Source organism: Thunnus thynnus, chromosome 24 (assembly GCF_963924715.1).
Source record: "Thunnus thynnus chromosome 24, fThuThy2.1, whole genome shotgun sequence".
In the NCBI taxonomy this organism is placed as follows: Eukaryota; Metazoa; Chordata; class Actinopteri; order Scombriformes; family Scombridae; genus Thunnus; species Thunnus thynnus.
In genome coordinates, this window is record NC_089540.1 from 3,569,251 (window position 1) to 3,713,429 (window position 144,179).

The 144,179-nt window shown below is 39.6% G+C and overlaps 5 protein-coding genes across 13 annotated transcripts in view; 2 read left to right on the top strand and 3 right to left on the bottom strand.

Annotated features, from left to right (window-relative positions):
- The window catches only part of LOC137176746 (sodium-driven chloride bicarbonate exchanger-like), a 49,372-nt gene extending 41,687 nt beyond the window's left edge, over positions 1–7,685 (top strand). For 5 of the 6 annotated variants that reach the window (XM_067582643.1, XM_067582647.1, XM_067582642.1 and 2 more), the window contains 11 exons: positions 1–84; positions 986–1,147; positions 1,637–1,750; positions 2,469–2,630; positions 2,757–3,008; positions 3,116–3,184; positions 3,291–3,464; positions 3,561–3,683; positions 3,795–3,859; positions 4,800–4,913; positions 5,846–7,685. The exon at positions 1–84 is cut by the window's left edge and continues 22 nt beyond it. In XM_067582643.1, coding sequence (XP_067438744.1) covers positions 1–84; positions 986–1,147; positions 1,637–1,750; positions 2,469–2,630; positions 2,757–3,008; positions 3,116–3,184; positions 3,291–3,464; positions 3,561–3,683; positions 3,795–3,859; positions 4,800–4,913; positions 5,846–5,921 — 1,395 coding nt within the window. In that variant the 3' untranslated portion in view covers positions 5,922–7,685. Of the gene's footprint in view, positions 85–985; positions 1,148–1,636; positions 1,751–2,468; positions 2,631–2,756; positions 3,009–3,115; positions 3,185–3,290; positions 3,465–3,560; positions 3,684–3,794; positions 3,860–4,799; positions 4,914–5,268; positions 5,307–5,845 lie in introns of all 6 variants that reach the window. The other variant, XM_067582646.1, reaches the window with a different exon arrangement.
- Positions 7,686–9,693: 2,008 nt separating this feature from the next.
- LOC137176952 (glucagon-1-like) lies at positions 9,694–13,363 on the bottom strand. The gene is made up of 6 exons (XM_067583000.1): positions 13,239–13,363; positions 13,033–13,139; positions 11,727–11,882; positions 10,813–10,929; positions 10,201–10,344; positions 9,694–10,089 (listed from the first exon to the last, which is right to left on the bottom strand). Exons 2-6 carry the CDS (start codon positions 13,128–13,130, stop codon positions 10,065–10,067), a joined length of 540 nt encoding a protein of 179 aa, XP_067439101.1. The 5' UTR covers positions 13,131–13,139; positions 13,239–13,363; the 3' UTR covers positions 9,694–10,064.
- Positions 13,364–15,723: 2,360 nt separating this feature from the next.
- On the bottom strand, positions 15,724–27,373 carry LOC137177136 (dipeptidyl peptidase 4-like). Its single transcript, XM_067583261.1, has 26 exons — positions 27,102–27,373; positions 26,893–26,980; positions 26,273–26,371; positions 24,759–24,850; positions 24,534–24,608; positions 24,383–24,435; positions 24,005–24,074; positions 23,677–23,797; positions 22,659–22,813; positions 22,454–22,551; positions 22,196–22,325; positions 21,527–21,565; positions 20,903–21,001; positions 20,701–20,771; positions 20,384–20,437; positions 20,192–20,304; positions 20,054–20,101; positions 19,861–19,959; positions 19,322–19,391; positions 19,030–19,224; positions 18,737–18,791; positions 18,400–18,499; positions 18,244–18,302; positions 18,054–18,126; positions 16,520–16,593; positions 15,724–16,358 (listed from the first exon to the last, which is right to left on the bottom strand). The coding sequence occupies exons 1-26, from the start codon at positions 27,102–27,104 to the stop codon at positions 16,266–16,268; spliced, it is 2,226 nt and encodes a 741-aa protein (XP_067439362.1). The 5' UTR covers positions 27,105–27,373; the 3' UTR covers positions 15,724–16,265.
- Positions 27,374–34,094: 6,721 nt separating this feature from the next.
- On the top strand, positions 34,095–45,352 carry LOC137176804 (grancalcin-like). The gene is made up of 8 exons (XM_067582740.1): positions 34,095–34,256; positions 37,492–37,719; positions 39,477–39,546; positions 41,665–41,708; positions 41,981–42,128; positions 43,191–43,304; positions 43,534–43,592; positions 44,214–45,352. Exons 1-8 carry the CDS (start codon positions 34,233–34,235, stop codon positions 44,238–44,240), a joined length of 714 nt encoding a protein of 237 aa, XP_067438841.1. The 5' UTR covers positions 34,095–34,232; the 3' UTR covers positions 44,241–45,352.
- Positions 45,353–46,749: 1,397 nt separating this feature from the next.
- kcnh7 (potassium channel, voltage gated eag related subfamily H, member 7) lies at positions 46,750–115,474 on the bottom strand. 4 transcript variants are annotated; one of them, XM_067582739.1, is made up of 17 exons: positions 115,350–115,474; positions 113,295–113,525; positions 81,192–81,347; positions 75,546–76,025; positions 74,781–74,801; positions 72,880–73,094; positions 67,324–67,749; positions 62,105–62,336; positions 61,828–61,995; positions 61,078–61,277; positions 58,665–58,917; positions 55,924–56,129; positions 55,099–55,183; positions 53,531–53,812; positions 51,846–52,008; positions 49,124–49,313; positions 46,750–48,239 (listed from the first exon to the last, which is right to left on the bottom strand). In XM_067582739.1, exons 2-17 carry the CDS (start codon positions 113,449–113,451, stop codon positions 47,952–47,954), a joined length of 3,522 nt encoding a protein of 1,173 aa, XP_067438840.1. In that variant the 5' UTR covers positions 113,452–113,525; positions 115,350–115,474; the 3' UTR covers positions 46,750–47,951. The 4 variants fall into 4 exon arrangements, with proteins under 4 accessions (XP_067438840.1, XP_067438837.1, XP_067438838.1 ...); XM_067582736.1 differs by lacking the exon at positions 115,350–115,474 and adding an exon at positions 114,490–115,319; XM_067582737.1 differs by lacking the exon at positions 115,350–115,474 and adding an exon at positions 114,490–115,317 and having other exon boundaries at positions 51,846–52,005.
- Between the last annotated feature and the right edge of the window lie 28,705 nt (positions 115,475–144,179).

The following is a 144,179-nucleotide window of genomic DNA, read 5'->3' on the forward strand; positions in this document are numbered from 1 at the left end:
GACCCCAGCAATGAGACCCTGCAGTTCTGGGAGGAGAGAAACATCACAGCATCCCAGGTCAACTGGACCATGCTAGAGGTCAAGGTAAGGAACCCTTGACATTTGCAGATGAATACAGAAAAACAGCTAAACAAATGTAGCATATGTACTGTATCTAAAAAAATAAGGGTTATCTGTGACTTAGAGATTTGTAGATGAAACAGACTTTCTTCGGTTCAAATAGACTTCTAATGATGGATAAAGAATCCAAAGAAGATCTGGATCTGTAAGCCGTTAAGAAATAACAGTCAAACTGTGATCTTGAGTTGAGATGAGAAGAGGCTAAAACACGAGACAGGAGACAGAAATAGCACGTTTAATCACAGTCGCCTACCCAGAAATCAAACTTCACACAAAAACAAAAATACCTAGAAAGTTAGGGATATTTCTTACACTCTCTGGCACCTTGTTGTGTCTCACTTAGCCCACACTTTGCTTGATCAAGAAGCGTCATAAGTCTAGGCGGGGATTAAGAACATGTGGGCAGGATTTCACAGGATTTAGCTGTACAAAATGAGCATGGAGATGCGGGGTGAAGAGTGGATTCTCTCGCTGTCACACATAAATCAGTTATGCCAGTGGCGGCATGCTGCGCCACTCCTACACATGCTCGTAAGACGTATAGCAGCAAAAATTTTGGGAGGCACAGTCAAATGAGGCCACGAGAAGTGTGTGCAAATACTATTTTTGTTAACTGTATATATATTTAAAGCAAAATATGCAGAAGAAATGATATGATTTGAAAAACAATAATGAATGTACCAGATTGTTTGTATTCAGACTTCACTAATTTATCACTGACACCGACATCCATCACCACCATCATCTCCACTGTCACTATAATCACTTTTATGGGCGTCATTATCCCAATCCTCCTTGCGCTCATCATCCTGATTATCATCATCGTCATCATCATCATCATCACCGTGTCCTCTGGTGCCAGTAGGAGTGCGAGATGTTGCACGGGGAGTTTGAGGGCAGCGCCTGTGGTCCCCACGGCCCCTACATCCCCGACGTCCTCTTCTGGTGCGTGGTCCTCTTCTTCTCCACCGTCTTCATGTCCGCCTTCCTCAAGGAGTTCAAGACTAGCCGTTACTTCCCCACCAAGGTACCTTATTACCTTTGTTTTTAAAACATCTTTGTATCAATTGTTCCTCTTGAAGTGCAGATCTTTAAGATTTCCTGTTTGACACTATCCTCAGACGTATAGTAGCTGCAAAATTGAATCTGCTTCATTAATTTTATGGTGGTCCATTTACTTCTCATTTTGCCATGGGACTGAAATTAGACTGAAATTGTTCTGCATGCCCACAGTTTTACCTGTTTGTGTCATTTTAGATCATGCTGCCATCTATTGGTTGTTTCAACTGCTGCAGTTAAAATCTTGCAGTCTGTGTGGCCACTCTATGTGTGAAATTTCTATGATTTATCATTGAGCTGACACTCATGAGCGTAATATGTGGCGTGATGCTGACACACTAATCTATAGTAGACCGGCGCCTCCTTGTGGTGGTGAATAATACACTGTAGTCTGGCTGTGGTACATATTATTATAGTGTATGTGAGTGAAGATTGTGTATGTCTTTGTTCCCTCCAGGTGCGAGCCATCATCAGTGACTTTGCTGTCTTCATCACCATCCTCACTATGGTTCTTGTAGATTACGTCCTGGGGATCCCTTCACCTAAACTACAGGTCCCCAACAAGTTCAAAGTAAGTTCAGTAAAAAGCTACTATACAGTATATATATTTTGAACAAAATACTAGAATGTGTAACTTTTTATGATATATATGATATGGAGTTTAAGATATAAGAAATACATACAGACAGATTTTATACCCAATAAAAATGATAATATCTTTCAGACTTTGGAGCAAAAAGGCTTACATTTTTAGGTATTTCCCTAAGTAAGGAGCTATTTACAGAATCAAATATGAATGTTCATAAGAAATGATCTCCATCCAGGAATAACATTTTCATTTTGCAACTATGGAAGTATCACTGTTGCTGGCAGTACTGTGATGAAACTCATGCTCATCTTAGAGTTCATTGAGAAGTCATTTTTGGGAATTGAGCATGTCAGTCACTTTAAGTTGTCTTAGCCTTAATTTTGTACCGTACCTCTGAGGAACACGTCAAAAGACATCAGTTAGAAATATTAAGAGAAGTTGATTTGAGATTAATTCTTAAGAAGTGTCATGTCTTTTAATTTGATGGACCTACAAATTGGAAAGCACCTTTAACTAACTGAAACACTACTCTTACTTTTGTGTTGAAGATGTAGATAATGCTAATAAAGAGTAAAAAAAAAGATCTTGACATGAAAAGAACACTAAGAATGTCATTTACATTTGATGTTGATTAAATAAGTATTTTTTAGATTCCTGTTTTTTTAAACCTCATTTCTGCCTTTCTTTTCACTCTCCCCAGCCAACCAGGGATGATCGTGGTTGGGTTATAAACCCTGTGGGGCCCAACCCCTGGTGGACCACTATCATCACCTTCATCCCTGCTCTGCTGTGCACCATCCTCATCTTCATGGACCAGCAGATCACAGCTGTCATTATTAATAGGAAGGAGCACAAACTGAAGGTATTTTAAAACCCTCATTCAATATCCCAGTCACAAAAATAACCAAATGAACTTTAACTCACATATCTTTGTTAATTGTCAGCTTACTGTATCTAAACCCTAATGTCCTTTGGCTGTCTCCTGCAGAAAGGCTGTGGCTACCACCTGGACCTGTTTGTGGTTGGGGTGATGCTGGGCGTGTGCTCGGTGATGGGCCTGCCGTGGTTCGTGGCAGCCACCGTGCTCTCCATCTCCCACGTAAACAGCCTGAAGCTGGAGTCGGAGTGCTCAGCCCCCGGAGAGCAGCCCAAGTTCCTGGGCATCCGAGAGCAGCGCTTCACCGGCCTCATGATCTTCACCTTGATGGGCTGCTCTGTCTTCATGACCTCTGTGCTAAAGGTCAGGGGATAAACACCTTAGAGCAACCAAATATGCACCCGCATTCATGTAAGAATTATTCACAAAAAGTTTGTCTTGATCCTGATTATTTATCTGTCTATCTCTAGTTTATCCCTATGCCTGTGCTGTACGGAGTGTTTCTGTACATGGGGGCTTCCTCACTCAGAGGCATTCAGGTGAGCTTGGAGACTGCCGGCAGTTTACTGCTTTACTGCTTTTACTACTCAGCCGGAAAAGATACAGGATGAATTATTAAACAAATGCATGTTTGTATGTATGCAGTTCTTTGACCGTCTGAGGCTCTTCGGCATGCCAGCCAAACATCAGCCAGACTTCATCTACCTTCGACACGTCCCGCTGAGGAAAGTGCACCTCTTCACTATCGTCCAGCTCAGCTGCTTGATCCTACTGTGGACCATTAAGACCTCCAAGGCTGCCATTGTCTTCCCTATGATGGTAACGTGAATGCGTGCACAGGTGGATCTGTATATCTGTGTAGCCTAATGCGTACCATATCTGTTCATTCATATCTGTCTGTTTCTGCTGCTCCAGGTCTTGGCCCTGGTGTTCATTCGTAAGCTGCTGGACTTCATGTTCAGTAAGAGAGAGCTGAGCTGGCTGGATGACCTGATGCCAGAGTGGAAGAAGAAGAAGCTGGAAGATGCGGCAGAAGAGGTGCAGTAATAGACCACAGCTTGGATGACCAAAAGTCACCTTTGACCACTGCAGCAGTAAAGCTGCTGTCCATGCGGTGTTTTAAATTTTCTTTTTTGTCTCTTTCTGCAGGAGGAACACAGTATTATTGCAGAAGAAGAAGGCATTGTACAAGTGCCACTGGAGGGACACTACAAGTAATTCAATTTATCTTTAATCATATTCTGCATTTTGGGCACCCAAGCCTCCTGCAAAATTCATTTTGTCAGACTCTGGGTGGGATATTCTGCCTGCAGCATCTCTGAAAAATGCTTGTTTGGACTCATGCAATATGTATTGTTAGATGTTTCTGTTTAGAAGCGCAAAATATGGGAGGAGTAAATTTATACAAATAGCCGCTGCACCTGATTTATGTCTGAAATTTAACATCTAGAAAAAGGAGGTGTAAAATGTACTGCACTGTTTTGTCAGACAAACACAGAGTGAGAGAGACCATAGCAAAGAGAAACAGTGAATGAAAAAGACTTACAGAGATATGAGAGAGAAATGCAAATCAAAAGATGAACTGCCCTCTTGGCCTCCTCCTTGAACATGTGTTTTTCAATGTCTGACAGCAGCTCCAGTCCAGTGTGATATGACTGAAACAGCCAGTAATACTTCATTATTTTTTTATCCGTGTAGAGAAATGATCATGTGAAGGGGGTTTAAAAGTTTTCCAAAAATCTCCCAGATTGATTTTTTTCATGACTCATTCAATCATTTTTGTTGAGCTGACAGGCTATTTAAGTAATATCTCCTCACACATAAATTTAATCTTGTCAGATGAATACATGCTTGCAGTTACAAAGGTGTCCTCTTTCAACCAATATTCCAAGTTCACCAGCTGGAAACTATTTCTTTTGTGCTCCACTGCTTTCCAACATTCAAAAAGATTTGAATGAGTTTCAAAATTTTGCACCCCTGAGGGTAATTTTACGGCTTATTAGGAGGTAGTACCACTCCCAAGACAAGTTGAGTTCCCCAACAGGAACACTTAATGCTATTTAAAATGACCCCAATGAGAACATGTGTGTTTGTTAGACTTAGAAACAGGTGCATATGTATTCATTTTTGTCCTCCTCCGTGATGTGTTTGAAGGAGTGACCCAGCCACAGTTAACATCACTGATGAGATGTCCAAAGGATCTTTCGGGAATGTGTGGAAGAGTGTCAGCCCTGCTGAAAGCACTAAGAAGGAACCAAGCACTAAAAGGTTAGCCTCCTTATCCACATCACTCTCAGACATCCAGATCAGTATTACTTATACATCACAGGGCTTTAATACCAAAAACAATGTAGAGATTTATTGATTTCAAATCCTAAATGTGTTTTTGCAGGGTCAAAAAATAACAATTTCAAGGGTTATAGTGTGTTAAAGCAAGCAGTGGCAGGTGTTTATTATTAAAATATTATGGAACATTGACTGTATATTTTTCCAGGAAACTGAGAGGCTAGTATGTTTAGATGGAAGGGTTTATCTAAGAGCAGCCCTGCCCTCTCAGATTTCCCACAGAGTAGACTAACATAGTATTTCCTGCCTGACTCTCTCCATCCATTCCACCCCCAAGCTCCCCTTCCTAACCTCTCAGAAGCTGATAACCCAAAGGTAAGTCGTTCCCAGTCCCTGTCAGCATGGAGAGTCTTGTCCTGTGTCTTCTGTTTACTGCTGCCAACTGTTGATTGTTGCATGCCATGATGAAAACAGTGTTGGTGTGTGCTGCAAGTTATGATTTGGTGATGGGAGTTGAATCAATAGAGAATGAAATTTGTAATAAATGTATATTGGTGGATTGTAAATAGCATGGCCTGGGTGTGCATGTTACTTCAAGGAAACATGATTTATAATGCTAAATGCAGCCTTCGCATGCTGTAAAAGTTGTAAAATTAATAGCACTATATCTCACTCACTAGTAGCCCTACAGTATATGTCAATGCCAGGGTAGACTGCTATAAAGCTTTATGAGACATATTTGCATGCAACGTGATCGGGATTGATTGACTGATAGCCAGTACACATTTCAGTCAGCCAGCTGGCAATGCATTTGCATCCTGCACCTGTGTGTTCCATTTCCCGTACAGAAGATTAACATAAATTCAATATATTTGCTTGTTTCCTTTTGTGATATTTACTACTTTCTCGTGCAGTTGTTCCAGTGGCGGTGAAAAGCGTCACAAGCGGCGGAGGCATGAGAGGAGCTTGGACAGGGAGACAAGTTTGTGATGACACATACTGGCGGACGGTGCCACTGTGCTGTCAATCAGTAGATCAAAAAAGAACAAAACAAAAAAAAAACTATACCGTGCCACACTCAACCACCTTTGTACTGTGCTACACTGTGTTTTTGTCATGTAAGTCTGTGTGCAAGTTGTGTAAAACAAAGAAAAATTTGTTAGAAACAGTATTAACATGAGGAACCGATGCACATTTGTGTTCTTTTTCTATGTATATCAATGTTTGGTGATACCAGCAACAGAAGGAAGCCAGAATTATATGACACTTGTGAATGGGCCAATTTAAGTGAAAATTTTAAACAATTTTTAAATCTACTTTATTTGTATTTTGTATGTTTTTATATTTTTCCAATAACAACAACTGCAAGTTGTCCTTTTAAAAACCTGCCACAGAAAACCACAAATATGTGGATTTTGTGTGCAGAATTTAATGCCGCTATTGACTTGATGCACCTCACAATAGAAATCTTAAGACAAAGTAGATATTTGCCAATACTAATCTATTTCACTGGTATCTAAAAGAGTTGGCTATATAGCAAATCTAGTAAATTTTTTGAAAGTATTAAATAAACATTTTATATATTCTGTATATCTAAATGTTTTTGTAACAGTGACAGCTCATATCACTCCATGTTCTTCTCCATTGCTATTTTACAAATTACGTCATTCCTCCAGTAAAGCATTCCTCAGTAAGTTAAAGGAATAATTTGACATTTTGAGAAATATGCTTTTTCGCTTTCTTGTGAGAGTTAGTCAAGAAGATTGATACCACTTTCATGTCAGTACGCTAAATGTGAAGCTAGAGTAGCTGGTTAGCTTAGCGTACAAAACCAAAGTATAAAAACAACACATTATGGTTTTACGTTAGCGATAGCTTCATATTTACCATACAGACATAAAATTGCTACCAATTTTCTCATCTAACTCTCAGCAACAGAAGGCAAATAAGCATATTTCCCAAAATATTAAACTATTCCTTTGAGGAAAGTATTTTTTGCGGGGCAGCTTTTTGGAAAATGACATTTTCAAGCTAGCATGGCAGCATAGTTTGGGAACTTTCAGTATCTCTAGCTACTTGGCCTTGGCTTTTTAAAAACTCATCAAATTTGCAAATGCTGAACTTTAGGGTGACTGTACAGACAGCTGTATGTTTTCCACATCCATACTCTTTGTCATCTTGTCAGTAAGTGTCATCCATGGACATGTGATCTCCTCTCCAAATGACCCTCAATGTGTTAGCATCTGAAGCTAATTGTTTTTTAAAAAAAAAACCACCTGCAAATGACAAAACAGACTTGACTGTCTCACTGCAGGACCATGGTTACTTCTAGAGATGCAATAATACCTTTTTTCTGGGAAGGGCAACATGTAATAAGCGGTAAAGAGTCTTAACAATGTATAATACATAGTATATTTTATTCATGTAAAATGTTACTAATATATTACTAACATGACGTCAGTGTTGAAGGCAGGGTTTTGTTGTAGATGTTTTTTTCCCATTGTCTAATTGATGGTTCTTAGTTGAAATAGAGAAACTAATAATGGGTCAAAATTATATCAATATCAAATATTTTGACCACTTCTGTGTGGAATTCTGCCTTAAATTTGGTAGTGATAGCTGTACACTTTCTGTTTAATAATTTAAGTCACCTGTATAGAAAACTATGAGTTCAAATCTGTTGTTAAATTGTAATTTGTTTCATGAGGATGAGAGAGCGAGTGAGTGAGAGCATAAATAAAGATATTAAACCAACTCTCCTGAATGACGTGGTACTTTATTCATTCTCATGCTTGGCACATGTTCACAGGGAGGTCAGAGGTCAGCCAGTGAGCAGCACCTCAAGACAGATGTTTGATGTTTTCTGACATAGAATAGGTCATTCTCACTGTGCTACTGTATATAAATGCTATTTTTTCCCAATATTGTACTATTCTGCATTTCCCCAGAGTACTCTCCAAATACAGTGTGTGGTGTGTAGTTACTGGCCTCCTTGTCTCCACCTTTGACCTCAGGAGCTCTGAGCCTTTGGCCTCATGGGAGATAGAGAGCAGAGAGCACCCTCCACCCTCAGGCTGAAGCTTCTCTTGCTTCCGTATGGCAGGAGGTACAGGAGGTGCCTGTATCTCTGGCCCATGATGCAGGGGCTGATACTCCCAGAGAGACTGCCATCCTTGTGTAAAACGACTGCATAGTATGAAGTATTATCATAAGTCAGAAATAGTAGGAGGAATATGTAAAGACTGTTGCACTCCTGCAGGCATGTTTTGAACTGTATAGTGCCTTTTCCTGATTCTTCACATGGGAGACTCGGAGTAACTGTCTTCTTTGAGTTTCATTATGTGCCATTTCACTCTTGCACAGAAATCCTGAATACCATGTTTTTTCTAAAATATTTTTTAAAAAAGCTAAAAACTAATTCCCTGGATCTTTGTCAATGTGAATACTTTCACTGGTAAATCATGGTTTCCACAATAATGTGTTGAAGTAATTTAACTTTGAAGCTACTCCTTGTGTTTGTACTCTTGGCTCTATGCTGAATGAAGACTGAGATGCAGTTAAATGCTCTGAATCACTAATAAATGGTCCCTTTATGCTCACAATATCTTTTACTGTATCATACACTTTTGTTTCTTCTTTAACAAATCTCTCTAAAACCGGACAACTTCTGTTTTTGACATGTTTTCTCAATCTTACTCTGAGCGATGGGATCCTAAATCAACAGACTCAAGAGTTTTGTTATTTTACATGAGAGGTTTTCTGTTGTTTGTGTGTGTGTGTGTGTGTGTGTGTGTGGTCTTCTCAATGATCACTTATTTCTCTGCACTTATCTGGATTTAGCAAGATTTGAGTCAAAATCTGATAGCAGTTATGTTTTTGACTAGTAAACTCTTTTTCCAAAGTCTAACTGTGATTGTTGCACATTTGATAATGAATATTTAATGTTGTATAGAAATTTGTAGGATTTAAAACCAAGTTTCAGGGACATTAATGATATTCTAAATTTAGGTTTTACTGACTCAGGCGTCACAAGATGATGTCCTCTGAAGAGTCCTTCCTCAATTCCTGTACTCTCTAGGACTGGTCTGATAACAGAACCTTTACACTACATCCTTGACATTTAAAGGGGAATGATTTTACTCATCTGTTTCCTGGTGTTGGGGACTCGGAGTACTACTGCATATGTGAAAAATGTTGCACAAAGCCAAAGCAAAATCAGATTTAAAGAAGTGATCTCACTTGAGTCCACGCTGAATGCAAAAATCTGGGTGTGTGGAGTTCCAATTCTCATCTCTACTAATATAACACACCATTGTGGGTAATGTAGGTGCACGGAATATTTGTGGTTCTGCTGCATCTATTTTGATCCCTTTTTAAAAACTGTCCAGTGTGAATCCGGCAATGTCATAGGAGGGCAATGCTAAGTCAGTAGAACACTCTTTTAAGCATATATATCCATTGGCCTTGTAGGACTCCTGAGAGCTGCACATCCAGTGAAGCAAATATTATAATTTTTTTAATGGATTGACTTTAGCAGTGAAAACTGGTGGAAAAGTATGGAAGTTAAAAGTAGCCAAAGTTAAAGTTCAATCATAACAATGTTTCATATGCAAATTTGTATGTGTCATTCCATAAGTTTATAACATCTATACCATCAGGTAACATACTGACATTATCAGGACATAATTTATATACTATTATCTCACATCAACACATCAAGGCTGAGCTCTTGTATTTGAAAATGAGTCTAATGGCACAAACACACAATGAAAATCTTTATTTTGCAGAGCGGATTAATAATATGCAATGAAAACCAACTACACTACATATGTTTTCTATAGGCCTACCTGAGATTTAACTTTTTTGTGTTCTTGTTTTCACCTTAAAAATATAGAAAATAATTTAAATTTGTAGAAAAAATATGCCCTCAATTTCATTTCTTCTCTCTGGTGCACCGTAAAACCTATGGAAGAGTAGTCGTTTTTGTATCTTTGCAAGACATTGTGAAGTAAAAAAGACTTACAAATTTAAATATAGCGTTGACATTACAACATGCAAAGCAGTATGGCTTTCTGTTCCTCCTGTATATGGCTTTCTCTGCAGCACACAGAGGGATTCCTTGAAGAGTGCGTCTCATTGGTCCACTTGCCTTTTCTTGCTGCAAAAGAGAGAAAATCACATTCACGCCTGACAAGTAAAAACAGACCTCTAGCATTGATCAGATCAGTGTTTTAGATTGGGAAACCTCAGCCACGTGACTCAGTTTTACCTCTCCCCTGATGCTTTGGAGGACATGACCCAGAGTAAATATTCCTTGGCAGCCATGGAGTCCAGGACCTTGTTCACATCACTGGTGAAGGTTCCATCTACATGCCTCCTGCTGAACGCCCCACCCTGCCTGTCCATTTCAGATCTGAGTGTGTACACAGGCACACAATGTAAACAGTGCCCATTAAGGGTCAGTAACCCTCAAATGTGGAAACCTGCCATTTGAATTCTCATGTGTGATCAGAAAATCATCATCAGTAGTTTTTTTATCGTTGTTATTTGAAGACATTGTGCTGCTGTGATCATTTCATGATTGGATCATTGACTGGTTGCATGATTTATGTAAAAAATAATCATCTCACACAAACATCACACAGTGTAGGAACATATCAATCAACACAGTGGAAAAGTTCAGGTGATTTATTTTAGCACAACCACAAGGAACATCAAGAAAAAAAAAGCAAAGAAAGGAAAAGGTAGAGTGGCACGACAGGCAGTTGATTAGCTCTTTCTTTCTGACTCAAGATGTCTCTGTCTCTCTCATCATGGTGGAATCAGACACAGTGAGGCTTTTTTAGCACTGTAGGAGGAGAAGGAAGGAAGGAGAGCCTACTCTCTTCTGACTTGCCCAGACTTGAGCCTGGCAACAAAGTCTTTGATTGCCTGGTCCTTGAGGTAGGAGCTCACGTCGCTGGTGAAGGTCCCATCTGCGTGGCGCTTCTCTGCAGCACTAAAAACAAACAGCAATACTCAGCCAGAATAGCTATAATACAGTACATATTATATCATACTTTGAAGAAAAAAAGCTATACTATTTGAGCCTGAAATATAAAGTCTATAAAGGGGTCACGTCCCTGTTTAGCAGTACTTTGTACAATTTTGAGGTACTTTACTTAAGTACACCCATAGGTTTCAGAGAGAAATATTGTACTTCTCACTCCAATACATTAATTTAACAGCAACAGCTACTGCTTACATCTCATAGTGATCTTTTACATAAAAAAACATATGATCAGGTTATAAAATACAATGCATTGTTAAAGATTAAGCAAGTGGTTGATACACTTTTTGGCCTGTGACAGATGTCTGAGTTGTTAGCAGTTCTACCAAAATGACATCTTAAAGATTAGAGAAAAGTCCTAAAAATCTATATGATTTTGTGCAGCAGAAGTTAGTTTTCTTCTTCTTTCCTGTACCATTAGTCATCTCACAACCTCTGGACTAAACTAAATGTGTATAAAATAGTTAAATAGTCAAATATAATAATATATCAATCACAGAGGCCATTTTTCTGCAGTACGAGTTCTTTAACATATGATACTTTAAGTATATTTAGCCAATAATACTTTTGTAAGATTTGAATACAGGGCTTGTCATGAAGATTAGTATCTTTCACTACTTCTGTTTAGCCCCTTAAACATTAATCCCAACATCTGGAGCTTGTGTTTCATTGTTCAAGAAAAAGGGTCAAACAACACACATGTTCTAGGATTCTCATGGTAACTTTTGCATATATTACACACTGACCCGCTCCTCTTGTTGTTCATCAGCCACCGAACAAAGTCCTGAGCCTTCCTGTCCTCCAGGTATTTGCTGTAGTCATTTGAGAATGTTCCCTCTGAATGTCTCTTCATGTTTGACAGCTCCCCCGGCTCGTCCGCTAATGTGTTGTCTGCCTCAAAACTACAGGAGGGAGGGCACATTTTAACCATCACATTCATGTTGATTTTAAAATGTTGTAAAGTATGTTACATAAAGACTTTAAAGAAACTACAAATAGGTATCATAGCATGATTTTCACAGAATGATACCCACTTACACTTTCAAAGATTCCTTAGATTTTTAAAAATACTTTATTGTCATCAATTTATTTGGTTAATTATGTCCAAATTGGGTTCATAATTTATAATTCATTTTTGTACAGTTGTGGGTGTAATTTCCTCCTAAAAAGATGAATAAAACAAAATCTAGACCAATAGACAAATTTTTATAACATGTTTTTTTCTCTATTAACATAAAACCCAATATTATTTTAAAATTTCACCAACAACACCATAATATAAATAAGTTAGCATAGATTTCACCATATTCCCTCTTGCACTTTGAATCATATTTAGTATATTCATTTGGGGTAATAAATACTGCATCTGTATCTCCCTAGCATATTTTCTCTCCACAGGTTTGAAGCAGGATCAATTATTCATTTTCAGTTTCTTTCTGTATTTTAGAAATTTGATATTTGCAGCATCATAATTCCTCTGGAGAAAGTGTATGAGAGGATACACATCCACTGTGTTTAAGTGTGGGGAGACTATGACATACAGTATAAAACTTCTCACTTAAAAGTATAATGTCTAATTTGATGTCTCTGAAGTAACTAAATTTCAGTTTGAATGATTATACCATCATTTGGCAGATTTTTGATCAATGTGCTTGCAGTTTGGCCACAGATGATTTGGTTTCTGTGGAGCGTCATATAAGCTGTGTAAATTGTCTCATGTTTCTTTGAAAACTCTCATATCTTGTAATTGTTTCTATTTGGAATTCATTTGAAAACAACCCATTTTACATTAATTTACATACATTTTACCTATAATTTAGCCAGATTGTATGTCTTTTTTCATGAATCATATATTTTTCATCCTCTTGTAGATTCCAGACTCCCAGTCTTGTGTGAGAGAATTTTCTGTTTCTGTACTTTTGTATTAAAGTGTAATATTTACACTCTAATTCAAAAGTGCTAAAAAGTGGCAAAACCTGTGGTCCTTTTAACAAAATTTAATCAAAAACTTAACCTCAATAAGTTTAGATGTAGTTTATCTTTTGACTGTACCTTGAGCTGTCATCAGCCTCCTGCAGAGGAACCTGCCAGCTGCTCTGGACAAAGCCGAGGACCAGAAGGATGCCAGCCAGGGAATAGATGCTTTTCATTGTTATAACCTATCAGATCAGCACATGCACAGACACAAAGAGAGTTTGCAGCTCAGATCAGTAAGCTGAAGACAAGTGGTTTCACCTTTGCAACAAAATGCAACTCACCTTTTCTTCTTTCTTCCTTCAAAGAACGGTGCTGTTAGTTCCTCTGCTTGTTCCTGGTGTCTGTATCTATCCCCCCTCTCTTGCCTTGTGGTCTTATATACTGTAAGCCTTGGAGGAGGATGGATCTCCTCAGGTGGGCCAATTTCATCACTCTGCCAGATCCACCTGTTACTCTCAACCCATTAGACACGGGCCCCGTCGCATTGGCCGAATCGACAAGCCGAGCATTTGTCCAGAAAGGAAAGATGCTATTCATGCGTGATGCCTTCTGGTACTTAGGTGTTAAGATCAAACAATCACAGCTCATCCTGACAAACAGAAAGTAGGGAAGATGCCTTAATGTGCTACTGTGTCATCATGATGGGAAGTGATATGTGTGCAGTCATAAGTGAAAGATGAGTCAGTATTTGTGGAATCTTTCCGATCAAATTTAGAAGATGGGAAACATTGACTGCTTTTTGCATCAGTGGCAGTTACTTCTGGTTTACAAGGGTCATTGTTCAATAAAGATTGATGTTCTATGAAAGCAAATGTTCATGCAATGCAGCTGACATATGATTCTCACATACAGTACCAGGTAGTTTAGTCCCATATAGTGTGTGTTGAAAAAAAAACAACTACAAAAAAACATCTCTCATATTTTTTCCAAAAAAATCCCATAGGCCTAAAGTTTAATTCAGTACAAACAGAGTACTGAGCCTTACTGTCATTAATCTTACATTTCTTTATCAGCAAAATTAGTGACTAGTGGAGGAAGAAGTATCCTGATCATTAAGTAAAAGTGCCAATACCACAATGTGAAAAAGTCCTTCATTCAAAATCCTACTTATCTTGAGTATTATAAGTAAACAACTTAATATTGTAAACAAAATGTATTCAAAGTATCAAAGTAAAGGCACTTGGCTCCTGTGAGTGATACATTTTTAAATATTATATTATTATATGAATGTGTAAACATTATTTTACTGTTGTAGTTGGTGGTAGTGGAGCTAGTTTCCACAACTTTACATACCGTTGGTTAGTTTAATCTCATTGTGTCTTATAAACTCATCATATGTTTTGTATATAAAATGTTAATCTTAGAAGTAAGTGTCAAATAAATGTAGTGGGTTAAAAAGTAATTAAAATTTCCCTCTGAAATGTAGTAGAGAAGAAGTATAAAGTAGCCTAAAATGGAAATACTCAAGTAAAGTACCTCAAAATTTTAAGTAGACTGAATATACTTCATTACTTTCCATCACTGAAACTGAAATAAGATGTCACCACTCTTTTCTTCTTTGTCTGATATCATTCCAACTTGCCTTCCTTGGAAGAATTTTATACACTTGAGCCCAGTATTCAGAATAAACACCTCCCTTGTCAGTGGTTACGTCCTATCCTCCTTAAAGCATGGTGTTATTAAGCCTTTAACTGAACAAAACTTTGACTATTTAACACCTTAAATCAAGATAACCTGTTGGAAAACAAGACAAAGAGTCTACAGTCATGCTAATAGCTCTGTGAGGCTGCATTTAGGCACAGAGGTGCTTTGAGCTTAATGCTAATATCAGCATGCTAACATGCTCCCCGTGACTAATCTAACCAAGAGAATTTTCTGCACATATGTATCAGCATGCTAAAATTTGCTATTTAGCACTAACGCAAAGTAGAGCTGAGACTGTGGTAGACTTGATAGGGGCACCAGACGAAAAGTCAGGGGATCACTAAAGTTATTACAGCTCATCCTGAGGGGAATATGAATGTCTGTAGCAAATTTCAAGTCAATCGATCCAATGGTTGTTGAGACATTTCACTCAAAACCACAAATGTGAACCTCATAGTGGTGTTAAATGAAACGTCAGGGGATCACCATTAGTCAAGTCATTAGGATACATCCTCAGGGCACCATGAATGTCTATACAAATCCAACCTGATGGACCAACCAACCATTACTGCCTTCCCTAGAGCCATGCTGCTAACTTGGCTGAAAACTGAACTGAGATTCAACTGTACTCAATAACTTCTAGCCAATCTTGAGATTGTCATCTTTATCTCAGGTCCAGATAAGTTGTTCTCTCACAAGTTGTTCCTTTTTTCAGATCACAACATGTTGGATGAATTCCTGTCAGGTTTCAGGATGTACCATAGTACAAAATGACTAACTATTGTCTTTAGTCTGTGAAAATCAGGCCATTTTAATTTAGTTGTACCTCTCTGCTGTGTTTGATAGGGTTGATCATTCCATACTCTTGGTTTGTCATAACTGTGCAGTATTCAGGGTAAGGCCTTTGAGTGTTTTATATCTTATCTGAAACATCAGTTTCAGTTACCTTTGGTTATTTTTCATCCTCTTCTGCTCCTATTACATGTGGTGTACCGCAAGGGTCCATATTAGGCCCTATTCTATTAGAATTATATGTTTTCACTTGGGTTATTATTGCTGCTGATGACGTGCAGCTCTATTTCCCATTAAAACCAGGTGAAGCACAAGATATTTCAAACCAAATTTCTCACAATTTTATTCTTTATTATTTTAGAAAACAGTTATTACATCAAACAGTCAACACTCTCATGAATTTGGTAAAACTGTCTAAAATTACTGTGGGTCATTACATTTCTGTGCATACAATAATGTAAACACTCTTGAATGTCCAAGTAGTACAAGTACAGTTTCACTGTTCAACCTTCACATATATCTATGTTTATCCAAAGTCAAGCAATGACCTCTTTAAAAGTTAAATTAATCAAACAAACTTTAATTTCCAGAGAAGCAGAAGAGTCTAAATATATGCAAGAAAATATAAACAAAAAGCTCTTCCAAAGAGAATTTTCACTTCCATTAAAGTATCAACGACACAGAAAGACTTAAACATTGACCACTTTGTGCTCATTAAGTTTCTGCTCATAAATAGGTACATTTGAAAATGAAATAAGACTTTTTACTGACATTTGGAGTACTAATAATCAATTACAATTATAAGTCTTTATCTCAAAAATGATTCTTTATTCACAAGGCCATGAAATCAGATCTTAATGATCCAGTGAACTTCATGCAAAGCACCTCTGTAGGAAGTGAGTCATGTGAGTATAGACATGTTGATAGGCAGAGCCGGTCAGCCCATGATCCTTGTCCGTGTACCACTGAAAGAAGATGACAAACATATTTATGAATATTTATTTATACAAATTCACATTATTCAACATGGAGCAGATTTTCTTCTCATCATTGAGGTCAAATCTTTTCTCTACATAATGACAGACAGATTCTTCAGAAAGCACAATGTCCTTCAGAGAAGACTCACCATTGCTTCAAAGTCCACCTGCTCGTTCACCAGAGCTTCAGAGATCTCAGCTGCCTGCTGGAAATGAACGTTGTCTAGAAAAACACAACAAACAAATAAGATAAGGCTATCTGCCCATTAGAATAAATTAAATATCTTGAGTGGAAAGTGGATATTTATGTCTTAGGGTGATGCTATTAGGAAAGGTCACCATGTACTCTGATTTTCCACTGCAAATTTAATAAAAGTTCAACAATTGCTTTTCAAAATTGTTGTGTTGCTGAAGAGTTGCTCAAGGACAAAAGTTTAATCTGATGGTGGCAGTAAACTAAAGGTCAAGAGTTCACCATATTATTACAAATCACTCTCTTGGCACCATGAATATCTATGTTAATAGCAGTAGATCAATTTGGGTAATTTGCTTATTTGCTTTCTTTCAGTTTGCCTTAGCTTAGTATAAGGACTGGCAACAGAGGGAATCAGCTATATTGGCTCTGTCCAAAGGTAAAAAGTAAAAAGTCTGCCTACCAGCACCTCTAAAGCTAACTCATTAGATGTTATAGCTCATTAAGACGTACATCCATATAAAAACCAAAATGTAAAAACGACAAGTTCTGCTTTCACGGGGGAATTATGTGCTGGAACTAGTGGTGGAGCAGTGGAGTCTCCACTGGTTGCCTTACAACCTCATGGTGATGACAAAACCCCTACACTACAATACATACAGTATCTATTATTGGTGTTCTTTACCATAAATAACTTTTAAAACTAGAGCACCTCTTCATAAGTTTTTTTTTTTTTTTACTGCGATCCCAGTTTTCCTCCAGGTGACTCACAAAGATGTTGTTAAAGCAGGTTGTCAGTTCTGTATTTTTGTCATTTTTTACTTTTGCATTAAATTTTACACATAAAATGCAATATGTATAATAGTGTTTCATGATCTTAAAAAGGCTGTAAGTAAAGGCTTTAGTTAACATAAGTACTGTTGTCTGAGTCCAGGTTATTTAGGCTACTTCAAATTATATTAAATTCTTGTTTATGAAATGTATTGGTATACAGTATACTCATGGTGGAATTACTTCAAAACTTGAATTTGTGATATCGCCCAGCACTAATAGGCATTTCCTTTTTAAACTATTTCCATTGCTTGCTCTGACACTTGCTATGTCTGACTGTTGTCCATCTGGAAAACTCACAAACCAGAAAGTGTGTTATGTTACTATGACAACCAGCATCTTAGCTGCGTATAATTGCATATTTAATTATTTTTATTTTTCTGAAAATGTACAATTACCGTAAAAATTGAAAAAGACAAATTTTTTGCAGCACCCTTGGTCTATTGTTAAGGCACCCACGTTGGGAATCACTGCGGTAATGGAACAGAATTTGGACCTCTGGCTAAAATATGCACTAATGAATACAGGTTCAGATTTTGTTTGTGTTGTGTTGTGGATGGTGTACTGTAGCTAGAAAACACCTGGTATTACTGTATAACAGAAATGTATAAAAAAAAATTAGAAAAAAATCTAATAAATATAAACACCGCAAAACTCACCATCAGCTGTTCCATGAACCAGAAGATACTGCACTGAATGGAAATTCTTGGCCCTGGCAGTTACTGTTGAGTTCTGCACACAATCAGATTTTGCATTTATTGGGGAGCACAGGCAACGGCATAGGTACTAATAACCAACATAGTTAAGAGATGAAAGTTAGTACTCTGACCATGAGTGTGTGAAACTTACATCGTAGAATAAGGTATTGTCTGAAGGTTCAGTCATGTAGCGCTCTGTGTAGATGGAATCTGGAATAAACAGATAATTGCAGATATTGTGAGTCATTGCAGTGACTGAACCATCTCTGGAAATGTTGTTAATATAAAAAGGGATAAAAAAAAATACCATAATACTTCCACTTGGAGACAGGAGCGACTGCCATTCCACATTTAAAAACTCCACTGCCAGATCCCAAGACCATCGATGTCACATATCCACCATAAGACTGTGAAAAATAGACAGCTCATCATTGTAGCTCATCTCTGGTCTTGAGTAAAGAGCAAGCTCACTGACAGCAGGGTGAAACATTAACTTACTTTTAGAGCCTATTTATTGCCCTCTGAACTATGAAATAGCACATATGTGTTGCATATTATTTAAGGAACATTAATTATCACAGTTGTTCTTGTTTTTCTCTTACTTTAATAAATTTGTTTTAATACAAAGTGTTCTGACTACTTACCCAACCCCAAATAGCAACTCTGTCTTTGTCAATGAAGCCCATTTTGATGAATTCCCTAAAATACGGAAAAGAAAAAAAAAGATAAATTAGATGAGGGCAGGGTCTAAACTGGACCTTCTGTTCATTGCTGTCCTTACTGATGCTTGTGACATTTCCTATCTGTCACCTGGGAACATTTCAACCAGGGAAACAAGTAAAATCCAGTTTTATCAAGCTTTCCCGGGAAAGGGTGAATCTGTTTGTTTGAGCTGGAGATGCATTGACTTGTCTAAACTGCTCCTCGCTCTCCTTACTTGGCTGCTGTTATCTGATCTTCCACCTCATAGGTTCCCAGACGTTTGTAGATTTCATGCATTATTGTGTCGCCTTGGAAACCGCTTCCCCTTCCGTCAAAGCTGGCGACAATGATTTTCTCAGTGCTGGCCAGGTAGGTGGACCAGCTCACCCTGTAGGTGAAGTCTGCTTTCTGACTGCAGGGACCAGCGTACCTGGAAGGTTGAGCCAATATCAGTTTATGAGCCCTCCTTTGAAAAGCTGTTTTAATTTTATAATTTTATTTGATTGTTTTTTTGGATAAACTCTTACACATCTATTAGTAAGGGGTACTTCTTGGATTCATCAAAGCCAGGAGGCAAAAACATCTGGTACCAGAGATCTGTCAAAAATATGAACGTCAATAGAAAGACATGAATTGATTATTCTCAGTTTTGAAAAAATATAGGTATTATTGTATTTTATAAGCTTATCATGTTAAATTTGTTATGTAAAATATTAATCTGACAAGTCAAATACTGTCAAATGAATGTAGTACAATATTCCCCTCAGAACTATAGTGGAGTAGAAATAAGAAAAACAGCATTTATCTAATATTAAATTAATGTTTTTTTTATATGGACAAGTACAGTATATAGCTTGGACCAGTTTCCCATACCACAGCATTTAGAGCCTAAACTAGTTTGCAATAGCCTTTAAAATACACCAAACTCAACAAGAAAACACAAACAATCAAGGTTAATAAGGTACAAATACCTCAAACTTGAACTTAAGTACAATATGTGAGTAAATGAACTTTCCACCACTGGTTAAATATTGAATGTTAATTAGTTGTTGCTGAATTCACTTACTGTATCCGGCAACTTTGATGGTACCACGACGCATGGTGGGCATTTGGATGTCAGATATCAGGCTGCTAAATGCGTCATTATTCTCCAAAACATTCATCTCTACAAAAATGTAAAAATAGAGAAAGCTCATAAGAATAAATAATGCCTTCTCCTTGAAATCATTTCAGCTTCAACTGTAAAATTTGTGACTTACTTTTACTATCCCTGTTATCCACGAGAGAATATTGAGGAATGCCAGGACCTTTGTGTAAAAATTACAGTAATATTATTTTTAGACACAAACAGTGGTATATAGCAAAAGTCAGAGGGAAAGTAAAAAAGTAAAACTAACCACTGCAGCTCATACGGTAGAAGGATGCATTGTGGCTGAAGTAAGCAGAGTTATACTGGCAGTTTTCTGCATCAAACCCACAGGTTAGACACTTGGCCTCTCCTTTGGTCAACCTGACACACAGACATGCACATACTGTTAGTCTGAAGAAATGCTGCCGTGAAGTAACAAACAGCAAAGTAAAGGCCTTACTTGTAAACATTCCTTCCTCCTGGCCTGCTGCCCTCTTGGTTACTTGAATAATATCTGTGGAATAATTGGTATGAATGAGCAGTGAGACTTCACACTGTAGCAAAGAGTGAATTCAGTTCATGAGACCTTGCTGATGTGTAGATTTGTACACATTTCTCTGCAACTCTATCATAACTTCAAGCAGATCAAAGTTTCCAGGGTGTATGTATAAGATGAAGTGCAGTCATACATTGTGGAAATATGAGAGAGGACTTATGTGCATGTCAAGTCTTATGCATTTGTATACAACTGTAAAGCAACAGATAAATCCTACTTACACACTATCAGGAGTGACTTTCAGAATGTCAATGACTTCCCATTGTCCAGAGGTGATCGGTGTAGTTTTGCCCTGCATGAATGATTCGGAACAGAGTATATGTGGGTGGGAGCATGTTACAGAAAACCTACATAATGTTTCTCTTAGGTCAGATTTGGCTGCTGAACTAGTCAGTGTAATACCGGACTAATCATTCCACCTACCTTAACCACATGATGGATGTGCTTGTACATGTTGGTGTCACTCATTAACAGGTAATAGCTGTTCTTGTCTGGGGCAAAAACTGGTTTTGGTGGAGAGAACTAGGAAGAACAAGTATATTAGCATAGTGCACAGTGACTTTAAATGTTAAGGCTACCATTATGCTATATTTTTCTTATTGTCAACAAAACTGTGAAAAGACCAAAACCAACAATGTTTCTTAATAATTTCAAACTTCCCTACTGTGTCTGTGAATCCCAGCCCCTAAAACAGCTGGGCACTGTAGTTTTTAGCAAATGTTACTCACACAGGAGGAAATAGTGCATTTGTTGGGGACTATTTTCAGCAGTGGATTAATACACATTTGTTGCTCTAGTGAGTGTTTCTGACAGCAGGACGGTATGTGTGGGATTTAGTCAAAATAAACTACAGTGTGTGTGTTCTGGTAATGAAGGAGCATGTCACCCAGTGCAGCAGTGGGACTCATTAATGTGTTTTTGTACAACAATGGCAAAAGCATAGAGGAATAAGATACTGTATATCAGGTTTTGATCTTTTGTGGGATTTGTTGACAATAAGACAAATTTAAAATATCACTAGATTTGTCCTTTGTGTACGAGACATACCCGTCCAATCCAACCGGTGGAACTTTTCACCTCCAGATGCTGTAAAAAGCAAGATACAGAATCAGTGTTTATAGCTGCACTAAGTTACATTTTTATAACCATATACTAGCCTTATCAGCCTAACCTCAAAAGATTTTGCAATACAGAATATGATTTTGAAACCTTTTAGCCAACATGAGAAATTTGGCAAGCGGCAAGCCTGCCGTTACATATTTAATTGGAGCATGAAACTCAAATATCAGCATGCTAGTAAGGAAGGAAGGGAACTCTTTACAGCCAGTATGAAAAGAGGAACACTCACAGCAAGCAATAACTCTTTCAATATACATGTGGACATGTGAATATTGTTTTAGGACAGACTTGGAAAAGTGTGAACCTATCCAATACATTGTTGATGTGTAGCTAAATTTAGCCTGGCAATGCATGGCAGCTGGTGTCATGTTAGCAGCTGACATGAAGGCAATTAAGTCAGAATAAACCAGGTGCAGGTCTATAAAACCGATACCTTTTTTCCCAGGCTTTAAAAAGTGTTGTATGCATGTTTTATTGCTGTTGAAATGGTTTGTGTGAACAGTAAAGTTGCATGAATCTCGTGCATTGTTTCTCTGTGTAACACTAGCATAATATTTCAGGTAACAAAAACTTGTTGTTCAGCACGTCCTGTTTTACCTCATCAGGAACCCAACTGGATCCATTAAAGCTGTAGATCTGAAGGATGAGGTGGTTTTGTAGTCTCTTTAACCACTGGACAGCCAGACGTTTATCTGTCACCCAGGTAACAGTGGCCAAGTAGTGCTCACTGTGGGTGAAAAACCAAAAACATGACAAACTGGAAAACTCATCTGTTTGTCTCTGATTTTCTTGGCGGATAGTAGTATGTATAATCTGCCACACATTTTAACCACATAGTAGAAACTGTTTCATTACATTTCCCTGAATGCCTCTGGAACAACAACTTCAGCAATTTTTGATGTGTTGTCAGTGTCCACAACAAACAGTTTCACAGTAGGGTTGGGAGCACCTGGCTGCACAAGAAAAGAAAGATACATCAGATAATCATAATGATTTTTCCTATCGAGTGTAAATATTGAACCACAATCAGAGTGAAACAAGTCCTGGATGGATAACCCACCTTTGGATACGGAATGGAAACAGTGCTGGGGTACTGGTTATCTCCGTACCAGCTGTACTCTATATTGGGGACCTCTGTGTCGTTGAACTCAACATAAGCCACATGCTTCCCTCCAGGTGACCACCAGAGACCCTGATTGGATGAGTACATCTCCTCTGGGAAGGTGAAAGAGTGAAACTGTGTTAGGGTACTTCTTGAAGGTCAGGTTCAATTCCCTCTAGATCACTTGTGCTAAAAAATGCATGTGCTGATAATCCTGCAAGCTGCAGTGCATCTGTGTTCTTTTATGCAAACACTGCAGCAGTATGGTTCATTGTAATGTTTTCACTGCAGCTAAAGAATTTCCTCAGTATTCTACTGGATAATTATTCAACCTTATAGCTTAAAAAACATATTTTGATGAAATTACACTGTTGCATATCTTTGTTCAGTTGACCCTGGGGTTACAGATTCTCTAAATTCATGTATAATATTCATCAGTGGTGGAAGAAGTACTCAATCTTTAAAGGTCCCCTCCAAACATGTATTAAGATGTATAAGCATTTTCACCAAAAAAAAGTATAATTACCATTTTAAAATCCTTAAAATTACACTTCCTACTTCTTCCTCATTAAAAATTCCAGAATTGATGAATATGTAAACATGTTTCATTTCAAAAGTTTAACTGCTGGACACAAGATGTCTTCTAATTCAGCAGCTCAACAGCTATAGCTGTCAGATACATGTAGTGGAGAAAGAAGTACAACACTTTTATCTGAAATATAGCCTATTGGAGTAGAAGTATAAAGTAGCATATAAAGGAAATACTCAAGTATAGTACAAGTAGCTAAAAATAGTATTAAGTATATTACTAAGGTAAAGGTACTTTCTACCACTGATGTTATGCATATGTTCATATCCTATCCTTCATGTCTTTATGTTATATATCTCAGTAGTTGTATAAATAAATGTACTTGCCACTGGTGTTGATTGTTGATTTATAGTTTGACATTAATTTTGTATGTCATCTGCCACTTACCTTCATACACCCAGTCCGGGATCCCATTGAAAATCTGATTCTCCTTGCCATTGACAGTGACTTGCTGTAGCGGTGAACTAGGACTGGTCTTTATATACACGTTATTTTCCCAAACAAAGGCCTACAAATACAAGAAAAATACAAACCCATGAGTCCATAAAAGGCAGCCTGATTTGTTCCCAGGCTCCCATTTAGAACCCTTTCCACTCTGTTCTAACTTACACAAGTGTTTAGGAAAGGCGGCGTTTGATAATCTATCACCCTCCTCAAAGCAGGACTGTCACTTAGTTATATACATATAACCAGTCATTTGTCTGTCTAAGCTTACCAGTTTGTGTCCTTCAGGAGCCCAAGCAAAGTACTGGACTTTATGTGGCATGTCAGATCCAAGAAATGTGCTGAAATGAAGTGAAAAAAATGCTTCAGAAATTTGTGGATCTGTAGTGAGCCTTACTTTTCCAGCTGCAGCTGCAGCTGGCTCTTCAAATATTCTCTGCATCTGCTGCACTGATATTTTATGTTAAAATAAATATTATAAAGTTATCTACTTTGCACACATATCACAGACACAGATTTTGTAGATACTTTCATCTAGAGTGCCTTGCAGTATCATAAATGCAAAGATTTAACTGTCCATTAGCATCCCAAAACTTATTAATTTAACATAATTAAAATTGTGCATGACATCTATAGTTAAGGTACTTACCCTTTTTTCAGGTCATAAAATGAATATGAAGCTGTAAATGAATGCCTCCACAGCTAACGGGACCAAAACAAAACAAGGTGCTGTGTGGTTACTTGGGAGCTTTTAATATCAATCAGATTTGATAGTCTATGTGAATAAAAACTAAGATTACCTTGGAATAGTTGCTCATGAATGCAACATATTTGAGGTCAGCAGACAGCAGGTAATCATTAGCTCCTTTTTCTGTCTGAAAAGAAAAAAAAAAACAAAAAAAAGACAACTTCTCACAACCTCACAGACAACACTACATTTGTTTGGATGTCGTTTTCATGTTGATGTGGTTTATGCTGATTCTGTAAAAAGAGGTGCACAGATGCACATGAGGAGGATGACTTACAAACTTGTCACTGCTCAAGAACTCTGATTGCTTTCCTGTGAGCACATCGAAAAGGATGACTGAATCCTGTGGTTTATGCAGATACTCATGATCTGTGGAGGAAGAGGAGACAACTGATGCAAATTCCTACAGACATGAACTAAACAGTAACGCTTCATAATGATAGTGCAAAACACGCACTTAAGGAAGTTAATGCAGCTGTCATGATGATTTAATGCATGAAGTAAGGCAGAGTGTATCATGATCTCCTGTGCTCACCATTTAGAAATGATCAAGTCACCATGACTTTATGTAATTGGTTAATGTGTACTCCACCTATGTATACATAAAGTTAGTTCAGTCTTCATGAGGCATACTACTCAGCCTGTCAAAGCAGTTGTATGATGTCTTCTGTGGCTCTGGAGAAGCTTTGTCAGTTTTGACCCTGGTAAAGTCATAGTGATGTCACCAGGCTTATCTTGAACATTTTCAAGAGGAAGCCTGAAACTGGACGTGTGGATTTTGAAAGCATTAAGGGGCAAGCTTCGATATGGGAGTTGTAGGATCCAGCATTTTTGACCCATAATAGGGCTTCTGCTGTGTTGCTTTTTTTCATCTGCATCATGTCACTCCCCAAATTTGTTTGATTTAAGTGCTACCAAATTATCTGGAATCCAGTTAGATAGAAAAGGTCATTGGGTCAGCCTCTCTCAAAACAGAAAAGTACATGTTATCATAGAAATATGAAGCTGTTTTTTATCCAACTAGCAGCCTGAATTTTTTCATTTTTGTTGTTCTTGTGAAAAAACTTAATATCTAACAGGTGCTAGTTGATGAATAAAGGAAGAAAGGACAGACATGTTTAAGCATATGTCAAGAATATACACTGAAATGAAATGAGAAAGAAAAACCTATTATTAATGTTTTCAAGAGTCTACAGAGCCCCTGAAGTCTTGAAAGATATAATAACATTTGGTTGCCCATGAACGCAACATATTTGTGCTCAGAAGTTATGGATCGTGTGCATCGTTGTTTTTTTGTTGTGCACGTAAAATAATATCTTGTTTGAGAGGATCCACCTCATGTGCGAACAAGTCCATTTCTTGTGTGCAGAAGATGAAAAAAAAAAGTTTTTTCAGCACCTTGTAGGATCCACAGGAATCTGATTATGACTTGTCAACATCACTGTAGATTGTTGTTGATTGTTGGATAATGCAGCAACATGTGAATGTTTTCATCTGACTTGCCCTTGATAAAAACAGCTTCACATGATACATCCTGCATTAATTCCTGCATTTAATCATCACAGATCTTGCAGTAATTACGCATTACTTAAGCATATCTTGAACACATAAACACTTACCTAAGTGAATCAGTAACTAGAACAAAGATGATTATTGTAGCTGATAGATAATAAACCATGCTTAATGATAGCACAGTACACACCTGGCTTTAATCCATGTCATCATATCCTACCTCCACCCACTATCACTCTTTTTTTACAGGTTCAATTCTGACAATAAACTGTCTCCCACCTGAGATCCACCTCATGCTGTAGGACCTTGGTTTCAGTGAACTGTTGAAGACATCCTCCAGGGTGAAAGATCTTTGATTCTGGTTTCCGCCCTGATCCTCTGCAACACATGTTAGACAGTTAGTACCTGGCACAGACCTGAAGGTCACAGGTTATAGATATGATAACATGTACACACATCATGGTCACTACCATAAAAAAACGTAAGTGTTGCAAAAAACTGTAACTGATAATGACCGGTGGAATATTTCTTACGTCAGTGCGTGCTTGAGGTATTTATGGGAATTGTCAGTGTGTGTATTGACCGCGTATGAAGCAATTTAAACACATGCGTGTGTTGAATCAGATAAACTGTAATCATCCCTTTGTGACGTAAACCAAGCTGATTTATACCATAAATGCAATAAAATAAAAATAACTAGTTCTATTCTTGGAAATTATGAGAGTTTAATTGCTACATATTTCCTATCAGTATTTTGAAATGGTGCCATTTAACAACAGTCCAAACGGATCGTGCGTAATGACGCGTGCGTAATGTCTTTCGGATGTGTTTAACGGCGCGTCAGGCCACAGATGATGCATTAATACCAACATGTGAATCATTTAATAGCAAATACTCACCTTGCAAATATATAGCCGTGGGTACCGCTATCAAAATGACGACGACTGCGACCCCAAAGACTCCGAGGAGCACCTTGGCGATGGAAACCTGTTCAGGAATAAGTCAGCAAAAAGTCAGCAAACCGCTCGAAAAAGACTCGTACCTTGCCAGTTGTGAAGCATACTTCATCATAACATCGATGTGTGAGTATTAACAAGCCACCACCAACCATTGTTTCTGCGCTGAGGTGAAGTGTATAACTAATATCCGTCCAAATCACAACATCGATCCGGTCGACTTCACGCACGGCGAAAAACTGAAGTTATGCGACACGCTGGCTTCGCTGTTAAATATTATCTCAACTCAAGTTTCAAAGGTAGGGCAATAAATGTCCAGCGGAGTAAAGTTCGTCAGGTTTGATGGTGTGCCCGTGTTTTGAGGAAGGGCGCAGCTGCTTGTCAAGCTGTTCCCCAAGGTGTCCACTATTCAAAACAGTCATTCATTCAGTCACCGAGATGAATCACTACCAACTCTTAAAGAATATGAGGAAGTCACTTTTAAAATGGCTAAACATGAGTTGATGATAATCATAATTCTACTCGTAAATTGCAATAAATATTCATTTAAAAAATATACATTATTGAGAATGTCTGCAGCTCTCAAGGACGTTTATGCTGTATATTAACAAATGTAGTCTAATAGGGAGTTCCAGATATGAACATTTTTTTCCCGTCACACAGCTGGTGATACAAGCAAACGAGTTCCTTATTCCTCCTTAATACATGTGAACCAAAGAAAACCACAATCAGGCTGCTACATGAAGTAATATACAAATGATGGAAAATTACAACTACTATACAAAACATGAAGGGTATCTTATAGGCCAAATTCAGAATTGATCAGAATTATACATAACTAATAATACTGTCATGCATCTACAAGACCATGTCAGGATCCGTGTAACATCTCATGTATGATATTCGATATGTACAGCATAGTGGGAGGTCTGGCACCAGACCTCAGTCTGCTGCCCCCCCCTCCCCCAATCTGCTTTCAGTAACACCACAATAGCTTCAAGCAAGACTATGTAACTTTTGAAAGAGGAAATAAGATATTCTTCTTCTTCCAAGTGAAAAGTTAAATTCTCAAAAAGTAAGAAGTGATAAGGCAAATCAGTAAAGCCTTTTGGCTGAATTCATCTATTGGTGTAATCAGAAGATTATGTGTCCCAGTATTTTGGAAACTGAGTGTACTGGACATATTTATGATTTCGGGGTAAAAACGCCATCTAATAGCCCAGAAAATACTAAAGATGCTATGATGCTGCGCTACATCTTTACTCAACTGTTTTTGCCTTGCTAGCAGTGTGGCTCTGTCGGTCTGTCCACCACTTTGGTCCAGACTGAAACATCTCAACAACTATTGAATGCATTGACATGAAAATATGTACAGACATTCATGGCCCCCAGAGGATGAATCCTATTGACTTGAGTGATCCCTGGCAGGTCAAAGTTTTCACTTATCCAATGAAATATCTCAACATGTACTAAATTGATTGGCACACAATTTTATACAGACATTCATGGTTCCTGGTCGATTAATAAGTTTGGTGACCCTCTGACTTTTCCTCTAGCGCCACCACGAGGTTGACATTTTTGGGGGAATGTCAACCTCGTGCTCCTCAAGATGAAATGTACTAACTTTAGTGATGCCTTCACTTTTCATCTAACGCCATCATCAGGTCAAGATTTGAACTTGTCTAACACTTTGGTTCATGACCAAAGTACTGGCCATGACCTTTATACCTAAACATCACCATGTTAAAATTGTCATTGTGAGCATGTTAGTATGCTGATGTTAGCATTTAAAGTACAGCCTCACAAGAGCCGCTAGCGTGGCTGTAGACTCGTAGTCTTTTTGTCAGTGCTCTTCTCTTATAACTGCAGGTATTATCTACTTTTGATTATTGACACGTAAATAAATGTTTTGTAACTTATAGGTCTCTTTCTCCACATTCCTCGCTCCTCATGTCTTGAGGTCCTGAACTGACAGCTGTCTCAGATGACTTTACATAACTGTCAGATGACTGATAACATAGCAGCTGGGACAAAGACTAATAAACTGACATAAATCGTATTTACATAATTATTAACAGCCTTCCTATGTTGGTTTAGTTGCTGAGGGCAGCGTGACAACTGTCACCTGAACATGGCATACATGAGTGGAGAGTGTGAAAATTTTAAGAACAGATTCATGTATTTATAAGAATAAAGTGACAGAACTACGTGGCAGCATCAAGCACATTTCAGATCAGGGAACCTGTGACCTAAAAGTCTATTTTAGTTCATGTTGCCACAGACTGTGGAAGTTTCCCTCTTTGTAGGTACTGCATGTGCTGACCAGTCACAGTAAATGCTAAAAGCCTGTTAAAAGCTTAACAAATATACAGCTGCGCCTTTATGAGGAATAGACATCATATTCTGCACTTGTTCCCCTCTCACCGGATATCCTCAGCAAACAAACAGACAGTGGATGTCTTCCCTAATGCAGCACAGCTTGTTTGAAGAGTGTTACTTCACAGATGCCTCCGTTTACCTGACACTAAACGCGACTAAAATCGTTTATAGGTGACACTTATTGGACAGATATATTGTCATGTATGGAGAGAGATATGGAACAGAGAAAAACAGAGGGAGAACAAGTGAGAAAAGAATCCATTTATGCAAATGTGTGTAATATAGATTCTCAGCAGGTTATTTCTTGTAAATAAAATGTTTAAAACCATCGTTACATCACAGTAATATTTCAAGTTTCTTAAAAACCATACAATCTACTGTAACATTATGAATCAGTATTTTTGCCATGAATAACTCAAAAGAATGAGGAATCATATCACAATCATGTAAGGATTAGAAAGGAAATACTGGACAAACAAAAAGAATTCAATGTTAAAATTTAAAAAATTGTAATGACAATATGGAATATTATATTATCTTCATTATCCATAAATATATAGATTATTATTTTGATTAATCAATCAATCCTTTAGTCTATGAAATCTCCGAAAATTGTGAAAGTGACGTCTTCAAATGTCTTGTTCTGTCCGACCAACAGTCCAAACCTCAAACCTTCACATATAGACTGTTTATGTGAAGTGATATAAAACAGAGAAAAGCAGCACATGATGAAATTGGGGGGATTTTTGTTTGCTTAAATGACTTACTGTTACAATCAATTATCAATATTGTTGTGGATTAAGTCTGAAATCAACATTTTATTGTTTCACTTCTAATGTAACAATTCCTAATGAAGACCCACAGTGATTGTATTTGTACTTGAAAATCTTTGACTTTAACTGATGTTGAGGAAGCCTTTCAGGCAACCTCCCCGAGTTGGTTGATGCGAGAAGAACGAAACCACAGTCAAGTAATGTCTTTTTATCAGCTGAATTTATTTATCAAAGATCTTCGGAGAACACTTCACAGAAAAACCTGCATTTGGGTGTATCTATTGTTTGGACCCCAATTGGCTCTTTGTCTATCATTTCTTAGAAAAGGAGCGGTCTTCCTCCTTCATTTTTTTTTAACCCCAATTCACCACCCATGCTTAAAGTTATTTCTGTCTCCCTCAGTTTGGTTTGATCTAGTTCTCTATATGCTCTTAATCCACATATCTAACCACATACTTCTACTTCTTGCTTATGCATCTGCAGACACAATACTCAGAAAACAGTGAACTTTTAACTTCCACCTATTGTTGCATAACTCATCCTGTTGACCTGTCATCCTGTCGACAGTGGCAAGCAAAGGACATGACCTTTCGATATCACTTCTCAATTGAACAAGGCATATAAAACATATTTGGTTAACATAAGTTTAAATCAGCATTGGGGTTAATATGACAATGTTTGTTTCCCATTACCTCTCACACTGACTCCCTTAAGCTCTTTCTAAAGAGGAGTGTCCGGTGTTTATCCCATGAATACACAGACAAGCAGGGTTTGGGATTTCAACAGATGTGATGTGTCACACTCACAGTAGGTTATTATAATAGCATTCTTGGCTTGAGGTTGAGTCCTGTTGAATTTGGAAGTTGTTTAGATCTGGGAATCACTGGTGTTAGAAATGAGCCAGTGAAGCTTTTAATAACATCCTTATAGGACTGTGTATATCTGCTTAATGTACTGTAACACCGTCTCTACGTCTGTATAATGAATCTGTACTGCTGTTACTATTTTACCATATTTGTATTTCTGAATCAGACACAAACACGTGAAGGGTGGGATATAACATATGCACAATATCAGTCATGAAAAGTAACTATGTACATTTATATTTATTTCACAACTTTAGTTAATTGTAATTTTGTAGATTAAGATTAATTAAAATGTGATAGGTTTAAATAATTTAAGTTGTTACGCATTAAACTACTTCTTTTTCTTATCCTTTATTTAACCAGGTAAAAGTCACATTGAGATTAAAATCTCTTTTTCAAGAGCTTCCTGGCCAAGAGAGCAGCATAAACATTGTTACAACAATAAATAAAAACAACATAAATAGACAAATACAACTGTCACACACGACAAATGAGTGAACGCAATGTCCAGTTAATACGCAATACAAGATTATGGACAAATCCAGTTACGATGCATTAACAGGTAGGATTTTCAAAAACTATTTCAGCAAAAATTTTAAGAGCAATCACACTGACCACAGTAATATTTTCTTGATCTTTTAAAATGGACTTTAATGCCCCAATAGTAAACTCTGACAATTTCAGGTCCTTCTGTACATTTTTCCAGGAAGAAGGGCATTTTTTGCCTTGTCCCTTTATAACTTGAGGAAGCAGCATCTGTTGAATATTGTGAGAGCGTGGGGCACAATGATTTTAGTTTATACACATGACTGTACACAGATAAAGAGGAACCAGCCCAAGGACTTTGTGCCTCAAATGTTATTTAAATGAAACCATCTGAGAATTTTTAAGGGGAAGTATTTCTTCAGTGTAACTGTTAACAACTCAAAGACATCTGAAATGTGACAAGTAGCCCCAAGTAGACATTGCTTTTTAGCAAAAAGCCACAAGCCAAAAAATGTGTAAACCACTGGTTTAATCTTTTACAATGCATTGTATTAATTTTTAATGTAAAATGTTAATCTGTAATATAACTAGTAACCATAGCTGTCAGATAGATGTAGTGAAGTAAAAAGTAAAATATTTAGCTCTGAGGTGTAGTGAAGTATAAAGTACCATAAAATTGATATACTCACGTAAAGCACAAGTACCTCAAAATTGTACTTAAGTATAGTATTTGAGTAAATGTACTTTCCAACACTGCTTTTACTTAGGTAAAATATGTGAAAACTGCACAATATACACACAGATATACAGTGTACACACATGCATTGCAAGTAAATAGTGTACTTTTTATTTGTAGACCATATCTGCAGTTAAAAGGTATCTAAAATACCAAAATTGTGAGCATAAGAGAAGTTGAACAGCATATATGTGTAAATACTGTATGTGAGCGGTATTTCATATACATTGTATGTGTTCTTTATGATGTTCATTAAGACACTAGGAAATGTGAAATTGCAGATCTATCAAATCAAATTGTGGATAAAATAATAATTGCAACATAGTTTCTGCTTTCATTGCTTGTCTTTAAAACAGGAATTTGCACACCTGTCATTTCACTTTGTCACATTTTAGGTGTTTCACAAAACTTTACTACACTCCCACAAGCTTTTGCATTGTTTCAACATGTTTTCAGAAGCATTGCGACATTTTTATCCTCATTCCTGCCAATAAATTTTATCATAAACCTACAGCACAATCAGACAGTCAGTTCCATCCACACACCAGTATTGGCATGTCACTGTGTTTAGGAAGTGTGTGCCTCCCACCACAGATGTTTGGTTGAGTTGAGCCATGAAACACGAGAGAGCTCAACAGGAAGTTGTGGAGTCCTCTGATCCCTTCAACACCAAGCACAGCGTTCACTATTCACATGCTCCTACACCTGCTTCCCATATTACCTAATTCACTGTTGAATTTACACTACATTTCTTCTAAATTTTACTGAAGGGTGAAACAGGTGTGGCTCCTGTAATCATCCTTAGAGTTGTGGATTCTCACCTTGTAACTTCTGATAGATTTCTCTCACACCCGACTGACTTTGACAGAAATCATACATGATCTGTGAGCATTTCACATTTTTGCAGAGTTTAATTCTTCCAGTTTAATACAGCAGACCACTGATAGATGAAGTTAGACTATGATATTCCTGATAATGTGCAGCTGAAAGTGAAAATTTGCTTGTAAATGCTCAAAATATACTGAATTAAAATCTGATTCTGGGGAGACTTAATATACCCCAAACCATAGTTCAGTGCAAGGGATCTGGTACTCTTAGAATACAACAGCAACCAGCAATACATACAGCAAGTACATATTGATTTGTGGTGATTAATCTGCTGAAACTGTGTTTTTTTCCCCTCTAATTTATCTTATGTTCCTCTTAATTGTGTTTTTGTATGTTTAAGGTACTTACATACCTTATGTTAAGCACTTCCCTGTACTTCTGTTTGAAAGTTGCAATACAAATTAACCATTAACTCTCCTTGTCATTGTCTTACATGAAATTATAGACAGAACTTTTTTTTTTTTTTTTTTTTAAATATATATATATGACCTTAGTAAAAGTCTCAAAAGTACCATCTAGTGGTAAGTTGAGGTCATGCAGGACAGACAAACGTTTCCTAAAATGAAAAAGCTTTAGAAACATGTCACCTGGATCTCCAGTTCGGTCATTTTGAATTTAAAATATTTATAAATATTTTTGAAGTCAACCTGCACTATCCTAAAGTCATTAATACGATTTTAACACCAAAAACACCGTAAGGAAATATCACTTAAGATACTTCAGTAATAAAATGAAATAATCGGAAAGTGGAGACTCTACATACGTAAATGCAATTATTTTCAATTTCAGAATTTCAGAAGTAGTGTGCATTGATTTTTCAGCATCTTAGATTAATTGATCATTATTTTTTTGAGTGACATATTTTTTTAAATCTGTGTTCTTATTCTAAAATCTTCGAGGTTCCCTTGTCATTTGAGGGTGTGTTTAATTTACGAGGAGTACTTAAAAGCGGCACCCAGCGATAGGCGGGTCTATCCTTCTCTTCTCCTCGGTCATTGGTTATCTGCGTAATCAGTTCAGGCACTTCCGACAGCTTTCGGCCGCTCGGATATGATGTAGCAACTGTTCAGCAGACTTATCGGAAGTTAGAGGTGTAACAGTGCCAATTACACTCGAAACATATTAAACTTGTGACAATTTGCTTTATTTCTCCACATGGCTTATCCAGGATACGGCGGGGTGAGTAAATGAAACGTAACCGTGATTTGGCGGTGATAAACGTGCTACGTTAGCTAGCGGGAAGGCTAGCCTGGGGCTCTTGTTTCAGTGCATTTCCGATAATTTGTTACACGATGTTCTCGCACAGTACCCTACTGTACATACTTACCTGTAACAAGCTACATATCCATATACTTATAATACATATCCATATATATTTATTTAGTCAAAATAAGTGACTTTTCCCTGTTTCAGTTGTAAGTTAGGAGCCATACTTGCACTCAGAGTTGATGAGAAATGGACTTAAACTCAGAAAAATGTCTTCCGGTATTAAAAAATCCTTAACATCCAGGAATGCTAAGCAGAAATAGTCACATTTAGCCTACTAGTAGGTAGTAAACTGTGTACGTGAAAGGAAGCTTCACCTACAATGTGGGATTCAATGCAACTGAACTGCCTGGAATGCTCATAAAAGGCTTTTTATAAGGCTTTACAGTGTATCTTAAACTGCAACAGATAAATGCTTGGCTGCACAGACCCTGGAACTTTTCCAGGGTCAGTGTAGCTGCCCACAAAACCAGTTAAAGATTTTCAGTAGAAATCTCTCTGGGCCTGCTGGTAACATCTAAAACTAATGAGTAATGGTCTTAAACTATAACTGATGAGTTAAAGATGTTTTAGTAGAAAGTAAGCTCTAGAAGCTTTGTATAAAGAAGCTATAAGTAACTTTTAGCACAGGCCATGTGATCATTTAATGCTGATTACATTGACTCCTATGTGTTGTAAAATAAGAACTACAATTATGCCTACCCACAATGACCTCCCTCAAACACTGAATTAGCCAAGATGTTCCTTTAAAAAAAAAAAACAGCTTTATTGAAATAAGTATAGAACAAGTTTTCAGCACGTTGTGTATACAGCTTGAGTCTACAATCACACACACGCCAGGGGGACTAAAGGTTGCAGTAAGATAAATAAATGGTTTAAATAAATATCTTGTAAAGCTTACAGCACTTATTTAACCCCCCTGTTGTGTTCGAAAGTAAGTATATATATACTTGATATTTTATGTAGACTACATTTCACTTACAATGTACAAATTGTTTTTGGTTAAAACAGTCACAATTTATCTGTTTTATTTCTTATGCTGAACAGAACAGGCAAATAAGACCATGAGATGATCTGATAAACAAAATAATTCCCAAAATAACTTGTTTATATTTCCTTATACATTACATCGAGAAATTATTGTTACATCTGTTGTGTTATGGGTCAAAATTGATCACATGTGCCTCCCTATGAAGAAGGAGAAAAGTCCATTTAATTTCCAAAAACAACAGCTGGGGAACAGGAGATGTGTATGTGTGTGTGTGTGTGTTAGTGTGTCCCATGGATGTATAATAAGAGCTGGATACCAGACCAAAACTGGCGCCCATTCAGTCCAATAAGAATTGCTCAGCTGGTGCATGCACCCATTGACTGCATATAAGTATGGATGGCACGTATCCACTTCATGCCACTATGCAAAAGTGACGCCAAAATATCTCCTTTCTGGGAGCTTCCATCTTGCTTGTGTGATGTCATTTGGGCCAGAGTCTCTGCAGTAGAGGGATAACAGCCCGCGGGACACGCCCCCTCAGCCACTCCGCCGCATGACGGAGGTTTTATAGCAGCTGTCACAACTGTCAATCATGACATCAGACCCACTTTTTATATCATCAAATAACGAATTAAAAACAAACTTATAAGAAAAATGAGTACTTGGACAAACATCAGCTTGATAAGAACTACCTGAAATGACAGACACCATCTTTGGGAAAAATTTATTTGACGTGCACTTTGATTTTTTTTAGTTTGGATCATATCCCATCCGCTAACATGGAGGGGGCGGGACTTATGACCTATACTGCAGCCAGTCAACAGCAGGCGATCACTTTTGGGGAGCTGTCATGACGTCCATCTTTATATACAGTCAATGCATACAGTCAATGCATACGCCTAGCTTCTGGGTTTGCTTCCGCGTTGTGTGGCCCACTGAATATGCGCAGTAGTGTTTCCCCCGCTGGCTCAGCTCATGAGTTCCCGCTCAGCCCATGGAGTTCACATTGTGATGACCTCACAGATTTTTAAATCGCTTTTCTCAGCTCGAGGAAAGTTTTACAAATATAAAACCTCCATGGATCAAAAATTCACGATAGAAAGAGTCACAATTGACCTTGTTTGCAGTTCAACGTGTCCTGTCAACAGCTTTACAGACATCTCTTTTACAACGGTGGTCTATGGGGAGTGTGTGAGGGTATGCGTGCTTGTGTGTGTGTGTGTGTGTGTCTGTCTTTCATAGGCTACTTTCAGTGACAAATTTCAGACTAAAGACCAGTTAACTTGGGACAAAAGCCGTGTCCCCAATTGGGGAAAAAACTGAAGCATTTTAAAGGATATCTCTTTGACTTTGTTAGTCAAAAAACCTCACGCAGTAATAGTCAAACTCTTTCCAAACAAATGTCTCCAACTACAACAGTTTTCCCAACAGTTGTTTCAGTTGCATCTAACAGTAGATGGTGATTGTCATTAACCTTAAAACTTTTAAAAAGTTAAATAATACCTGAGGGGACAGCATCAAAGACAACTGAGAAACCCTTTGGTGAAACAGGGATTCCATAGTGTTGAATAAATTCAACATTGTTATAGAGTCGACCGTGTTGGTTGTATAACACTTAAGCCTTAAGTGTCTGAAGGTGACAAGGTCAGGGCTGCATCACACCACAGCTTCCTGCACACCATGTAATGATGAAGACTACACAACATTCACTGTATTCCCCTACAGCTTAAATTAGTTAAAGAATGATACAGTAACAATTTGAAGTAAGGAACATCTGTGGTGCTCCTACATAATGTTGTTGCTGGCAACTGTATATATTTAGAATCATTGTAATTAGTAATTTCTCTACAAACTCACTGATTGTATTCATACTGAATCCTCTATCATGTTGTATATGAGTGTGGTTATTGAGACAGATCTTATGTATTTTATCAACTTGTCGGAATACATTTCCAAAACATAAAGAGTGTGTATCCGCTGCCTCTGCTGGTCAATCCTAACTGACTTAGGAGAGCTCTCTTAATTTGTTTTGGAGCTGACATCAATATTTATGCATTTCACAAGAGAACAACCACACAGTTCTAAGAATTTTGACACACTTGAGCGACTTAGTAAACACCAACCCCGGTCTCCTTTCTCATCTGTTTCCTTTCTCAGTATGGGGCCGCGATGCCAGGCATGCCAGCTCAGGGGATGCCACCCCAAGGAATGCCAGGAGGGCCAATGGGAGGCCCCATGCCCGGGCACATGGGTGGGCCGATGGGAGGCGCACCACCCCAGGGAGGATACGCCCCCTATGGAGGCGGCTATCCAGGCACATACGGAGCCCCACCCCCGGCTGCCAACGATCCAATGTGGGGTTACTTTACAGCCATAGCGGGCCAGGTAAGAGTGTGGAAAGTCAGCTCAGTGCATAGACGGTGGAGAGGTATTTGGGCTTTGTCTTGACTTGATTCCGCTCTGCTTGTGTGTCAGATGCTGGCAAATGCTGCACTGATGCCTGTATAATGCGTATAACAGAACATCAGTGTTTCCCCTACCATTGCCTCGGAGTGGCGGCCCGCCCCGCCAAAGGAACCCCCCCGCCCCTCCTGAAAGAAACAAAATATGTTTATGTTATTTACCTAACCTATGTGCATTCACATACACCAATACGAACAACCGCCTTACTGCGCGTGTATATAACAACGCTGTTTTTTTCACAGCGCCTTAACCAAATGAACGGAACAAAACTGGCCACGCAAGTTTCTCTTGTCTGTTTGTCTGTCTTTCTCCGCCTCGGTGTTTCTCTGAGGGTGGGGCTCAGCTCCACCACACACACACACACACACACCACAGTGGAAACAGTGAACCAGGTGAAGATTTACTAAGTTGATGACATCTACACTTGTTACTGTAAGTGCAATAAAAGCTTTACAAGTAAAAAGCCAATAGGAGTTATTTATCAAACCACCTGCTGAACAAGCATAAACATGTAGGAAGGTGATATTTTCATCTGCTTCGCCAACAGCGTCCCAGTTTACAACAGCACGCTGGTTTGAACTAGCAGCTAATTGTTATGAACAAGCTAAAACCAAACCTCTCTATATGTAGCAGAGCTGCTTATCTTAGTTTGCCACAAATGTTAAAATTATGCAAATTCTTATAAACTTAGCTACAGGCTGAGATAGCAGCCTCCCCCCCAAACTAGCCCTTCCTCTGAGGGAAGAGGACAGAGGACAGGATGATGTCTGTGCTCTTCATTCTTTCTAAACTTCACTCAGTATTTTGATATCAGGAATATTATTTATTTTACTGACCCTATAGATTTGTTTCCAGTGAGATATTATTGAGTGTATATATAGACTTTACTGTTGTAAACTTTACTGTTGCTGCTCTAGACCACGCTCTAAACAATAGTTTGTCATATTTAAAAAAATAAATCTATTCAAATCTTCTTTTTTTAAAAGAATAATTTAAAAAAACAAGTCTTTAGTAAGATAAACATAAAATCCTAATGATGCTCGTCCCTACAGCTGCTTAGTGGCTTCACGATAAGGATGAGAAAATCACAGTTCCCTTCATTAAAGCCTGCTTTTACCAATGTTACGTTGTGATTATTGTTTTTATGATGCACAGTGCGATCACTCACAGAAATGGAAAGGATAACTTGAGGACATAGCACTAACTTACATCAGTGAGCGTATTCGTTTCACTTTTCTTCTCGCTTGTGTGAATGCACGGTGTGAAAAACTACAACGCTAGCAGTTTCGAGGGGCCTACCACCCCCACCACCCCCCGCCTGAAAAAAATACCAGGGGAAACACTGAACATACAGTAGATGCTGTAGTGGTTATTGTGGCGTTATATCTGCTGCATGCATTCTGCAGAGCATAACAATTTTCCTCTTGTTGACAAAAAGCTGCCAGACTTACAGTAAACACATAATTTCAGACTTAACCGTAGAGCTGCCTGGAACTTGTGTTCTTTCTGTCTTGCTGTTGTTCCTGTTTTCACCCAGCGTAGTGTATACAGTACTTAGTGTACACAAAGTTTCACCGCTCTCATCACTTCACACTTGACCAGCAGGCCAGCCTCCACACAACTTTCTTTATTCTTTTGAAAGTCACATATGACTGATTACCACTTCCTGCTCTGTGCAGGACGGTGAAATTGATGCAGAGGAGCTCCAGAAGTGTCTGACTCAGTCTGGTTTCACTGGAAGCTACACCCGTAAGTTCACAGATCTCCCTTCCATAGAACTGACACCTGACCACACCTGTCCATCACATGACTAATTTCACAGTGTTTAGTTACTTTAAGTGTGATTCAGCCACAGTGAAAGCATATAAACAGTCGGAGCCATATTCACATAAGTGTCTTATCTTATCTTAAATATTCATCAACACACAGGAGCACCAGGAAAAGATCAAAATGAGATAGATAGAATTCATGAATTATATACTTTATACGCTGTGTCACAGATTTCACACATGAAATCAAATCAAATATTGATGAGTCACGTATATTGCATTCCATATATCAAACAGAATCTGATATTTTTCACGGTTGACTAGGCAAATCTTCATCCTTCATCCTCATTTTACAAACTGTATAGCATCAGTTCGACCTGGTAATCCAGACATGGCCATGAAATCAGCTTTATTTATGTGTTGCAGTTAGTAAGGTTGAACAGAGTGGGTCTGAAGAGCTGATGTCAGAGATAATTGCATATTTCCAGTGTCTCAGTGGTGGGAAGTTGTGCAAACTGTTATCTTTGGTGTTATTGGAAATTCTTTTATGAGTTAATGAGCTATTTGTATTCTTATTAACTAGACCTCCATCAGTCTTAATGCTAGGACTGTCACACTGTTTATTTTTAGTAGTTTATTTTTAGGAGTTTTCTCTGAACTCAGCCAGTCAGAAGTAACTTGTAGTGTTAGGATGCTTGTTAATACGCCCCCTGATCAAGAACAACTTCTACTCAGGAATTGAGAGAAGTCACGTACTATCTTTCAAAATCAGTTGATCAAACTCTTGTTAACTTCCCCTCTGGGAATCCCTGGCCTGTCATGTTTTGTAGATGTGATCATTATATCTGTGCAACTCTACAGCTATCAGTGATGACAAGGGCTGTAACTAACAGTTATTACTCCATTAATCCCTTTGTCTATAACATGTCAGGAAATTAGTGGTATATAAGTTCCCAGATTCAAATGTTACATCTGAACAACAGTCCAAAATCCAAAGATATCACGTTTACAATCATGTATGACAAAGAACAGCATTCAATCATCACACTTGAGAAGCTAAAAGCAGCAAATATTTTGGCATTTCCGGTTAGAAAATGACTAAAATGATTAATTGATTGTCAAAATAGTTTCTGAATAATTTTCTGTCAATCTGGTGAGTTTAATGAATCCTTATTAACTCACTTGCTATTAAAATATGCTTTTGATGTGTGATGATGCATTCCCTGCAGCAGCTGACTGAACTCAAAAATTCCTTATAATTTCTCTCAGACTGAGGAGCTGCTTTTCAGCTTTGTGAATTACTCTAAGCGCCTCTAAGAGTTTTAACGTTAGGATTGAAACACCTCTTATTTTTAGGGGTTCCCCCAAATTCAGCCGGTTAGGAGCTACTTCAAGTCCAGGATGTTTTGTGAATGCAGCAACTAAGAGAAGTCAGGCTTTATGTTTCAATATTGGTTTAAAAAAACATCTCTTGTTGACTCTCCCTCGGGGGGAATCTTTGACTCCACTTGACCTCATTTTCAGTGATATTACAATACTCTTCTAGTAGACCCACCCTGTGAGAGCAGAGTGACTGACGACATGGACTCTGGCATGTTAAGTGGTTGCAAGAACCAGCAGGAATCAGTTGATAATTGACAGACTTTATTTTAAACCAGTCCGACTCTTAAAAACACTTTATTGCTATCAGTTTGAAGACACCGACAGTCTATCCAAAAGGGTGGACTTTCTCCTCTCATCCAGTCGTCCAGTTGTTCTGGACTCTGTCTGAATATAACCTGACCTGGATGACTGAGAATCTTGTCCAAATTCACCCCTTATTTACTATGTTGTGCACTATAGTTACCCTCAACCATTTTATTTGATGATCTGAGTGTGAAAGTTGGTGGAATAATCTCCTTTTTAACTCAGCCAGGTAGGAACTACTTTTAGTTAAAGGGTGTTTTGTGAATATGGCTCCAGCTATGGCAGCAGGTTGTGCAGCTACTACTCTCTTTGGTCCACATTTGGATCACAGATCGCAGCTTTTTAAATGACTAAAAGTTTAAAGTAAGAGTGCCATTGATTAATTCTTATCATGTTTTATTACCTTTTACAGCCTTCAGCCTGGACACGTGCAGGATCATGATCGCAATGCTTGATGTATCCTTTTGTGTACCTGCGGTGAGGTGGGAACAAGCTTCCCTCCGTCAGTCAGAGCTGAAAATGAGACTCTGTAGCAACAATGTGTCTGTCACCATTTCCTATTCTCACCTTTCCATCCATTCATACTGAAATAAGTGTTGGAAGATGTGTACAGCAGGTGTGGTTCAACCTTCAACCAGGTTTAACCAGCTGTTCTTTTATAACATGAACGGCCTCCAGACATTCTCCGTGTGCCAGCAGTTATTAAACCTTCACCACGCTGTCTCCAGAGGGATTTTACAGGCAAGATGGGTTTCAATGAGTTCAAGGATCTGTTCACGGCTCTGAACGGCTGGAAGCAGAACTTTATGATGTTTGACCAGGACAGGAGCGGGACCGTTGAACCTCACGAGATGAGTCAGGCAATCAACGCTATGGGTGAGAGTTTGAACAGTTTAACATGATTGATCTTTAATAGGCGGTGATCACACGTCTAATGGCTATTGGAATGTTTCATTATTAAACTTAATTAGATCTAATAGAACTCATTCAGGCTTTAATCTGTGCTGATGGGTGTCATCAGTCTCTGACTTTATCATCCTTTTACTGTCACATTCTCCACTCCTCATATCATCTACTGTTCAACAGATGAAAACATTACACTTTAGTCTTACACACGTTACTGTACATACTCATGTTCTAATAGGACTTTACATATGCCATATTCATATTTGATTATAGATTTCTCTGTATTTACAGTTATTGTTATAGGAGGAGGACTCAGTTTCTTTTGCAGCTTTTTCTAGCGTGTTGAAGGTGCACCAATTGTACATTTTATGCACAAAATGTGTTTTTTGTGGCATAAAATTGACTATGTGGAATGTGCTATTGTTCCACAAAAATCTATTCAAAAATGACATTTTTCAAACTTCAAACAAAATGCACTTTTGTTACAGTAGAAAGGCACTTTCTATTCATCTTCCAGAAACATTCAGCTGAATCAGGTGCAGGTCAGGTCAGGGACAGCAAATTTCATATGAGAAAAGACTGATTGATTTGCAGCCTCACAAAAAGCTTTTTTTTTTTGACTGTGATGAAGTGTCAAAACTTTGGCCTGTTTGCACTATTAAAGGCTGCAAATCAATCAAGTGTGCTCTCAACTTGTGTTATACTTGATGTGGTTTTATAGCCCGACCAATTCTGGATTTTCAAGGCCAATATCGATGCTTGAGTTTAAAAAATCAACAACAATATCGGCCATACATTGTTGGAAAAAGTGTAGCATATACATTTATTTCTGACATTGAAATGTTAAGAGTCTCAACAGAGAGGAGAGCAGTGTGAAGCTTGTTTGCTGTGCATGATGGGAAACAACGTGAGGTCCCACCTGCTCATGACATACTGTAGTGTGCTGATATGATTTAATGTGAGCAGAGATGTAGCAAACACATATAAATGGGGGGAAAAAGAGAAGTCTGACATATTTTCCCACAACAACAGGCTACCGTGTCAGTCCTCAGGCTCTGAATGCAATCATCAAGCGCTACAACAAAGCTGGAAGAATCTACTTTGATGACTACGTGGCCTGCTGCGTCAAACTGCGAGCTCTCACAGGTACCAAACACGAAACCACATAGGAATGATCTGACGCATTCAGTGAACAGCCACTCGTGTGCACATGCTTTTAATATGGACCGACACTGAGATTGTGCACGGTTTCATTCCACCCGCGTAAGCGCTGTGACATTCTGCTCGGCTCGGTGCACAAAAAGGTGTAAGATAAGTTTTTTTATTGAATCTGTGACTCCTCTGAGCCGTGATTGTTTACTCCTTCATATTACAGACAACTTCAGGCGGAGAGACACCATGCAGCAGGGATCTGTCACCTTCCAATATGATGATGTAAGTCCATCTCTCACAGTTCAAAGAGTTCACTCCTTCAAGATTTATTGGCCTAAATCAAAGCGTGAGGGACTGTATGTAAATGATTTCATCGGGGAGAGAGAATTTTCCACTTTTTAAAAGAGCGAGAGCCTTCTCAGCTTTATTAAAACTTTCTTTAGAAGCTTCTCTTGAACTTTCACATTTAATATCTGAAATACATCCAGCAAAAAGAAATATTACATTTAATCTAACACTTTCTATGACTCCCCTCTGCCCCCAAATTCATTTCCATACAGTCCCTAACTCCACCTGATTGAAAGCAGATAGTTTTGCTCAGTTTTTCTCTGAAGCTGAACAGACTTTTTAACTCCTTTCCTTGATATAATTAGCCGTACAGTTGTCTCAGCGTGGCAGACACGAGCACGCTGTGTCATTCAGAATAATGACATCCTATGATATTATTTCAAGCCGTTTCATTTTGCTGCAGTCGGAGTTTGGCTGCGTGCGAGCCGGCATCACTGCAGCTTTAAAAGGTGTTTCCTGTTGAGTTCCTGTGGTTAATTTACTAAAATAACCTTGTGGTCTCTGTGTCTCTCCACCCCCTCCCCCCTCCTCTCTCTCCCCTCCTCCTATTAACAGTTTATCCTGTGCACAATGGCCATCTAAAGTGCTGCTGTCTGTCCCGCACCACAAGGTCAGAGCGCGTAATGAACCAATCAGTGGTGAATTGTGGACTACTGGCTCACAGGAACACAGAGGGAGGCCAGTATATTTGACTGAGTGGCCCGACAGCCACAATAGGACCGTGCCCATCGCTTGTAACGCTTGCTGTAATGCTTTAGTCTTGTATGTCACACAGGGATGTGCTGAAGATGTATCAGGTGTACACACACACATATATATATACACAGTATATATCCACAGTAGAGGGGAAAATACTACATTTCAGGGTCTTTAAAGCTCTTATGTATAGGATTTGAACATTTTCCAACTTTCAAAGAGACAACACATGGGGGCTTTAAAGATGAAGATTTAAGAGTTTCATTGGAACAATCTAGTGATTAACATACCAGATGTCTTTAAATAGCTTGAATATTATGCTTTGGGTCTCTCATTTTAGAAAGTGAACCGCTACTATAAAGATGTTCTGACGTGAGACACCTTCTGTGCCATTATAATCTCTGAATGTATGATCTATATATTAAAACCACTGATATAACTCGATACTAATGTAAAAAAAAATAATGCTTAAAAGCATGGTGAGTCATGATTTACATGTTACAGCATTGAGAGATTACATGATGTTGATTTGACTTTTACACTGAACTTCAGACAGTTGTTTTTTGTTTTTTTTTGATAGCAAGTGCATTTTCTCATGTGCATTATTTGTTGTAATGATATTTTCTGTGCAGGACAGAATGTGCACCTATGTTTTATAAAAAATGTATAACAACGCCTTAGATTCTAGATATGCATATTAGCTTGATGTTTAACTTGATAACAAGCTTAGCCAAAGTGACTGTGAGCTGATGTAAAATTCAGTCTGTTACTAATGATACTGAACTATAAAAGTATTATCATATAGCAGCAGTATGTTCATATGCCTGAGAACTTGCAGCTATGTAAACTTTTTTTCCATTTTCTCCATGTTTCAGTGCACACACAACAACCAGGTTTTTCCATTTGTAAAGACCGCAGTGAAGTCAATCTCTGCACATGACCAATGTTGTAGGAAAGATCATATTTTGTTACTCACAATAAACACTTTTTAATCAGTATGCATTCTGTTTATTAATTTATACAATTGCGCATTTTTTTCCCCAGTATATTTACACAATATAATTCATTTCTTTAAATATAGTTAAGAACAGAAACATTCAAATTAGCTGTTTAAGTGTTGCATTGTATAAAATACAGTGGCAAACATTTAAAAAATGCATAAAAACAATTGTGAACAGCACTAGATTTAAAAAGTGACATTTATATCCAGTACAGCAAGTTTTTCTAATCTCTGTGCAAAAGTTTGCAAATCCAATGAAAGTTCAGAAGACAACTCTTCAGGCGGTCGGACATGTTTTTAGGCTTTAGCAACTTTTGTTCTACATCTGTGCTCGAGAAAGAAAGCGTATCAAAGAAAACACCCCGCGTTCTGCCCGCAAACATTTGTATTGTCCTGGAAAAGTAAAGATTTCTCTTTTTCTCATCATCTTAATCCTGCATTTAACTTATATTTCCCCCCGTTATCTCCGACTCCTCAGATCTTCTACAAGTCTAGGAAACGAATGAGCTTCTTCATCTTGACGTCTGATGAGATTTCATCATTTCGCTCGCGTCTTGCAAACCCTTTCGTCAGTTTTCTGCATGTCATCAGCAGGGGTTAGGAAGATTTCCAGTGAAGGAATCGAAATGAAAAGCAAGACTTTTAAACAACAGTAGTGTTGGGTTTTTTTACTCGCCTGCCTCAGCTCGGGAATCGGAGGGAAAAGTCTATGCAGAAATGAGATGAAAATCAATGTGCAATATCGATTCAAGACAAACTATTTAAACAGCATACAGTAAATGCAACATCCGGCTTAAAATGTTGCCTGTCACTTAAGTCTCGCTTGCTACATTGAGAGGCTATGCATTCTTCCCATCAGCAGGACACACCACTCTTAACATCAGGGGTTCTTACAAACACAGGTAAATAAAGGACATAGAAAAATAATGGCAAATTAAATATTTTTTTTGTTTTAGAAAAATATCACCGTTATTCTAAATCTCTGGATGAGTTATGTGCTGGATCTTGCGTGTCGATACATGTCACACACAGTTGATTGAGACCTTTTTTTTTTTTATTTTTATTTTTTTTATATATATGTCAAGTGCAGTCTCCATGCAATACATGAGCTCGTGTTCCGATTTCGTGTAGTTAGAAAACTAAGATGACTAATTGGTTTTTTTCTGTCATGCAGTTCACCCCTTTAAAAAAGTTTGAAATGGTTCGGTACATTTACATCTGCGACGGTGGAGAAGCGTTGGATGAACTTCAGGGTTCATGTCGTTTGTAAAGGCTAGAGCAGGCTAATAAAGCTAAGGCTATTGAAGGCTGAGCTGTCCTCAACCCAAAACATGAGCTTTCTTTTTTTTTTTTCCTTTTTTTTAACTTTTTCTGATGATGCTTTGTTAGTGATGCTTTTTAAATTTATGAAATTGTACTTTTCAAGAAGATAATGGAAGACCGAAAAAAGCATGCGTACACAACGGAACTGAACCGAAAACCATCATGTGGGATAGTCAAGAGTTCCCTCCGGATATGAAGAGGATCCAGGATGTTGCTTCCTGTCCCCACAACCATGCTTATGTAATATTGATATGATGCAGGTTGTGGTTTCATGTTTTTAAAATCTACTAAATCCACCTTTTTAAACCACGATCTGTCATGTTGAAATGTTCTGCTCGTGAAGGTTGAAATTCACAAGCAGATCTCAACACTGAGTTTGATATTTGCAAACTCAAAGCTGTTGACAGTTAATCTATTTTTTTTTTCCATTCAGGTTGTATAAAATGATTTCCAGAGCGTATTAAACTCTATAAATATACCAAGATTCAGTATTTCCTGTACTGGTTCATCATTATTGCTCTCAAAGAGTGTCAAAAGTCTTGTGCTATGGGATGTCCACGCAGCCTCTTACACACATTATTACACTGTGTCCTGTATTTTGAGTTGAAGTGGTTTGTTGTGGCAATGTGGTGTACAGTAGGCACGCTAAATATACAGACAGGTATCCGTGTGAGTTTACAGCTGCTAAAAAAAGAAAACACACTGCGTCGATTGTTTCGGAGCTGCGGCTGGAAAGGATGAACTTCAGAGCCTTGTGGAGAAGTGAGATATAGAAATGCCTCGGAAAAGAGTTTCAAGTAGCTTTGTCCCTGTGAAGAGGGGGAGGGTCATAGAAAAGGAGACTTGATAGCTACAGTCGTCTGTAAGCATGCCAAGATCACACCTGATTGCCTGGTGAGTCGCAGTGTGTGTGAGGAACATGCAACAGAAAAGAAATCATGAAAAAAAAAAAAATAATACATGCATATCTCTTTTTAGAAAAAGCACATGAGGTGCCTTGTGTTGCTGGCAGTGTTCTATTTGAAATATGTACACAGTAGATGATGACTTTACATATGTTAATAATATAGTGTATAAATACCTCTGTATAAATGGACTTTATACATCTAAATCAGATAGTTGGAAGGGTTGGGGCTGGGAGATTTTCCGAAAAGGAATGGAAGAAAGTCTACAGTTTGTTTTTTTTTTTCCTTTGCATATTCAGTCTCTTTCTTAGACCCTGAGTCAAGCTTGAGAGAAGACCTTCAGTCAACGTCGAAGGGTTTTGGGGAGGCCTACTTTCCTGGAAGCCCCGGGTCAGAAACCGGCCTGTGGAGTCCCAACATTCCTGAGCTGCTGGGGACTTCAGGTAGCGAGGCTTGCCGGCCTGACGGGAACCTCGGCGGCTGTTGGTGGTGTTGATGTTGCTCTACAGAGTCCGCGTTGTTCTGTGTGTGTTTCTGCTCTGTGTCTGTTTCGCTCTCGAGCAGTCCGGCGAAGTTCCCATCTGGAAGAGTCTCTGTGCGGAGGAGGACTGGGGAGGTGTCTTTGGATTTGTTCGGAGCCTTTTCTGGACCAGGGCTCTGAGGAAGAGAGAGGATGGTGGGCGACTGTGAACCGCTTGGCATAGAAGTTAAGACGGCTATATTCGGCTACCATAGAAACGTCTGTTGAGACGTAACCAGGTGACTGAGTACATGTGTGGTTTAACTGAAGACTTTGCTGACACAGAAAACATTTACAGTATTTTATAATTGCTTTGGCTCAGTTTAAATGTGCAAACTTTGACATAAAGAGCCAACCTGACTTACAAAATTCTAACCTTTGAACACAAAATGCTTTTTCAATTCTTCTCACTAAGTGCACAGATTACTAAATCAATGCAAAACGTTATATGCTTTCCAGCATTACAGAAATAATGTAGCTTACTAAACTTCATCATCAATACAGAATGGAAAAAGTAAACTGATGCAGTGAAGTTCAGTCACAGTCATCATTTTGTCTTTATTGTCTTTGTCTCTCATTATCTATATCTCATTCATTCATTATTTAATAATCATTTATTGGGTTATACAGCATACCCAATAAATAAAACTAAAGCTTTACAAAGTCATGCTGCACTGCATCTTTTCAAATACTGACTTCTGCACAAAAAACTTATTTTTCTTTCTTGTTGCTCTTTGCATAATCTTGAGGAAATGACCAATGCAGAGTCAATTGATGAGAATGAGTTACAGTTTACAGTATTTTATTATGACTGCAACAATGATTAAAATGCAATCATGAAAATAGACAATATTGTGATGCTCTGATACACTTACTGTGTATCTTATATGATTCAGAGTTTGATACACTGGTGTAAAAATTGAGCCAAAGCAAGTGTAAAATACTGTAATCCTAGCACACAGCTTCTTGATCATTTCAAACAGCAGTATGTCTGCAGTGTAAAGTGAAGTGTCTGGTGTACCTGAGGCCGAGGCGGTGCGGGACCAAGGCTGAGATCTGTCTGGATGGCAGACAGCGGCTGCACCCTGATGGCTGGCCTCTGGTACTCGGGGCTGGAGCTGACAGTACTGTAGGCGGGGGGACCGGCGGCGGTTTGCCTCTGGAGGAGCTGCAGGATGGCCTGAATATCTGCTGTCATCTGGGACTCCAGTCTGACGGTCAGACAAAGAACAAAACATGGAAGAAAATTAAAAATTCCAAGTCTTCTTCCTGAAAATCTGCTCCAAATGTTAGTGGCTAAGGACAAATAAATGTAAGGATAGATCATCCTGGTCTGATCTAGTGGTGAATATACAGCAAATGTCACTTCCTCAAAGTCAAAATGAGTGTTGAGAGTTGATTATTGAGATGCTCAGTCTTCTTAATCAATTCTGATTTACATGCTGATGACAAACAGGTGTTGAGCTGCTGCTCAATAATGTGTCAGTCAGATATGCAAATGAGCAGCATCACCACACACGATAAACCTGAACGGCAAGAACAAATTAATAAAAAGACTAGTGTTTCAAATGAGTCCTCTGCTGGTGATGTAATAATTATGATGATTAAAGGCCTAAATGATGCTGAACATTACTGACGGTGGTTTAATCGATCCTGTAAAATTCCTCCAAAACAACTAATGTTCAACTGTCATCTGGTGTCTTTTTCATCTCCACCGTGTTGCAGTGCTTATGTATCATCTGTGTTTCTGTCATTGCTGCACTGGCCTATTTTCTCCACAGGGATCAATAGTTTCATCTCATCATAGTCAAGAAAAGATTTGCCTGACTGTCAGCCCTGTAATTAATGTGATGAATGATATTATCTTTCGCCCTACTTTTCTCTAGAAAAAAAGTAAAAGATATGACCGTACAGGCGCTACCAGTATGGACAATCAATAGGTGCTGAAATGCATGAATCCCCAGATGGATGGAGTCTGAAAATGTATATTATCTGTTAAAAACTGGATGCCAAAAAGCATTTCCATCCATGTACACAGTGCCATCATTATGAGATGGTGGGTGGTTGATCAAAACCAATACCAAACACTAGGGGGAGACTCAAACCTTACAACTGCGCACGGTTTGCATATTATACTGTAGTTGCTAAGTGCTTCTGAGATGCGTTTCCTCTAGTAAGATGAGGAATTCAGTCATGTAGGCCTGATAGAGGAATGATTTGCAAATTTAACTGCACCAGAGTGTCACAGATTTGTGTGGAAATCAGTTTGACTGTGCAGTTCTGTATGAAATCTTTCCAAAAAGGGAACCTTTTCAAAAGGAGATTAGAGTCTCTGCAGCTCAAAGAGGAACTGAGTCTGATATTTCCTGGAAAGTTTCAGTGCAGAATGCATGAAGAGTAGGTACCGAAATACCAACACCTGCGCTGTGTCATCTCCTAATGCAGCATGTTACATCATGGCATGGAGAGCCTGAGATGGTGAATCACCTTCTCTTCACCCCGCACTCTTTTTCAGTCCAACAGCAAAAAAAAAAAAAAAAAAAAAGAGAGAGAGAGGAGACACAGACACAGCAAATAGAGCGAGCAGAGACTCTCCAGCGTAGAGGGGGGATGCCTCCTTGTCGCTTTGCCAGGTGTCGGTGTTGCTCTTTAGAGGACAATAAGTGCGAATAAACACTTTGGCTCCAGCTTGTTTCTGTTAAATCAGGGTTTGGGGTGCAGTGGACATGCCTGCTGCCTCAGACAAATACTTCTGCAGGCTCTCACCCTAACCAGCATAAATTGGACCAATGATGTCTGGCTGTTGGGAGACTCGCTGGCACCTGGTGACTGATTCTACTGGGAGGCAAATGGTAAATCAGTGTGCAGGATCATGGAAAAAAACAAACAGCTCTTTCCCCCACATCATTATAAGTCTGTGTTTTCACCGAGGAGCATCTCCAAACAACTGTTTTTCCTGCTTCTCTCCATAACTGCACCAAAACTCTGCAACTTTGCCGTGACATCCACCATCCCGACGTCACAGGATGACGTCAAGAGACTTTGCAAATGTGTCTGCATCTCGTGGCTGCACGCTATAAATAGACGGCCGCTGACTGTCTGCCTCCCCCTCATCTGTATCAGTGCACCAGCCTGGAATCTCTGCATTAACGCGGCCGCAGCGGGTGTCTGGCCTAAAATGTCTCCGTGCACGTTTTTCCAGCCAATTACAGGCAGAATCACGAGGTTCATGTTGCAAGCTCTGAAATGTTACTTTGTTAAAATGAAGTCGGCGGATTGAAGAAAAAATTAATTGTAGGAAACTAAACCGAAGATCATCTCGAAGGTGTCCTCAGTTATCTAAAGGTCAATGGCCTCATCTCCTAAATAACATATTTTGTGCTTCAGACTTCAGCTCAAAGTTTGGATTGGATTTATTATTAAAAAACATGATTTTCTTTTATTTCTATTATATCCCTGATATATGATTGGATCAGAGATGAAGCCAGAAAAAGCCTCTCCATCCTCACAGTTAATAAGAATATTGGACAATATCATCCTCATATGTTTCATCTCAGCTGTATCAGATGTGTCCCTGGATGTTAATGAGGAGCATTTTAACTTATGTGCTCTCAGTCTGTGGTGTTCTCATTTTTTCCAGTCGGGCAGCTGCTTAAAACAATCTCCTCATTACAGGTGTAAATGTTTTGGTTTGACATGGCCCGACACGGTGTTTCCTCTCCACCCCTCATGCCCCTCCGCACCTGTTGAGGTGCTGCTGCAGCAGGTCCAGCCGTTGCTCCACCTCTCCGTAGGTGAGGTCTGTGTCGCTGTCGTCCTCCCCAGCTGGCGTCTCTCGACACTGAGCTGACTCTTCCGCGCCCTCGCCGGGACGCTGACGCACCCACTCGTCTGCGTGGAGCTCTGCTGGGAGACGAGTGTGTGCAAACAGACATGAGCGCACACACACACACACACAAACACACACACACACAGAGACAGAGGCACAGGGTAAATGATCTGTGTTATTAGAACAGTGCCTCAAGGGAACCGTCTTCCTGTGTTGTGCCTTCTCATCATTTAGCTTTACTAAGCTCTGATCAGCTTACCGCGCCTCCTAAATCCTAACATCTAAACACACACATGATTCTGGTTTACAATCGCATCCTCAGTGGGGTTTTTTTTTTGTTGCCTTTCCTTTGGGTGTCTGTGGATGTGGAAGAACAGCAAGTGATCGCTGGAGATTTAATTGACATCTCCTGTATGTTGTTCTTGCCGGGCTGTTTAAAAGAATCAATATCACTCTGCTTTCCGCTCTGCCAGAAATCCTCTTATGGCTTCAACAGCCGAATTATGAGATATTACTATCAAATCAACATGCTGACACAGTTTCCCCGTCTCAGCGTGGAATCATGCTGACTTAAACATGGCAGTTAGGGGACTCCTGCGGCAAAAAGTCATTGTTGTGTTGTTGCTTGTGTACATGAGTGTGCTGGAGCTTTGTTCTCACTGAATGATTTTATGAGTTTATGGGGATTTAAGCCGACGGCCGCTGCCTCCGACGGGAGGTCGTATGAGGTCAAGCCGCAGACACAAACTGGTGTGTTTGCTCAATATGTAGCGGCAGGCAGACGAGGAAAGTGAGGATTTCTCTCGGAGCTTGGCGGGGATCTCGATCCCAGACGCTGCTCTTTGAATTGAGGCTGCTCAGTAAAGCCTGCTGCTCCGACTGGCTTAACCGCACTGGATTTCATAAACTATCTGCCAGCTCTTTACTGCACAGACGACCCTTAACATTCTTTGTCTGGATGGCTGTAACTGAACAAATAATTACACCGCTCATCTCTGAAATTTTCCAAAAAAGATTTCATGTGACCTAACTCACCTGATACAGTAATGTCAACAACATGATTTTACCTATTGTGTCCGGTATATTCTTTATTTGGTTATGACCTACGATCGCAAGGGGTGACCCTGGTTGCTGGATATAATCCTCTTAGGTTTTATTACTGAGTGGGTTTTAGGTTTCACCGTAATGACACATAATCCTTGTTTCGATTTTTAATAGGTGTGACATTCACTCTTCTGGGGCTTAGGGATTTTTGGGTTTTTCTAAATTAACTTCGGAGCCAATTACCATTCTGGATTTAAACTTTGGAGGACAAGCTTGCAGATTCAGAGGAAATTTCGAGTCTGTTTGAACAAGACCGTGATTTGCTTTTTGTAGATGTAATTAAAACGGTTTCCCTTTGTTATTTTGCTGTTTTTTGATGTTAGGGCAAAAATAGAAGAATCTGTTTAGGAATGACAAGGAATAAGAAAAGCTTTTGAAGAGTGCAGCTCCCTTTTTTTTTTTTTTTCCTGACCTAAAAATAAATCCCTGGTTGCTAAATAAGAGACTGAGAATGAAAACTAAAAGGAATAAATAAGGTGTTTCCGTCGTCATCACCTTTATATGTGTGGCTCTGCGTGTTTGTGTCTCCAGCCTGCGCGTCAGGTGCGCTGCTGAGCCCCAGGCCCAGGGCGTGGTCCCTAACCACCGGGTAGCCCAGCACGCCGGAACAAAGCGGCCTCTGCTCCTCTTCCTCCTCCCTGCCTTCCTCCTCCTCCTCCTCCTCCTCCTCTCCCTCGTCGGCTGACTCTCTCTTCTCCTCGGCTGCTGTGGAGGCGTAGATCTGCCTCCTCTGCTTGGTGTTGCAGTATGTGGCCACTGGCTCCTTGTTGTGGGAACCTAGAGGGAGAGATGCTAATCAGTAAATCTGCTGGGGGAACACTGACTTCTCCGGCAAAGGCTTCCTTTGGGGGATGTTGGGTTGCCTCATTATCTCTGACAACAGGTAGTGTTTTGCTTTGGGGTTGAAACGAGGACAAACAATGTTAAAGCAGAACTTAGCAGTGAGCCTTTTATCTTCTGAACTACGTCAGAGGCTTTATGTCATTCTAAACGTGTCTTTACAAGTCAAATATGAGTAAATTATTAACGCTCTTGTTCACTTGGCAGCTCATCAGGCTGAATACTAAATCTTCACACCTGACGGATTCGAGCAGGACACGCCGGCTGCTGGACTGTGAAATGGACTGTTAGGTACATTCTCCGTCCTCTGTTGTGTTATATTGGGAGATGGTGATACTGTATTCAGATGGCCTGTAACCATGGTGACCAATTAGATTTGCCTGAATCGAAGCCAAACTGCCGAATGCTGCTGTGTGGAGGCTCTGTCTCCTAGTCCCAAGTCTCCTGGCTGTTGGAAGTCAAATTACAACTGCTCCCACGGTGCGTCCGCTCTCGCTCAAACACAGTGTATCCTGTCATCTGAAAGCTGCTACAGTCTGAGGGCAGAGGAGGCTGCTGTGTTTATCTGTAGTGTAACTGATCTGAAGAGAGGTTTTTCTAGACAGTATACACATGTCCTGTGGAGTGTTTAATAAAGCCGGCTCAGAAAAGCAGAATATATTCTGACATAGAAAAAAATAGAGAAAGAGAGAAATACCTTTTTTAGTGATTTCAAACATGACACATCATTATTTAGGTTACACAGCACTAAAAGGAAGATCCTCCCAGTTACAAGAGGCAGCATTAACCACTGCAGTAAACTACTCTATAAACCTCATCTCATAAATAATTATTGAAAAGATTCCATGCTTAGATGTTAAGATAACATGTAGAGCAATTATTGTAATTAATCTTTGTGCTCAGTATAAACTAAACTTGACAGATGGTTCACATGTGTCACAACTAGACTCTCCCACTGCAATGACATCATTACCCTACACCTGTACACACAGACTGGGTGAAGCATTGTCTCTGAGGTCGTGTTTTAGGCGGTTTGTCATAATCTCTAATGGTGTTGAGAGGCTGAAATGTTGGTTAGCTAAATAAATGATGTTGCTATTAGCAAGTGTTGGAAGAATAGTGAACAAGAACAGTGTGTAGGGGTCTTTAATTTTAAGAATAAACAAGTTTTATGATTTAACAAAAAGCACTTCAACAGTAGGGATGCTGTATCTCACACTGACCTGTGGAGGATTTCCTTTTGTAAGACACCCGTCTTCCACAATTGACGTCATCCATGTTAGAATCAGTCGCTTGTGGATGCGTCGTCTGTAAACAAGGGATGCATATCGATGTATGGTCAGACCATTTCAACTATAATAATACATAATAATACATTTGGTGTTAGTGAAGTGGTTGAGTCTGTCGTCTCTGCTGGTCTAGGATCAAATCTTAGAAGACACAAACTTAACTAAGGAACAGAAACTACTGCCTGTCTTGTTGGAGCACCATATATCTCCTGTTTTTGATGTAATTCAACCAGAAACTTCTCATGTGTCTCTGATACTCTCTGTCCCTCTCTTCTTTCCAATTCTCTGAATAAATAACAGAGGGCCAACACAAAGTGCATTTCCCCATCTCTTTAATAGATAAAAGTGACTAATGTGGATTCTCGTACACGTAATGCCACAGGCTTTGCACATATTGCCACAACACTCAGTTCATCATGATTATAGTCTACATCATGTCCTCTGTCAGTAACGTCCACCCCATCCTTAGTGCTTGACTAATACTCTGGCAGATTAAAAAAAATGTCTGAATTAGCCAGCGGGCTTCCATTCCCACAACCATGGATAAATTGAAGCAATAAAGAGAATTAATAAAGAAGCTATTCATCCATTTTAAATGGACATGGCAGAGATATGGTGCAAGGAATAGATTGTTTAATTTTAAGTTAATGGGGTATACTAAGAGCTTTTTACTGTACTAGATTGATTTTAAATAATCAATTTCACTGCTTCCTAGATAGGTCTTCAGAGCTTGGAATTGGTGGTGGGACTGCTGATTACCTTGGCGTTTTCATCACGGAGGTCAAAGGTCAGCTCCAGGTTAGTGAGGAAATGGTCAGCGAACTCTGGATACATGTCAAGCACCTCCAGAATCTCCTCCCTCTGGATGGTGTGGAGGTCGCAGTAGCTCAGCGCCCGCACGTCGGCGCAGGATTTCCCCGGCTTGGTGTACAGGTGGATCATCTCGCCGAAGATGTCGTTCTTGCCTACGGGGAAGAAACATGCAAGTGGGAGGAGGAGGGTGAGAGGAACTGTCTCCTTTCAGCTAATTAAGGACATAAACTTTTCCCCTCATCTATTCTTGGCTGTCTTCTTAAGGAACAGGATCTTCACAGAGGATAAAGGGGCAACTTTAGCGGCTGTTATTTCACAGGTGCTGGGAGAACTTGCAGTTGGACAGTATGTAGTACAGTATGTGATGACCTATAAAGAGACAGGCCACCTGGCAGAGAAGAGTGAGAATGTAAAAGAGGCTAAAGGGCATCAGCTATCTAAAAAAGGATTTACACACACAGGCCCAATATTCCTGTTTGTTTAGTCAGAAATAAGCTACATGGAATAGCCACAGGGTTTACTGTGCTTGCTTTACTCAAGTATTCTCAAGTATTATATATCATACATTATTCATGAAATCAAGTCCTATGAATAATGGACATTTCCAAATACTGCTGTGTATTTAGTTTACTTGTGTTTGCAGAAGGTAACATTTGTCTTGTTCACAGCATTGCAAATTGAGTAATTAAGTTATAAATTCATGAGTTAGAAAAAAGCAACGTTTTGATCATACTATTAGTGTGAGCATGTTCATATTATATTACATGATCATATGGAAATGATGTAAAAGCATGATAGTGTGGAAACGCAGTAATCAGCAATTCTCTTGCAGAGAAAATGTGCAGAGTCGTGTGTAACCTACAGCTTCAAACATCCATGGTTCTCGCTCATCATGACCTTGTTGTGTCACTGGCTTTCGCCAAACCTTATTGGCTGGCTGAAAACAGTCATTAAAAGAAAAACAAATACGTAAAAGACTTAGTTGGATGCACCTGCCGGATGAGAAGAGAGGAGAGAGAAAAACGGAGAGGAGATGAGATTTACAGTGATTACATGTGGATGCTGTCGATAATGCTGTGCGGCTCAGTGGCTCCTGTCATAAAGCACTCTATCACGCAACACTGACAACCTTGTGAAGCTCTACCTTCCTTTCTCCCTTTGTCGTTTAACTTCTTTCCTGAATTCCTCAATTTGCCCCCTTCTTTTCCTTCTACTCCGCCCACTTGCTCAGCTTTCCATCCTTCTCTGCTTCTATTGTCATCTATCTCTATTTGAAAGCAATCATGCTCTCTTTTTTCATCTACACGTATCCTCTGTTACTCTCATCCCACCAGGTGTCCTCCCCCACTCTTTTCTGTCCTTTCCCTTCATCTCAGGCACGGCTGTGAGGCGGCAGCAATCACAATGTTCTTTGAAGTAAGTTATTAGAACATACCCAATAGGGATCTCAGCTGCCAACCCAGCCATATCGCAGCAGAAGGGAGCCATCTTCATTTAGTTGGCCCACCCGCGTCTTCCCTAATGGAGAAGGGTTCAGGCAAAGCTAACCAGGCTGTAATGACAGAACTATCAGGCGTGCTACTTTTAGCTCTGTACTGGCTCATCTGCAGAATTCACTGGGCTAATTAGACATGTTTAGGTGTTTTATGTGGAAGAACCCTGAATGAATGTCACTTAGGTTTCTTCATTATGAGTGTGTACATGCTGTGTTTAAGGATATTGTTTTTTACATTGTTCTCAACACTGGCATTCCTCACATCCTCAGACCTGATATTCTACAGACAGACAAACAGACTAATGGATACCTTTTTAAATATGTGTGTGTGCAGTGGATGGTATGCAGAGTTCCTGGTTTATAGTGTGTTCTTTTCAATGAGATTACATACAAAGTTAGTGCAAAGACTGAAGCGAATATGCGTCTATTTGTGCCAGGTGAAGCGAATGACGTGAATTACACGATGCAAATGATGCAAATATGTGAAATTTGCAACGTGAATGGCGCAAAATTCACTTCTTTCGCATAATTGCACAAGTTGAAAATATTCAACTCTCTATTTTTCATTGTCATATATGATTTTAAATTGTCTAATATCTCCCATAGGTGTTCAGCTGGGTTGAGATCTGGTGACTGTGAAGGCCATAGCATATGATTCACATCCTTTTCAAACTCATCAAACCATTCAGTGACCCCTCGTGCTCTATGACTTGGGGCATTATCATCCTGGAAGAGACCACTCCCATCAGGATAGAAATGTTTCATCATGGGATAAAGGTGATGACTCAGAACAACTTTGTATTGATTTGCAGTGACCCTTCCCTCTGAGGGGACAAGTGGACCCAAACCATGCCAGTTAAATGCCCCCCACAGCATAACAGAGCCACCGGATCTCCTCACCGTAGGGGTCAAGCATTTAGACCTGTGCTGGTTTTTCCTTTAATTTGTCACCATCTGTATTATTTATATGACTCAGCGGGAACTGGAAAGCTTATGATTTCTGATGATCCTGCGATTTTTCCTGGTCACCAGAAAGGTCGAAAACAAAAAAACCCTTGGGTTTCTTAATGCACATAGGAGTGCTGACACCAACCTCATGGGTCAACAAACGCAAATAATGTAATGTTGATGACCTCATGAGGTCATTTCAATCCACAGCAAAGGTCTGAATTTTAATTAACAGCAGACCCACCCAGGATGGCTACCACAACATCGTCTTTGAGGATTTCGATGGAGCCACGCGAGACAAAGTAGAGCGCAGTGAGTACGTCTCCACCGTGGACAAGGGTGTCTCCAGGGGGCGCGTGAGTGGTCTTGAACCTCATGGCCAGGGCCCGGAGGCAGCCCTTGGTGGCTCCACGAAACGCCTTACAGCCCTGCAGGAGGTTCTTGTTGAGGTGGAGGCAGATATCTGCCTGCAGGCACTCTGGGAAACCCTTCAGGACCTGAGTGTGAAACACGGGTCAAAGCAGACAGAATCATGATCAGATGTGATCTGACGTGGAGGTATTGTTTTTAGAAGCTGTAAATGTATGTTGAGTTTGGATTTGGGTGAAGTTGCAGATCAAATTGACTAGATTTCCAGAGAAATTTGACACAATTGCCACTTGTGTTCTTTCCTTCTTCTCAAAACCTTATAACCTGCAGTAGAAACAGCCTGCAACGTCTTTCTACACAGAGCTGCAATTTATTGTTTTGCTCAGCCTTTCAGCAGCTTTAGATGAGAGACAAGACAGAACGTTTAAGAATTGAGAAGCTGCAGATAAATGACAGCACAAACTGAAAACACAGGCTTAATGTTCATAACGTCTTCTCTCTATGATGTTTTTACACATTTTTGAAGAGTTTCACTGCCTTTATGTACTGCAATGATGGAACTACTCTATGAACCATAATCAGGTGCATGTAGAACCAAAAATAACAATATTCAGTCTCGTCTGTCTATTGAAATATTCCTCAATACTCTGACTCATAATCTGCTATGTGATTTAAAAAACAGAAATACCAAAATTTTAAAGCTTGTGCCAACAATGACTGCTCCAGCATTCCTACTCATCCAAGAAATGAGTTACCCTGGGAGACTGTTGAAAATACAATGAAAATATTTGAAAAAGAAATAATTTTAGCATTTTCTATAAACTTAACATTGTTAGTGAGGACTTTCTAATACATAAAAAAAGATTTATAACACACTTACCCTTTAAAGACAAAGATACAGTGACCACTGACAAAACAACTAATGATCCCCGGACAACGTGACCTGACTGTAAATAAGAACCACATTTTCTTTCAAACTTTAAGACCATAACAGACACTGGAAAGCGAAGAAAAGGGCTATGATGAAACATAAGGCACATTTGAAACAAGAAAACACTTGTTATCTTTGTCATTTTCACATGAAATACAATGTGCAAGTGACATAGAGCAAAGAAAATAGCCTCAACTGGTATTCTGGCTCTGACAGGCTTTTTATTGTTCTGAACAAAAACTGATCAGTAGATTTGGAAAGGAAAGACTGAACAACATTTGGCAAGCGCAGGTGCCACCGCGGAGCGTGCAGCCAAGCCTCCCACAGTGGGAGGGAAACCTGGCAGTGCCCGGCGAGGCTATGCCCACTCTCATAGGCGTCATTCACTCTGTCTCTGGTACCAGATGAATATCATGGGGCTGTGTTTGAATACACAAATTTCATGCAAAAGAGACCTCAAGGCGGGCCACATGCAAGTCTACCAGTGATAGACGATTACTGTGGCCAGCGAGAAACATTCAGTGTAATGTGTGTTCTGCAATAACTAGCATGCATAAGTAGATACTGTAAATCTATCTATGATGTAGCATCACAGCAACAGTTTACAGTATGGTTATGCATTCATGTATGTACAGTACGTTGTGTAACAGATGAGACACTGAGGGAACATGCCCTCGAATAACATGCATGTGTTGGACAATAATAAAACAACTATATATCAAAAACCTACAGAGTAATGCTATATGCTATTTTCTGTACAATAAAGCTAAAGGCTAACAGCTCAAAGCATTCCACTACCACAGTAGTATCAGACACAGCTAGATGATGCTCTACCACTGGGGAACATTCATATCAACACTAGTTGTGTTAACACATGTACCTCCTGCTCTTACCAGAGTGGTGGGGTCATTCCATTTGACATGAGGCAGACATGGAAAAGACAAACTTATATAAGTACCATGAACAGTATCGCGATGAGAAAAGCCGTAGTTACTGGATGCACAAACAGTAACTGTGGCTTTCATTTACTTTGTGGCTATGACTGAACATTGCACAGTATAATCGTGATGAAAACATTATACTATGCTGATGACATAGCGAAATTGCTTCAGGTTGATGTGGTAAGAGCATTTTTTTGGGGGGAACAGATTTGTTGAAACTGAGCAGAAATGGTGTTCATCAAACTCACACAAATGATATTGGGAGGGAGAGAAGAAGCAACAGAACAAAGGAAGAACAAACTTTAACATATATTTCTTTTACTGTTGTAAAAACAAAAGCTAGAGGCTTGCCAAATACACAAGCCTCCCTACTGAACACATACACAGATACACTGGTGCACACACTCCTCTCGTACCATATTCATGTCGATGCCGTTGGTGTACGTCCAGGCGTGTTGGAAGTACTCCTCCAGCCGCTGCCTCAGTGGGTTTGGGATCTGGTGGAAGCGGATGAATTCTTTGACCCGTAGCATCTGAAGATGATACCTGGCTGTACCTGAATACAACCTCTGGATGATGGCTGACACGTTCCCAAAGATGCTGGCGTACATTAGAGCTGAGAGAGAAGCCATACATGTGTCCATTGAGCCATAGTGGTTAAGGCTGCTCATATACAATACCTACTTGTTCCTGTGTTTCTTCCAAAAGAAAACACTGTTGCTGCTGCCAGAAATGTAAAACATATCACTTTCTGTGTGTCAGCATTTTCCCAAGAAAAAAAACCTTCCTGACAGCAAATGTAAAAGCTTTAATGAACTGAGCATGCATTAAATCACTATTGTGCTTTACCTGGTAGTGATATCAGTTCATTTATTTAGAAAAGAATGTTGTGGGTCTTTCCTTTTTAAAAACAGCATGTTTTAAAAAAACTATTGCAGTCCACTTAACAAGGATAAAAGGAGACACGTGCAAACAGATGTTTCATGGCGTGTATCAGTGTGAGTGTAAAATATATTGTGAATGTCTGCTTATAGATTCTCAACAGCTACATGAAGTACTGTGTGTGCCAAAGCTTCCTTACTCATACAACGCTGATTACAGAGGGCTTTGGCAATAACAGGATCAAAATACTGTATGTAAAGTACTGTGACTCAGCTGTCACTCACATCCAATTAGCATGACGCAGATGGAAAAGATCTTCTCAGAGTTGGTGTTGGGGGACACATTCCCAAAGCCCACACTGGTTAGACTGCTGAAGGTGAAGTAGAGCGCTGTGACGTACTTATCTTTGATGGAGGGGCCTGAGCTCGGGTCACTGTAGTTGTATTTTTTTCCTAGAATAAATCACAATAATCGGCACATGCAGAAATTACACACATTTTCAGCCTGATTGTGTTTGGCATGCTTGAAACTTTTAGAGAAAAACAAAACTATGATTGTCACCTATAGACACGCCCAAATTGTCCAGCCAGCCAATCTTATGCTCCAGGTAAGGCTTCTCCACATTGCCAATGGCGTACCAGATGCAGGCTAACCAATGGGCGATGAGGGCAAAGATGCACATGAGCAGCATGAGGACGGCGGCACCGTACTCTGAGTAGCGGTCCAGCTTACGGGCTACACGTACCAGCCGTAGGAGACGGGCTGTCTTCAGCAGACCAATCAGAGTGGTGGTCTAGGGTGGAAAACACACACATACATGGGAATATAACACATTTATTGTGTCGTTTACAAGTGTGAATCGCAAAACATGTCATCCCCTAAATGATAGTGGAACTCAGGTGGTTTTTAATAACATTTAATGTTTTTTTCTAAACATTTGCTGTAACAATTTGATGTTTTAAGTGCCAACCAGTGGAATTTGAAGTACTGGAATACACTGAAATGTATTTTAGTGTATTATTTCTTTCTGGCTAGAGGTTTCTGATTTAATTTCACCCAACAGGGAGCAGCAACAGAAAATAAATCCGGGTCAAATACATCTCCTGACATTGCTAACCTTTTTTCCAGCAATCAAAGTGAACAAGTTGTTTGTCCTATTTCGGTGTCAAGGGTTGGGGTAAGGGTCACAAGGATGATCAGCTCAGGATTAGAGATTCAAAAACATATGTAGCTCAGGAATGCTTAATCTTATTCATAAGCCACATGTACTGTAGTAGACACACAGACTAGACAGTCAATCATGCCTGGATCATTCCTGCAGCTGTAAACAGATCTTTCAAGGTCTCAGCGTCTCTCAGTGTGAACACAACCTGACTGACTAAGAAATTGCTGCCTGTGGCTCTAAAATCATGAAAGTCAGTATGAAACTGGCTTTTAGTGGAACAGACTGCCATGCAAATAAGCGTATGAGAGAGAGCGAGAGTTTGGTGATCCATCTGTTGGCTGATGATGAAGCATTTTTGTATTACTGCATATGATGAATGGCAAAATTAGCTCTAAAAAGCCAAAATATCGGCAGCTTGGAACCTTTGTCAAAGCTTTGATGCCAACCAGTGGGAGGAAAACCAGCATCTAAGCAGCCCCTCAGAATGCATATGCATGCACACACACATACACAGATCAGACACAAGCGGACGTGCGTGCATACATTACAATGTACACACACTGCCTTCTGTTCAAAGCACTTTAATCCTCTCATCTTGATTTTCTGGCCTGACTAAATTAACACACAGACTATGGGAAGGGAGTAGGGGGAGAGGGGAGCAGAATACAGCCATGACACAACTCCGATCTATTAGTGTTTTGCAATCTGTAAACACAATAAGTGAGACTTAGAGAATGCTAATAGGTCCTACCACTCCCTATCGCGCCTGACAATTATCCTAATATCCTTGGGGAAATCATTACTCACAGCCTCCTGCTGTAATTGTGCTTCCTCACATCTATACTTGCTTATTTACGCCTCTTGTACAGGTGAGAATAAATACAAAACGGATTATTAACGTATTAAAAGCAGGAAGGGGGCTGGTGGGTTTTTATTTTTTCGAAGGAAGATGATTAATGAGGTAGAAGTGTGCCTCCTTCATGGTGAGGAAGAGCGCAGTAGCTGCTTCTGATGGGTCCATTAAAAGAGCCTCAGTCCTCCCAATCTCACCCCTAAATCACCGCCATCATTCACCGCTGTGTATGCAGCCAGCGCCCCCCTTCACTGACAACTGAGCGAACAGTGAATGAATCATACATAGAAGCAGATGAGCCCTAAATTATCCAGCGAACGTCGTCTGTGAGCGTGCACCGCCTTAGGTGTAGCTTTGCTGACTCTATCTGAGCGACCTGCACACATGACAATGCACATGCTGTCTGATGTGGTCCGCACAGTGTAATGTTGATTAAAATCTGGGCTTACAGTAAGTCAGAGGCGTTTGGGGCTGAGGAGGGAAGCTAAAGCTTCCATTAGCAACCAGCTGTATAAAACATATCCGCTGATTATCCCTCTGGCCATCTGCCACTCTGGCTTTCCAGACTCGCCTGGCCACTTTAAAACACCAAGAGTTGACCAAGGTTGTGATGTAACCTTTTGACACTGTGTACTTGAACACAACGTGGTATCAAATAATCATGGTCTTCTCATGTGAAATTATGCTACATTATAATGGGCAGATTATTATGTCTTACTACTGTCTGTGTGTTATTCTGAATAATGTGAAGATTTCTCCTGCAAGTAAATTTAAATTTCAGTTGCTTTTTTTTCTTTTTTAACAAACGTTATTTCACCTGAACATTACTGTTTTAGTTGCCTAAACTTAAATGAGCATTCCACAGAGTTTACAGTACTCATGTTGAGAACTACTCAGCCTGTGAAAACACTTTTATAATGTTTTCTGTTACTCAGGAGAGAGCTGTCCAAAATTTGACAAATCTTGACATGTGGGGCTTAGAGACTCAAAATGTTTAATGCCTGTGTTGCAAACCGGAGATGTGGACTGCATTATGGGAAATTTTCCTTTTCTTTCTTTTGGGTGTACCCCTTTACCCTTACTTCTAACCCTTACATCCCCGTTGCTGTCAAATGTTCACAAGTGATCACATTTTTTTGGATTATTCATCCAATCTGAAAAGAGAGCAGATATATTGTACACAGCTACAGTATATCATTGTTTGAGTGAACAGGGTTTAAAATACAACTCTGTTCTGACTGCGCTAACAGCAGAGCGAAAGTGAGATTGAGGGGGCTGCTTGTTACAGTGAACCTGCCTCCTCTTTCTTCTTTGTTTAGCACAGCCGTTGCTGAAGGTTTTGCTGCATAATAGAGTTGGAGTGCATCTGTACAGTCTGCTTAACCCAAGGCAAAACAATACACATTTACACTCTGAATAAACAGTTTGAATGTGAGGGGTGAGAGGGTGGGGTGGGGAGGGAGTGGGGGCGCTTAATTAAAAAAAGCTGTTTTAATTTGCATGAGAATGTATAAAAGACAATTTGTGCATGTGGTTCCTCAAAAGGTTAAATTAATATTTGTGAGCATAAACCGCTCTCTCTAAAGGATGAGATCCGATCGATAATATTCATCGACATGATCAACTTTCTGGAACTGCTTCAGCGACAACTAATAAAAGTCTGAAACTGTAGACTTATTATCACAGAGCAGCAAAATATATTCCTCTCTGACAGTTTAAGAGGACTGAGCACCCGAACAATCAACTCATATTAAAGTAATGTCATGGGCAATTCTGCATGCCCGAAAAAATCTTAGTTCAGAGCTGTTTGTTGCAGTTGTTTATGTGCACAGATCTACTCTACCCGACCCAGAATTAAAGGGGAAGCATATTTGAATTCTGGTTTAAGGCAAATAAGGCATTAAACCTCCCATAATGGGTGTGCAAATAAGCTCACCTTATCATAATATAACATTTGTATGAAAATGATGGATGAGCTCAAATGAGTCCTGTAGGTAAATTCAGCACCACACCTCTTTCTTTTCAGCCAGCAACACTGGAATCCTACAATCAAAAGAGAATTTCTCATGGGAGAGTTAAAACCTGCCATGTTTCTAATGAAATCAGCAAAAAAAAAAAAAAAAAAAAATCTTGACATATTGTGGGAGATGGTTTCCAGGCAACAAAGGCGCACGAGATTATGTCTAAAAATAGTCACTGTGTCTGCACAAAGAGCTAAAATAACACACCTTAAAGACAAGTGCTAAAACTGTACATGGATGTGTTATTTTCAGTCTCGGCTGGTGATTGGAGGGACTAAAATAACATGAAATACAACATTTTGTCATTCTGCCCATCCTGACACTGTGTTCTTTGGACACCCAAGCTGTAACAGGAACACACATTCTGTCGCTGCACCAGTCATCTGGCTATATGATGAGGACATACATTGTGCCGCGGCGTCGCTCAGCTGTCTGCTCTTTTTTCTCCACCTGTCACTCACTGCCGGCGTCCAGCCACAGACGCTCACAGGAGCGCACACTTAATGGTAAATAAAGACTGGGCAAACCAACAGACTGACAAAACACACATCAATCTGGGATGTTTCTGTGTGTGTGTGTGGTTGTGTTTAGAGGGTGTGACTTCTCGCATCCTGGCATCTGGCATTTTCACACATTTTAGAATGTGTGCTTTTTATCTGTATGTTGTGTTCTGCCTCAAATCCAACCACATTTGGAAATTTTACTTATTCGTTACTGAAGAATTATCACTATACAATAAGTGCCACATACAAAGAAAAGCATTCCAGTGTACATCCATGTTGAGGTTTGTGTCCCTTGTTGCCTGAACTGCTCTCTCTGAGCATTAGATAACTTGCTAAGCCATCTCCCTCAGATGTACATGAACAAAATAGTTTCTCGTAGGCAGAGTGGATAGGAAGGCTGAGACCTTTTTAACTGATTTGGATTGCCCGGGGCCCTTCAGTCTGGCTCTGATGAGAAGAGAAGCAGATGTGACAGCCGAGCGTCAGATTGGGTGAGTAGTCTAAACATTCAAGAAAACAGCTCAGAAACGCTGACTGCACGGAGCTGCGGCCTCGCATCAAAATTGTATTGCGCTTTGGTGGAAAGATGGCGATCGTATCAAAGCAGCTGTGTCCAAAATGGAAATGTTATGTATCATTTAAGGACAAGCTCCTATTAGATTTCATGGAGAGGACAAATCCAGTTGCTCATAGGGTGTGTTGAAAAAGTGTTTTATTTATTTGTTCATCTTGAAATGTGTTATTGTAACTGATACTTTATGGACTTTGCTTTCTACTGTGTGAAGTATTCTAAAAGTGAGTGTTTTTTTTTTTACCTGAAAATAAAAAAATAAAGCATAAAACACAAATATGGGCTCTTTCCTTAGGGAATTTTTAGTGTAGAGAAAAAGGCGAGAGGTAAAAGAGGAAGAAGCTAAAAATATAATCCTGCTGTGAAAGAGTTAGGTCATCTTCTGGTCTTCTGAAACCACAAATAACACTTTCAAGAATGAACGAAAAGGATGTTTATTTAGCTTTGACCTCTCACATCGTTTTTTTTTCCGGTTGTGAACTTGCAATCTAGACACTATTATAGAAAGAAAAGTTTAGTTTCCTGTCAGAAAATCCAAATTGATGGACAGGCTGACTGAGTTGTTGATTGATTCTGAGAGTCTAACAGCCTACCTCAGAATCATTGGATCATTAGCCCCAATTTTGGCTGGTTGATAATATTGACTGATAAAGAAAGTAACTGTTACCTCATCTGATCCTGAGCCGAAGATGAGCAGGTCAAATGGGATGGCGGCCACCATGTCTATGAGGAACCAGCCTTTAAAGTAGTGGATGGCAATCTTGGCCGGATGGCTGACCACTTCCTCGTTGGTGTTGACGTACGTTGTCCTGAAGTTTATAAGGATGTCCACAATGAACATGATGTCCACTATCAGATCCACTACGTTGAGCGGTGAGCAGGAGTAGCCGCACTCCCGCCTCCTCTGCTCCTCGATGTCGTTGAGGAGGAAGGCGGCGGAGTAGGGCGTGAAGATGGCCGTGTAGATGACCAGCAGCAGGATCAGCCAGTCCCACACCGCTTTGAAGGGGCTGTAGTGAAGGATGGTACACTTGTCGATGCGTGGCGTTTGGAGCTTGTACTCAGGCAGCACGTCTGCGCCCAGTGAAAGAACCTGGGGAGGAAGACAGAGAATTTATCAAGGTCAGGACTCATTTCACTTACACAAGTACTATTGCTGCTGCACTGCTCTGCTCTGCTTTCAACCCGAATCATTTATATATTTCACAGGAAAGTGCTATTCAAGTGTTTGCAGGAGACTGAGCCAAGGGTCTTGTTTTAAAGAGGAACTACACTGATTTTGCACATGAAGATCAGGTCATTCGCCATGAGAAGTCTGTAAAAAGTGTTGTAAAATTTCTGTCGCTCTAGAGGAGCTTTCTAAAATCTGAGAAAATAATCCTGATGATGTCAGCAGCTTGAATAGACTACTCCACATTTCACTCATATTAAATTGTCAGACTAACAATGGACAGTTTTTGGAGGGTTATTATCTTTTTTATTCCATGTATCCTTTCTTGTCAAAACTTGGCAACTATATTACCCACAATGCAACTCAACAACCCATAGTTCTGTTGGAGATTTGTGTGTGTGATATGCTAGTAGCTTCTAATATAGTCTTGAACTCCTAGTTGCAAGCAGAGATGAGGAGTGGGCTACAGAGGTTCTTTCTAACTCCACACCCCCAGAGTTTTTTACTTTTCAAACTCGTAGTCCTCAGCCCCAGCCGACACTGACATCACTTGAGTCAATTTATCAGATTTCACACAGCTCCCTCTGGAGCCACAAAAGGCTTTTTACAACCTTTTTCACAGATGCAGTAGTACTCCCTAACACCTGGAAACACACAGTGTGTAAAATCGGTAGATTTCCCTTAGCAGAGAACCTGTTTCACAAACTGACAGTGTTAAGTATGAAAGACGTCAGCAATTACCAGGCAGAAACACTATCAAATTGAAATGTGGGAAATGTAGGATCTGGCTTTTTAAGAGCCTGACCCACACTAGGGACTAAAAGTCAGGATATCCTTGTCACTGCTGCTTTGATTTTGGCTGTTTTTCAATCTGTCTCCCACAAGTTCCTCAACTTTGAGAATGTGCAGTGCTGAATCACTGGAGTATCACTATAAGTTGCAATGTTGGTCTTGTAAACAGAGCAAAAGTGCCTGAAAGTCTCCGCTGTATGTCTGCATAACATTTTCATTTAGATGAGGTTAGCATCATGAATACCAAAGGAATTTTAAACATGCCCTATGGTTCAAGAAAATGGGTTTACGTCAGTAAAATGTAAATACAGTTCAATGTAAGCCAACATGCATTAGAATGTCCGTGCCTTTACATTGTTGTGCGTGCTTATATATGAAACTGCATAATGGCACATGACAGAGGATAAGGTCACGTAAAGGTCATGTTTGTTGATATGTATATAATGTGGCTGTAGGAGCTGAACTTCATGAAGACTGTACATACTGTACAATCCTAATACAGTTCACCAGCATTTTCACCAAAAGAAAACCTTACATGAGAAGATTACTTGAGGCATAATTTCTCTCTACCCCAAATAAATCATTCATGGGTTAAGTGAAGGATGAAACAAGAAAAATATGCTTCTAGTCCAACAATTTGAAATTTTAACAATGCAGAAAAGACTTTTTCACATAATCCATATAGGAGCGTGCTGCTTTAGAGTCATGATTTCATAACCTTGAGAAAATCCTAAGATTATATCACGATCCCTTTGGAGACAAAAATATCTGGGATGTGCATCACTTAGAATCAGAGCAGAAAATAAAACTGCTGCATGTGAAAAAAAAATAAATCTGCAGAAAACAACCTTTAACAATAACATCAATGTGCATAAAATCATAATGTTTTGCATCAGTGTAGAGGTATAATCCATTCCTGTGAGCCTGGATGTCACTATCATTATCTCTGTTATTGCAGTTACCATATATACCAGAATAGCTTTTAACATCAATATTACAGCAGCGTCATGGACCATTTCAGATAAGCGTCTCAATGACTTGGAGGTAATTATAGGTGCGGGCGGAGGATACATCTATTCATCTATATGTCTGACACTTCAATAGCCAGGAATGTTTAGGCCACGGTTCGTTCACTGCTGATCATTGTAGTTTTAAAACAGGAATGCAAACACAGAGAGGCAGGTAAAGTACATGAGCTACAAGGGCAGAGAAACTACTACTATATGCCAGTGAGCGGGAGAATGCAACAGAAAAGAAGAACCTTAAATGACTCTATTTCGGGCATCCATCATGTATTGCATATCGCCTTATCTCTGCTCTGATCACCTCTATGACCCCTGTGATTGAGAGGAGAGGACTAGAGACAGAAGGATGATGTATAGCAGAAGAAAAGGCTGAAGTGTTAATAATTGAATCGGTTATTAGAAACTCCTGCCCTCCGTGTGATGGGGAAGGTCAAACGCTTTTACCCTCTTATATGGGATAACCTTTGAAATCGATCAGAAACCAAAGGACAGACAAAGGGAATGTGTTCTATAATTCATCAGGCTGTCAGTTCATTAAAAGCAGGTGTTTCAGATGCTTGTTTTCATTATGGTCACAACTTAATGTGTAATTGCTGTTGACTTTTAAATAACTGTGCCTGGATTTCAGATTAAATTGATTTGTTTGAAGTCACTAACAAAGAACTGAAACCTGAACAACCTGACTTTAGTACAAACTGAAGTCCTTGCAAAAACACAGTGCTGCTATCATGCAGTTTATGATCAATAGGGATGATACAAACAACATGGTAACTCTGCACTACACCAACAGCTCTCAGCATGCATGGATACATGCATCCAACTCCCTGAGAGGAGTTGCTTGGTTGGCAGAATGACAGTTCTGGATTAACGTGTTGCAGCCAATCTGTTTCTAAATAAAATATCCCATCTTAATTATTTAACCTACCTACTGTAGCTATGTGCACTTGGCACAAATGAACTCTCTCTTGTGGGATAATGGAAGGCTCATTCTCTGTTTGGCTTGGCTTCAAACAATATGCAAATGAGCATTAGCTTTCTTCCCTTCTCCGGTTCTTTTTGGTTTGCACTGTCAGGACTGGCGTATTATTTATAAGAGCAGAGTGTTGTTTCATGTTTCTGTGGTTAATCGCGTGGCTTGCATCTTTAAAAACGATGCATGTACCGCCGGTTTGATTCCACATTCAGCTTCAGATAACTCACAGAAGTTTAAATCGAGACATTAATTGAAAGTAGTGGGCATCTGAGACTCTGTGTGTACACGAGCCGCGTGCTCTGAGACGCTCGGGATGTAAGAAACAGCGTGTGAGCTGGGAGTCTGCTCTCTTTCTTAGCTGACCGGCTTCCTGGGTGCACCCTCCATCTGCCTGTGGTAACTGTGAGGCAGCCAAGGTCAGGAGAGAGCGTGTCTGTTCAGACTCCTTGATCGTGGCTTCAAATGAACTCAGAGGAGTCTGGAGTTGGTTTCAGGACATCTGCTGTTGCTCTGTGTTCTTCACAGTCAGGTGTCTAGAGAACTGTTTACAGACCTAAACTGTGAAAGATGGGGATACAGCGCGATCCCCCCATGGTTTATTTATCTACAGTATTAGTTACTATTATGATTTTGATGCCTAACAGCATGCACTATGCAAAACATAGAAATAACAGCACAATACGTGTTGAAAGCCATATGCTCAGTCACAGCAGAGCAAGAAGGGAGGGAGGAGGATATAGCTACCAGTGTATCCACAGAAACCTGCATTTGACTGCTAATATCCAGGCAGAGCAGTAATTGTAAATACAAGGCAGGATAACATTGTGATAACACATTAAACAGTATATTAACTGGCACTACAGAGTGACGGGAAACATGAATTGTGATTAGTGTACAGCCGCATCTTAGACCACTAGCGCTAGTAACACGTTAATGTGCACATTAATCTTTGTGTACACACACCGCCCCATAACTTAGCAGAAGTTACACACCAACTGGTTTTCAGGTCCTCTCGTCCAACACATGTTACAAAAGTCCATTAAAACCCCATTAACAAGCTCACCCTCTCCGCTGCTTAATAACTTTGACTTTAATGCTGGACGGAGAGGTCAGCATGATGCACTGTAGTCTGCTGTGTCTCTGCCTCTGGCTCCAGTCTAAAGCCTCCAGCTGAAGTTGCCTCTGAGTGCAAACAGGGGTCAATTCCTGTGCCCTCTATCTGTTACGCCATTAATGGGGAAAATGCAAAACAGTGACCTAATCAGTGGTTTGAGGCAGCTTCAGCTTACCTCTGGGAATACATAAACTTACCATCACTGTGTACTCTGTGGTGCCTCTCAGCTGTGGCAGGGAAGGTGAGAATGACCTCTAACCCTGTCCGTAACTCTAGATATATGGCCTGAGTTCTGGACACTGGCAGAGGTAAGAGTATCCCTGATTATCTGCCGCAAGTGATAGACACCTCTGCCGTTTTACGTTATCAGACCCCTTGAGTTTCAATTAATCATCCCGAGGCACAAAGAGGGCAGGGCGGAGGAGGGGGGGAGAAGGAAGGGGCGGGGGTGTGTGTGGATGCAATCTGCTGACTTCATCAGCAGCTCAATCTGTGCAAGTGTGATTTGCGATGATAGTAAATGATATTTTGATGAATATTACTATTGAATTCCAATGTCTGGCCCTTCCAGTCTGCACAACCCCAGACAGCCAACAAATGATTTGGTAGGATGAATAATTAATAAATGCAAACTAATGTTCTGACTTCATGATAAAAAGTTTTACTCCTTTTACTGCTCTTAATTATTTCCTATTTTTAGTTGCAGAAAACAACAAAGTGCCCACACTAATCATGATGAAGAACTTTAACAGATGGTTGGATGATGGATTTTATACGACATTGATGATAATAATATATTTCTTAAGTAGTGAGATTTCACACTCATAAAAAGTAAATGGGGTAAGAAAATGTGATGTGTATAATAGGAATTTTAATATGGCTAGAAAATAATTATATCAAGACTACCTTGTATGAAGGATTTTAAGGTTCCACCACTAAATTGTATGTACATTGCATTGAAATACTGCATGTGGCAATAAAAGTAGCACCTGAAAAGGGGACTGAAGCGGAGAATCTGTGGGTTTCAGCTCTTGCTTTCAAAATTTTTCATATAAAAATCGAGATTCAAGGCCCACATATTTAAAAAAAAAAGGCTCAGGTAATTTTTCACATTCAGAAACTTTCTTCTTGCTTGGTGAGCATCTTACCTGCGTGACCTTATCAGTCACATTGTGTGTGCGGTCTTTGACCTTTGGGGCGATGATGGTTTTCTCAGAGGATGGAGGGGATGGGCACTTCTTCTCATTGTTGGCCTCAGAGAAGTTGAGCGTGATGAGGGGAATCTTGTTGATGGTGCTGTATTTATTGAGGTTGGAGTCAGAGGTGGAGCCGAGCAGGCTGGACTTAATCTGGCTGAGTGGCCCTGAAAGAGAAAGTGACACAGAGAGGATGTCATCACTAAAAGTTGCCACATCTTCTTCTATGGTTGGCCTATTGTTGATCTAATAGGAGTCCTGAATCGTGGACATCAGAGAACAGTCTAGTGTTCATTTGTGATTGTTGTGACATGGGTAGTGAGCATGGAGTGGCCCTTATTTTTGGAGTGAGTTCAACTATGACACAACACTGAGAATACAACAGATACTGAAATATAAACTCTACAACCCCTGATTGACCCGTCTAGGATGAACAGTCATTTCAAAGTTTCTCATTAAAAGATAATGAAGAACACTGTTGATGAAAGAAAAGAATGATTCAATGTGCATCAAACAATGCAACTTCACACAGTTAGTCAAACCATCTGTCTAATGAAGTCAATGTGCCTAAACACAACCAGTGTGTTACTGGATTCACTAAATTTCCCTCTACACAACATACTAAATGTTCCTTTAGCGGACACAACACAATAAAGACTCTAAACACTAGAACAACATGTGACAACACTACACACACTGACATGTGGTCCGATGAGTGATAAAAAGTGAAAACGAGAAAATTGCTGATTCAGCCACGTGAGCCAGCAGAGGAAGGTTGTGCGATTTTTTTCCCCCCCTCCGTTTCACATAGTAGTACAGTACAGTGATTGAGAGTCAAGGACAGAGAAACAGACAGCTGAGGATGAGAGATTGCATGCGCAGCTTCAATACATGCCACGATAAAGAAACATCATTGCAGTCATAGAAAATAACTTAAAGGAAAAGCTGAAGCCATACCCCCAGCCATCCAGGAGCGAGACACTAGCAAACCAGGAGAGAGAAGAAATAGGAAGTAAAGGGGAAAGTGGAATTATGGAGGGGTGGTAGGATTGCAGGGTCAGTAGTCACGGGCATAAACAACATTACTTAAAATATCACATTAAGGCATTTATAAGCAAATAGAGCACTTTAGCAGCTCTGTAAAATAAAGTGTATACTGTGATGCTAATGCTATAAAACATCAATATTAGTCAGTTATACCTAAACTTTCGGGGAACTCATCATTTGATCATGATCACAATTAAACAATGCATCAAGTGTAAAGTCATAATTGGTGTCAGTGAGATTATGTTATGAAACGCATGCAGCATAAGCACTGCTATAATTCTACTGCAAATTGGACTATTAGAGAAGGAAAAGGGTAAGCATATAGAATTTGAAATGAAACACAGTCTGGTTTCTTTTCAATTACTAAAACATGGCATCGAGGAGCCAGAGGTTGCATAGAGGAAAACAGAGGTTGCAGACAGTGGGAGGTATCATCTTGTAAAGCTTCATTGATTTTCTTCAATGAACAAAAGCAGGAGAGAGATTTAATGTGTTGCTTCATGCAAGCGCGTGCAGAGGTCAGTGTTTTTTTTACTGAGCCTTCCCCTGGGCGAGCGGCAAAGGGTTCAGCGGGTCATATGCTCTGAGACTGACTCATTTAGTGGTGTGCAAGTGTTTTGAGGCTCCGGCCCAAGAACTTACAAACACGCTGTCAGTCATCCGCCAAGGCATTTGCATTCAACATAAACCTCAGTCATGTGGGAAAACTCATGCAACAAGCAGGCTTTGTGCAGTATACATGTATTCAATCCGATACACTTGCCAAATTGAACAGCTCAAGATGCAGCAGGCTTCTGTTTTGTTACCTTTGATATTGCGGCCATTGTCTGTAACACAGCAACACAGCATTGGAGAAGAAAAGAAAAAAAAGGGGAGTGGAGGTGAGAGAAGAATTTCTGGTTTTCTGTGATGACAAATGGGGGCTGGCATTAAACCCTCGCTGGTGTCCCCATAAACAATTCATTACTGTGAAGTAGACATATTACTGTGTCAGCCATTGGGAGCTATTTGAATGAGAATTGTAGATAAGGGGATGGGGGTAGACTGATTGGCCTGGAGGAAACGGGGCCAGTCTGGGGCACTTCTACTCTCATCCAAATGAGGGCCAAAAGGCTAATGAGTGATTTAGACCCAAGGGAAGATCAATAGCACAGAGTATAGATGGTGACTCAGTATAATGCTGATTAAGAGACACGCCACATCTCACATCTCCTAATTTGGGACCAAAGGGAGTTTGGTAATTAATCTAGCCAAATTATAGTCAATGTTTGTCATGAGTAATAACTTCCTTCATAAGTCCCTCGATGTAAAGTACAATATCGGGGAGTTGACCACATCTGACTCTTTATTATTAGCTGACATCACTTGGCCAATTGTGTTTTTGCTAGAGCAGTGGTCACCAACTGTGCACTGTCAAGGGAATTTTTTTGTAATTAAAAAGAGAAAATAACATAAAGCAGAAGTTATTAGATAAAAGAACTGTGTAATATTTGTTTGGAAATCTTACAAAAAATTGATTTACAAAATAGATTTGCAAATAGTAAGGGCAGAGTAGAGCAGGAGATTCCTACCTTCACTGGCATGTCGGTCCCTGAACACCATCTTGGAGTTGGACCCAAATCCTTCGATGTCATGTACGGAGGAGGCTCTGCGAATACTGCAAACACTCTCTCTGGAGGCGGTTGGAGTGAGGCCCGGGATTGATGGAGCTGCGATGAGTGTGTCTTCCTGGCTCTGGTGTTGGGTCTGGGCGACGGCCTGGTCAGGATATGTCCGGTCCCAGGGGCCCTTGGGCGACGAGTGGTCCAAAGGCCCAGACACAGGGGTGGAACAGTGGCTGGGGCCGATGAGGGCACGGGTGTCGTTGGCGTAGGAGGGACTGCAGCTCTCACGGGTGGTGGGGAGTTGGTAGTCGCGTGTGGCCACAGAGCCGTCGCTGTGGCGAGGGGAGTCGACCATGACGGCATCGGGGTCCTCCTGGGGCAGGGACTGCTTGCTGATGCCCAGGAGAGGTAAGGCTGGGAAACGGAAGCGAAAGAATCTTCCTTTCCCTAATGGAGAAGAAAATTGAAAATGAAACACAGAAACAAGACATCTATTTCTGTCATATTATTCCAAACTAATACCCAATTTAACAACAGTTTATGGTGACCAGTGACACTGAGTATGCATGGGTGCCTATAGGAAATTTGGATCATGTATAAACACACATTTTGAGGAGAAAATGTTCCCTCATCCAGCAGTGGATAACTAACTGATCCAATTATTGTGAAGAGTTATAGTTAGTGTATGGTGGTTGCATGGGAACATAACCCCCATTGACCTTGGGTTGTGTTTTCATGGGGTGTTTGTAACAGAACTTGCTTGCAGTCTTCAACATCCCTGCTGATATCTTGTACTTGTTTGCCAATAGCACTGAAAAGCCTGCCAATGCAGCTATCTTAAAAAGACCCTGGCAGATCAAAACAAATGCCCGCTCTGCCGCAGGCACTAGTTCAATCTTCAATTTCCTTCAATTATTCATGCAGGAGGACATTTGCTGAAATATTATAATGGTAGAAGTGCGATGAGGACTCAGTACTATAAAGGATTATGTGCAGGATTTTAATGAGTGATTGATAGCTGGGGAGATGAAGGAGAATGCAACAGAGAAAGTAATATTCGGGGTGTTGCTTATAACAGAGTCTGAAGGAATCTTATGCAGGAAACAGTGAAACATAATAAGATTGTAGTTGAGTTTAGAGTAAAGTCTGTTAAATTGAATACATGTAGGCTATGCTATAAACACACAGTACACATTGACGCATACACCATTCACAAATCGGCACATTTAGTTATATCTAACAATATCTGCAAACATGTCATGAGAGAGACAGTCGCGCTCACAGGATTTCACATATGGACCGCAAACCGTAGCCTGTATGTTGTGAATCATTTAGTCGCCTGAGCATATGCCATACATGTCAGAATGCTTTCTCAGTCCTGGAAAACAAGTCTTACTGCCATGAGGCGCTGTGAAGTCCCTTCATAAAAGAATTAAAAGAAAAAAAAAAACGATGGAGCAAACCTGAATTTATGAAACGAAACAGCAAAACATTATGTCCCCTTTTGTATATTCGCTTTAGCAAACTGCAGCACATTGAATTTGACCCTGTTCGACTCCAATATCTGCAAAGAGCAGAACAGATAGGGATGTATTCAGAGACATGGTACTGTAGGCTGTAAAAATAGAAAATGGAATTAAGGTTTGAGGCTCAGCAGTGAGCAGCATGCATCTTTATCTTCCTCATTGCTCCTTTTACTCGGTGAGACTGGCAGGTAGGAGAGAAAGAAACTAATTTTAGACACAATACTCTGTGTCTGCTTGGGTCAGTGTAGAGTGTTTAAATTAAGTCTCTAGCCAGATGCTGATGATGCTGGAAATGATCATTTGCATTTAATTGGTGATTCAGAGCAGGATCTGAAACTAGTGTTCAAATCTACATTGCAATATGACTGAACAAGTCATTCATCTTCATTAGGATGGAATTAAGTTGAATTAGTATTCTTGTTCCTGTAAAAGAACCATGAACAAATTCTGTTTCATCTGCTGATAAAAAATACCATACGGATTCAACTATCTGAAACTGATCCCAAACCAGCAAACCCAAATTATCTGCCAAAGAGTCTGCAAAATACAACAAAACCCTGTGTAGTTGGGCTGTCTCCAACACTTTCCCCTACAAGAGAAATTGTCCCCTTTAGCGATCGCAGCGTTGCAATATAACAACAGTGACAATTTTTCCAATTAATTGTGCAGCTCTACAGCATTCCATATTTCCAACAGTTTGATTTAAACACCAGACTTGGCTGTTAAAATGACACCTTACCAAAATAATGAATGGTAGTTGGTGCACATTCACATGCTCAGAGCTCTGTTTCTAATTACTGTGCCTAGAGGATAAACATATACGCCACAAATCTTTTAATTAGCTCATAATTCAGTCACGGATTCATGGTGTGTGCTGAGAACACTGTATGTAGCTATATTTAATTGTGATATTGAAAAGGCTGAACCTTGCAGGAATATGCTGCCCTTTGAGTGCTGTTAGTGGGTTGTGTGTGTGTGTGTGTGTGTGTGTGTGTGTGTGTGTGTGTGTGTCCTCCCTCTCACTGCCTCTCCAAACACTCTCATTCTTTCCCTGCAAAAACTCACCAGCGGCTTTACACAACCAATGGACGCACAGTGGCCCTTGTTGCTATGATACCAGATAGTAATATTTGCATTGAATATTAATTGGGCCCTCAGATCCCCATGCTGGGGAGTGAAATGTCTTTCTGTAATGTGAGCATGATTCAGATATCAGGGAGAAGTAGAAAAGAGCACAATAAACCTTCATCCTTTGGTAAAAACAGGGCAAAAAACGGTTTTGCATCCTTTTGTTTCTGTATCCTGTTCTTGTGGTTTTGCTGACGTTAAATGAGGAAGAAAACATTAGTGTGGTTAATGTGCTTTCTAACTGATTTGCATGCAGTGCTCTTTTACCTAAGGAGTGTTTACCTGGGCTCCCTGTTCACCTATTACTCACCAGCTGTAGAGAATAACTAATTCTGCTGTGTCCCCATTTTTCACCGCATTCATTTATAAAGAGAAAAAATTAAAGTATTTCAACAAGCCTGAGTTAGTAGTAGTTAGACTGTTTTTATATTTGTATGGCATTTATCCATAATTAGATAGTTACCAGCAGAGTCTGGCAGTAAATATGGGGAGAAAGAAAGGGAAATAATATGTGATAAAGGTTACTGGCTGGAATTAAACCAGAGACAACATGGTTACATTGTATGCTTCTTACAATAGGCACATGTTCAAACACTTCCCTTGGAACCCAGCACCTGCAAAGAATTCATGGATGTGTTTGTACCTCTTGGACACCATCCCATCCTGATCCTAAACTTTAAACCACAGGGACTGACAGGTAACAGGTGTCCTATCAAAGCCATCTTTAAGAGACTGTCATTAAGTCATACAAGTCCTCATTGCACTTGACGGTTTTATTTTTAAGAAACTGATAGTGTAGCATAGTGGGGGAAATGGCTATTGTGATGAGCTAACAAATCAGGTAAATACATTTTGTTCAGCTTTTTTTTAAATTCATATTAAAGTCCCATCAGTTTCAGGTTCATCAGCATCAGTTTGTGCCACTCTGTGCAGTTTGTTTGAACACAAAGTGCTGTTTCACTAGGATACATTAGACATTTTGATCATTCACTGTACGGTTTTTCCACTATCAGTTCAATGGTTGTCAAACACATTGACACAGTGTACTGATAACATGCTAATTTGTGCCACTATCTGCCTTCAGTGCGTGGCATATTCTGTTCCTTAATTTCCCTCTGATACTTCAAGTTTGTACTATTTCTGCCTTGCAACAATAACAACATATATGAATCACAGTCAGTAATAAATCAGACATTTTCACACCGTTGTCCACTCTTAAACCACTAGTCTGGAGTTATGGCCGATACATTAAATTCCGCTTTTCTTGTAATTTATGGGTATGTGAAAGTGGTCCTGCTCAGCCACATCAAAGAAAAATGAGAATCCAAGATGGTTGCAGGATGGATGGATCGATGCTGAGTGGCAAAAGCAATCGATAAGTAGCACCTAATGCATGGCTGCTCATTCCCCAGATGGAGTCCAGATAATGTAACACATGGATCATAACCTAGCATCATCTAAAGGCAGCTCCTCCTGCACACACTGTAGAGTTATCAGAATAGTCACACAAGGAGTTAAATTTACATCTGTAGCAGTTTGTTTATCTGTAAGGTTCTTAAAGTATGCAGTGATACTCATAATTTGTGATCTCGGTCCATCTGCTGGTAAAAAAGTGCAATACTAGGTCTCTAGAGTTAACTGAGGGAGGGCTGAGATGAAATGAGGCCAAGAAATAGCAACTCTCTCTGGTAATCCCTGCGACTGCAGAGGTTGCATGTAGGCAGAGAGAGAAAGAGAGAGAGAGAGAGAGAGAGAGAGAGAGAGAGAGAGAGAGAGAGAGGGAGACAGTGTCCAGCATTGATACTCGTCCTGGTAAACAAATCTGGGACTCACCACCAGATTTGCAGGGACGCCCACTTAGATATTCAGATAGGCGTGAATAGAAGCCTGCTCCATCAGGGATTGCCCATGTGCTCGGGCTGAGCAATTAGCTCCCTTAAAAAAGTGACAGGAAGGCCTTATCAGCGACACATACACGCCTGCACAAACACGAACAGACTCACAAATCGAGTCTGCACACAAATACACACACACTTGCTTAAGTAGTCAACACACGCATCAGGACTCTTTTCACCACACACCCCATGAGGCAACAGCCTGTTAGGGGCCTCATCCAATTACAGTCATCTAGAGGTGACCTCTGGTCCTCTATGCTGCAGTTTCATACAGTATGTCACAGATAGGAAATGGAGAAAGAGAGACACATAGAAGACAAAGGAGGTCTCAAGAGCATGTTCAAGAGCACCGCTGGGGAATGGCATTATACACTATTACACCGACAGCTCTGGGAAGCGGAGTGCTCTCCAGCACTGCTCCAGTAGTTCATCAGGCCATCCTGGCAGGCTATGAGCTATAATTGGGCCAGACCTTTGAGATGATGGCAGGCCAACGCATCAGTGTCGGCTAAATGCTGGTGTCAACATGCCAAAGGAGCCATCTAGCAGGGAATTCCTGCAGCTACACTCAACGCTGTGTAGGAACAAGTGATAGTGAATGTGCGAGCTGGAGATTGCTACAAGCTATATCTGGATTTAGGCATTATACTACAAAAGACGAGATAATAAAGAAATGTATCCATTCTAGCAGACAGCAGGGCGTGCAACATTAATATCAGGGTCATGTCAAATTCTTAAGACACAGAGGGGGTTGGGTTAAAGGCACAAATTGATGTGGATGTGGGAAAAGGTTACAAGTAAAAGGTCACAGCCGGCTGCTACATCACCATCACTCCTTTTCTGCCTCCTTTCTCTTCCAATCTTCAACTGGAGTCCATGCAGTACATGTAAGAACTGGAATGTTCTAACATGATTAGTCTAAGTTGTGAATATGTTTCCATCTTTTTAAGTGCAATATTTGTAACAGTATATTTACTGCATGGCACCAACACCACCAGGATTAGTGCTCAGGCTCTGTGAATAAAAGCTTCTACCAAATGTTTCATGTAGTGTGTTTTACTCACATTGGTGAGCTTTGGATGGTGAGGTGTGGTTGAGTCTCTCCAGTGAGTCACTGCTGCCTTCGTCCAGGATGTAATCAAAGTTAAGGATGAACATCATGACCACGCCCTCCTCGTTCTTCACAGGGATGATATGGGTTGCGCAGAGGAAGTTTGAACCTAACAAACAGGAAATTAAATCACAGTTAGAAATAGGTAATAAACTTTTATGCTTTGTGTTAGATGGACTTGTTACATGACCCGCTGCAATCAGATATAAAATCCTGAAATTATGAGCCCCATCAATCTCAAAGGCAAGCTTGCCTAATTTAAAATTCATAACTTTAATTATTTTCTGTGTGCTAAAATGGAATTGCCTGCAAAACAAAATGGGAGAACCTGATCAAAGCTTCAAAGTAACATAACAGCTTTTCTGATACAGTACAGTTTGACCCTGCAGCTTTCCATTAACGCTCTTTGACATTCAAACATCTTATTCCAGATAAAGCTGTGTGTGCGGAAAGGCCTGGCAGAGAAATAAGGGTGAAAAGGTCAAGAGGTCCACTGAGAGGAAAGCCTCTGGAGCTGAATGATTTCACTTATCCAGTCAATCCCTCTGTCCTGCAGATGAGTACAGCATAGTTCAGTACAGTGAAATACAGTGCAAATGTCTATTCAACTCATGTTAACATTGATGCATTATCCAATTAATACAAGACATTCAAATGAATAACAATGCACCCGCAATATATGCTTGTGACCAACCATAAATTGTCATTCTCACATTTTATTCTCTGAATGTTCTAAGCCTCATGGAGAAAAAAAAAACCCCAATTGCTTTCAGTTTTTAAACCCCAATTATTTGAACTGCCGATGGCTCCGCAGTGGGAGGTAAATTTAATGCAGCCCTGCTTGCTGCTAATGCCTCATGTCTAAATGTTCCTAATTCATCAAAACAGCAGACAAGAGGTCAGGATGAAAAAGGGATGGTGCAACGTTTATACCAACTGTCTTGTCTTCACTTGAAATGAAATATTAACATTATAACCAACAAAGTCAAGGTATTTTAGATTTAACTGACTGTCTTTATTGATCATTTTGATATCCCCTGTTGTCAGCATTGGCTACATGGGATGTACAAAAGCTATGACAGAGATTACTAGACCAGAAAATGAAATGTATATTAAGTTTTAAATAATGGATATGGGCGGCTGTGGCTCAGGAGGTAGAGCGGGTCGTCCACTAATCGGAAGATCGGCGGTTCGATTCCCGGCTCCTCCAGTCCACATGCCGATGTGTCCTTGGGCAAGATACTTAACCCCAAAATTGCTCCTGATGGCTGTGCCATCAGTGTATGAATGTGTGTGAATGCTTAGCTTCCTCTGATGGGCAGGTTGGGACCTTGCATGGTAGCCCCTGTACCCATTCAGCGTATGAATGTGTGTGAATGGGTGAATGTGATTCGTAGTGTAAAAAGCGCTTTGAGTGGTTGGAAGACTAGAAAGGCGCTATACAAGTACAGTCCATTTACCATTTACCATTTACATCTCTGGAAGATGCTCTCCTTCACATTAGGCTCTAAGTCCTGCTGTCAACAGGAGGCTATTTATAGCTCACCCAGCAGGCACCCAGCCCACAGCGTTTCTTTTCTGGGGGAACACAGAGACAAACACACACACACGGCTGCGCAAACACACTCAAGTACAATTCTGACTTAACTCACAAATGTGTGTGTATTTGCAAAAATTTCCATGTATGTATACGCTTGTGTACGCACAAACAAAATAATTGCAGAATTTCAGTCTTCTTCGCACTATTTTTTATCATATTTTAACGAGAGGCTATAAAACAATGAAATTCTATTGTGCAGCAACATTACAAACCAACTGCTTCAACAGACTGGGGTTTGATTTATGTATTGGGGAGCCCTGATTCTACTGGGCTAAGCAGTATGCTGCCCCTAATAGTACATCAGTGTCACCATGAGTGGATGGAGCCATTAATTTCAGTCAGAGGGAGTGGGGGGGACAAGCTGTATCACGCCTCCTCTGCCTTTGTGTGACAATATGCAAAAGCAGCCCATACTCCATGTGCATGTGTCTCTTTGCTTTCATGGTTTTCAGGAACAGTCTGACTGTACCGTAGCTAGACGGAACACATACACAGCAAAGACAGGTTATAGGGATGTGAATATCAGTGGAAGTTTGTGGATGAAAGAAGAATACAGTAGAAAATTCTAATGATCTTGCACACTTGAGAATGATTCACCTCTAACTTACAGTTTTGAACACTTGCATTTTATTATGAAAGACCTTAATAGAAAAGTCCTTGACTTTGATGTCAGTGTTGAACCCTATATCTATTTGTTGCAATTTATTGAAATAAAAACAAATGTGGCTGTTTCATCTCCTTAAGCACAAGGAGTAGCAATAACAGTGATGGGTGTCTTCCTGACAATTCACTATATTTGCAAATCAAAATTAAAATGATCATATCTGTCTCCATGGAAACAAGTGAGCACGCCAGAGAAAAGCAAACTTGCTGTGCCAAGTTGGATATGACTTTCATTGATCTCCACTGCAAAGCTACTTCAAGATGTTTCTCAAATAAAATTGGCTCATCTTTTTTTCAGCTGAAGACATCTGTCAGTTTATGGAGAACTCCTGACAAATGAAACTTCAGGAGGAACAATAGAAATTTCTGCTCGGTACATTTTCAACTTTTACAGCACCATCAGGGGCCATTTTCCCCTGTAGTGATGCTAGCAAGTACAGTACACATACAGGAAAGAGCTTTGGCTAAAGAGGCTAAACTCATATTGATCAAATATCTCACATACAGTACCAGTCAAAAGTTTGGACACCCCCTGACTGGATGACTAGATCTGAAGATGGCTGCTGATTTGTTAGGCTCCATACTTGCATCTATATACCACCTTTTCTTGCCATTTTTGTCTACCTTGGTGTGTGCTCTGGTGAGTGTCTTTCAACCATCTCATCCATTCAACAATCAAGGAAAAAGTTACAGAATAGAGAAAGGGTGTATGCCTGCTTATGTCTGTTTTGTTTTTGGCTTTTGTGTTTTCCACACACATCAAACACCTCTGTTAAAATTTCACTCTTACCAGACAGAGAACAACTGAACTTTTTTGGCCATGGATACTTTGGAATTTACTCCACCTGTTGGCAAACAGACAATTGGTGTGGTGTGACAAACAAAAGCTGACATAAGGGAAATAGCACAAGGCACGTCTTAAACACACTATTATTCCTATTTCTGCTTGAGTGGAGATAAACAGCCGAACCCAGGTCCAGCCCCAGACCTAATAAGTAAAACATCAAGAACTTGGACCAACAGTCCTTCACACTTGACAATGGAAATGGATACAGCTTCGACTATAAACTAACTTCACTTTGGTCTGCCTGGGGTGTCGGAAACTATTCCTGGTCTGGCAGAAATGAGGAATAACTTGACTATATTTCAAATGGACACCATCCAAGACTCACCGTCTTCTGAACAGCAACGTCTCAGTGCTGATTTTCACCGGAAGAGACGCAAAACAGTTATTGGTCGTGCTGCACTTAAACAAAAGGAACTCAGGTATTTTCAAACTGTGAACCATGCAAAGGTAATCTGGGACTTAAAGTCTAACCGAAATGAATTCTTGGAGGTCGTTTAAATATTCAGAGTATTATATCAGGTTCAACATCTATTGACAGATTCTAATTTGGATTTCCTGGCTCTGGGTGAAACTTGGCTGAACAATAATATTCCATCAACTATGATTGATGTTCCTGGGTATGATTGTTATAGAAAAGACAGACAATCAGGAAAAGGAGGGGGAGTCCTGATCTATATCAGAGACACCCTCAAGTGCTCTGACATTAATCTGGATTTAGAAAGTCTAATCTTAAATATTGTCTTATCACCTTAGATGAATTTTAACATTGTGATACAATCCTCTTTCTTGCAACATGTCTTTTTATCATGATTTAGATGATTTGTTGAAACTGTTAAATTGTCACAGTGAAACTATTACTGGGAGATTTTAACATAAATTGGCTAGACAAAGGCAATAAGCAAAAACAGTATGATCACATCAAAATATAAATAGCATCAAATGACAAAAGGCCCAAAAAGACTTACATGAACAAGTTAAACACTTATAGATCTAATGTTTACGAATAAACCTGAGCAAGTGACAAGAACTTAGAATTTATTGACAGGTCTGTCTGATCATAATTTGACCTTGATCATCAGGAAACTAACCAAACATTGATAATCGACAGAATGGGATTCAAAAGAACGAAATCCTTCTGTTTGAGAGTGAAGTACGGGATACAGTAAATTGCTATTCAGTTCTACATGTGACATAAATAAATATCTTGATGGATTCACTCATAAATACAATTCAAAAATTCATAAAGCCATTCAAATGTGGTAAAAAAAAAAAGACCATCTCTGCCTTGGGTTGATAATGATATTCATCAACTAAAAGAGGGATCTCGTATTAAAACAATAACTTCCTCAAAATTAGACAAGAATACTCTTATTTTTAAAGGACTCAGAAATAATGTGGTCAGTGAACTAAGAAAAGCAAAGACTACCTACTTTATGCTGTTGATTGCATAACTGGGGGGAAATAGCTCATCTCTTTGGAGACATCAATAGACTTATTAAACAAGAGTCTAATAAGAGAAAAGGAATGATTCAATTGAATGTAAATGGAGTGATTGGTTCTGCTAGCATGGTAATTGCAAATGCATTTAATTCCTATTTTGTCCAATCAGTGGAGGAACTGGCAACAAACTTTAAACTGATAGAGCTGTCAGAGACTTCAGCAAATGACACAGTGAATTAATTTCCATCACACACACTGATCAAGGTAAAATTCAACAATTAATCAATTAAATTATTCAAAGGCTAAAGATGTATTTGGGTTAGACGCTGATTTTATAAAAACGTATACTGATTCTCTGATAAGGCCTATAACTCATTATAAATGTATCCATTAATACTGGGGAATTTCCTCAATTATTTAAACAAGCAATTATAACTGCAATTTTTAAGTCTGGAGAGCCTGACCAATCTTGTAATTATAGACTGATCTCAATTCTCCCTGCCATCTTGAAAGTTATTAAAAAGTTAGTGGCAGAGCAGTTGATTAATTTTCTTGAAAGAAACCAGCTTCTCCATCCAGAACAATTTGGGTTTTGACCAAGATATTCAACAGAAATGGCTACACCTTATCTTAAAAAAAATATTAAGAGGTCACTAGATGATGGTGAAATAGTGGGAGCAGTATTTTTAGACCTGAAAAAGGCCTTTGATACTGTTCATCTGATCATCAGATACTTTTAAATAGATTTAAAAAGCTAAACTTTTCCCAATAATCTCTCAGCAGGTTTAAATCATATCTGGAATCCCGAGAGCAATGTGTCAAAATGAATGGTATGACATCGCCCCTTTGAAATTGCATAATGAGCATACCACAAGGTTCCATCTTGGGACCACTGCTCTTTTGCTTATACATTAATGAGCTACCAGACAGCTGTAAAGAGGTTGGATGCCAAATGTATGCTGATGATGCAATCATTTATGTATCAACAAAGACTCCACAACAGGCCGCAAAGTTACTGAATAGGCAAATGGTCAGTGTTTCACAGTGGCTTCAAAATAATTTCTCAAAAACTGTTTCAATGTGCTTTTCAATAAGACAATAACTATTGATCAGAAGGAAATAGAGAAAGTAAATGAATTCAAATATCTAGGTGTTGTCTTAGATCTCCAATTAAAATTGAAGCATATTAGGAAAGTGTCCAAGAGCATCAAGACCTTAACTTGTTTCAACTCATAAGATCCTGTTTACCCACATCTCTCATTGTGTAACCGTCTAGGGCCAGGCAACCCAATCAGCAATGAAACCTATAATGTCAATACAAACATGCTTTGAAAATACTGGATCAGAAACCAGTAAAATGGCACCACTGTAAAATTCAGAGAAAATTATAATTTAAGGAGCCACTTTGAGGAGAGCAGTTAGTGGAGACTGCAAACCAGCAGTTAAATGCCCACAGATTTAGAATACCCTGCTATCAGAAATAAAAGCATTAACTGATTTTAAAGCTTTCAACACTAAGGCAAAGCTATGGCTTAAACAAAGGCAAATCTGTTAACACTGAGATACATGGGTTTATATAGCATACAGCTTTTTTCCCTTTTGTTGTTCTTGATCATCGTTTTCAGTCATTGTTCTTAATTGTCGTTTGTAGTCTTTGTTGTCGCAATTACTGTTTGCAGTGGTTGTTTGTCTATGTCTGTTTTATTGTTAGTCTCTATGCCTGTATTAGAGTGTTGTATTATGTGTTTTATCCTTTAAAGCCTAACCAGGGACAAAGACTGCAAATTAGCTATGGCTAGAAATCCTATATACATTGCATCTACATTTGCATTTTATTTAAATGTAACAATACCTACATGTATTGTCCTTGTCAAATAAATTAACAAATAATAATCTCCCTTGTGGTTGAGGTCAATGGCTGTGTGTTTAAGGCCAAACACAAACATGCACATTTGCATATACATACAGATATGACCAACCATACAAATGCAAACAAAATTCCTTCAATGTAGAGAATTTGCACACACATGCCTCCACACTGGCATGCACATTTCATTCACAAAAACATGTGTGCACAAACGCAGGTCCAATATGCAAACACAAATTCATATAGACACACACTACCGAATGCTTGGTAAAACCACTGCATGCCACAGGAGGGGACGCAACCCCAGCTTTGTAAAGCAATCTGTGTGTGTGTGTGTGTGTGTGCATGGGGGCATGCATGTGTGCACTCTAAAAATAAGCTGCTTGGAATCCATAGGCATTTATAATTCATAGGAGCCAAGTATTATGTTCTAGAAAGCATAATGGTTGGACTTTTTTAGGAAATATAAGAAATATAAGAGGTTTGATGCTTGTTTGTGTATTTGTGTGTTTCCGTGTGAGTGACACAAGAGAGAGTAGGATGGGGCTGTTCAATCAGCTCCAAATAGTAAGATGATAAATGCATTCCCATGGCTGAAAAATACTAAATTTCACTAAGCTGTGAAGAGTATGTCTGTAATATACATTTTTCATTTGACGCATTACTGTTATTGACTGTTCATTGTAAGGTCAATCAGTGTTTTGTTTATGCATGTGCATTTTTCATGTCACATTGTTCTTACTGTGTCACACACTTTTCAACAACAGCTAAAACAAATCCACTCAAATGCAGTTTAATTGTAAAGCCGGAGGAAGTGGAGTGAGAAGTGCATGTAGATGTCAACCAAGTGCTGATTTGTGTGTATATGTGTGTGTGTGAATGTGTGTGTAAGTAGTGATCTTTGTATGAACCTCCACTTTGAATGTGAATTTGCATTTTTTGTCTATTTGAGTTTTAAATCTACATCCAAAAATACAAATGGTGGGATCTACTTGTGCTATTAGCACATTTCATTATTCCATTACTCCTGAAGACATATATGAGTGTGTGATGGGGCACAACAGAATGAAGTTATTTTGAAGTAAAATCAATGCGTTTGTATGATTTATTCTCCATTTCCCCTCTATTTCCCATTATCACCTATTTTTTTTTCACTCACTCTCTGCCTCTGTCACTATCTCTCTCCCCACGTCCTTGTCTGTCTATCACTCTCTTCTTCCTTCACTGTTATTAAATCCACCCTAGTACACATTTGTTTTCTTTTACTGTTGCATTTCTCTCACTTTCGCTACTTCTCCCTTCAGCCTCAGTGTGCCTGCTCTCTCTCTCTCTCACTCCCCATCTGTGTATGTCTATCTCCCTGAGAAATGAGATAGCGGCCCCGGTTCTCTGCAGGAGGACCACCTGATGTGTTATAAGTGGACAGATCAAACAGATCCCCAGCGCTGCTGCCGATGCAAATTTCTGCCTGTCTGCCTGCATATCCTGCCTCAGCGGAGGGTCAAAGACAAACACAGAAGCAGTGGACGACCGATTAATCGGGCCGATATCGGGCATTCGGAAATAATCGGCATTGGCTGACGCCTGCGCTCACGAGGCTGATAAACAAAAATGTCTGCAGACACATCTGCAGGCAACCTTGTCGGTGTGGCTGCTGTGGAATGATGTTAGCATTCCCTTTTGTGTCAATATCGTCATTCGACGGGCAGACGTTAGTGGGTGCTGTGGAACAGTGGGAAACGTGCCAATGCTGGATGTAATTTTACCTGAGAGAAAATGGTAAGACTTAAATACTTTCAAAGCTCAATATATTTAATTGACCCCTCTTAATAACATATACAGTGTTTACTGTCTGTTTAATGAGGTTGATTCGGGCCTCTTAGTGAGAAAATGCGATAAAATGCGACTTTGCTAATGGGCTAGAGATAGTCTCTCAACAAGTAGGTTTACGTTACAAGGGGTCTGAAAGCTAGCGTTCTCAGGACAGAATCTCCACTCTATCACATTATTGCAACTTTTAGTCAAATCACCTCTAGTGCAATGCGAGTGAACAAAGTTATTACATTTTAATGCATTTGATCACTTAGATTGACTATTTAGCTTGTAGCTGAGTCTGTCAACAAACATAAACAAACATAAAAAAAATGCTTTGAGACAGTTTTGGGAAGGTGGTGAAAAAGTTGGTTTCAAGCCTTGTGCTATAACTCTCATGCACCCTGTATAAACTTTTACCTACATTTCCTCAGTCACCATCGTCTTCTCTAAATGTTTCTTCCATCCTAAACAACACCATATCTAATCTAAAACCGTTACTGACTAGTGTTAAATATACATTATAATATGCAGAATAATGTAGTTGAATGACATACTGTACTCTGCTCTCCCTTCAATATCACGTTATAATGTTCTGAAATCTACTGCATGACTCAATGTGTTTTTCTGTTTCATTAATTAATAAAAAATCAATTTAAAACATGTTACTGTCTAAGATGACCATGTATATCAGGTTGTTTTTTATATTATTTTTAACCCAAATACTGACCTTTTATATTTTCTATTTTAATAATCACAGATGGCTGGACAGAAATCTAGTCCCTAATGGCTGTATTTGACTGAACCAACACCAGGGAAGGCCAAGTGCAGTATCTGCAGTGAATTGGTGAGCATGAGGGCTAAAACAGGGACGAAAAAAAAACACCACAAACATCTGGAATCACCTGAAGTGTCACCACCTCCGTGCTGATAAAGAGGCACAGAAAGAGAAAGAATATGCAGCTAGAGCTGACTCAACCAAGAGAGAGTGGTGCTTGTGCTCAGAAACAGTGGTGCAAACCTGATCAAAGGCATGAGACTGGCAGAGATGTCGGACCTCAGCTGCAGTGCACACACATTGTAGCATTTGGTAAACGAGGGCATCGGCAGTCACAGAGCAGTGGGGGGACATTATCAGCGAGTTGAAGACATGTGGAACTACACTCTGCACATGTTGCAGAGGATACTGGAGCAGTAATGTGCCCTGAACGTGTATGCAGGAAAACATGGGAGGTTTACATGTCCAACCATGGAACAATAGGATATCATCTCAAATTTGATCGAGACACTGGGCCCTATTGAAGAAGTGACTCATGACATGAGCAAGTCAGAGGCCTTTGTCTCCTGCATCATCCCAAGCACTGCAGTGCTGAAGATGCTGCTTCATGCAGAGGGTCCCACTACTAGGGGGATCCGAACACACTGGGAGACAATGTTGCAGAGCTTGATCGAGGAGATAAAATGCTTGGTGCTGGCAACACTGCTGGATCCTTAATACAAGGGCCACGTCCTTTCAGCACAGAAACAAGGCAAAACAACGGCTAAAAGAGGAACAAGCCTCTGAGTCTGAAGAACAACAAGCCACCACTGCAGACCAAGAATCGGATCCTAAACCAATAAGGGAGGAAGAGGAACACTCTGGTCTTTTTAACTGAGTGTACACAAACATTCTTGGGGCTCATAGTCATCATGGAGCTCCCGCTGAGGAGTGAAGACATCTCTGACGAGCTGAACCGTTACCTCCGGGAGCCGGTGATTGACAGAAAGACTAGTCTGCCCCTGGAATGATGTAAACAGAACAGAACCCGCCTGAGCCTTCTTTCACCACTGGAAAGAAAATTTCTCTGTTCTCCACCCTCCTCTGTTCCCAGCGAGAGAATATTCTGTGAAGTCGGGACCATTTATGAGAAGAAGAGGAACAGGCTTAATGGAGAAAATGCAGCAGAGAAACTTTTTTTTCCCCCGCATTACAACTTGCAGCTCATAAACTGGGACTGGGACTAAAAACAAAGAGATGCTGCTACTGTGTGCACTACACTAACATTGTTTATTTTTATTTATGTAAGTTTGCAAATTTTCATTCTATCTCAGAAACAGGGAGATGCTGTTATCTGCTGACAAATGCTGTTGTTAAGTGCTCTGATATGTTTTTTTTCTTTCACAAAGTTTAGTTTTTGATTTCCTGTGGACATTTATTTTTTTATTTAAAATAAGTGCATTGCAGACAGAGTGCAGATATACTTAAGCAAACAGAGACAATGCAGACAATAACATTAATGATAAATAAATGTTCAGCAACTTTGTGTCTCATTGGTTATTATTCAATTGAAGTATTTTATCAGATGCACAAACCCCCCCCCCCAACATGATATCGGCAGTAGATATCCCTGCTCTCTAAATATCAGCATCAGCAATTGAAAAACCCATATCAGTCGACCGCTACACACAAGTGTTGGGGCTCTCTCACACACACACACACTCGTGCAAGCAGAAATAACATTTACATTTCTCAGTTGCAAACTGGCATAGAGACAGACACAGACAGACAACCATGCACACATGCACGCACACACAAACACTAATGAGGTGCACAGATCTCAGTTCAGCACACTCTGAGGACACACATACACATACGCATACACACAGCCTGCCGGCAGCATTAATTAGCAGAATGTTCTCTATCCAGCTAAATCTAATAAGCAGGCGATGGAGCTGGTTTGCATGGTGCAGTGTAATGAGAGAACGCACCTTTGAAAGGCACTAAAACAATTTTAGTCAGAGCATCTCTGAGCTGAATATTTATAAGGAGCTGCGAGGAGCAAAACATAGTTAAGCACCCTAACATGATACATCAGGTCTCATCTCGGTGTCTTCTGAAATACATTTTGAAAAGAATTACCTCTTCTGTCTTTCAAAAAAAAAAAAAAAGAAAAACAGTATGACTCAGCATTCTCCTTCCCCAAATCAAAGCTACGGTCATGGATGGATGGACTAAAACAGAAAGAGAAACACAATCTGTTCTTTTCTGGTCTCTAATCCTCTAAGGACAGAAGAAAGTGCTGACTTGCAGTTAGTGAGAGGCAAAGAATCTGAAACTTTGGCAAGGTGAAAGTGAGTAAACACTGAACTGCCAATCTTCCGCATACTGTAAGCATCACAAAATCCTTGAGCCAAACCAGAGTGAATCCTATATATAACAGGCTGATAAGCCGTTGCTACCGCATTGTTGCGCTTGCCTGGTGTGTCAAAGTCAAGCCTTAAGCCTGAGTGGATACGTGGGTCTTATCGATCTCAACACCACTAGGCTTCATTTCCTCGCTGATGCTGTGCAGCCTACCTGGATTAATAGGGCTACCTCGTAATCTGTTGCTACACAGATGGCTCGGCAGGGTGACAGCACAGTGTGGCACCAAGTGCATGCACAGAATATGCCAAATCACAGTATGCCGAGGGGTTCTTTAATGTTTTCAGACCAAAGCTCCATTGTTTAGTATCATCTCTAGACAGCACTACTGTGATACTGCGGGCATTCAGTTTTAAACCTGCAGTGCAGAACTTTTACTTACAAATGAACGGCTGTTACATTCAAGCCAAACAAGTTCACACAATGCTGATTAAGCCTTTCACCAGCAGATAAATCTCTCTGTATTTCACAGTGTACATGCAGACTTCAGCCGGCCAAGTGGCTAACTTGCGGTTAGCTCTCTGCTAACTTGAATGGGGATAAAATAATTTAATTGTGCGGCTTTTCTAGAATTTCCAAATGTTATCAGACTGAATGGATCAAATTCTAGTAGAGAAAGAGTCATTTCACGGTGGTTGTGTGACATTCAAAACAATTTATCCACCGTTTTACAGCCACAACAGTAGCGATGGAGTAGGCTACGGCTTAGCGTATGATTTAAGCACATGTTGACTGTGTTTTTCTAATTACTCTCACTGCCAGTAGGGGGAGACGAAAGTCCCACACTCCACCTTTAACTCTGATAAACCAAAAGATGAAAAAAGGCAGGTCCACACACACAAAGTCACCTCCACGCCACTTTACTGTGGACTGGATGTCTGTCCAATAAACTACTTGGATGACTGGTCCAACCACAGACATTAGTCATGGTATAAACACAATTTTATGCGCAGACAGATGGACACACGTGGCTACTCATCCAAAACTAGCTTGAGAAAGGTTGATATTCTGCATAACAAACACAGTGAAGGTGACTGATGCATAAGATTTCTTTTGGGTTGTTTGACCTTGAGGTTTGGACTGAAAGCAGAAACACTGTCGGAGCTCAGGACAAAGTTCAGATGAGGACACTCCTATATTGCACTGATACACCACTGACCAACTGTTCCCACAGAGTTGCGCCTTCATTACACAGAGCTATCCAATAGCTCTCACACACACACACACATACATGCACGCACACATACCAACAACCGCGCACACATCCAGCACAACATTATTATGAAATTACCTCTCTGCTCCCCTCAGTTCACTCACCCTGTGCCTCTTGTCAACTCCCCATTCTCTTCCTAAAGTTATATTAATTACACTCTATCAAGGTTATGTCAGTTCAACCTCATTTTAAGCTTGAGGGCTCACTACTCCCCTGTGGTAAAGGTGATGAACATGCACTCCCCTCACATTTTCTTCTCACTTTCATTTCATTCTACTGGACTAATGGTTTAACGGTGATGTGTTTGTTTTATGTGTTATTTTATGGAGATGAGGCAGGAAAAAACTACCTACACCATCCATATGCGCCTAAGAACTATTAATCCAAGAGCAAAAAAATGCAACACAGTTCATCCTAAAATCCTCTTATCTCAAGTTGAAACAGGTGTATCTTTTTTTTAAAAAACAGAAAACAATAATGACAAAATGATTTTTAAATTTACACTAGATTAAGATTTAATCAGGTGGATGCTTGATTGCCAGTCACATGTAGTAAATCCAGGGCAAAAATAGAGGAGAGACCGTTATTCTTGCTGCTGAGGATAGGGGCCTTTGAACATTGTGGGTAAACTATCCCTACCGCAGCTATCATATTATTTTACCACAGAAAGACATATATATCTCACACCGCAGGGATTCCTTGTATTACAACTATGGTACGTTTTGCACACTCTGAGGAAACTTCAATTATTGAACAAATAGGAAGTGTAGAGTGTGAGAGTGTGTGTGCTCACAGGCGGTGCGGTGAGAGGAGTTCTAGTTTCAAGAAGCTGGAAATTTCATTAGATTCTATTTCCACCATCAATAATTAAGACAATGCAGCTCAGCGTGCGTTCGCTCACGGCAGCAGGGTAGCTAAAGTGCAGCACACACGCAATCATCAGTTAGTACAATTAAAATGTATTCAGTCGAGTCCTTCCTGTCTTCTCCCTCTGTTTAATACACACACACACACACACACACACACACACACACACACACAGAGACCAGTTTAACATCTGCTGACTGGTTGTGTCTGACAGTGATTGTGGGATAGTGACATATGGGAATCTTGATAGCCCTCATTTGGAGAAGCCGCTGCCAAGAGTATCGCAGTCAAAATCATTTTAAATTGCTGCCTGTGCTTTTTTGCCCTGGCTTAATAGACGGTGTGTGTGTGTGTGTATGGGTGTATGTTGGGAAATGTGTATGTGTGTGTGCACAAGTGAGTGACACTGATGTGAGTTGAGCCTCCAGCAGCAGGGAGCTGTTGGTTGGTGCTACACTGCTTGAGGGGTTACGGTGACACCTCCCTACTTGTTTCCCTGCCTCTCTCTCTCTCTCTCTCCCTCTCTCTTTCTCTCTCTCTCAGTCTCTCTCTCTCTCTCCAGCTCTGTCAAAATCTCAGCAGGGAGCTTCTTCTGCTTGGCACGGCTAATTGTCATCATATCAACGTATCCAGGTCGCTCTCTGACCCCGTGTCCACGTGTCAGCGTGTATGAGTCAATCACTGCTGCACTATTATTGTCTCCTGTTTGACTTTACATCAGAAGGTGAGCAAAACGACATCATTTTATGAAGGATGCTGACATGAAGCCCTGTGCAGGCTACACAGTGAAAATATGTTTATTTAACTGTAACAAGCCCTCAATCTGGTGTTGAATCTTGAAAACAAGTTGATGTGAAGTCAACTTGTTTTAGGGATTAAAAAATGCACAGTACTTTTCTTAACTTGACACAGCAGTAGCAGTTATTAGCTCACCTCATTGGCAAGTGGTCTCCATATATTTTAAATAAAAAACAAAAGCTTTTAGGGAAGATTTAATTAGTTGTTAGAATGGAGAGAATAATGACCTTCTGTCAATGTGGGAGGAAGTCTTATTTTTTGTCTACGACTCTAATGAAATGTGATCTCTTCTCCTTCTCCCCTGGAAACATTCAGTTGCACTAATAGCTGTTTAACTTACATATTGGCTTTCTAATCCAGGGGTGAGAGCAGTACATTATCCCTGGGTTTACAGTATCATCAATGGTTGTATGGTGACCTGGTAGTTCCAGACTGTCCCATAAACCAAAGGTCACATGTATATGCACTGCGATGGAAAGGTTTGTTCATCAATATGCATATCAATGACAATGTCCCCAATCTGCTCCATTACTGGAACTGCAGAAAGAGGTTAAAAGTTAAATGATATGTATACCCCTGTATTTAGCATTTATAAGCACTATATAAACAATAAATGCTAATAGTGAAATACATAAACACACTAGTGTAGTTGTAAATAGATATAAGGACATCTTTAAGTGTTTATTAGTGTCTTTGCTGACAATTATAACTGCTCCTATGAAGCATTCATGATATGTGTATGTGTATAAATAGTTAAAAAATGCTTGATACCACTGTATAACATATTTGCAATCATATAAAATCATGTCCTCATAGTTTTAAATCTATAAACAGTTTTCAAACCCTGACTCTACCGTACAAATGAACTCACACATCTTGTAACTTGTAAACATATTTAAAACTGCTGATAATATACCGTGTGATTGAATGCTTCAAAAGGAAGCATACATTTCCATAAATCTGTTTACAGTTACACTATAGTGTATTATAAAGCATTTAATATTACAAGTGACTGAAAATCATTTTCATCCATACGCTCCCTCCCATGCTCTTGCAGTTATTGCTCCCACGGCAGGCAATTTGCTCTTTTGTGCTCGATATATTACATCTGTTCAATATCTCCACAGTATCTTGACAATTACAACAGGATATTTAAGAAAACAAAGCCGGAAATGAATAATGTCATCATTCTTATGATAATCTTCCTGTGGCCCAAATACAAAAATCAAGAATATGTAAGATAAAGGTTATTGCATTGGTATATGTTACAAGAACTAATGAATTACAGAAAATCATTAACTGGTCAAAAATCCATAATATTGTATCTCTACTCCACATATGCTACTGTGCATTTGTCTTGACTGCACTGATAGGACCTGTGGGTGTTAGACAGTAATACACTGCATCCTACTGAGAATGTGGAGGCAGCCAATACCGCCTGCACTAGAAAACTAGATAGACAAAATCAATGTGGAGAGTACATGATGAGAAAAACCCAGGCATTAACTCTGCACACTTTGTGGCCTGATGTTGTCAGTGTATAATAGGACTTGATAACATTGGCAAGAGAGGCATTACGTTATTTAGGCATTCAGCCCTTTAAATAGTAGATCACATATTTGTGTCACACAAACCTCAAGGTCACCGTGTCCTGTTCAAGCATCCATGTGCGAGACACTGAGACCCTTTCCACTATCTGATTGTACGTTGCATGCGCTAAGAGCCCGTTAAATGATCGGATGACACGATATTGGAGCGCTCTGACAGTCAGGCAAGTATTTAATATCTTCAATAAGGTTTTCATTTCATTCTGAGATCATTGATTGATCTAAAATTAGTTTTGAAAGACAATATAAATCGCGTCTAACATGCCATGTAATGGATTTAGATCATCATGAAAAAGTATACAGTAGAAACTGAGAGGGCAGAATATACCTTTTTCTTTTAAACTCGTACCTTGCAGCAACAAACAAAAACAAAGTGAAGCTTAGTCTCTGCTTTAGAAACGGAGGATGAGTCACAATGAGGAGCAGAGTACAAATAATTTAGTCATCTTTTGTCCTTGATTATGGTGTTCCTGTTTTTATTGTTTATATTCATGCCTTGTTCTGAGTCTTACACAATGTCTACACAGGCTGTGTAGTGAAAGCAGATCAGCAGCTTCTGTCTTTGTCTACGTTCAGGCACAGTAGGTCACTCATGTTTTGACTCGGAGCCCAACACACAATCACAGTAGTTAGACACGTAAAAGGGAAGAAAATTCACTTGATGCCTAAAAATATGTGAAATGTGACCTGTTATGCAGCATGTGTAGACAGCTGTATTGATTAAAATAGAAGCGGATCTGTTCCGTCGGGCGCACGTGACACTGACAACTGAAAAATGCAAGTGAAACAGCTCCTGTGTAGACGAGCCTTTAAAGTCGCTGGGTAGAATACGCTATGCAGCTATTTTATCCGTGTTAGCCGTTTCATGTGTCGTCGTGTGTCTCAAAATGAAAAAACCAGAAAAGAGCGGTATAGTACGTGTATAGAAGTTGTCACACAATAAGAGGAAATCAACTGTGTAAATGGAGAATCATTGTATCAGATTAATCCTGGGTTAACTTGATTGCAGTTGCACTTGAAGCGTTTGTTCCAGATTCTTAATTTGTTTTAGCAATCAGAACAAATTGCATGAAGCGTGATTGATTCACTAATGCCTTTTAATGATATTTAGGAAATCTTTTATTTAGTTTCTTGGTAGTATTATTTTTATATGTGGAACCATGTAAAAGAGGGCTTGCTCTCAGTCTCTAAGCCCTGTCAAATGTTTGATGTTGAAATCACATTATTCCTATATAGATATACACTATTGTACTTTTTGTTGACTTGCTATGTCAGATTTGTGACGAGGACGAGTGAGAGGATAATCTGAGGTCATGGAGCAGGTCCTAAGCAATTCATAGATCACAACAAAGCCTTGCATAGCAGCAATAACAGGCATAATCTGTCTGAAGCTCTGAACACCATGCAGTGACACTGCAAAAGGTTATCTGGGGGATCATGGTGGGTGATGGAAGGTGCTGCAGACTCTGTCAAACAGCAAGCTGTGAACAGTACCATAAATACACTGTTTATCATTATGATTGTGGAAAAAATGCAGACTTGACACATGATGCAGCAAACACATAGCAAAGTGCATATAATAAAAATCATTTTTGTAGAATTAGGACCATTTTGTTACTACAAAGTCATATTTCCCTTTTTTATACACACAGAAGTTTAAATAAGGGGACAAATATTTTATGTCAACACTACACTATTTGTTTAAATACTTTGGACACACCTGGTGCCAAATGTGTAAATGATGTGTACACACAAAAACCACACATACACCATTTCCCACACATGAACTAGTATTTATAAAACCAGAATGTGTGGTGAGAAAATGTGCACTTCACACATACTTCAGGCCAGCATACACATGTTTTTCCAGAGCCAGCCACGAGTTATATGATGAGATGCAGATGTAAAAATAAAGTGAGAATTAGAATCTAAATATAATAATAAAATACATTGTTAGTTTAGGTTGATACCCAGCTGCACTAATTGTGTAATATTTATGCAGCCTACACAGCAATCTTACTTTTGTGTGATCAATTTTTATCATTTGTTCAATTCACATAGAAGGCATCATTTTATTTTACTGTTTTAGTTTTATGCTAATTTTGACACACTCTGTGAAGTGGGTTGTGATATAAGCACTACAAACTAATCACAGATTACATTACTGATGTTCAACAATGATGACTGAGAGATCACTGCAGGTACATGTAATGAATTAATGACATGGATGCTATAAATAGCCACAGCTATGTGTAATAGTTGCTGTAATGACAGCTGCTCTAGCATTGCTGGAGAACCTCGCCGATGCAACACAATCAGTGAAACTGCACTTCTTCTTGCTCATTTGTTTCATTGACAGATATAAGGAGTGGTGGAGCAGGCAGCATATTGATATGCAAACAGATGATTAAGGGTTTGTGGAAATAAGGCTTGTGCATGTGCACCCAATTCCACAGTGACTGAGATTTATAAAACAGAACCATGCATATGCACAACAAAAGAATGTATATGCATATTTTTGTCTTTGTGTATACACACAGTTTGTACTGGAGACATTGTACAGGCAGTTTATCTCAAAAGTTGAAGTTGAGCTGAGACACAATGCCTTTTCAGAGTTACTAATCCCCTTAGCTAATGTCTGAGCATCACATAACAGAACAACTGGCTAGAACTGATAATATTAGAGGGATTATTAGGTGGAAAACACTGTGCACATTGAGACAAGAAAATGACAGTGAAAGCTGATGCAGTTGTTGTTTGTCTTGTTTCTGCAGCGACGTTTACTCTCATTCACAGTAACAGTTTAAACAGCGTTTTCAATCTGTTGACATTAATGCTGGTTGGAAAATGATTTCTCTAGCTTGCATTCTATAGATATGTAGGAATAGTACTGCTAAATGTATAAAAATGAACACACAGTCTTATATATTTATGTTATTGGAATTTTCCCTAAAATCGAAATCAGTATCTGCCTTAATCCTGTATCAGTAAGGCTCTACCTCAGATACAATATCAAGCTTATTTAATTTTCTGAACCTGCACCGACTGATCTTAGGTTGACATGAGGGCATGACACATACGGCAAAAGCAATCAAAACATCACTGGTATATAAGTGCTCCTGTAGATTTGATGAAAGTACGCTGTAACAAGCTTGACAGGCTCCACTTCCTGTCACCCTTGTCTGATCACAGCATTGCAATACTAAATTACTTTTGTCAAGGAATCGGTAATCCCTATATCCGTCTGTCCACAGGAAAAGAATGAGGCAAACATAAAAACAATATGAGCCCTGGTGTGTCTCAGCTGGACAGAAGAGGACTCAAATGGACAAAGACAAATCAGAGGCCTCAGAGAAATGTCAGCGTTGGACCATCATGGACCAACGCCTTGATAATCTGTGGATGTCAGGTTTTGTTGAGAGCACGAGTAGCTGTGATGAAACAGGCCAGTGGCCGTAGGCTGTCCCCTCTGACTCTAAGGGCTTGCTGATTCAATCTCCATCAAAGTGACTCCGCAGGCGCCGCAGAGTGCTGATCCCGGCCTGGCATTTAGTGTTGGGCTTCTAAAAATGGGGCGATTCAAGAACGTAGGCTTTCACGTAATTCAGCTGGTAGAAATAATGTTTGAGTCATCTGATTCAAAGGGTCAAACACTGCCTGCTGCGGGGGCCTGGGTATGAAGATACTAACATCAACATATAAATGACCTTGCAAAGTGTCAGATCTGCACGGATAAACCAAGAGGGATTGACGAACGCTTCCAAGAAACATCTTGGAGAGAAGATGCAGATGAAAATAATATAATCACTAATACTTTCATTCCACAAATACATCTAGAAGTTGACCTAATGTTATACAACGGCCACATGAATGAAAACAATCAGGCCAGCACGTGATCTGATGAATGAAACTGCCTGACAGGAAAAAAATGAATGGCTGTTCATTCACAGATGTGCTCTATGCATATCCAATCTATGAATGAGAGAAAAGCAGGGATCATGGTCTGAAAGTATGAGTGGGGGGGCGGTCAGTCAACAATAAACCTTTTAACGGCGTTCGCGTGAGACGTGCTGGAATTAGGATTTCTTAACATTTAAAAAAAATCTATATAATCTGGGAAAATAATCATCCTTACTCACATCCAACTCATCATTTATCTCAGCTGGATAAATTGTATCTCCCATGCATGGAGCTGCCTGGTGTACAGCTGTGGAGAGAGGAGAGTGGGGGTGTGTGAGCCCCTCAATAAAGCAAGAATGAGGAGAGACGAGGGGGAAGGGGAGCTGAAAGCGAGGTGTTTGAGCTGGAGCAGGTTGGGGGAGGGGGCAGTCAGACTGTTTACTGTCTGTTTGTGGTAATGCCGTCACATAATGGCAGTGCGTGTGGGCTTAATCCATAGATCCAACATCGGAATGACCTACATTAATTCACTGGCACAGTGCCTGTAAACCATGGCTGTCAAATAGATTCCATTAGTACAAGCTAAGGTTAAACTGGTATATCTGGCTGATATTGGCAATCATAAAATATTGTATATCAGACAGTTACATGACTGTTGATATGTCTGCAGCAGCCGGTAAAACTCCATTTTTTATTTTTATTTTTCTTCTTTATCCATTTTTATGTGTATGAATGCTTCAACTAAAAGCCTATTGTATCAAAGTGATTGCCTAAAAGAGCTTCCAAGCATTCAGTTCTGTAGAAAAAATGTACACTTGTGTGTTTCAATGTAATGAAATAGTGGAATTTATTAAAGTCATTACAAGTCAACACAAAATGCCAGATTTCAGTCTAAAATTGTCTATTTGTATCAGTTCTCAATGACCCAAATTTTAAAAACACAAATCAGACGCACCCTGGTACAAACTGACAACACATCACAACTAGAGAGAAATATGTCTGATTTCTTTAGTTCCTAAATTATTTTACAGTCGTCTAAATTTTATTCTATAGATGTAAAGATTTTGATAAATATCTGTATACTTTCATTTAAATTAGGCTGCAGAAAATATATTGACTGCCAATGAATCAATAAGTAATGATACTTGCAGATGACTCCATTAGTACATATAATATAAATGAAGAGCATAAATAACACAACTTACTTGTTTCATAAAGCCATCGTCAAAGCTTGTTTTTAGCCATGCTAGCGGCATGGCTCTAGGGTTGATCCAGACAGAAATATACAGAAACAGATATTGGATTCAGTTAAATTTGGAACAGACATAATTTCCCCCTGACTTTTCATCTAGCGCCATCATCAGGTCAAAATCTTTATCTGTGTAATACTTTGTTTTATGATCAAATACCTGCAAAACTAATGACATTACCCTCAGCCTCAGCTATAATTTGTGTTCAGTGCTAATTAGCAAATGTTAGCGTGTTATTAAAACAAATTGAACATTAACATATTAGCAGTGTTATTGTTGGCATGTTAGCATGCTGACTTAAGTATTTAGCTCAAAGCACAATTATGCACAAGTACAGCCTAAAACAGCCGCTAGCATGTAGACTCTTGGTCTTGTTTAATCAGTTTTTACACAGTTACAGTAGGAATGAATTTCAAACAGGCAAGAATTCAAATGATTGTTGTACTCCCCTGAAGCATCCCACATCACTCCGCATTACAGTATATGAGATCCTGTTGTTCTCATACTGGGTGTGTCTACGAATGTGTGCAAGTCAGTACGACTACACCAGCATCATCAAGTCAAATTCCTCTGCATTCGTTGAACTTGGCAAATTAACTCAGATTCTGCATTTGACGGCACTTTCAGGATTGTGTGACTGCGTCCCAGTAGTCTGTTCTGTGTTCCAGCTTTCAGCCCCATAGGCAGAGATGCCAGGATGAATTTGAGAGATGCAATGTTATATCATGGCTCTTTCGACGGTTGCCAGGACAACACTATGCTGTTCTGCACAGAGAGACTTTTTTATAGGGATGGGAAAGTGGGGGTGTGATAGACAGGAGGAAATTCATCTGAATAGTTCAGAAATGTACATTTGGTGACAGTAAGGTATGTAAAAAATATCAGTGGACAAGTACAGCAAAGGTACAGTGTGTCTCCACTTTACATCCCTCCACTCTGTGTGTTTTAAACCACTCAAGTTTATAATTGCAACAGCCAGGGAAGGTAACTACAAATCTGCTTTCCTTGTAAATGACCAATCTGTTATTCTGTAGCCTCTCCCTCTCCCAGCAGCCACTGAAGAGACTCATTATAAATAGGGGATCCACTGTGAGCCATGAACATAGAGGAAATCAAAGCCTTTGCTGAAACACGAATCAGTCCATGTCACTTTAGATTGAGAGTGGGGAGCTTGCTCATTACACTGCTTTCTCTCAGACTCATGAGAACTGATGAGAGCGAACTGATGGCCGCATTCTATGTCACACACCATTTGCCAGGCGACTCCTTCATTTAACTGAACCTGGATGGGTTTAATCTATGTTGGGCACTATAATAATTGACACCATTTTTAGGGTAGTCAATTGAGAATAATTTTACGTAGTCCTAAAGAGGTAACACCCCCTGCAGAGAGACAGACAGAGGGTGTTGGAGACAGAACTAGGGCCATCCATAATTGAAGCAGCTCTCAAGCTGCTGGACTGGATTCAAGAGGGCGCAAAGGAAGAAGCCATCTGATATTCAGCTGCACCTGATTTCTCTCTCTCTGACACCTTCATTTACTCTCTCTTGCCTGCTCACTCACTTCATCGCTCACAGATACACATGTCACACGTACTTTAGGATGAACGCTGTTTCCTGCATCCCCACACTCCCCTTGTCTCATTTAAGTTCCTAATTTTAACTTTGTGTTACCCATTCTCTCTCCCCCACTGCATCTGCTCTTCTACTTTCTTTCACTTTCCCTGCATTTCCCTCTCTGTTGCTCATTCTGTCTCCCGTCATGCACATGTCTTTCAGAGACACAAGCTGTCCACTGTATGCACTCAAACGCAGCTTCATCCGAGAACGTGAGAGAGAGTGCAAGCAAAACAGCATGAGGGCTGATCTTGTTTGCACAGCAGTGGATCTACAAGAATTGGTTTAACAGAGAATGATTTGTCACGTCATATCATCATCAGTCATCACATCCGGCTTGCCTTGAGGCTATAGAGCGTCATTGACTAGTTACTTGTTATTCTTAAAGACAGTTCACACACCATGGTGGTGTTGAATTAGCAGCATCAACTCTGATAATGTCCATCATAAAGACAAGGAGTTTTTAGACATTGGTATGTATCCCATATGTAAAATTCAATGGTTTCTGTGGAGTTTCCAAATGTTTCAGTAATTTTGTATGAATAATGTCAGGCTAAGTAACTTAAAACAAGACTAAATAAAGTAGATCATTTCACTGATAAAAGTAAATGACAAGATCCAGGTTCAAGATGAGCTGAAACAATTAGCTGGTTATTTAATTAGTAGTCAATTGACAGGAAATTACTGGGCAACTACTTTGATAATCAAGCTTCATTGAGCTTCTCAAATGTGAGAATCGACTACTTGTCTTTGTCTTACAGCATATGATATTATACTGAATGTCTGGGTTTTGGACTAGCTATTTGAACTAAAGAAGCAATCTGAATATGTCAGATTACAATTGCAATAGATTACAATAATGACAATAATGGTTCATTGCATTTAAGATTCAGAACTATATTAGATAACTTAAGATGTATATGTTAATCAAGTCAGAGAACAGATTATCCACAGCAGGGTCTGATGGTGATGATTTTGAAGTGTAACATCTTGGTGCCCAGAGTGAGGTATTTCTAGTTTTGTTGAAGATGACGGATATTTTTCAACAGCGAGACTGAGATATTGTCACAATCTGAAGTTTCTACTTTAAAATGGGACATTTTAAAGGCGAAGAAAAAAAAAAATCTTTCTGAGCATCACTGAAGCACAACCAACTTTATTATATTTAAAATGTCACTATTTATAGCGTGACATTTTCAGTCTCATTTGCTATTTGACAGTTAGAGCTTTTACCATGTACGAAGCTTATGGATTTCTTGATACACCAAAGACCCTGAGAGCCTGCTCTTTGGTATGGAAAGCAAGACACTGTGATTATATCTGAATCAGTGAATGGAGAGGCAGATAGAGCAATTTTCGTTGAGTAAATATGTGCTGCGTTGTTAGAGCAGTTTATTTTTACTCAGTGATTTTTGAAGCTGTCATTAAGACAACGAGATTTACATGTGTTATCTCTATCTTGGGCAATTTATTTGTAGCACTGAATGCATTCATTAACAACTAAGAGGCTGTCGACCAACAAGCACTGATTGATTGATTGCTTGATTGATTGCTTGCTTGCTTGATTGATTGATTGATTGATTGATTGATTTTATATGACAATTTTATTTAAAAAAAAAAAACACCAGCTCTGCCAGGGCATTGAGTGCTTACATAAAAGGAAAAGTCAGGATAACACAACAAAGCCCTTAGACTTATTTCCACTATGGTCCCTTTGGGTATGGTGGGTGTGCAGGGAAGAGGTGAAGATGGCAGATCTGACATGGCAAGAATGACACAAAAACATTGATCAAAACAATAATACAATACAATACAATCATCACCGTTGCCTACACTGTCACTCAGCAAGTTATTCACTGTATTAACAACATCAATCTCTACCTCAGTGCCCTGTTGGACAATGCCTGGCCCTACTTGCCACTCACAAACTCTGTACATCTGAAATAAATACATCAATATAAAAACATCATTTCACAGCCCCCTCAGCAGATTATATACAAGTCTGGGTCTGTACATAATAATTAAAATAAATAAGCTACATCAATACAAAACCAAGAAAATAAAATGAAGAAAGACACCATATTATCACACATAATATCCTACTGGACATATCCTCTGAGCCAATTCTTAAGCACCAGCTTGAAAACTCCCAAGCTGCACCTGGGAGGAACAAAATCAGCAGAAATACCCATAGAGGAATGGCTGTGAATATCCCTCACCTGGATGAAATCATTTTTTAGGTAGGAGGGACAGTACCATGCGTAATCTTATGTACAATGCACAACTCGATCTGAGAGACTTTTTCCTGTACTTTCAACCTCCCAAGGCTCTCAAAATGAGAAGTGTCAAGATGAGTTCTCTTGGGGAGATTCAGAATAACCCTAACTACCTTGTTTTGAAAAGTCTGAAGTCCGTTTTTAAGGTATGAAGTTAGGCCATTGTACCATGAACAGCAGGCATAGTCAAAATCTGGCTGGACAAGAGCTCCTGCCAGGGTCACCATTGCTTTCCGGTCCAGAAATTTTGAAGTTCTGGCTAAGAAGCATGTTCTTTGATTGACCTTGGTGAGCACCTTTTCGGCCTGGCCCACTCCTGACATAAGGCTATCCAGCACACAGCCAAGGTAATTGACTGACTCTTTAGCTGCAAGCACAGCGTCACCAACAATAACAACATTAAATCCAGGGGACCCTTTCAATTTTATCTTTTACCCACACATGGATTCCATTTTGCCTAAATGGTGTGACAGCTTGACAGCATCCACCTGCTGACATTAAACAGTTCTGCACTCAGCATACTTTCAACTATGCTTTTATCTTTATGGGAAACCAGTACTGCAGAGTCATCTGCAAAAAGAGTTCACATGAAGTGATAGAATTCAGGTCATTTATAAATAAGAGGAAAAACAGTGGTCCAAGTACACTCCCTTGTGGAACCCCACAATCTTACAGACCTAGGATGAGACATTGTCCCATCAACATCTAACACCTGCTTCCTGTCTTTCAGATAAGACCTAACCCATCTGGCTGCTGCATCATTTAAACCAATGGCTTTCAGTTTGGACAATAAAATAGCATGATCAACTGTATCAAATGCCTTCTATAGATCTAACATTGCCATACCACAAAAACACCTTTGTCTACGCACCTCCTGATGTAGTCAGCTAAATACAATAAACAGGTGTTGGTGAAGTGGGATTTTCAAAAGCCAGACTGAAATGCACACAGTAAATTGTGTGAGGACAGGAAGTTGTCAATCTGATTAAAAATGATCTTCTCAAGAATGACCTTGTGTGCTCTGTCTTAATCTTAGACAGAGCACACAAAGTAGAAACAGGCCTACAGTTTCCTTGATCAAATTCACTCCCTTTCCTGTAGAGAGGAATCACTCTAACAAGTTTAAGATCACTGAGGAAAACCTCGCTCAATAGACAGATTTACTGTACAAGTACTGATGGACAGAACGCATCATGTGCTGTGCATAGAGCACCAAGAACCAGAGGGGGCACCAAACCGTGGGATGCCCTTGCTCCCACTACGCCCAGTTCTGGTCCACCTCCCTCTGCATTTTCCAGTGCTCTTCCTCCCAGGTGATCAGTCGGCATGGAAGTGTCTTCAGTCCCATCTCGACTAGCCTCCTTGGCAACGAGACGACCCCGATGTGATGTCACCGGCCCGGAGCATTGATGTATATGCCCCAATAATAGCAGGCAGAAGGATATGATTAGATAGTTAGTTGGACGTTTGCCACCTTGCTTGATTGGGTACCAACAGGGATACAAGAAAGTCTTGAGCGCTTTCTTTCCATAGCCAAAATGTTTATGAAGGGAAGACAAAACACAAGAAAGAAATCTATAGGTTAAAATGCCACCAACATGCCAAACTTGCCAGACTTTCCACTCGGACATTGAGATATCGAGCCATCCAACCATCGACTGCAGTGTTAGTTACTATAGAGCATTCTTCAACATAAGATTTGAAACAGGTGTTGTGCTTCTTGGTCAGGCATTGTTTTTTCATTTGGATTTGCTTTAGATGAGAACAGATCTGATCTTGAAAATCCAGCCCCTAACTATTTTATTGTGTAATTACATTGAGAAGCATTAACATTTAAATAGACCATGTGGTTATCTTTAACAAAATGCTGCCAAAGGGAAACAAACCCAAATCCAAAGTCTTGGCAACTTTCCAACATTTACTTTAAAGCCACATAATGGAGTGACTCTGTCACTGACTGAATGGAAAATGACTCATTCTTAGGTGTCTTCCTTTTACTCTCACCCATTTTGCTCTCACCTCATCATGGAACCTTACATGAGGAGTATTATGTTTTTTCAAATAAACTGTTCTTTGCTAAAGTAAAATTGCCACCAAAAGGGGAGATATATATATTTTTTTAGAGGAATCAACTCTTGACACAAGATCAAGAGTACCCTGTGTTTATCACAGAGAGGTTTCAATAACTATATAAGTAGAATCACTGTTGTGTTACAGTATAACTGCAAGAGTAAGTAGCACTGTGAAAAATTATGTTAAAGAGGATTATATATATCTGTAAAACCATCCTTTATGCAGTGATGGGCTATAAACAAGTATCCAGTCTACATCTGTTTCTATGTTTGTCCTTGAAATAATTATTAGCTAATTTGTTTGCCTGTGCCTTACGAATTAATTTATACAGCAGTTTTTGATATTATGTGATTATAATTATGCAAAATGTATCATCATGTGTCTTAAACAAAACTCACTTAATATATCCACAAAAACTACTACTTCTACATTATGCAGAATGACTACTGCAGTATCCTCTGTTCTCTTACATGGGCAGAGGTTTATTTTTTCCATCGCTAAAGACTAGAAACAAAGACTAAAATGCATAAAACTAGGGGATGATGATCGCAAGACGCAAATCAAAATAGCAAAATGCATCACTCTGCCTTTCCAAGTGTTGACTGAGTTAAGTAGAGGCACAGTTCAGAGAATATATCTAGGTTAATTATAAAATAAATAACAGTCACTCACATTACATAGAGCCTTAAGCGATGCAGGTGAAAAATGACTTACAAGATCAGAATACCACATTTACAAGACTCTCTGGGAAAATATGTGAAACAATGAGGGGTGGCCTTTGACAAAAATCAAAATGACACAAAAGTCAAATTTGAGGATAGCTTGCCTGTTCTGAATCTGAGATTGTTCTCGAAGCAAGTGCAGTAAACAGCTCAGCATCTAAATGTCAAGTACAGGGGTTTGGAATAAACTTTTGCACTTTACTGTAAATGACAGCTACTTCTCCTACAGAGGTCATAGAAATATATGCACTGGAAGGCAAAAAGACCAGTACAGTAAGTGAAGGCACAAATCATAAAGCATTAAGAATGTACCAGAGATTGTGCTGACGAGCAGAATCTCCTTCACGGACTGTAAAGGACAGTGGGCGATGGGTTTATGCAGACCCTGGGTCACAGGATTAGAAGACTGCCTCCCAGAAACCCCAATGATCCACCACTAGAGGAGCAATCAGCTTGCCACAATGACATTTCTCCTGTAATTCCAACACAGCAGACAGTAGATATATAGTGCCTGAGATCTGTTTGTTTGTTTGTGTGTGTGTGTATGTGTGTGCATGCGTGCACGTGCGTGTGAGTTGGATCAGGGGAAGGACAAAAGATTTACATAAAAACTTCTGTGTTGTGGCTTAAATGGCCGCAACTTGAAATCCTTTAGTCTTAATTTATTTCATGCTTCAGTTTCTTGGATGTCTGGTTGACCTGGTTTTCATTTATTCAATGTTTTTATTGCAGTATTGCTCAAAGTAAGACAACTAGTACTGCCTTAGTCTTATTGTGGCCCATTCTTTTTCACTTTGTTCATTACTATTGCATTTCAAAAAGATTATAAAAGGTTACACATACTAGAAGAAGTAAAAAGTAGTAGAAGTACTAGAAATACATATATGAAGATTTAAAAGGTACATAAATATAACACTTCATTGTCCCCAGATGACATGATTACTAAAAGTGGAAACTGGAAAGATAAAATCATGATAACTCATGATTAACTGTACAGCTATACTTGCTTATCGTTAAAAAGATTATAAGAGCAGTCTGTCTTGTTAAAACAGGTGTATGACCTTCCCTGGAGATGCTCTGAGTCAGGTGAGAGGAAAACACTGAGGTAATTAGAGGCACAGGATACAGGATGGTAATGAGGCCTTTTCCCCCGCTGAAGGGTCCGACAGTCAGAAGCCCTCCAGTTCTTTTTATCCAAGTCTCCTGTGGGCACGCCAGTGGAGGCAGGGCGTTTGGCCGTCATTGATTTCCCCTCTCCAATGCACCGGTTTTGAAGATCAATGCAACATGAAGGTATTTGTGTCCTCATTAATGCTGTTTGCTCAGCGGATCGATGCAGACTGAACCCCCAGCTTGGCTTGGCTGACAATACACCGGCCTACAGAGACATCAGACCTGTTATGGTCAAGTCTAAAGTACTTAAATCCTTTAATGCTGCAATAATACAGTATAAAAATACTCTATTTTGAGCGAGAGTCCTCCATTCTGAACTTAAGTCAACCAAAAGCAACAAATTATTTACAGTAAAATGTGCTCAAGCATAAAAAGTGAAAGTATAGCACTTGTCTCATGTTCCCCTTTAGGTTGCTTTCTGCTACTAACATGTCTTATAGCCTTCAAAGAACATGCTTGTTTGGTTAATTAGTTCAACACATATTCCCAGAAGGTTTCAACATAACATTATCTTGTTCTTAAGCAATACTGTTCACTAATAGGAGTGCTCACTAACGGTTCCAGTGTGCTGATTTTTAAAAATACCTCCACAGAACATCTGGAGAACCTGCTTGAAGGTGCTTACAACTGGTACATTAACAAGAATGTTCTTGGAACCACATCTTTTATCACACAAGAAAGTTGTTGATATGTTAAAGAAACTTTCTTGATGAAAATTTTATCATCAATCATCAAATTATTGCCAGAAAATTTCCACAACCAAAAATGATTTACTGGAATCTTAATCTTCAAAGTAACTACAACTACTAATGTCAATATCCCTCTGAAAAGTAGCAGTCAAGTACAAACTTGTACAAAATGGAACTTTGAGCAAATGTTCTTTGACAATTTGTGTGAAATTTATGGCAAACATAAAATAAGACATGCTGCAACTCCCATTAGAGGGGCAGGATCTCATCTCATGCACTGGAAAGCAAAGGGCAACTGTAGTATTTATGATACGGATCAAGCCTCTTATCCAGTTACTATGGTGCTTTTTCAGGCTACTCAAAGTTCAGTAAAGACAGTATAAAAAAAAGGCTATGGGTTGCATACTGACCATCTCAAGGAGACTGAAAACAAAGCTGACATTCCACTCTGCCTATTCTATAACTTTATCTCACTCTTTCAACCTTTGACCTCACACATCTATGTCTCCAAGGATACTATCATTTGTAACTGTTCTGTGAACCGTCTTTGACCAAATCTACATCACCTCTCTCCCTCTGGGGCTTCTCATTCCTGCATAACTATGAATTACACACACACACACACACACACACACACACACACACACATAATCAATCTTTAAAGACCAAATCACTGCCACTGATCCAGAGCTCCTATCACACATCAAATGTCAAAATAAATCCCCTTGACAGCATCTTGTTTCATTATCCATGAAAAAATCTGTCTGTCTGTGAGCAGAGTTAAATTTGAACTCTTTCCACAGATCAGGAGCCAAAGATGGTGACACTTTGGTTACTCCGCCTGGCGCTAGGTGGTGGGAACAAGCAGGAAGCAGCGGGCCTATACAGGATTTTTTGGAAGTGGTTTACTCAGCAATTACCGTTCAATATTTTAGCAAACAATACATATATTTGAGATGTTACTGAGAATGTTTCAGGCATTTAACAGGATGTTTTAATATTGTATACTGTTAAATAGCTAAATAACCACTTTTGGATACTGTTCTCAAGTACAAACTATTCCATTTGTTTTTGCAAACTTTTCTCTTCTGCAGCAATAATTAAACCGAAAGACAAAGAAATTCTGTAGCCGATGAGCTCAGCTAAAGTGCACCATGGGACTGAATGGTTTCATTCTTCTTCTCTTTTGCCAAAATACAGTATACTTTATGTACTGTAATCGCATGGCTCTAACAGTGGGTGGCTGAGCGATTTTATTTGATCATCATTAAAAGCTCACTATAACTCCACTGCAGTATCAACAATCATCAGTGATTAAAAAAAAAAAAAAAGACAGAGCGGGCCTAATGGTTTATTTCCATTGCGGTCCTCCAACAAACAACTCAAACACCGAGCACATGTGGGTGATCTCCACATATGCCTTATAAAACTATTAAATCTTAAATCTGCCATAGTGAAACTTTACCAGCACTTAGCTGTTATGCAAGGAGGTTTAATCACTTGAATACATATGTCATTGTTAGAGTAGAGGCCACTACATGAACTCTCCCTGAACTAGCACAGTTGATGCGACTGGTTTAAACTTTCACTCTGGAGCTCGCCTTGTAACTCATCAAAACAATACCAGCTGTCATGCCAAGTCATGATCTGCATGCAGTATTCATAAGTAGCATTTGCACACCAATAGATTATTTAAACTATGGATGTTCAGTCATAGTTAATCACAGACAGTTGTCAGGTCTGTGAATACTAACGGTATGTTAAAATGTTTACATCAGATAACGTGGCTGAATAGATGCTGAGTAACATCTGTTTATACAACACTGCACAGAAATGATTCTCTTTTTTGGGGGAAGATGAGAACTGAGAGTAGGAGGAGGAGAGGCCAAACAGTGAAAGCACACACCCTCTAATGTGAACTATCTCCCCATTAGTCTTTAGGGAAGTGAGCTACATCCTTCCCAGGGTGCCCTGGCTATAATGAACATCTTTCCCAGCCACCCAGCGACTGCATCACTTCAAAACTGGACTTCACAGCAAAAGGAAACCTTCGCGGCTGCTCCCCCCCTCAGGGTTCTAAATGGGTGCCCTCAGTGATTTGCTGCTGCAAAATGCTCCAGATAAAGCCGACTCAGAACTAAAAATTACCCACTGTGTACCTTGAGTGTTAGACAATGTAAAAGTCACCTTTCACACATCTACGTATCTTGTATTAACACTGCAGGTGGTTCTGTTTTGTGCAGCACACAACAAAAACAAAATTCAAACACTATAACACAAATCTTGAGTGTTTTTCCAACCATTCTTATAAGTCTATAATGGTGGAAAAGAGACCAAAACATGGGGATTACTTTTGGAGAGGGAGTGAAAGCAGCATACATTCTAAAGTAAGACCACAGCAACAGCTTCATGTCACAATCTGCACCTGAGCCCATAAAGACAGTCCCCAAGCACTCACCATCCTTGCGGTGGTAGGTGATCTCCACCTTGCGCTCCTCTGAGCCCAGCAGCGCCTGGGCCACCTGGGCCACAGCGTGCCGACTGGTGAACTGGCCGTGCAGGAAGTCACAAGTGCACGGCTTCTGCATGACATCCGGCCTGGAGAAGCCCGTCATCTCGCAGAAGCCGTCATTACAGTAGATAATAGCGCAGTTCTGCACCCGGGCATTGGCTATGATGAATTTCTTATCTGTCAAGGGGTAGAGGAGAAATTGAGGGAGGGAGAATGTTAATTTGTTCATGAGAGAACATCACCTAAACATATTCAATCATTTATTATTAAAGTAATAAATATATAAAGAGGAATATGAGAGATGATGTAAAATGTTTTATTTCACAAAAATAGGTGGGTGGGATAGGTTTATATGAGCTTATCCTCCATTGCATCCCGAAATATAGGTGCTCAGCTGTTCAGCTCAGTGAATAAACAATAATACTTTATGAGCAGGCTGAATTTATTAAACTTGTTCAATAAATTATGTGCTTATGTAGGTTAGATTATAGCACTTTCTTTTGTTGAAAAATAGAATTTGTCCATTGTAGCCTACATGCATCGCAAACCACATTCTTTGTTTGGGGAATCCTACTATTCCGCATTTTAGCTAAAATAATAAGAAGTGAAGTGAGCCTGTTTTCCCACATTTTCAGTTGTAAGAGCAGATTTATGGCACAAGTGATTATGAGTTACTCCTTTGCTTTATCCAATAGGCCTCCAAACATGGTGTTTGGCAACAAAGCACTGAGAATATGAAACTACACACAACTGGAGGCTTTATAAGGGCAATTGAGGTAATCCTGGGATATAATCTCAAAGTAATCCAATACTTGTTTCTCATATGCAGCTTTTTTAACTACACTGGAGAAGAAGAGTACAAGAGGTACTCCAGCAATACAGAACTATAAAACAAGCCGGGTGCTTGATAAGGTAACTGGATAATTAACTTACTTTTCATGGCTCTCTAACATACAGCCTCTATTAAAATCACTGGAAAAACAGAATTAGTCTAATAATCTCTATCACAAGCCTGGTTTTTATAACCAAAAGGCCTATTAAGCTATTATTAAGTATTCTAAGGATGCAGCAGGACACAAAAGGAAGGCAGCACAATACAGCGCACCCACACAAACACTGGACACCAGGAAAAGGCACTCACTTTGTCCTTCGAATTTCCGAATAATTACTCCCAAAAATGTGTTTTGTGGCGCAACATGACCCCTCCGGACAGGCATGATTCTCCTCCAAAAATAATGATGATAAAAAATCTTTGGCTGTCCAAGTAAGAGCAAGCCAGTCCCCCAAAACGCCTTCCGTCAAGTTCTAGCAGGCGACAACCGAAGCCAGAGGGGCTCCCCGTTTTCTTTGTCACCAGTCAGTCATCCTCGTAAGAAAATCTCCCCCTTCTGCTTTTTTTTTTTTTTTCTTTTTTACCCCCGACCCCCCGTGTTTCCCTTATTTCAACTCCGATGCGTCCCCGGTTGAGCGCATCGCAGAGGCTTCCCTGCGCTCCTTGCCGATGTGAAGCTGGAAAGAAAGGAGTCGGTAAACCGCAGTTTAACCAACATCTCACCGTCGCTCCTCGAAAGCGCTGTGCGCGTTTGTGTCTGTGCGTGAGTGGCTGTGCGTGTGTGCGCGTTGGGGGTCTATTGTTGTGAAGAGAAGACTGATGGTCTCTGAGGCCAATGGCTGAGAGGCTGACGGACCGGAGAGGCGCAACACAGACACTGCGAAGGGAAAAACCCACATGGATGCGTAGACAAAGCGGCAGACGGAGAGATAGTAGGGGCAGGGCTGGAAGGTAACGGAGTACTTGTAACGCGTTACAATGAGCTCAGCCTGCTACTCCCTGCTTTGTGTAACGAAGGGATTATATAATTTGTAGTATACACAATTTAATTACCCTCTAACCTGTATTATCTGTCTAATTTCACGCTAACTCTACCTTCCGTTCATTTTCAACACAGCAGGTAAAATGTAGGCAGCTTTTTAAGTGATTCTCCTCCTGGAAGTACTCACATTACTTTGATTTTATGATGCAAATGATGAAGAGTAGCAGCCTATTGAAACAAAATGGCAACAAATCACGACTAAGAGTAATGAAACATTACTTTGGACACTAATGAGTGATTACTTTTGGCGCACCTGTGACTACTTTCTGAGTCACGCGCCCAGCGGTAATGGGAAAGGCTGACGTCAGGGCAGGGCGCGCAGGTGTATCGCCTATCTCATTAAGGGACAGCCCCTGGCCACGATTAGGTTGAACGGACGTGTTTTAAATGTCTTGTCTAGCCTCGAGTTTCCGATTTACTTTCATCACATTGTTTGTATCAAATGTGCCAGGGCTCCACTGACACTGCCTCGGAGTGCAGGAGGCCCGCTGCTCTGCACGAACAGGCGCTGGCCATGGTGCTGCCGAGGTGTTTCACTTTTCTTGCTACTACTGATGCATCTTAGGCATTTTATAAGCGGGTTACACAGGGTGAGGAGGCATGGGAAAGACTCAGCGCCTTGCTTTTCATCAGGACGCATGACATGATGTGATTAGTAGACACAACAACATGGGGGGTTGTAGTCATCAAACCTGGGACATTGTGCTTACAAGACAGTTCCACTACAAGTAGTAAGACTTTACCTCTGCTTCTATTGGATGGGATATGCTATATGAAAATCTCAAAAATGAGTGAGAAAAACTCACATTCTCTAATGAGGCGCAGGTGACTTTGGGTCAGGTGGTATCAGAGCAGCAGACAAGTGGAGATAACATTAAAGGCAATATGCACCCCTAAAACAGAATTCCTAAGTTATTTCTATAATGTCTTCAGCTGACAGCAAACGAGAAAATGAAAATGTGGTGCTGATTACATCTAGAGACAAATCTGAGAGCTGGAGATGCTACACTCATTGGTTGTAGACTCTCAGGCGACTCTTCACAGATCAGAGGAACATGTGATTCTTCAGGTGAAATAAAATTCACATCAACGTCAACAGGATGGAGCCAGTTTGTACTAATTCCTACTGGTTTTCATATTCAGATCCTTTACAGAAGTAAAAGTAGCAACACCACAGTGTACAAATACATTGTTACAAGTAAAAGTCCTGCATTCAACATGTTACTAAAGTAGAATTTTTATCAGCAAAACATTCTTAAAGTTAAAGTATTCATTATGCAGATTCACTGCTTTCAGAATTATTATTATTTGTGTTATATTATTGGATTATTGTTTTGAGTTTTAACTAGTTTATATCCCATCAGGTATACTATTTAATAAAAATGCAACATATTTTATTTGTTCATCATATATTTTGTATGTGTATCACTATAATATACTCACTATCACTATAAATCACTATAGCTATCAAATAGATGGAGCAAAATAAAAAGTTCAATATTTCACTCTGAAATGTAGTGAGGCAGAGGTTTAACGTTATGTAAAATGGAAACTCTTACTTGAGTGAATGTACTTTCACTTTCACCATCACTGTGCTGTATATTTTATGGATTCCCAATATAAATTGTCATTGCTTTTGCATTTGCCCGCCTAGTGATCAAAGCACTGGATGACAGCAAGACATGAAGCATTAACCCCAGTCCCAGTAGAACCACAGTCCAACCACAGTCCAACAGAGACTAGGCATCACTATTGTGTATAAAAACAGCCCTGTTACTATGTTCAAACAATGGAAGATAATCTGGACTGCAGTTTTAAACATTTTAATACTCTCGCCCTTCCTCTCAACTTATTTCTCACTCGTTCCACTTTCCTTTCAGATTCAATTTATTTCACTGCTTGTGTGTCTTTCACTCTTTCAATCTCAGGCACGCACAGGCAAACAAACACACCCAGAGTCTAGTGAAACATCTGTCTTAGTCTTACAGTAGCTCTCCCTCCATCTGGTCCATTGAGGAAACGATTTACAATACACAGACATGGGGGGGGGTTGGAGAGAAGGCTGCATATGCTGCTTTTGTTTTAACACTGACTACAGTAGATTCCATGCGAAGGCAGCTTTTGTTCAACACTTTTCTCCTTGTCATACACTGACAGCTTTCTTTGGATATGGCATGTGTTATTTTTTGCCTGTAGCTTGTGACCTGCCTATTGCAAAGATTCTATTGGCTGCTGGAGCATATTCATCAGTAAGAATCTGTTGTTTGTTTCCAACATCCAATTTACTATTACAATTAACACTGTAATGATATTTCAAAAAACAAGGTAATCCACAACACATCTTTTTTTCCCCTTTCATTTTCCCCCTCTCCTCCCTCTCTCTGTCACCCAGCAAGCACAACTCACCGACTCACAGCAGTGAAAAAGTAAAGGGTAGGTCTGCCCTTAAGTCATATTCACACTAAAAGCAGTGACAACATTAATTAATTGTGCTTTAGCTCATAATATGCTCAGTGAATGGACAGGCGGTAGTGAAGAACACATTTTTGCTGAGAGGAGAACATAATTCTTAAGTAGTAAGTATCTCCTGCTCACATGCTGTACATCAAAATCAAAGTCTCTCTTACTGCGGTTCAATACATAAATTCAGAATATTGCAGAAATAAAAGGACACACTATGTACTTACACACTTTAGGACACAATGTTGACTAACAAAAGCGTGTTCCAGGTTAAGAAAAAAGGCTGATTCACGTCTTGACTGGTGTGTGAGGATCTCTTTTTCTACAAGACAAACGAAACCTTAACTCAAAGAGCCATCTAGAAGAGATGTGCTTGCACTAAAAGCTCATTCTACCCAGACCTCAATTTTAGACTTTTATTATTTCATTACTTACAACACAAAGGCTGTGGGAAACTGGGGAAACAGCGACATTATTGCCTTGGGGCTAGGCCAAAAGCCACAATGAAGCTATAGAAAGTAACAACCTACAGGGCCATTTCAGTGCAGTGGGCAGCTCCATGGGCTTAACCCTTAAATAGCCCCATTTTAGTTGCAACAGGAAAAATGTGCATCCTATGGGCACTAACTTTTTCAGTTGACCATCAACCATCATGAGGTTGGATGGATTGCCATAAAGTGTGGTACACACATTCATGGTGTCCAGAGGATAAAGTCAGGGGATCACCAAGTCAATAGGCTTCATCCTCTGAGTACTATGAATGTTCAAAATGTCATGGTGATCCACCCAATAGTTGAACAAATATTTCAATCTGAACCAGAGTGAAGGACCGACCAATCAACTGACCAACCGACAGACCAATATTGCCATCCTTGCTGCTAGCATGGCTGAAAAGAACCAGATCAGATTTTCTCATCTATGAAACAGTACAACTGTTTTTTGGGCCATGGATCACCTTTTTGTTGCATTCTACAAATCATTGCTGACTTGTATTTGCACACTAGAAAAGTATTTCCCATACAATTCAATCTGGCCCCAGCCATTGGGCAGAAGTTGCACCGACCAGTGACCAGAGTAAAGTTGTTCATGTTCAAATGTTTCTGTTATATGTGCTCAAATTAGTCTTTGTAGAATTACTCACTAACAAAGACCACGCCATTGGAACAGTATAAAAAGTAAATTTATTTGGATTGTCAAGAGGGTTCAGGATTTGATGAGGATAGTGTATGGTGGGCTAGATGGGGGTCGAGGAGATTGATGAAGGGGGTCGATTGCCGGGGGATGAATGGGAGCTGAAGGTTGGTCTGGGTCGTGTACGGTGGGATGATGGGGTTGAGGAGAGGGATGAAGGGGGTTGATGGCATGGGGATGACCGGGGACCGAATGGAATCACAAAGAGGCTGGAGTGTCTAGGAACCCGGGGGTCGAGACTCAGGGTGGGGGACATATCTCGATGAGCTTTCTGCTTCGCCATCCCCCAAAGTTAACTTCATTGGACTAAGTGAGAACAGGCTTTTTGAATGTCGCTGAGGTAGGTATGGGATGTTGGGAAGACTAGCGGTCGAGAATTTTATCTATTTCATTTTAACAGGTGGTCTGGGATTTCTTATTTGGAAGCGGTTGAAGCGGCTCCACTGCGGAAGAATTGGCCAAAGTACGGTTAGGAATGTGGACTGACTTTGTCGGTGTGGGGAGACAGGTTGTCTGTGCAGAGAGTTTGGTAGTGGGCCAGGAAGTCTGAAGTGAGGTGCGAATGTTTGGCATAAGATGTGGTTTGGACTTACAGATAACATGCCCAGAAAGAAACCCGAAAGCGTAGAGGTAGCTGCAGCTGAAGGAAGGGAAGAGGAAACGATGAGGGGATGTATGTGCGGGGGTTGATTGTGCAGCCTGCAGACACGGGGATGAGAGAAAAGACGAAGAACACGAGGCAGACCAGACAGGGAGGGAGCAGGCACAGGGGAAGATACGACCTGGCCCTGCAAGAGGGCTGAAGCAGTTGGCTGCATTGTGATGTCATCGACGTGCAGCATACAGGTGGCGCTGGGCAGGGAACCTGGAAGTGAGCGGCCGTCCGGAGCGGTGGTGGAGGTAGAGGCAGAGAGGAGCAGGACTTTATTGTCAGTTCGGCAAAACGGGATTTGTATTCGGAGTTCAGCCTGGCCTTCAGCCAGGGCTGAAGAAGTCTGGGCTCCGTTGTAGTAGGCGGCGTTGTGACGTCATTGGTGTGTGGCGTGCATCGGCCCGGCGGCGGACAATGAACCTGGAAGAGCGGGAGGATTTGAGCTGCCGGCGAGAGGGTTGATGGAAGTAGAGTCTGCATAGGGTTGGAAAGTTTGTCTTTATCATCGTTTCGTAGGAGTGGGATGACCGTCTCCTTGAGAGCTCGCTGGAGGTGAGCAAGGAGACGGTTGAAGATGTTAATCTCTTGGAAAAGAGTCGCGTCCGAGTGGGCCATTGCGTGGATGCATGTGGAGCGTCTGGATCCCAGCTGATCAGAAGCACGGCGTCTGGAGGAGAAGGGTTCCATGTGGATGTGGTGGTGAAGGAGACATCTTGTTGGTACTGCTGGATCCAGTCGTGGGCGGTATGTTGCCGAGGAATGTGGATCACGGATCACGGGCGGTAGGTAAGCATTTGCGATCATGGATGTATTATAAGAGCTCTTATTATGCATCCATGTTTGCGATGCAAGCGTGTCGTAGGTCACGTGAGAACTGAGACGAACGGGAGAGAAAGGGGTTAGACACGCTTATATAGGTATGCACGGATGATTGAATTAGTGAGGCGCAGGTGATTGCATTTAGTGAGAGAGAGGGGCGTGGTCTTGTTCCTGAACCTTTGTTATAATAATAACTCAATTTATTATAAAACATTAACCTCACTGGTATCATGTTTTGCAGGTTTATAAGAGTTTCATTTTGGGATGATCAGTCTATTTGCTGAGAGGTGACAGAAATACCAATGTGCTCACGTCTTCTTGTTTCCATGTGCTCCTTGAATATCTCTTACTATAGCTATTGGCAAGGAGGTTTTGTGGTTTATGGGAACTGATGCTATAAATAGATAAAACTGTATTTATTTTCCATTTATCTGGAACATCACTTATCTGTGTACGTCGTTTATGAGGCTGCATCCTATAGGCTAGGTTTATGAGTCACGGTAAGAGACGGAAATTAAGTTTAATCCCTAAGATGTTGTTAAAGGTATAATGAATACTTGAGTGGAAATGAAACAATGCAAGAGAGATGTGGGTCTTAGTGGTAATACGTGAGGGAATTATGAGGTAAAGTTAGAGGGTTTGAAATATTTCAGAAGAGATATTTGCTTTGGTTATGACACCAGCTGTATTCTTTTAAGAGCAACCAAGTGATCATTTCTATCATATTGAAAATATTAAGACCCTTTGCCTCTTGGGAAATATTGTCAGAAGAGTCAGTTTGTCCAGCAATTTTATGGCTAAATGAATCTATCTAGTGATTGAGTTCTGCAACTCTGTAATAATAAAGCTTCACTTATACAGTAGACACTGAGTGATACAAAAGCAATCACACCACAGAGTGTCACAATGAAATTCATCCCTGCGTCTTTGCAAAATATGCGTAGTAGAAGCTTGCTGACCTAGGGACAACTCACCAGGATACTTAAATTAACTAGTTGAATAAATACATTTATTTTAATGGAATTAAAATAAATGTATTTCACTACAGAATTACCACATTTTAAACACTATTGTGATTGGGCCTTAATGGGCAAAAAAGTTTCAAGAAATGGCTCTGTTTTAGCAGGAATGGATGTTAGTCTCTGGGTTTTGGTGTAGGACGTGTCTAAGTTGAAAAAGGATAGAGCTGAAACAGCCACTTTATAATTGGAGCTGAGTCAGCAGGTGAATGATTAGAACTTTGCCCTATGGGATCATCATCATCATCATTAAGATGTATTGGAGAAAGAGAAATGGTTATTACTGTACAGTGTAACCTTGCTCTGGGCCCTGCTAATTAGGTAGACTAATACCAAACACTGTAAGCCTGTGACAGGCTGTCATTCATGTAGCAAGGAGGTCCAGATTCAGCATTGCTTGTGGTAGAGTGATACATTGATTCAAAAGGTGTGAGTGGTGAGTAGAGACTGGCCTTCAACCTGGGATCAAGCCCCCTTGACAGCAAACATCCATCCTGCTGAATTGTCCCAGAGCAAGAGCAGACACTGAATTCCCACCTGCTCCTGAGATGTTCAGCGAAATGAGAACTTTGCTCTTCAATCAATAGAAAATCACATCAATTCCTCCTCCGCTGTCAGTGCTAAATCATTTAAAATTGGCTTTGCCATGCAGAATTTAAGAATGCTGTTCGCTGTCAAATAGCCCCCATCCACTTTATGTGACACAGGATTTAAAGGTTAGGACCTACAAGGTTTATTCTCCAGCTTTTGTGAGTGTAGGAAAGCTAACATGGTTAATTACTTGGCCTGCCAACAAACCAGCAATGATTTCCCCTGGTGGTTGTAAAGGATCTCTATTACTATGAGGTATTTTCTCTGACCTCAGCCCATGAGAGAGGCTCAGTGTACTGTAGCTTGTGCAGCAGTCATTAAATAAACCCGACGCAGCCTGATCCACTCACCATCAGCTCATTCATGACTACAGAGAGGAATGAATAGTAGGTGTGTCTGTGTGTGAGTGTGTGTGTATTTATATGTATCTGGAGCATTGGAATATCCCTCTACTGCATATCATTGCCCTGAGGCTGCAGTTTTTATGACCCTCACACCCCTCATTTATAAATGTTCTAATTTTCACATTTTGTAATATCTCATGATACATTTCTGATTAATACAATGAGGAATTAAAGTGGTTGCAGTGTTGGATTTTGGAGTGGGAATCCCCTTTCAGTTAGCAGAGTCACATGAGGGTGAGATAACTTTATCTATTTAACACCTTTAAATCAATATAATGAATACCTATAAATAACTTGTTGACTAAAGCCAGGCTAGCAGCTCTGTCAGGGTGCACTTGGACACAGCGGTGCTTTGATCTACCCACTTAATCATGCTAACATGCTCAGAGGGACAATGCTAACATGCAGATGTTTTGCAGCTAAAGTATAATGTTTGCCATGTTTGCCATCTTAGATAAACATTTTAATGTGCTAACAAAGCTGAGGCTGATGGAAATGTAATGGGTCTTACAGGTATTTGGTCGTAAAGTATTGGATAAATTAAATTTTGACCTGCTGATTAGGCTATGCTAAATGGCAAATGAGGGGCTCACCAAAGGTATTACATTTCATCCTAAGAGTGTCATGATTGTGTGTATAATGTTGTGTATGAAATGTCATGGAAAACTATCCAATAGTTGAACACAAAAAACACAAATGCCAACCTTATGGTGGTGCTAGAGGAAGAATAACAGGCTTACCAAAGTAAGTAGGATTCATCCTCTGGGGATCATAAATTTCCAATTGTCAACAACTCATTTCCCTGAGAATCAACTAACACTTAACAGTCTAGAAACACCAGATGGAAAGTCAGGGATCACCAAGATTTTGTGGCATTTTGAGTTAGTAGGATTGATCCTCTGGGGACCACAGATGGCTGCACAAAATTTCGTAGCATTTCATTCTCTAGCTGTTGAGATATTTCAGTGGACCAAAGTGTTGGACTGACAGATCGACATTGCCATGTTGTCAGCATGGCTAAAAAGATGAAGGTGATGATGCTGCTGATAGTGGTGGTCATGAAATTAAACTGGCAGTGATGATTAACGTGGTAACGATGATAAGCATAATCATGATGACAGTGGAGTAATACTTGACAATGGTTATTTATCTTGATGGCGATAATGATGATGCTAAATCAGTAGCATCAATGACGGTATACCCAAGCCAGTACTATCAGTGTATTCCTCCAGGAGAAAATAAATTCCCCTCTATGATAATCTCCCAACTGGCATCGGCCTTTAGCTTCCTTGCTGCTGCCACTGCTGCTGGGAGTGTTTTTAAAAGGAGAATATCCCCCCATAAGCCTGACTCTATCAGCTCGGTTGGTCCATTCATTTTTAGCTTAATCTGTTCAGTATGTGGAGCAATTTAGATGGAGCAACCAGGCCTTGGCCCCTAATCCACGGATCACTCCAGGGCAAATGGCTGCCTACACCCAGGAATGACCCTCTCTGTCTCTCTATTCTCTCCCAGTTTATTTCTGCCTGTTCTTGTTTTTGTTGGCCCTTGATCTCTGCTGTGGCTGGGAGCCAGGAAACGACAATGGAACAAGGCTGACCGTCAAAAAGATCACTGCTGAATGAATGGACAACATCAGGCAGGATAGAGAAGTGGCAGAAAATGAGGTAGGAAGTAAAAACAGATGAAGAAGAATGACAAGAAAGTTATCTGAGGTCTTATTATTTTCACTGCAGTCACCCATCCACCTTTTGTCCCAGACTTTTTCCACCGCTGGCCTCTTCCATAGATAAATGTCTCACCTTTCCTCATCTGTTGTCTCACTATCTTTTGGGAGCTGTGCAGTTACGCTCAGTGGTTCATGGGAAATACGCGCTGGGGACGCAGTGTTGGCGTGTCAACGATAACCCACGTGTCACTCCAAGATACCGCCGGCGGCTCTGCGTAAACCCGTGGCTTTGTCTTCTGTCAGTGTCGCCATCACAGCTAAACGCCTGTGACTGCACAGCTCATCGCCAAAGAGAGGTGTCATCCCAGAGATGTATCACCCTGCACATGTCCCTGTCTCTTTGCAAGTCCACTTGAGGTGCCAAAGTGGAGTGACTCTGACTCAGTGTAGTGTGTGTGTATGTCTGTTTTTGTGTGTATGTACTCGTCCTTAAGAGTCCACGTTTGAGTTTTAGTGAACTGCAGGGAGGCCATTTTTGTAAAGTCATTTTGGCCTGTTCCCACTTCTTCTTGCAGTTATGACCATGGCTGGATTAACCTGTTTGGGGGCCCCTAGGGCAAAAATGTTTGCCCCCATTGAATTCCCAACAAGTACAGTGCACACAGCACACAACAGAAGTTAACTTCATTATATTTTGGACAGAAACCAAAAGCACTCCTATCCTGGAATACTATCTGACCACTATTTTCTGTGTGTCAGTGACAATTTGATGAAATGCAACTTTATTTACCATGTGAGTATACCATGTGCACAATGTGAGCACAGTATAGACTACAATAATTAAGGTGTTAGAACTACATTTTGACAGAGTCCCAGTAGAAGTATGGGCTACAAGATTAAATAATAATGAAGGACCCAGTTGATATTGTACTTTAGTGGTACAAATTTATATTGGCAAGTAATTAAATTACAAAAAAGCAACTAATACACATTGACTTTGACCAGTTGGTAATCCAGCCTTAGTTATTACAGGGTTAGGCTTTGGGTTTTTAGCCATGCTAGCATCTATGAAATTTTCTAAAGACATTCATGGTCCCCTACTGACTTTGGTGATCTCCTGACTTTTCCTCAAGCACCATCAGTAGATGAAAGTTTCCATGTATCGAGTGAAATGTCTCAACATCTACTAGATGGATTGGCACCAAATTTTGTGCAGACATTCGTTGTTCCCAGATGATAATGACTGTGGTAATCCTCTGACCTTTTCTCTAACACCACCATGAGGTCAAGATTGGTGATGCGGTTGGGGGTGAAAAGTCTCAACAACTATTGGATGGAGTGCCATAAAATGCAACATATTTTAATGATCCTCTGAACTTTCATCCAGCGCCATAATCAGGTCAAATATTTTTAAATTTGTGCTTCAAAATACCCTAAAAACTAATGACATCCCCATCAGCTGCAGCTGCACTTTGTGTTTACTGCTATTTATATTAGAATGCTAAAACAATAAAACAATGTGTAAATGGTAAACATTGGTGAACATATGTGGCTGATTTTATAGAGTATAAAAATTGATCTGTTATAGCATCCATCACCTTCATAGATTACAGCTGTGGTGCCTTTAACTCCACATTTCTCTGGTTGCTAACTGCTTAGCTCCCATATATGAATGCTTGTCACTATATGTGTGGCAAAGTTTACAAAAAACATACAAAATTGCCTTACAATGACTCCTGCAGAGAGAGAGAATGAAATTCTTTGTCACTTGTGAAATTAAAGCTGTGGTGGCAAGGTGCAGTGTTACAGCAACTCTTTGCTCCATCATCCCCTCACACACAGCTTTCGTAAACATGTGTTCACACCCGAGATTTGCACTCATCATACACCTATGTGTGTAATTAAATAAAGCAGTGATTGCCATTACAGAGGATGACAAGAGCAGCTGGATGTTCCCCAGCCACAGAATCACAAACAAGTCACAATAATCATCCTCTTCTGGTAACAATAGTGAGTTGGCATTTAAATCTAAGGAATGATATTGATAGTAAGTTTTAAATATCACTCACTTGGCAGCAGAACTACTTTGGGTAACATTAAAATTTTAAATGTAGCCCAAGAATATAGTCATAAATGTGAAGTGATATGCAATGTTCTCCATTCTCTTCCATAAACTCACAATGGAAACTTTTTTTTTCAGAAAATTATCTGTTAACATTATGTGACTAGAGACAGTTGGGGATAAACAACAATCTACAGAGATCAGAATGAAGATCATATTGTTGTATATTCTCTGTACTAAGCATACATACTACACTGAGTCACGAATAGACCAACATTATGATGCATTGCGATTAGTGTTGGCAGAGCACACAGGGACTGAGATATTTATAAACTTTGTTTACCAATTGAATTACTTTCTATCCTGGTAATCTCTCGTCTTTTCCTGATGATTTCTAGAGTACAGAAGTTGGTCCAAATGTAGCTCTCTAATATTTATAGTTATTAGAGTTACAGTGCATATTCAGAAGTATAGTGTACAAGGAAAACTTACATCCTATGGTTTTGCTGTGTTCAGTCCTTTTCCCAATATAAATACTCATAATTACTCTTAAGGCAAGCAATTGATTTAGGTCAACATACCATACAAATCTTTCAAATTATTGATTAAAGACACCTACACCAGTGGTGAGACCCAACCTGGCTTGTGACCTCTTAAAATGGACGTAGACTTACTCACTTAAGAATTTTTAGAGGCCCCAAAATGTGACATTTTGAGAGTAAAAACAGAAGAAATAAGAATAATTTTGTGTAATTAATATCTTTTCTTTCCTTCTTATCCAAATCATCTGGTGACCCCTAATATTTATCTTAGACCCCTTATTTTGTGTTGGAATAAATGAAAAATGTTTCTCTAAGGTTTGCATGAGAGGTTAGAGTTATTTTCATAGGTAACAAAACACAAAAACATAATACATTAATGGATTTTAAAAAGCACTCCTGCTGGTGAGATTTAAAAGCAAATACACAAATGGATTTATAATGGCATCTCAACAAAAAAAGAAAATAAATAAAATGATGAACACTAAAATTACAGCTGTCAATAAAGAAACAAAAAAGAGAAAAGGTGAAATGTAATCTCCCTCAGTTTGCAGTGGAATATACAGCAGCCCAAACATTATTGCAATATGTGAGTTCATAGATAACTGCTTGAACCCACCTACCATCACACGTGTCTCATCACATCGCTGACTCATGACCTGTGGTTGATGAGTGTATACTGTATGTATTGCTGTGTATGCGTGTACATCTCTGTGTGTGACTCACGTGTATACAAGATTGCTCACGTCTGGTGTAACAATACAGTATGTCTGTGTTTTTATGTTTGTAAGTGTACAGTATGTTCTTCTGCTGGGACTTTGTATTTTCTGTGCAGTAAATGTGTGTGTGTATGTGTGTGAGTCCCGTGTTGTCAGTTCATGAAGGGTTGATGGTTTCAGGTGGCCTAACTATTAAGAGGCTTTCCCTCTGGAGACCGACTTGCTTTCCGATGGCTCCATCCCTCCTGTTCATTACCGTACTGTTGTCAAAACCTCTGGCATTACTCCAGCCGACCGAAGCAATCTCGCCCCCCTCTCCTCCAGTCTGTCTCTCTCCTGCTCGCCTGCTCTCATTCTGTGCCAGCTCCAGCCGGTCTGGGGGATCAGGAGCCAGGGTTGCCGTGGCAACTTGTCCTATCCCTATCACTGGATGGATCATCTCTAGATTCTGTCACCTCCAACTCCCTACAATGCACACACAAATCAGTCACACGTGCCAACTTCTTCACCTCAGCCTTTTTCAGCACACAACAGCAAGATTTTTCCTCTGAAAGACAAATGCTATCGTCATCTGTCACTACATGTTTCTCTGAGTCAGGCAGGAGGAGTCAGCCAGGTCGGGGAGTTGACGTTTTGTGTGGCAGCCACAGTCAGATATAATAAGCCTTTATCAATGGCTTGTTTAAGTGGAGTTATAGGGGCAGCCATGATACTCCTCTGTGGAATTCCCCGTCATGCCACCTCCACTGGCAAGGCATTAGTCGGCAAGGATTGGATTCTCCCGGGAAGAATTGGATATCTGCATCTGTCCAAGCTGTAGACAGAGAGGAAGATTTCAGGATTAAAACCTGTGCTGTAGGTCCCTGACAGATACTGCATGTGGATGGCAATAAGGATATATGCACAAGAAGACACCAACATGGATATTGTTTTACATGCAGATAAAAACCCCTTTACACACAAACACACACACATATACATGTATATATAGTATGCACATTAGACACATTAGGAATAATCTCCCTGGATCAGTTAAACCTCAGAGGAAAAGGAAAAAAGAGGTACTAGCTGATATTATGAAGCTATTACCTGCAGCCATAAGTCATTTAATTAGCATTCTTCCAAGTACAATCCACCATACTGCCAAATAATAACTGTATGTAATCTAGTTAGCTAGACAGCTGCCCTTCCAAGATCACAAATGAATGTACAAGAGCCACGCTCATGGCTCTATGAGGCAGTGCTTTGGGCTAAATGCTAATGTCAGTATGCTAACATGCTCATAATGGTCAAGTCAAGTCAAGTTCAATGTATTTCTATAAAACCAAATCACAACAGAAGTTATTTCAGGGACCTTTTCACATAGAGCAGGTCTAGACAGTACTCTTTAATTTACATAGACCCAACATTTCCCATGAGCAAGCACTCTGCAACAGTGGCAAAGAAAAACTCTTTTTAACAGGAAGAAACTTCGAGCATTACCGGGCTCTATGTGGGCAGCCATCTGCCTTGATTGGTTGGGTTGAGAGTGAAGAGGGAGGTACACAGAGAAGCACAGCCACAACAATAATAAAAATAAAAACAATAAAAATACAAGAAATAATAATAGCAGCAGCTCCTGACCGTTGCTTTAAGACAGACTTGAAAAATTCTGAATATGTCCTTTAAGGGAACATCAAAGTTATTACAATTAAACCTCTGGAAACCGTGAATGTCTGTACCGAATTTTGAGCTAATCCATCCAGTAGCTGTTGAGATATTTCATTGGCTATGTGAAAATGTTGACCTGCGGGTGACACTAGAGGAACAGTCAGGGGATTACTCTGAAAGTTAGTGTGCTTCAGCCTCTGGGGACCATGAATATCTGCACAAAATTTTATGGCAATCCATCCAATAGTTGTTGAGATATTTCAGTCTGGAACCAAGAGGTGGACCAACTGACCATCATTGCCAGCCCTATATAGACATGCCAAGAGTGCAGCTGAAAAAATGTACCCAGGACTTAGATTGATATTTACATTAACCTCTGTCCTTTAATTACTATTCAAGTTTGCTAGCTCTGCTCCAAAAACTGTGGTTCTTTATGCCTCTAGACCACTGCTGCCAAGTTTCAAAGACTCTGGCTCTTGGCTGATCAAAGAGTTGCGAGAAGTTGCCAGGTGATTTTATTCATTTACACATGAATATATTTGCTACAGCACCCAGCTCTCAGAGGACAGACAGGGGCTAGACTGTGTATTAAAAGCACTGTGATCACCACATCACTTTACATTAGGCACGACAGTACTGAAAGTGTATGTGCGCTGGCATCAGCTGTACCAATTTACCGCCACAAGCTTCGGGAGCCAACACATTGCTCCCCACAGTCCAAATAAAACAGCTATATTTGTATCCGGTTGCTCCTGAGAAATCAAGTCACCTGTGGTGCCTGAGGAGCTGCTAAATCTAGTAACATTTTCCTGGCTCTGAAAAATATTTGAATAACCCAAAGCCCAATCTACCATTTGCACATTACTACACTCACAAATCATCGACCCTGTCTAATAACTTGACAGGACAATCAATTTAAACGATGTCATACAAGGTGAAGTTGCCCACTGATCAATCTCCTCCATTGATTTATGGCTAATGACATTGAGAGATGACTGCAAAAAGCTCCTACATTTAGCTTATTGACATGCTGTATCGAGTGACAGATAACTGACTGAGAATTATTTTCTAGGAAAGTAAAGCTACCAGCTAGCTAATTGACAATATAAAGGGCTAAATATAGAATGCAGCTTTGATCCACTGGGATATTTATACTATTGCTTCTCCATGTCTCTTATGTAATCAGTGATCGAGTTCAATGCTTAATGTATCCAAAAGCATGAGGCGGAAGAGTGGACACAGAGTGTCCTTCAGCTGAATGACCTGGCATCAAACTACAAGTGTCCACAGAGCTCAAGTGCCTCTAAACAAGCATGCCTACATGTTCCAGACATCCTTGTATAGGGACAATCAAAAAGGAGACTTTATAGAGGTACAGTATCAGTATAACAGTTCTCATTACAACAACATATATTTTAATTCTGAAAAAGTGCCTCTTGTCATTATCATGAATATCAGTCATCCTGCTGTGGTTATAACCCAATCACCGGACAAGAATGGTGATATCAGACATTTCTGCAAAACCCTGGTTTATATCCATTGCCAACGTTTTTCTAAGTCTTTCTTTCTGACATATCTGCACATGACAATTATGGTATGGTTAAGGTTAGGGAAAAATCAAGGTTATGGCAAATAAAATATATGATGGTTATATGGAAATGAAAAAACTTGGTTAAGGTTGGGGAAAGATTGTGTTTACGATGTTAATTGTATGCGTGTGGCTGGAGGCAATATCTGGTCTCCTGCATGAAGGTCAGGCTTGCTACATACAGGGGAAGCTAATTACTGCGTTGGTACTGTTAAACTGTTTCTGTTTCTCAGTCCCCAAAGATCCAAGACTTTTCGCCACTCATCATATTCATACTGGTCATTAAAATTCTTGATGTGCTTTCAATGTAATTGATGGGGGCCAAAATCCACAGTCCTCATTTTGTGCAAAAATGTGTTTAAAAGTTTATCTAAAAATAATATGAGGCTTCAGCTGTCAAAATTAGTCAAAGCAAGTGGATATCTGCCAAGGTAACAGCCCTTTTGTTACAATCCTTCAACTGCTGCTCAACAGGGAAACACTGTCCAGGTTAACACAAAGAGGAAATGTTCTAAAAAGACTAACTTTGGAAAATATCCACTTGATTTGACTAATTTGGACGGCTCAAGCCTCATATTAGCTTTATAAATTTTTTAATAGATTTTTGCACAAAAAGTGGACTGTGGATTTTGTCCCCCATCACTTACATTGAAAGCACATTTGAAGGGGATCTTCTAATGATCAGTATGAACAGGAGGAATGATTACAGCAAGCAAAACCTGTTCCAATGTACATGTAGGCATCTGACTATTGTTTTAAGACAGATAACAGTATCAATCTTTATATCTAACTTTTGACAAGAAAGTTAATAAGTGTATTTCCCAAAATGTCAAACTATTTCTTTAACATGAAGAAGATTATTTTGTTGCATAAAGACAGTCAGATCTTATGTGTGCTGCATGCTATGATCGGCTGTTGGTCAGCAAATTCTGAGAGCTTCTAAATGCATCCACCACTTGATATCCAATTATGCAGCTCACTTTACAGTCCGTGGAGACGTCTGGTTCATTTAGTTGTTTTCTAATTAATTTAACCAATTACGTTTTATGCCAAAAAGACACTCCACTTCCTCTGCAACATTTCACAGTAAACACTGTGAACTTTCAGTTAAACAAGGATGAAAAACAACCAGTAATCTGTAACCAAAGACATTCACACTGAGTCTTAGTTTACTTAAGTCATAAAGATGTAATTAAACACAATTAATTGGAGCTGTAAGCAGCTGATGGTGTGACGCCATCAGTGCACCTCACATGGTCTCACTGTAACAGGAGCCCACTAGCTATCGAGGGCAAAGGAAACTATAGAAGCGTCCCATAAACTTAGACAATGACTTCTACAGCGGCAGCAGGATTCAGTTTCTCTTATAGGGCACCTCTGAAAGCAGCTGGCCTCATTAGATGTAACAAAGTTATGTAGAGGTAAAGAGGGATGTCACCTCGAGTATCACCTGGATAATTTTAGTTCTAGTTTTAAATGTCATGCTTTCCTAATAGTATTGTGGTCATGATTTTGCAGCAATGTGAGCTAACATCATTAGAATTCATAGGACTCTCCAGATGGTGCTATAGGTGATATACTGTATGGTGTTATCCCCACTCTAAATATTTTATGATCTGGTTGCAAGTGTATATATGATGCAGAAGCCAGTGGTGTCTCACAGTGAAACCTAGGGCTCGGTTAGAGGATTTAATATAATTCAGCTGGAAGGGAAGCGTTGTAATTGTTACAGGTAAATGGAAATGATAAATTTAATAGCTTTAGCTCAGTGTCATAAAAGAAAAGAGTTGCTCTTATTATTTCTGAGAACTCATTTTATGGAGAAAAGCTAGGTTTATATCGCCCTCTGTTGGCCATAATATTTAAACACACCTACTACACATTATGTCTGGTGCAACTGTATTAGAAATTAGAAATCAATTCATTTCTATGCACAGGGACTCCACTGGGAGGCCAGAGGTAGGGCCAGCTGCTGCAAAGCATTGTTGAAACTTGATCGGTGAAAGTCTCACAGATTAGAGTCTGGCCAATAGAGTGGTTTGTACCCTGGTGGGATCTTAAACAAACAGTGGCAACCAGTGGTGGAAGACATATTTAGAAGTATTTAAAAGTAGCAATGCCACCATGTAGAAATACTCCATTACAAGAAAAAGTCCTCAAAACATTACTGAAATACAAGTACACAAGTATTATCAGTCAAATGTACCTAAAGAATCAAAAGTAAAAGTACTTGTTATGCAGCAGAATGACCCCTGTTAATGTCATATTCTTATATATTATAGCTGTTTACTGTGGTAACTGGCTGAGGTGAAGAGAATTTGCCTTATATGCTATTGGGCAGTTTAATATACAGTAAAGCAATGCTTCACATTTTATAAGCTCATGTTTTATATATAAAATCTTAATTTGTAAAGTAAATATAAAGTAAGATAAAGTTGCATGAACTGGAAATATACAGTACAAGTACAGTAGGAGTATCTCAAAAATGTACTGAAGGCAATAATTTTACATTTTGTGAAATGCACTCATCCCCTTTCTTTCTGAGAGTTAGATGAGAAGATCGATACCACACATTTCTGTAATAGTGGTATCAATCTTTTCATTTAACTCTTGGCAAGAAAGCAAATACTGTATTTCCTGAAATATGGAACCACTGCTTTAAGCACAGTTCTTGAGTAAATGTACTTAGTTACATCCCACAACTGAAAGCAGCATAAAACAGAACAATCATGTCAGTCAGGAGGAATTAGATTTTTCCCCTGAATGCCTCCTAAACTTTACCTGTAAAGCTCATCAGACAGTTTTTGCCAGACACCAAACAGCACCATGAAGAAGCTCTAAAAGCAGTCAAACACATCCGACCCTGCTCCTCACTGGCCTAATTTGATTAATTGCAATCATTTACAAGTCTTGTTCTCAAGGGGGAACACAATAAGCCATTATGCGACCCGTCTGAAAGAGGAGCCATGACTTTCACGTTGTCTGAGAGGGCAGGCGGCACAAATACACAATCACAGGTGTCAGTTGACCTTGGCTGTAAGGTCACTGCTTGGGTTGAGCTTGATTTCATGATATGACTCGTGTCTCGATCAATCATTCACTGCACCTCGTCAAATTAAACCTGGTGTTGGCCTGGGCTTGCTGCCAGTGTAGACGAGTATCACTTGCTGTCATTAACTATATAACGACTAAAGTAAGAGCAGGAGCAGAACGAAACTGGAGGAGTGAACTTCAACAGAGAGTAATATACCCGCCCATCTGCCAGTCTATCTCCCTCTGTCTGCTTCCTTTTCTCCATTACTCAGCTTGAATCACATGTGTCTAGTGTGTGCGTCTGCACTGTAGACCCTGACCAGGACCCATACGAGATGAGAGTCCTTGTCATGTCTGGAGAGATCTAAACGACTTAGAGGATGAGCAGTGGTCTGAGCTCCCTGCAGACATCCTAGCGCAGCATTCTGCTGAGAATAAGATCCTGGAGTAGCCCTGTTTAGCCACAGATAGCAGCTAAGTGCCCTGTTAGTTCACTCTATCTCCAACCCTTCAAGCTCGATTCCCAAGAGCCTCTTAAGAGACACTGTGCAGCTTTTTTTTCTCCCCTCAAAAGCAGCTGAGCTCAGAAAAACACATTTGTCACACTGGGGAGCTTTACAGGTATCAATGCCTGTTACAGTCCATCAACCTCCACTTATAGTGTAAGTTTATAGACACAGACTGTATTTGTTAAGCTATTAATGCCAAGTATCTGCTTTTCATTTTTATTTTATTTAACCTTTATTTTACCAGGCAAGACATTAAGAACAGTTTCTTATTTACAGTGATGGCCTTACAAATATCCATAAGTTATCCCTTAAAAGCAATGACTAAGATAAATAACTGACTTAAAAAGGATGGTGAGAATCCAAGAGGTAAACTGGTGTTATGACGAGTATACAAAGAGGGCCATTTAACCAGAGAATACAGAAGGCAGTGATGTGTTTTGAATGGAGTATTCATAGCAAGTTGAATATCAGAATAAGTTGAGTCAAGCTTTTGAAGTGTTGTTTTGCAAACCAATCTATAAATTGTATCCCCATAATCAAACACGGGAAGTATGGTCATTTTAACAGTCGTGTGTTTGGCAGCAGACATAAAGGAGGTATGATTTCTATATAGAAAACCAAGTTTTAGACTTCAACATGGTTACATGGTGAGAGGAGGACAATGTACTATGTAGCCAGATTCCTAGGGATTTATGAACTGTAACCTGTTCTAGGATGGTTCCATCTCTAGCGGTAATGTTCAAGGTGGAAGGAGACACAGTACCCTTCTGACCAAACCACATAACTTTAGTCTTGGCAGCATTTAATGAGGTTAGTAAAAACCTGCTGTATTTCAAGAAAACTTTCCTGAAGTGATTTTATCACTGCATCGGAAGTTGGACCAGTGGCATACAAGATTGTATCATCAGCATATAAATGAATATGGGAATATTATTAACAACATAAGGAATATCATTAATAAATACAGAGGAGAGTTGGACCAAGTATAGAGCCCTGGGGAACACCCAAAGACACATGGAGGGGCTGCAACGTCACTTGCCATTTGCTCATCATTTTCGAGCTGGAAGTATTCGCATATTAAGTATAAACTCAAGTTAAAGGTAAGACTGGTAATATTCTATATTCATAAGAAGTTTGTCCAAAGGTTTATTTGTTTTTTTGAGAAAAATTCAACATTGAGAAAAATTCAAACTTAACTAAGATACTGCAAAGTATAAATGACAACAGACAGCAGGGCTTGAGCTCGAGTTATGCAGATACAGGGGTGAATATGTTGGTATGATGGTGTGGTGAGAGTTGATGAGGACTATGGGTTACCTTTGTATAAGAGAGGGTTTGTGTGTGTGTGATTTTAGAACAAGTAGAGATGTTGGAAAGAAAAGAGAGAAGAGGAGAAAAGAAAGTAACAATTGAAGTAGAAGAAATATAGTGGATGACAATTGGAGTGGGTTTGGGGAATTGGGTTTTTTCCCCCCTGTAAGAGGGTTTAGGCATGGGTGTGTTTAATAGTTTTTTGGCAACAATGGAGCTCTGCGGCACAGAGGAATAAAATATATCAGGCTTTTGATACACACAATACTTGTAAGTAGTATCCATCCATTTGATTTGTTGACCATATAAAATAAGCTCTAAAAAGAAAACTGTGATAGAGGTAACAGAAGTAAAGCAGCAACACATAAGAGAAGTAGATTTGTAGATGCTGTGTGACTTGACTGAAGTCATTTTTTGTATGTATAGTACTACATGGATAGATGGCTAGTGGGACAGGCAGACATGTTGCATCATGTGATGATTTAACGTTGCCTTAAAAGTGAAAACTCTTGTTTAATGCAGTTAGAAAGACATGTAAGGACTTGAGCAGCCTCCTCTAACATTACAGCTCATATCACATGGAAAGTGAACAAACTGTCCATGCTCTGTGCTATAGGACCAGCTCACTTGACTCTGTATCCCCATCCAGGATAACCTTATATGGGCTATAGGTTTACTGACACTAATACCCCTGGGTTATGTCTAAGTGGCCAGAGGTTAAAGATTCCACAAAGAATGCTTACTGTGCCGCGCTTTGTAACATCTCTGTTTCCAGACCGGGCTCGATTTAAAGAGACCCGGAGCGTACCTGCCAATCAAACTCTCACATGGACGAGCTCTTTCCGTTGATCTGAGGTGGCAGGAGTCACTTTCAGGCAAATGGAGCAGAGTATGGGTTGGAGACGGAGGTGAAAGGCAATCCGTTCTCTGGCTGGTCATGTGGTATTGTTTGGGTTTCCTCGGGATTCTCCTTAATGAGAAAAGCGTAGAGCTCAGAGTTCCTCTGTCTGAACTGCAGGAGACGGTTCAATATTTAAACAGCTTGATAGACATGAGAAGTTTTCATTTTACTCTTCCTGTTTGTCTAATTTTCTATTGGCTTCCAAAGTTGTGCATGTGTGCAACATTTGCTTTATGGTACATAAAAGTAAATCTACGTTATGTGCCATAAAGCGGATGTTGAAGTGGAATTGCGTTTAAATATTCATGCTGTCTACACTTCTGGAGAAACTCTATAAGGAAAGAATGGCCAACTTTCCTTTCAGCCGGTCTGACTTTATCAATAAAACACCCATATTCATCATATTACAACCCCCACTTATCCAGAGTACAGTACATAATTCAACATTATATTCAACATTAACCCATCGTATGACTGTCACATCAACTAGACTCTCCTCTAATCTCAGTGAAACTGTTACATCCTGAATGTCATGTAAGGGAATAACTGCAGTCATTTTCGCAGCTCTTGTCTTTCAGTCTTAGTTGATTTGCACAGTGATAAATCATAGAGACATGGGTATAAAAAAGTGATGAATCATAATGATAAAAGCAAAAATAGAACAAAGCTATTTTGCTATTTTGTGCAGGTAAGATAATACATCAAGGGTTCATAAAAACACCTTACAAAATGAAACTAATAAAAAAGCACTTTGTATCTAATATTAGCACAACAATTCAAATGTCTTCACATTTGCCTCTTTGAGTATTTGGTACATTTTCATATTAGTCTTTCACATACTTTCCATCTCTTAATATTTGCACAGTCAGGAGGTTATTCAAGGGATTTCTAGGTTCAAAGTGTTTTACATAAGGCAGAAGAAGGCATTAAGACATGATGTAAAAGAAACACAAAGCGATATAAAAATACATGAATAGGATTTTTAAAAAGTAAAATAAAATAGAAGATGAAAATATCCTAAAGTGGAATAAAACATTAAACAGGAGAATAAAGATTACAGTGCAGTTTCAGTGATGTGCAAGATATGAATTCATATGAGCTCTACTTGTTTTAGACATTCAGTACCAGCAGATGGCAGTCCTTTTGCATAAATGATAAACCCAGAACACAAATGATCCCATCTTGTGACAGGCCATTAACTCATAATGTATTTGATTTCAGCATCTTAAACAGTGCAATACTATTTCAGACCAAGTTCATATTTTAATATGTAAGTTTATTTATATACAATTTTCCAGCTTCTGTTTTTTTCAATAAATACATAAGAATCTAAAGATCTTTCCAGACATGTTTTCAGACATAGGCCTGCAAAATATTCTGCTTTTCCGCAAAAAGTTCAATAATATTGATACAAATACTTAAAACAACATCTACATGTTCTCCCTCAGTGGAAATCCAGAATCAATGAATATGCAATTATTATTCATTTCAAAAGTTTAACTACTGGACACAAGATGTCTCCTGCCTCATGTAAACTGCACACTGGACCATGATTGGCTTCCAGACTAGTTGTGATGTCACAATATCATCATATATGTACACGTGTTAAACTGAGATGTAAAGTCAGCACAGATGCAGATTAATGTAAAAATTGCCTTCTAGTGTGAAACTCTACACATACTGTATTCATTCTGCACAGTGATCACCAAACATGCAATTCAAGTAACAATAGGCAAAACAATTTGAATTGATTTTTCTTCCAGTTATCTTAGCAATCCATTAATTATTCCGTTAACTGATGATGTTTTTGTTGCAAACAACAAAAAATTTTCTGTCACACAGCTCCTACCAATGCTTACTAAAATATGTGCTTTGTACCTACAGCTGCATTTACATGTCTTAGTTATAAATACATAAAATACATTATTATACATTAAATATCACAGAAAACATAAAGAAAATAGAAAATAAATATTAAAAGGAAAAAAGCTAGTTTAATATAATGAATTGAAAGACTTCATTGAATTAACAGGGCCTTTACAGGACTTTTTGTGTGTTTGGAGTCTTACTACACATGGGTTAGGATTAGGGTTATTTGCTACATCTCATAAAAGTTTCCATTTATCATCTATTAACCAATTGGTACTAAATAATCATTACTCTTAAGTCAATAAAAAAAAGTTGATTATTCTGGTACTAAGCTCCTAAATTTGTGGCCTGTACCAGGTCAACTCACACTCACAATACTTAGAGAGTATTACCTGCGCCTTTTATCATTTAAAAAGGTACATGATAGTCTTCTGATGCTCCATGTAGAGTAATATACTATTAATTCCTCTATATTACAAACCAAGATTTCTGCTGCTTTGTTCACTTGCTTGTATTTCTGTGAATACACTGGGGCTTTTTAAGCATATGTAGTGTTATCTTTACCCAGCACCAATGCCAACTGTGGATGTGTGAATAACTTTTTGAGACACTGATCTATATGGAATGATCTTTTTTGTGTGGAATAGGCCTTTGCAACCATACATTAGCTGAGGTCTTACCCAGCAGGTCCTCAAGGTGGCGATAAAGATCAGGAAACAGAGTCCACATCATCACGGCTGATGAGGCTGGTTCATTTCGGTTACATGTTAGAAAAAGAAAAAAAATCATGCCTGATCTCTTCCTGTGCGATTAAGGAGTGGAAAAAGGAAATAAGCAGCTGTTAATACTTGAGGCAAATTATACTTTTTTAATTCCTCCTTAAACTGTAGCCGGGTGTTAGAAAGCTGGCTTCATAAGTAGGAAAAGGCCAACAAATTAAACCGTGGTTGCATTTGAATTATAAAACATTTGAGCTTACATTAGTAAAGTAAAAATTCTAGTTTTTACACCCAAATGTGTTATTAAACCTTTTTTTAAATAACATAAGTGTTGACAATAAGGTATAGCGTGAAATAATAAATAATTACCCCTACGAAAAACATAATTATCATCATCCTAATGATGGTTTGGATTGATCCATTTCTTCAATCATTTTCTTTCACGTCTTTCTTGATGGAACCCAAGCAGGTGCAATCTGACGAATCCTCCTATTTGTCCGAGGTCATCAAGCTGATTGCACCATCTTTGTCTCTCTTTTCATTATGTTTGCGTGTGTGTCCAAAGCTTAGGTATGCACTGCATTGGTGGGGGAAGCAGGAAACCTACAGGTGGGTTTTCTCTCCCGGGGTGTGGGAGTGAAGTAGGAAGTAAGGTAACTAAATCAATATCATGTGAATTATTAAGAGCTTCCTCCGTTGTCACGCACCGTGGATCTCAAGCTTGCAGAGGGGAGGGTGGACTCGAATACACACTCCCTCCTTCCTTCTCTTGTTTTCTTTCCCCCTTCCTTCATTTCCCACTGTAAGTTACATTTCCTCTGTTACCATCACATGAACACACACCATGCACACACACACCGCACTTTCATGCACATACGTATCGCCACACACCCACTGTTTCCACACATATGCGTGCACGCCGGCCACATGCACTGGTCTTTAAGCTCACCCTTGTTGGAGTGCTCATTAGTCAGTGCAGTGATGCAGAGTAGCCCTGTCATTAGCTGAGAGCTCTGTGTCCTCCACTCCCTTCCCTCTATTTTATTCTTCTTCCTCCACTAAGGATTCGTCTTCATTTTATCTTGGATGCCAGGGGCATTCCAAAGATCTACAAGACAAAGATCTCCCTAATCCCATGAAGTCTAAATACCCTCTGCAGACCATCTTTATTAGCAGAAGTGAGATCAGGTATCCTAATTGCCTTTGCCATACGTGTCACTTGTTACTGCCTGTTGAGGGAAGAGTTTGTTAGACTCTGCCTTTGTTTCTTCTCTTCAGGAAATCAGAAATTTAACTGGTATCTGCTTTGGTCCAAATTGCTGTGTCCATCATGTGTTGGCAACTTTATCTTGTACACCAGAGTCCAGTATTAAAAAGTATTTACTCAAGTACTGTACGGTATTTATGTATAAATTTGAGGTACTTGTACTTGATTATTTCCATTTTATGCTACTTTATACCTCAAATGTACTTTTTTTACACTTGACAGCTGTTGTTACTACTGTTCAGTTTAAGATTTTACATCCCTAACCCTAAATCACACATCCCCCATCAAACTTAATATTTTATTATTATGGAAAAGATGTGGGACATCTTTTACACCTCATTCACTCATCTCAGACTTCATTTGGATTACCACCCTCCCAATTATGTCAAAATAATATTCCTCATTTTTACATAGAAACCTCCAAATCAATTCAGTTTTACCCAGCATCAGAGCCAGACATTAATGGCCTCATGTCCAGGTTTGCAAATGAAACTGCCCCATTGACAAAGTATCTCAAAGAAGCTTAGGAAAAAAGTCTTTGGGTAGTTATCTCAAGGAATACTTGGACTAATGCTGTCAAAGGTATCCAGTCATGCTCTGTAAATTAACATCAGTTAATTCAACAGAAAGTGATTCACATTCTTGTCAGATAAAACTACATTCAATAGATTCATTATTGTCTGCTTTATGTGCTAAGTGCAGGTCTTGTGAAGGGTTCCCCGCAGTAGGTCACCAGCTTTGAATTTGTCCCAAAAGACAAACGTTCTGTTCAGAGGTATTCCAGTTCTACATATGCAGTATGATACGGAATTGACCCTTTAAGTCTAGAAATTGCAATCTTAGGTTTGTCACCAAAATTGGCAAATTGTAACTTTTTAAAAAATTGTAGCAATTCAGTATGGAGTGGTAATATCTAAGAAATGAATTCTAATGCTTTGGAGCAAAGAATCAATAACACAATTTAAATCCTGGTCTATGAATTGTTAGCATTTCCACCAAAGAGACATTTCCCCTCTAAACTGCTCACATTGTTTCATTTAAATAAATCTTTGAGGCCCAAAGAGGTAAAATTACATAATATTTCACCAAAAAAAAAGGGTTAGAGGAAAAGCAAAATGAATATTAATTTGTGTATTTTTTTCTTCTTTTCTACCCTGTTAATCATCTCTCGACCCCCCTAGATTTATCTTGCGAGCCTTTGAAGGGAGCCTGATCCCTTGATTGGGAACCACTAGTCTAAAGTACCAAACTGCATAGAAAGGAATCAAAATTAGCTCCACTTAAATTAACTACAACAGTAAAATGCTGCTTACACATTGATGTATCAGTATTAACAATATAATAATGTATTATATGTATAGTAATATATCAGTCACATGGGCCATTTTTCTGTATAACTAGTACTTTTACTTTTGATACTTTAAGTACATTTTACAAATTATACTTAAAGTATAATGATGTATTTTTACAGTGTTGTACTGGTATTTTTGCTTCTTCCACTACTGCCAGAGGTTGATGCTATATGCTGATATAGAGCTTTAAATGTGATGTGTATAGTGAACTGGCATGGTCAGCACTCATGAAGCAGGAAATGTAAGGATTAACTATTTCAGTTGGTAGCAGAGATGACAGATGTCATCAACTATATCCTCACTCCTGACTAGATAAAAACATCAAAAACCATTTGAAATACATTTAGAAGAAGTAACTTGCATTTCCTGGCCACATTTGCTATTTTGTGTTTTTCTTATTCCTGCAGACACCTAGCCAAATGTAGACAGTTTCACCTTGAGATATTTCCAGCACAGCTATGATGGATTTTTTATTTTGCATCCATCTTAACATCAACAGTAAATGTCAGGTTTTGGTGTCAGTCCTTCAGAATCAAAGACTAATGGCCTCTTTCATCATTTTGCACCAACATTCAACAATCACACAGTGAGAAATACATCACAGAGGAGGCAGAGATAAAATGAGACATGTTTTGAGTTGGGGGCTTGACTCTCACTTTTACTGGACTAGAGGACCTTTTGCTCTGCCGCCGCAATCATTAGAACTAACGTTGCTCTCTGCACCTGGTCTGTTGATATTTGATACAAACCTAAATTCTGAATATGCAGTCTCATGTAAACAACAACAGTGTTGAGCCTTATTTAAAGCTAAACTAAAAGAACTATTTATCATTAGCTATAGAAACAGGCAGCTTTAATAGTTTTCTGAAGAGAAAATATGCTGTTTGTCATGTGATTTACTGTAGATGAGATTGAAGTTCATTTATTTATTGATTTGAATCAGTAAAATATCCTATGATGAGTTCTTTTGGTTGGATCATAATTAAAAACTTGGAGACTGTCCTCCCAGGAAATACAACATGCAAATGCAATAATAAATGTAATGACATATGTTCTAGCAGCTGTAAGAATTATGACTTTTGTCCATTGGGAGCAAAGGAGGAAACAGCATGATGTTGTCACTGAGTGTGTTTACAAGCACTCTAGTACCCTGGTTATGATCAGGTTTTTGGTGTATCCTGGTTATGTTTTGCACATGTAAACACCTTATCTTGGTTTCAGAAAGCTGGAGAAGGCCTTATCCTGATTTTGAGAAACCTGGATATGCTACCTGGAGTACTCCAATAGAAACCAGGATACTGTCACATGTAAACACCTGATCTGTGTTATAATCCAGGGCTATTCTTTTCTGGTACAGAACATAGTGGTTGAGATGGTGAGAAATCAAGACAGAATTGAACACAGTTGATTAAGATCCTTGATACTGTTAGAATCATGGAAACAAGAATATGAATAACCAGGTTTCTCATGTTCAATGTAAATGCCATATCACGAATATGATCAAAACCAGAATAAGACTGAAAACCAGGATACTAGTGTGCATGTAACTGCACTCATAGAGTGACAAGTCTGCAGATGGAAGAGGTTGGTGTGGATGGATGACACAGCAGACCACAGTCCGTTTTTCGTTTCCTACTGGACTGACAGTCAACATTGGTTTCTTTTAACCATGACCACAACCATTCCCGAACCTTAACCAAGTGGCTATTTTCATCCAAACCATGTTGTTTGTTTTTGTACCTTAAACTAACAAAATCTAAACCATAAAGGTGGAAACCATTTCTTTTTTTTTCAGCAGTGATTTGTAACTGTTGGTGATTTTGGTTAATGATTTGTGTCTGTTGTAACTTGGAAGGGTGAAAGGGTGCTGATAGTGGCGTCAGATAAGAAAATGTTTGTCTGTGTCATTCTGGAGGGCAATTACAAATGACGTATTTGTTTTTTGTTTAATCTGTCGGTTAGAGGTTATGTTCAATTCTGACAAATGTTTCCATGCAACCTTGTTTCTCAAAACTCACATTTATATACTATAGTGCCAGATGCTGACACTGCAGACCAGGGTTCACACCCTGAGTCCTGCATGTGGCTAGGTTTAGGTAACAGAAACACTTAAGTTAAGGTTAGGAAAAGACTGTGGTTTTGGTTTAATGTAAAGAGACTCTGATGTTGATCAAGACCATGAGCTTTCCCTAACCTTAACCAAGTGTATTAGTTGCCTAACTCCGACCATTCTTTGCCTAACTGGATAATGTATTGCAAGAGCAGATATTGTAGGAATACAAATGATATTCATTGTCAGTGAACATTTTGCAGATACATTCATTAAAATCATTTCCTCATTATGTAGGAAAATGTAATCGAGGTGGCATCAGGTTTCTAAAAAACATATTTACTGTTGCAAATTAGTAGTATATAAACATAATTTTTCAGAGACAGGGTTTGTCCATGTAGGCTGGGCACCTGTATGTGCAGGACACAATAAATAACATAAATTAACTTTTATTCACAGTTTTTGTGGAAATATTTCTAATTATTTACAATACACAGGGACAGCGCACATTAACAAGCAATACAACTATTTTTCATCTGAAGTCCCTGGACAGATGTTACAAAGTCACCCTAAAAGATAATAG

What these genes read in the sequence shown, in the direction of transcription:
- LOC137176952 (XM_067583000.1), bottom strand. Translation starts at nt 13,130, where the DNA reads ATGAAAAGCATCTATTCCCTGGCTGGCATCCTTCTGGTCCTCGGCTTT. An exon ending in GAGGCTGATGACAGCTCAAG is followed by an intron (nt 11,883 to 13,032) that starts GTACAGTCAAAA and finishes TCCCTCCTGTAG; the next exon opens with TTTTGAGGCAGACAACACAT. An exon ending in ATGAACAACAAGAGGAGCGG is followed by an intron (nt 10,930 to 11,726) that starts GTCAGTGTGTAA and finishes GTTTGTTTTTAG; the next exon opens with TGCTGCAGAGAAGCGCCACG.
- LOC137177136 (XM_067583261.1), bottom strand. An exon ending in AAAGTCACTCCTGATAGTGT is followed by an intron (nt 20,438 to 20,700) that starts GTAAGTAGGATT and finishes ATTATTCCACAG; the next exon opens with ATATTATTCAAGTAACCAAG. An exon ending in CTACCGTATGAGCTGCAGTG is followed by an intron (nt 20,102 to 20,191) that starts GTTAGTTTTACT and finishes TTTTACACAAAG; the next exon opens with GTCCTGGCATTCCTCAATAT.
- LOC137176804 (XM_067582740.1), top strand. Translation starts at nt 34,233, where the DNA reads ATGGCTTATCCAGGATACGGCGGG. An exon ending in CTTATCCAGGATACGGCGGG is followed by an intron (nt 34,257 to 37,491) that starts GTGAGTAAATGA and finishes TTCCTTTCTCAG; the next exon opens with TATGGGGCCGCGATGCCAGG. An exon ending in TCAGGCAATCAACGCTATGG is followed by an intron (nt 42,129 to 43,190) that starts GTGAGAGTTTGA and finishes CCACAACAACAG; the next exon opens with GCTACCGTGTCAGTCCTCAG.
- kcnh7 (XM_067582736.1), bottom strand. Translation starts at nt 114,565, where the DNA reads ATGCCTGTCCGGAGGGGTCATGTTGCGCCACAAAACACATTTTTGGGA. An exon ending in GGACCGACATGCCAGTGAAG is followed by an intron (nt 74,802 to 75,545) that starts GTAGGAATCTCC and finishes GCTGTGTTACAG; the next exon opens with ACAATGGCCGCAATATCAAA. An exon ending in TCCGTGATGAAAACGCCAAG is followed by an intron (nt 55,184 to 55,923) that starts GTAATCAGCAGT and finishes CCTTGTTTACAG; the next exon opens with ACGACGCATCCACAAGCGAC.